We start from the raw sequence: 144179 nt of genomic DNA on the forward strand, positions 1-144179 counted from the left end.
GAGGGGGTGATAGATATAGGACAGATGTCAGAGGTTCTTTACTCAGAGAGTAATAAGGGCGTGGAATGCCCTGCCTGCAACAGTAGTAGACTCACCAACTTGAAGGAAATTTAAATGGTCATTGGATAAACATATGGATAATAATGGAATAGGGTAAGTTACATGGGCTTCAGATTGGTTTCACAGGTCAACACAACATTGAGGGCCGAAGGGTCTGCACTGCGCCGTAATGTTCTATGTTCTATGATGCCTGCCAAAGCTTCGTTTACCCTTATAAAGTTAAATTAACAGTACATGGAGTTAAATATCAATTACACTGAGATTCACCCTCCATCCTTCCCAAAATCTGGTTTTGTCACTTGATTATGTCTGGAGGTTATGAGTTGGCATGTCAACCATCCCATATACACTGCCTGGTAAATTATACAAAGAAACTGCAATTGGGATCTTCAAATAATTTTGTAATCTACTTCCTCCAGCTCAGAGCTAAAGGAAATAACATGCAACAAACAGCTTTATAATGGGGCAACAAGACATGTTTTAAATTGTCCCTAAAGAGGGACTCTGCATCGGAGCCACCTTTTTTTAATGACAGGCAAGCAGGAGGAGTTTATAGCCTGTAAGAGGTCTTCTTGGTAATAAAATGGAAAAATGAACCAAAACAGTTAATTTGCACTTGCTAAAAAATGAATTATGCAATCTAGTGGTATTAATCTGGTTATAGAGAGCATTTTGTTATAAAGAAGTTCATAAATCAGAGGAGCAGCAGGTTTATTTATTTCCCCCAAGGACTGTGCAGAAATGTAGCCAATCACTGAAGAGTGAAAGCGAAACGCATTCATAAAGCAGAGACAGGCATCAGCTGGTCAGCCTGGCTCCAATTTTCTAGAGGAAGGTGAAGTAAAATCTTGTCAGCCCACTATGCAACCTCTTAATCTCACTGTTTATTCCAGGCTTCATTAAAATCAATCTCTACTGTTTGGGCTGTCACTCAGGCCACGCTCAGTGTCCTGCTGTCTGCTTTCCCCTGAGAGCATCCTTCATTCTGATAAATGGTCTGTTACTTGCACTGAGGCTGAGAGGAGAATGGTCTTGCATCTGAGGAGATGGAAGGAGACAGCTTTCCTCAAAAGTCTCCGAGTGGAATACAATAACAGTTTGTGAAAAAGACCTGTCAGGCAGAAAATAAGTTTGCTAGCAACAGGAAAGTGAAATAATTGAGTCCTGTACTGCAGGACTAACAGTACAGTGAAGCGGAATGAGAAGCAGAATGGCAAGTTCACTGGCTGAGAGCCAACTATGGTCTCATTAGCACAGGCCAATCAAAACTAATATCCAAGAGATTTACTTCATCTACATTTAACTAATAAACTACCTAAAGCTCTAAAATAGAAGTTTTAGCTTGATTCTATTTTAAGAATTGTCCTTTTCAATACTTCTTTCTCAAACAAAAATGAATCCTTTCCTGCATAGTATGAATCTTGACTGTGCATAGCTGGTTTTCTCAGTTCACTCCAAATGTACGAAGAAGACTAGAATTTTAAAGAATGCCAGGGAATGACTGAAATGCTCATTTGAAATGGATATTAGGGAGAACTTGGTTACATGAAGAATAAAAGAGGTTGGCATAGGTCTTCAACCTGAAACATTAACTCTGTGTCTCTTGTCACAGTTGCTGCCAGACCTGCTAAGTATTCTCAACATTTTCTGTTTTTATTTCAGACCTCCAGCATTCACAGAATTTTGCTCTTGTATCTATCCTGTCTAAAATTGCATTAGCTGTCACATACAAGATTGTTTTCACAAAAGTACTCCATAAATTTATTCCCATAATTATGTTTGTCACTAATTTAAAAACTTAGCTTTGATTTATTATCTTTATTTAAAGAACTTGGATTTGTTTCAATATAGTCAGATTCCTGCATTCAATGATTCCTGCAAAGCAACTGCTGATACCCTATAGATTCAGTTCTTATTTTCAGGAATATACACTTGAGCATGAGATATGTCATCTTAAGTATCTGCAAGTTTCAATGCTGGTTGACTTTCAAACCATTAGCCACAGTTATGATGATTTCTGTCATTATTCTGACAGGCTGCTTGACGGTACATGGTATAGCAATAATGCATTACTTTTCAGGAGGAAAACATGTACGGGGTCATCTTTATCTGCTCTGAACACAGCTTCCCTTGAGTGAATATGGAGTGCTATTCACATTAAAAGCATTGAGTTTCAAGTTTGCTTGCTGGAGCAGAAGTATGATTTAGGGAATGGGGAGTTGGTAAAATACCATCAGTTTTCATTGTGGAAAATTTATGGAGAACGCTTTAACTTTAATTAAGTTAAATAAGAGCTCCAAATCCTGCAGGTCTTGAATACAGTAATTTTCTTCTGGCTGCTTCTAGTGATTGTAATTCCTTCCTGAATATTGTGCATTGTTCCATTGTTAGAGTAGCATAAAATTCCATATAGTACTTAAGGATCACTTCAATTTTAATAATGGGTTGTTTTTGGCACATTGAACAATACCCAGCATTTCACATATTTTCCCTGTTTGAAGGACAATGCAAAAGTCTTTTAGCATTCTCTAATTGTTTAATATCCTACGGCTACTTCATTCTTTTTTTTCCAACTTGAGTACTGTGATAATCAGTCGAAACCCATCATGAGTACAAAAGCCTTTTTTAAAATAAAACCTGGGATGTATTAGGATCCATGTGTTTATACATACAAATCAGATAGAAGATTGATTACAGTTTTGCAAAATGCGAATATATAAATAAGAAAAACATCATAAAATACATAAAGGTGAGACAGCTTCTATCAAACTTTCCTCCAATAGATATGGCTGCTGCCTGTAATTCTGACAGGGCTGAATGTAGTCTTCTAAACTGTACAAAATGGTAAACCATTTTTAAAAGGAAAAGATCTCTCATCTCAGAATCAAAATTTGTCATTTAGCACAGTTGTACTGTTGATTTTAACTTTCTGTGGGTGATATTTTACAAGTATAGACTTTGCTTTGTTTAAACACACTAGTTTAGTACATAAAATATGTACATGGAAGTAAATAAAGCTTGGGGATGCAAGGCATAGTGGTAATGCCACTAGAGTGGGAATCCAGAACTCAGGGCAAATGCCTTGGGGACATGGGTGCCAGTCCCATCATGGTAGATGGTGAAATTTGAATTCAATAAAAATTTTGATTATAAAGTTAGCCCAATGGTGATCATGTAAAACCCATCTGGCCACTAATGTCCTTTTGGGAAGGACACCTTCAGTTCTTACATGGTCTAGCCTAGATGTGACTCCAGATCCACAACAATGTTGTTGACTCTTAGCCCTCTGGTAAATTAGAGATTGGTATTAAATGCTGGACTATCCAGTGAAATCCACACACCATGAATGTATATATAAAAAAAGACCAAGGTGACTGGTATAATTACAACAGGCTCAAGGCCTTTCTCTATACTGGAATCATTTATCATTGTGAATAAGACTTTATACTCTGTTATGTGTTGGTCCAAGCTCTTATCCTAGAAAATTATATCAGCGTAGATTTTGTGGTAATACTTACACTAAGCCATCAATGCTCATCATTATAAAAACATGAGTTGATTATAACTTCTGGTATCAGCACATGTGCAGCAAAATGGAAGTCACTCTACACTTACCCTGATCCTTGGCAAATTTTCCATCACTGATATACTGGACATTAAAACACATGTAGGACATGAGGTTGATGTATATACCCACTAGTTATTCATTAAACATGCCAAAACAAAAATTGGGCACATCCCCTCCAGTGAGAATGAATACTTAATGGCGTGTTAACAGAACATAGAACAATAAAGCAGAGAAACAGGCTCTTCTGCCCACCATTTCTGTGCCAACAGAGATGCCATTCTAAACTAATCCCATCTACCAGCACATGGTCCATATTCCCTGCCTGTTCGTGCAAGTCTTAAGTACTGACAAACGACTTGTCAGCAAAAATGAACTTAATCTGAAAAAATTAGACTTCATATAATTTTAAAATTATTTTTGGAGATTTCAAACAAGTTAATTAATCTATTTGTCTCTTAACTCCCCTCATTATTTCCTTTTTTGTTTTACTTTTTGTACATTGTCTTATATTGAATTAAATTTTCTGATTTGCATTCACTAAGCCAGAGTTTAAACCAGAAAGAGTTCTTCAATCTGATTGATTGAGACACATTGTTACTTATTTCAGAAAGCACATGGTTCCATTGGAAACCCCATGACATTGTCATTCAAAAGTGCATGGAACATTTACTGCTGACTGTAATCAAAATAAAGGTCTCTGACAGGATTTCCATTTGAATCTTTCTTCTTGTTCACCATCATTCATTTCATTTTCCCTCCTAGTGTTTGATCTCTTTGTTTGCCTAACCTTTTTTGCTCTGTCTCTCTCGCTCGCTCTTTTTAGGCTCCATTTCCATGTACTCTACTCACTCTCCATCATTCGCTGGAATACCACCCTTTACCAGCTATTTTCAGTTCCGATGAAGGGTCGCTGGTTTCTAAGTGTTAACTCTATATTTCTCTCTACAGATGCTGCAGGTTCTTCTGTGTTTCTCTAGAATTCTCTATTTTCGTTTGAGCACTTTGTTTGCAATTGTCCATAAAATCCATGTCTTTGAATTTATTTGATCCATTCTTCAGAAAATGTTATAACTATATATTTAGACTTCCAGCCAACAATGAGAAGATGGTGAAGACAACGTTTCCTGGTGAACTAGTAACCATCTAAAGCCTTGTTGGTCAAGGAAGTGCTGACATGCACTTAGTATCTTCCAACACGGTTCAGTTAGGGGAACACTGGTGATCAAAGGGGTCTACACTGCATCCCAACATCTCATACTACTACATTTTGTAATGTACTTTGGTATTATGCTGCAGGGGAATAAGTTTTGTTATATTCATGATGCAACTGTGATCTTATACAGAATAGTTTCAAAGGACCATATGATGTCTTGAAGCCTGAAATTCTTTAGATTTATTTCAAGTTTTCATGCAGAGTTTACCTTGTATTATAAAAAACGTTATAGAAAAATTATTGCAAAATAATATTAGGTTAAAATCAATTCATTTAGCAATCTCACCTTCGACAGTGCCTGAATGATTATTTTTTTTAATGGTATAAGGATGAAGCACTGCACAAAACGTTTAATGAAACACTAATACAAGCTGCTGTCCATTTCACAAGTTCCAATACAGCACTATAGGCATATACTAATAAGATTAATTGACTTTACTTTAATTTGTTGAGTGTTGTTTTGTGATAATAATGCTCCTTTAAGCATCAATTAGTTTAAATCAAAGGAATGATGTAGTGTGATCATTCATTCACACGAAACATTAAGATGTATTAGCATAACTATGCCCCTTGGGACTTGATGTAACAGAAGTGAAAAATTGCCATTATTAATGGTAAAAAAAGCAAAGTTTATTGTAATAACCCAACTTATTCTACAAGCTTCATTGTACATTGCTTTCTATGTTGTGACACACAATGTAACCAACTTAAATGCTTTTGAGAATTACATGCTGTTTACATTATACACAGATATTTAAAAATGACAGAAGAGAGATCTATCCACAATACTTAGAATCTTGTATATACTTAAATCAATACTACATTACTGAGTAAGTTTCTTGGAGACTTAAAGTAAATCACTCTCAGATTATTACTTGAAGGTAATTAATCACTTCAATGGAATATATTTGCAAGTCCCAAAAGATGTAATAATATAAAACATTAAGTAAATATTAATGAATTATTATCTGTTATATATCATTAATGACAATTAATTTCTAGAATCCTCAGTGTCAACTGAATTTGAAAAGTAGCCATCTAGATTGGCTTTTTAAAGGAAATATCTTCCACTCTCACTTTTTAATTTTAATTTTTCCTCCTTCATTCTCCATGTACTATGCAGTACAGTAGCACCTCGACTTATGAACTTTATCCGTTCCGGGACCCAGTTCGCGAACTGAATTAATTTTTCCCATTGTTCGGATAGTGTAAGAATGCTTGGACGTAGCACCGAACGCTGTTCACAGCGCACGTGCCAAAGACGAACTGAATGAGATCACGTGGGGCCCCGAGAGCTTTTGCGTTCAACAAGCGAGTAGCAAAGCAGAACAATGAAACCACATGGTCGCACACAGGCTTTTTTGCGTTTGTACCTTCATTTGTATCTTGAATTTCGTATGTACGTTGAAGCAAAATTTTACGTACAATCCTGTTCGTAAACCGATTTGTTCTGAACGGGGTCGTTCGTTTGTCAAGGCGCCATCTGTGATGACAAGCAAGAAACCAGCTTCCAGATCTTGAATTGTGCCACGTGCTGGCTACTTTTTAGAAGCTGGTTAAAACGGACTGAAGGATTCACTTGCAAATCTGTCCTTCACCTCTCTCTTCCACCATTTCCTCAGTATTTACCTTGACTGCTTGGACATTTGGCAATTTGGCATGGGAAGAATAATAGATGCAAATCAATCTCCTGCACTCTGTGCATTGAATTTCATCTCCCAGCTAGACAAACAGGTGATGTACAACACTTTACAAATTGAGAAACTAAAATAAATGTCAGAACACACAATGCAGGACAGCACCCAAAATTAAAAGAGAAGTACAGTGATATTTAGGTGAAAGCCTGCTTGGATTTAGAAGCAGTTTGAAAGCAGGATAGTTTGAAAGGAATAAATAGCATCACAGTTCACTTTCTTCGGAGTGACTTGAAGTTGTGAATCAGCACAGCACAGAAGGAGTCAGTTCGTACCATTGTAGTTCTGCTAGCTGTCCATGAGAGCTATCCTTCCTGAATGCCTCAATTGAACCTGCATCCTTCATATTTCACAAGTACAAACATTCCAGATCCTAACCACTTGTCATTTAAAAGGTTTTGCCTGTTTAATCCAGCACTTTATGTTACCAATAATCTTGTGTGCCCTCTTGTTCTCGACCCTTCCACCAACGGGATGCTGCCACTATTTTTCATTTCAGCAGAAAGGAGGAGAATGAGTAGGATAATGTATTTGGAGAAAGAAATTTTCAGAGGTATTAATAAAGTAAAGACCAGAAAGAGCATGATGGATAGAAAGAGGCTAGCAGTTGGAATTCAGAGGCGAATTGCCTATCAGATGTCAAACCTTTTCTTATATCCAAGAGGGTTGCTAAGATGAAGATGTGAAACATTCTTAAAGTTTTGGGTAGACCTATGCTTCATAAAGAACTAAATTGACACTTGTAATCAAGGCTCATACATAATACAATGGTAACTTACACAAAGGGTTCATAGTGCCCACAATAAGAAATCAGTGTTTCAATAATAGAATGGTGTTGAGCAACAGGGAGACAGAAGATTGGAAAAACAAACAACAGAATTTTTTTGTTCTCTTGAGCATCTTGGCAACAGTCAAAAATGTGAAAAAAATTAAAATCTTAATGTTGAGAAAATACTTCCTGATTTTATCCCTAAGATTTAATCCAGTAGATAGTTAGCTCAGTTGGCTGGAAGGCTAGTTTGCAATGCAAAGTGTTGCTAACACCTCTGGGTTCAATTCCTGCGTGGCTGAGGTTAGCATGAAGGACTCTCCTTCTCAATCTCTCCCTTTGCATGATGTTAACCTTCAGGTTAAACTATCAGCAGTTTGTTTCTCTCTATCCAATGAGCAGATCTATGATCTAATAAGACTATGGTGATTACTATAAACTGCAAATTCAAATTCTTGGCAATGAATGATGACTATTCGATTTATAAGCATTTATGTCTAATTAACACCTCACCTTTCTTAATTTCTCTGCAACTTCCAATTATCCTCTCCTTTCCTGTAAAATTAGATAGCGTCAATTCCAAACATGGAATCCGAATGGTAACATGGGAGCAGCAGCTTGGCCTTCAACCCAACTCTGCCTTCACAATAACGTTTCTTTATGCTCATGAACACTGTCATAGAGGCATACAACACAGAAACCGATCTTTCGGTCCAACTAGTGCATGCCGAACATAATCCCAAACTAAACTAGTCCCACCTGCCTGCTCCTGGCCTCTCTCCCTCCAAACCTTTCCTATTCATGTGCCTTTTAAATGTCTTTTAAACATTGTAATTGTGCCGGCATCCACCACTTTCTCAGGAAGATCATTCCACACGCGAACCACCCTCTGTATAAAAAATTTGCCTCTCATGTCTTTTTTAAAATCTCTCTCCTCTCACCTTAAAAATGTGACCCCTTGTCTTGAAATCCCCCATCCTAGGGAAAAGGCAATTATATTAACTCTCATTATTTTATTAACTTCTAACAAGTCAACTCACAATCTCCTATGCTCCAAAGAAAAAACTCCCAGCCTACTCAGCCTTTCTTTATAACTCAAACCTTCCATACCCAGCAACATCCTGGTAAATCTCTTCTGAACCCTCTCAAGCTTAATAATATCCCTCCTATAACTGGGTGACCAGAGCTAGACACAGTAATCCAGTGTCCTGTACAACCTCAACATGACCTCCCCACTTCTATACTCAAAGGACTGAGCAAAGAAGGCTAAACACCTTTTTAACCACCATGTCTATACATGATGCAAACTTCAAAGAATTACAGGAGAAAGTGAGACTGCAGATGCTGGAGATCAGAACTGAAAATGTGTTGCTGGAAAAGCGCAGCAGGTCAGGCAGTATCCAAGGAACAGGAGAATCGACGTTTTGGGCATAAGCCCTTCTTCAGGAATGAGGAAAGTGTGTCCAGCAGGCTAAGATAAAAGGTAGGGAGGAGGGGCGTTGGAAATGTGTTGGGTGGAAGGAGGTCAAGGTGAGGGTGATAGGCCGGAGTGGGGTGGGGGCGGAGAGGTCAGGAAGAAGATTGCAGGTTAGGAAGGCGGTGCTGAGTTCGAGAGATTTGACTGAGACAAGGTGGTAGCAGGGGAAATGAGGAAACTGGAGAAATCTCAGTTCATCCCTTGTGGTTGGAGGGTTCCTAGGCGGAAGATGAGGCGCTCTTCCTCTAACCATCGTGTTGCTATGGTCATCGCCAGACCATAGGTCTACTTAAAGAAGACAAGGCAGTGCCATCCATAGTTTCAGACCAAATTCAGCAGTGGGTTCTAATACTAAGAGCATACAATTACAAGTTGGTACACCGTCCGGGATGCCAAGTAGCAAATGAGGATGCTTTGAGTCGCCTCCTGTTGGCAAATACACCACCAGCGATACCACCACCGGAAGAGTCCGTAATGGTTTAAAATTTTCTGGACAAACAGAATTGAAACCTTTTTGGACGCAAAGGGACCAGATCATAGTAAAGCTCAACATATCATTATGGGGAGCAAGAGTGATTGTCTTGAGATTATTTCTCAGATACTGGCTGAACTCCACCAGGGACATCCAGGGGTTTCCAAAATGAAGATGTGGATGAGAAATTATGTTTGGTGGCCAGGATTGGATTCAGACAAAGCTGCTTGGTGGTGCAGTGCCCAGCATGCAGAGGACAAAGATTATCACCAGCAGTTCTCCGACATTTGAGAGAGTAACTGGATAAACCCTGGACTCGGTTCCACATTGACTATGCAGGTCCTTTCATGGGCTCAAATTTGTTAGTCATTGTGGATGCCCACTCAAATTGGCTGCAAGTGCAAAGAGTTCACTTGTCAAACATGAGGATGATGATAGAAAAACTATGCGCATCTTTTGCAATATACAGACTCCCAGAAATGTTGGTCACGTTGTTTACCAGCAGGGAATTTGAGCATTTCCTGAAGTTGAATGGTATTTGACATCCAAGGACAGCTCCATTCCATCCTTCATCCAATGGTCTGGCAAAAAGGGCAATTCAAACTTTGAAGGTAAGCTTAAAGAAACAACGTACAACTTAATTAGATAACAAAGTGTCCTTGTTTCTCTTTGATTATAGGTCCACCCCTCATGCAAGTACAGGGATAGCTCCAGCAGAGTTGCTAATAGGGGTTACCATGCAAGTTGGCATTGGCGAATCACCAGTCTCACCACATCATCATGTCTCCTTGTCAGATCAACTCTCACACAATTTCAGCCCTTCACAACTTTTTTAACACCTTAGCTGGGGCACAAATGCATCTCATGGCTCTTATAAAAACAAAGCACTGCAGTTGTCGGAGATCTGAAATACTCTTAATGGTTCTTAGCTTCATTTCTCAGTAATCACTCGCCTTACTTGGAGGCTACCAAGTATCTTGCATTATTTTTTATCACATACAGAGAGGCAGACAACTTGCCATGTTTTAAAAAACTGAACAGTCAATTGGGTGATCATGCTGCTTTACGGCACCGTGCTACATTAATGTCATATTGGCAGCATGTGTCAGTAGCTTAAATGGCAAACAAATTGCATATGCTTCATATGATGGAGTCATGGGGAAAGTGAAGATCTCAAGTCTGAGGATGGAATTCTTTGAACTGGTCATTAGTGATTTGATTACAGCAAAAAGGGGGCAATTCAAGGCCGAGGTTTGGAATCTCAAAGTATAGGAGGGGACTGGAGATCCTCGAACAAGGGGATTGGAGTGGGGGGGGTTAGGTTTCATAAGTCCCACAGTTAAAATGGCTTCCACAAAAGGAGCTTACATGACCAAAAAGGGAACGGCAATTTGCAAAGCCATAGGCTTTGGGGGTAAACTCAAGACATGTACTGTTACATAAATGAGCTGAATGGAAATGGACAGCAACGCAGAACATGAAGGTTGGGGCAATCACACTGTGCAACACTTGAAAGTGGAATCATTTGAAGATCCCAGGCACACAATCATATGGATAATGGGGACTGCAAAAATAATCAGGTACTACCCACTATTAGGGAAAAAGCAGCAGACAATGAGACATAGTTCTTATGTCATTAATGTTAGGTTTTAAAGCTTTAGTCAGTATATGATATTTAAGTGTTGTGTGGTGATGTCTTTCACAATAGGCAACAAGTTGAGAGGAATCTTGAGGCATCTTTTTACACTTCCTTCATTGGTTAGCCTTCAAGGTTTCAGAGTTAATGCAGACTTCTCAATTGCCCAGAAAAGTATGGCAGTGTTTAACTTAAGGGAAGGCAGCATTTTGTGCAGCTTCTCTTAGCAGGCCGTGATATGCAGGACAGTGCATATGTGAACTTCCCACTGTGTACCTCTCAATCCTTGAAAAGCTGATATATCAGAATACAGTAAATGTTTCCCTTCAAAGATGTGCAGAATCATCACAAATTCTGTACTCTCACTCACAAGGTGGGCATAGTGTGGAAAATGTGTGCAGGACAAGCCCTAGCACAATCCCTGCACATAGCTTTTCGCCTCAGTGTTGCTCATATTCAAGAGCAAAAGTCATCAATGTCACGGTTCAAGCATCCATGACATCTGCTGCTATCTGCAGTCAAGGAGCCAGTTGCTTGTCAGAGATGAACAATGCTTGGTCATTACAGCTTCTTTCAGCCTTGGGATGTATGAAGAGGCTGTTCACCTCATAGATGGATGCAACTTAATCAGGACTGACAGTGACAAAAATACTCCAGTGAACATTTTAAGAACGCAGGTGCATATATATTTATAAAAGTGAATAAACTTGTTAATGTTCTGTTCCCTGGAACACCTATGTGCCCTCTAATTTTTTTTTCTTTCCTTTTGACCCAGTCTAAGTGCAGTCACATCATCCACAGCTGGTGTGGAGGTAGCCTACTATTTTGGAGAATGTAGATGGTCATCCCTGGGGTCACTTGAGGCTAGAAGGTCCAGGCCTCTGGAGAGTGTCTTACCCAGATGAAGGATAATTTGGACTCGGACTTTTATAGATTTTGGCATTACAGTCAGGAGAAGATGGACGAGTGTCCTGAAAGGAAGCTTCCAGGGATCTTTTGTGTGACTCCTCCTCCTTCTCTGCTGACACTACTCTGTCACCTCAAGAGTACGAGGCACCCAGAATGAGATTTATCAACTGACTGTGACAGACCTGTTTGCTGTTCCTGTTTCTGTACATTTTGACAAAGTCATTAATGGCCTTTATGGGCCTTTTCTTTGGGGGTAATAGTACAGGTTCATGGTGTGAATGGCAGTTCCTGGCTTGCAGCATATGGTGTGGTGTGCAGCTGGGGTTTAAATACGATGCCAGCAGTCACAAAGTCGTAGCAGTGGCAAGAATGTCTGCCTCTCAAACTGCATGATTCCACAAGACAAGCATATTCATGGAATCAAGATGCATACCTAATAAGATGGAACTGGGTGTGATAAATCCCACTAGAGAAAACAGTTTACCAAAAGAGTGGGAAAATTCAGCCCAGAAAATTAAGAGTTGTGAAGGAAAAATAAATTTTCGACACAACAGAGAAAATCTTCTTGAAAGCAGTTTTAGAAATGGAAGAAAATTATACTAAGGTCAGAAGACAAATTATTGTTAAGAACATCAATAAATAAAATAAAACTGGGTCCAAGTCAGTTGGTTGGCTATTTGTTCAACTGGTAGCAATAAAGAAACTATATCTTTAAAGAATTAAAAGAAAAATTTCTGTATTACTGATCAAGAGATTCTGGTATTTATTTGCTCTTGGGGTGTAAAATCTGAAGGAACTAGTTGAAATTAACTAATTTTATTAGATATATAGTATTGAATCAATAATGTAACAGCTCTAAACAATGTGAAACCTCTTCTGCCTGCAAGTTTTATTGAAGTATTATGATGGAAAAGAGTAAAACAACTGCTTTGTTGGTAAGTTTAAAAACATAAATAAGGTCAACATCCTGATGCTGATAGCAAAGTAATAATGTTGAGATCCTGGTCAGTACCTGGATTGCTTTTATTTTGGAACAAAATCTAATACTATGTATACTACTACTGCTCCTCCGATGCTGCCCTGAACTGCTATGCTCTTCCAGCACCACTAATCCAGAATGTGATATTATTGCCCAATACCTTGAAGATAAAATTAATCATGGTCTGCAGCAGGTAATATGCTGATAGAAAATTAGCAATCTAAATTATTACATCTCAATTTTGAATTTCCTCAATGAAACAGAAAGTCAGGCATCAGTCTACTTTGTGTTATTGATGGCAAGTCATTTCAACAGCCGATGTGTGATGTCTGAAGTATGATGAACATTAAAACAAATCGTGTGCTCAATAAATATACCAGCAGATCTCCTCAACTGTTGCAAAAGATAGACTACAGGGTTAGTGAGATAGGAGAGTAGTTAATGAGATAGGAGAGTGGTTAAGAGGTGCATAATTCTACTCAGAGAACTTCCAATTAAATTGGCAAGGAATTCAGAAAATGCAGCATGTCATTTTCAGGAGATGGATTTAAGAAAGGACACAAGTAGATAACGTAGAAAATCCCAATTTATATCTCACAATGTTAAACATCATTTTCTCTACTTTGTTTAATTTGATGGTGGGGGAGGCAATGGCTTAATGGTATTATCACTGGACTACTAGTTCAGGATCTCAGCTAATGTTCAGGGGTCCTCGGTTCGAATCACACAATATGATGGAATTCAAATTCATTAAAAATATCTGGAATTAAGAATCTACGGAAAACCATAAAACCATTGCCAATTATTGAAAAACCCATCTGGCTCATTAATGTCCTTCAGGGTAGGAAATCTGCCATCCTCAACTACATGTGACCCCAGACCCTCACTATCAATATCCTTTGGGTTACCATGGACCAGAAACTCAACTGGACTTGTCATATACTGTAAAACCAATAATGACAATGGCAAGTTAGAGGCTAGAAATACTGCGACGAGTAACTCACCTTCGAATTCGCCAAAACCTGTCCGCGAACTACAAGGGTCAAGTCAGGAATGTGATGGAATACTCTCGACTTGTCTGGATGTGCGCAGCTTCAACAACACTCAAGGAGCTTGACATCATCCAGGACAAAGCAGCCTGTTGATTCGCAGTACATCCACAAACATCCAGTCCATTCACTACTGACACTCAGTAGCAGCAGTGTGTACTATCTTCAAGAAACTCACTGAAGATCCTCAACTGCACCTTCAAAACCCAAGTTCACTTATATGTCAAAGTACAAGGGCAGCAGATGCATGGGAACAGCATCATCTCCAATTTCCCCTCCAAGCCACTTACCACTCTGACTTGGAAATATATTCTGGAAGAGCACAGCAGTTCAGGCAGCATTCGAGGAGCAGTAAAATCGACGTTTCGGGCAAAAGCCCTTTTTATCTTGGAAATATATTGCTGTACCTTCATTGTCGCTGTGTCAACATCCTGGAATTCCCTCCCGAAGGGCAATGTGGGTCAACCTGCAGGATGTGCACTGCAACGGTTCAAGAAAGCAGCTCATCACGGTCTTCTTCATGGCAATTAGGGTAGGGCAACAAATGCCCAAATTCGATGAGTGAATAAAACAGTTGTGAAACTTGAAAGGGTTCAGAAAGGATTTACAAGGATGTTGCCAGGGTTGGAGGATTTGAGCTATAGGGAAAGGCTGAACAGGCTGGGGCTGTTTTCCCTGGAGCGTCAGAGGCTGAGGAGTGACCCTATAGAGGTTTACAAAATTATGAGGGGCATGGATACGATAAATAGACAAAGTCTTTTCCCTGGGGTTGGGGAGTCCAGAGCTAGAGGGCATAGGTTTAGGGTGAGAGGGGAAAGATTTAAAAGAGACCTAAAGGGCAACTTTTTCATGCAGAGGGTGGTACGTATATGGAATAAGCTGCCAGAGGAAGTGGTGGAGACTTGTACAATTGCAACATTTAAAAGGCATTTGGATGGGTAGGTGAATAGGAAGGGTTTGGAGGGATATGGGCTGGGTGCTGGCAGGTGGGACTAGATTGGGTTGGGATATCTGGTCAGCATGGATGGGTTGGACGAAAGGATCTGTTTCCATGCTGTACATCTCTATGACTCTATGATTTATCTTCCTCTTAAGTCAGTAGGTAATGGATTTATTACACAACCCAGAACTTGAACACATATTCTAGAGCAGATTCTTTAACAAAAACAAAGATGCTGCTGCAGATATAATGTTTTCAAAATACGTAAGCCATGCTGAGTTGGCAGTCTTTCCTGTCAATCACAAGACACCTGGTTCAGGTCCCATTCAGGACTTGAGCACAGAAATCAAGATTGTTCCCTGAAGAGTGGAAGAGTTTCTCAGGGCACTGTACCCCATGCTTATTACTCTAGGTTTACAGTGGTTTTCATTGCAATATATTTCTGAATCCTTGTTGTTTCCAAACTAGCTATTGTTTAAAATTCAAAACAAAATTTGTGAATGTGACACATGTATCTGAATGGAAGAGGAAAGTTATTTCATTGAACTATAGAGGAGCGTGTGTTTTGACCGAAAATTATCTATTTAAATAATGCAATGTTATTTTCCTTTAAATTGTTTAACTTGTATCATTGAAGTAATTACAGAGACTCACCAAAAGCGTTGCGAAGGAACCCCATCAACTGTAAAGTGTGTCTCAACCAATCGGAGCGGCTTTTATTGTGTGGTGAGAGAAGGCGCCCAACAGCGTTTCCAGGGTAAACAGTCCGCATCTCGGGGGAGAGTTGCTGGGTTGTTTGTAGCTGCAGAAATTATAATTTATAAAACACGGTTACACACTATCACTGTAAAAGATGGTAAGTGTTGATTGGGGAGTGTGATGTTGTAAGTATGTATTGACATTTCACGGTTCTGCTAATTGTTGACTCGAGTCACTTGCGTGGGGCCCGGCCAAGATCTCAAAATTATCTTACTAACGTTAGTGCTAAGGCTTTTATGGTGAGCAAGTTTTAAATATCTACTCCAAAAGGCAGCTGGTGCCCTCTGGTGACAGTGTTCATAAAGTGAGAAGATTCGGGAGTTTTCTTCGCACAGATGGTGCTGAGTTTCTCCAGCATTTTTCTGTTTTTGTGAGAAGATTCGGGTTGATGCATCGGTAGGCCAAATTTGGTACCCATGAGGATGGCCTCAACCGGAACCTTGGATTCATGGTATACTACAGGTGACCCCACTCCACGATACACTCTTTCTCACACATTCACACTCTTACATCCTCACACACTCACGCAGACTCTCTCTCATACACCGCCCACATGCACCCTCTCACAGGCTCATACCCCATCACATACACTCACACACACAGTTTACCAAGCTTGCACACACATAAACACACCCTCACGTGCACTCACACTCACACGATTGTACTCAAATGCAAACGAACTCACTCTGTCTCTCTCTCTCTCTCCTGCACATGCACACACAAAAGTTTATGGGGTGAATTTGTATTTGCAGAATTATATTTGCAGATACATTCTACTTTGCTGAAAAAATGCAGAACCTGCAAACAGTCAATGCAGGCAGTCAATCCATGTAATATTTGTAAATTCCATTTTTGAAATTGGGACACAGACTCTAACTTCACACATTTAAGGTATTGTCTGAGCTGAGTTGTCACCTTTTGTTATAAAACCTTAAATTATCTTGAGAATGTGATTTAAAAGAAGTTCTGGGATTTACATATTAAAGAACTGAAATCAGCAAATCCATTGTAAAAGATTAAAAACTTAACAAGATTTGTTCAATGTATTATTGTATCACTGATCTTTTTCTATAAATTCTGTCTTATGGTCCTGCTTCATAACCACCTGATGAAGAAGCAGCACTTCGAAAGCTAGTGCTTACAAATAAACCTGTTGGACTATAACCAGGTGTTGTGTGATTTTTAAACTTTGTCTAACCCAGTCCAACACCAGTTCCTTCAAATCATGCATCATAGGACCCATGATCCTGCTGGCCCAATCTTTCCTGAATTCCTATGAAACCAGTTAGGGCACTTTCCTAATCCAAAACCAAATAAGAGGTTGTACCAGGAACCTGTAAAGCTCACCTGCTATTTGAGCAAGCCTATCTTGATCAAGAGATTATGTTGAGGTGCTTATATGATTTCTGCCACAACCACTCCCTTAAGTTGCTTGTTGTTGGGTAGACCAGGATGGGTGAAGCTTTGGATTTGGTTCTACTTCCCCAAAATGGGTCTGTCAGTTTCTGGATGAGATTCACTCTTAACTTGAGCTTTATTCTGGTGTACGAGAGGTGCTACAAGCATGTCAATGTACAGTCTACAGTGATGATAAACTATTTTTGGATTAGGTTGTTTGTGACTTTTCAGCCACAGGAGTGGATGCAAAGTTCCTCTCTATTTCCAAACGGAATGTTTTCTTGTCCTCCTCAAAAAATGCAACTGATTGACAGCTAATGACATACTCCCAAGCCAGAGCTTCAAAATAAACCATGCACTCAACTAAAATCCTATATTTCTTACCTGAACACATCACATCCAACAATCTGACAACAGATCCCCCTCTCGATGGTGCACCTTCTGTTGACAGTAGACATCACCACCAGTAGCCTAATGAAACCTGCAATCTCATCACTTCTGTTAGTTTAACCTTCCAGGAAGATTCTGGACATGCTTATCCAGATGAGTGTGTGCCCGGGCTGATGTGGTAACTTGTGGAATTAGAGGAACAGCTCAAATTTTGTCAATAGCCATCCAGGCCAGGTCATTGCCCACATATTTAACAGATGCCCTGGGAGATCCTTTCTTAGTGGCACCACACCATGCACACGATGTCATTAAAGCCTTCAAATGGATTGTCATCCTTGATATTAAATTATGTCTTTTTCTCCATACATACTTACTAAATATAGCCCTCACTTTTGTTGGCAGTTTCACTTTCATGATTCCTCATCTCTGATTTCCCCAACCTAAGCAGTGTTTTGGACCATAACCCTGAAGTTTGATTCAAACAGAGATCGCAAGCCTGCACTGTGTGGAAGAGTATACAGAGGGCATTCCTTGAAACCACTTGGTGCAGCACCATCTTTTATTTCACCCATTGAACCACTTGTCAATAGATTTGTGCTTGCATCTAGGATTTCCTTTAATTTTTGCATGTTGCTTAGCCTTCTGCTTTAACTTTGGCAAAGACTACAAATTGAAGCTTTTTTTGATGCTTTGTAACACATCTGGACATTTTGTCTACGAATGGTCAAACATTGGCTTATTTGGTCTTTTTATACAGTTGGTTCTGCAATAACGTGGTAGTTCTGTTCTCATGCAATCCTGTCTTGTAAGAAATACAGGTAATGGCAGCACCATTTAAACTAATGGAGTTGGAATCACGTTCTAACCAATACAGGCTTTGAAAGTTTGTACTTTAGAAACTGTGTCCCCAATTCGCGTTGAAGCAAATTTGCTTTAATGAAACACGTGTTGTCGCAAAACTACCTGTATTTATTTTCATAGTATTCCACTTCCACCTCTGACATATTTCACAGATTTCGCACAAGTCTGCTTTTGGACCTGTGACCAATGCAGATGACCTAATGCCAAAATAAAAAGGGGTTAGTAGACTTCAGGTGGGATTTGAACCTATTCCTGACTGTTAGGAACTAGTCTGTAGAAAAAATAATGGGTCCATATAACTATTTCACCTGATTTGTAATGTATGTATGGAGGATTGTTTATTTTCTTATTATTTCAGTGTGTAGCCATGCTAGTTTGAGTGCAAACATTTTACATATGTAAAAACTTTATATTCACTTGTAGATAATTAAATTCTCATTAATCCAGGGAATCAGTAGAATTACAGATACCATTGAAATGAATTTTGACATCTGAAGTTAACTTACTTTATTTTCTATATCTTGCAGACTGTGTTTGGAGGAGAGAATTCTTTATGTAATATACACTTATTTCTTTATAATTCACAGGCTTACTCTTGCCCAACTAAATTTGTGAAAAATCAAGAGAGTCTACCATTGGAAGATGACACCGAGATTGATGAGAATTCAGTGTTTGCACATTTTCTTCGAAAACTGGATAAAGAAAAGTCTATATTGTCCAGATTAAGGTCTGATGAACTGGCACCAATGAAGCGGTTCCAAAGGATAATAAAGGATATAGAACAGGAGAAAATGATGGAAGAAGCAATTATAAAGGTAAAGAAATTACTAAAGTTCTTCATTATTCTTTAACAGTTTTAATTTATAGGGACTGTATCAATAATCTCAAATAGGGATCTCCTAATGTTTTGTGAGGAATTCTGTTGTTTTAAAAAAAACTCATTCTCTTTAAGTATTTAGGCACTTATCATTGTTATTCTGGCTACAACAGTGTTCAGCTTCCTGTAAGTAAACAGGTGAGTGTGTTTACAATAATTAATTCTTGAGAAATTTGCATTCCCCAAATATATGTAAGCAGAAGGAATATCAAGGAGAAGGAGGAGACCAGGAAGATGAATTAGCGTGGCTTTTGCTGTTTTGAGAGGTGAAGAGTGAAGACACTTCAGGAAGGAGTTTCAGACAGTCGTACCACCTAAGAGGCAAAAGGGAAGGGGATGCATATGAATGAAAGGAACAACATTTTCTGGAGGACATTTGCCTTGCAGGAAATTGCAGAAATAGATGTTTCAGGACTCTTAAAGTACAGAGGAACCTCAATTATCCGAACGAGATGGGCAGACACGATTTCGTTTGGATAATTGATTATTCGGTTAATCGATTCAATGCCTTTCCTCTGGGGCTCAGAATTTTGTATTGTCTACTCACCGTCCAGGAGACTAGCAGCAGCACAGCACGTGCATGCCCTTGCCTGTCCCCAACACCACTCCCCGCCCGCTCCCCAAACCCCGTCCAACACCATCCGCCTGCCCCAAACCCCGTCAACACCAACCCTGTCCCCGTCCTTTCCCCACCACCCCAAAAACCTGTCCAACTCTGCCCCCAAACACCACCCCCATCTGCCCTCAACATCGCTCCCCTGCCCGACCCCAAACCCCGTCCAACACCGCCCCCTACCAACTCCCTTGTCCACCCCCACCACTGCCCACTATCTGCCCCGAACACCGCTGCCCAACCCCCGTCTGCTCCCCCAGCCACCCCCTCCCTCAACACCCCACTGCCCGCCCCACCCCCATCACTCTGTCTGTGTCTCTCTCTCTCTCTCTCACACACACACACACACACACACACACACACACACACACACACACACACACATTTTTACTGCAAGTTTCTGACAGGTTCCATCTCTGTCCTGTACAGGACAATGTTGGAGAGATTATCTGGGGAAGGGGGTGGGTGTTAGGGTACACGCCTGTGTAGAACTCTGGGGAGAGGGAGTGTGGGAGGTCAGTCATTTAGAGGTGGTACCTTTGCTCCCAACAGTCCAGGACTGTTCTCGGCAGCACTTTTAATCACTGTAACTAAAAGACATGATCATTGTTGGACACATGTCTTTGATGTAATATTTCTGTCGGGACCTTGAGATCTCCTTTGGATAATCCGATTTTCGGATAATTGGTATTCCGATAATCGAGGTTCTCCTGTAAATAAAAAGACAAAACTTTTAAATGTAATGTGTGAGGGAATGAGAGCCAGTGTAGTTCAGCAAGGAAAGCTCTGATGGTTATGCAATACTTGGTGCAAGGCAGGACATGTCTCGTGCAGTTTGGACATTATAAATGTTGGTGGATGGGAGAGAGAAATAAGTGGTCAGATTTTGGTCAAACATGGGATAAATATTGCATACCATTGGCTTGCTGTGCGTCCATCATTCTGATGCTGGAGCTTCTACTATTGCCAGCCTGATGAATCACAGTAGCAGTTTGATGGCTGGTAACTACAAACCAGTTGGCTTAGCGTCTGTCATTAAGGAAATGTTCAAGACTATTGTAAAGAATATAATAATAAAGCATTTATTATTATTATTGGCTAATTAATAGAAGGCAGAGAGTTGGGGGTAAAGGGGATACTTGCAGTTGGTAACTGTCAACTAGTGGAGTGCCATAGGGATCAGTGCTGGACCCACAATTATATTCAATATTTTTAAGGACTTGGATGAGGTAAGTAAATGTACTATTGTCAAGTTTGAGGATGACACAAAAATAGGTAGGGAGACAAGTACTGAGGATGACACAGAGTCTTGAGAGGGATAGATACAGGGTATATGAGTGGGCTGATAGGGGTCAGGAGGGAAATATATTTCTGGTGGTGAGGTCTGACTGTACGTGGCAGAACTGGCAGAGGATAATGTGTTGCATCTGCAGAAACCATTCCTTCCGCAACTCCCTTGTTAGGTCCACGCCACCGCAACCCATCTTCCACTCCCAACACTTTCCCTTGCCACCGCAAGAGGTGTACAACCTGTGCCCACACCTCACTTCCATCCAAGGTCCCAAAGAATCCTACCACATTCAGTAGAGATTTTCCTGCACATTCAAACACCTAATTTACTGTGTCAGTTGCTCTCGATATGGTCTCCTCTACATTCAGAAGACGGGGCGCCAAATTGTGGAACATTTCAGCGAACATCTCTGGGATACACACACTCAACAACCCCACCGTCCTGTGGCTGACCACTTCAACTCCCCCTCCCAGTCCACCAAGGACATGAAAGTCCTGGACCTCCTTCACTACCAAATCCAAGCCACCTGATGCCTGGAGGAAGAACACCTCATCTTCCGCCTTCGGGCCCTCCGCTCACACGGCATCAATGTTGATTTCACCAGTTTCCTCATCTCCCCTCCACCCCCCACCACCTTATCACAGATCCAACCCTCCAACTCAGCACCACCCTCTTGAATTGTCCTACCTGTCCACCTTCCTTCCCACTGATCTGTTCCAACTTATCATCGTCATCCCCACCTTCATCTACCTATCGCTTTCCAAGCTACCTTCCCCCCCCCCCATCCCCCCCTCCTATTTATCTCTCAGTCCCCTTGGGTCCCCCGCCCACATTCCTGATAAAGGGCTTGTGCTTGAAACGCCGACTCTCCTGCTCCTTGGATGCTGTCTGACCTGCTCTGCTTTTCCAGTGCCACACTTTTGACTGATCTCCAGCATCTGCAGTCCTCGCTTTCTCCTTCATTCTAGGCTTGCAAGTATCCTTGAAGCAGAGATTTGGCTATACTTATTGGTGTTCTGGCTCCGGTTGCCTTGCTATATTGAAAGATAATTATATATTCATCCTGTTCCCAGTGAACTTTCAGCTTCATTGTTTCGAGTGCATTCTAGACTTCTATGAAATGGACAAAAAAAGGAATGCAACAGTACTCTTTAAGGCAAACATCCCAAAATGTTAGAAGTCATCACCAGAAGTGAGTTTGCTGGCTTGGGTACATTTGCAGGGTAGAAGATATATTCATAGATTATTTTCGTATAAATGTATGTACATACATCAGGTCTTTCCATTTCTTCCAGCCAGTAGCCTTCCGTGCTTTGAGATATTGTAGAGATGTAGAAAAACAAAGCCTTCCTTTATGCTAATTCTGATCTTCTGTATGACAATAGTTATTGTAAGTTCATATAATCTAAAATTAGTATTTTGCTCTTTGAAAGACAGTGAGTGATGAAAGTCTGAAATAAAGTCAGAAAATGCTGGAAAAACTCAGTAGGTTAGGCAATATTAGTGGACAGAAAAACAAGTTAGCATTTTGGATCAATCCTCCTTTATCAGAATATGATTGCCATGCTGCAAAGAATGTTTTTTGACCTGTTTGAAGAATAGAGTTTTCTTATATTTTCATATTTGGCGAAGCACAGTCTGGAATCTTCATTTTGTAGTTGCTATTAGAATAGAGATTTAATGCTGAAAGGAGAATTAAATTATAATGCTTCCTTTATTTAAAAAAATACAGAATTTTAACCTTATAAATCTATACTGTTAGTATGGAGTGTTTTGAAAAGAATAATAATAAAAATTTTAAGCTCTGTAATTGGTGGCCTCGCATCTTGAGGTAGCGCATATGTTTATGTCCTTAGTTAAGAATAAATTTTCCAATAGGATTTACTGACTGATCTGCTACAGATGGTCATTCTATAACTGAATTCATTTTGAGAATAAAATGCAGAGAAAAATGATTCTACAGTATCCCCTGTTTAGTTAAACAATATTTATCAATACAGGCTTGACTTGTGGTTGTTTGAAGTTCAAACAGGGAGGGTGAGGGCCTAATGGCATTATCACTAGACTATTAATGCAGAAATCCAGTTAATGTTCTGGGGATTCGAGTTTGAATCCTGCCATCACGGATGGTGGAATTTGAATTCAATAAAAAATACCTGGAATTAAGAATCTACTAACCATTGTTGATCATTGGAAGAACCTTTATGGCTTGCTAATGTCCTTTAGGGAAGGAAATCTACCATCCTCACCTGGCTGGCCTACATATAACTCCACACTGACAGCAATGTGATTAATTTTTCACCAGCCCTTTGGAATAACCTAGCAAGCCACTCAGTTGTATCATTCACTATGTAGTCTCAAGAAGGAATTGAAACTGGACAGACCATCTGGCATTGACTTAAGCAGTAGAAACAACAATGTGTTGACTCTGTAAAGTCCTTCTTACCAACATCTGGGGGATAATGTCAAAATTGGGAGAGCTGTTTCACATACTAGTCAAGCAACAGCCTGGCATAGTCATACTCACAGAATCATAGACACCACCATCACCATCCCTGCATATGTCCTGTCTTATCAGCAGGACAAACCCAGCAGAGGTGATAGAAAAGTAGTATACAGTTGGTAGAGTGGGTTGCCCTGGTAGTCCTCAACATTGTCTTTAGATCCCATGAAGTCTCATTGTTTCAGGTCAAATTCTGGCAAGGAAACCTCCTCATGATAACAATGTGCTTTCCTCCCTCAGCAGATGTTGAGGTACTCATCAGTACTCTTCCATGTAGGACATTTGGATTATATACTGAGGATGACAAGGAGATTTCTGGGTGGTAGATTTCAGTGTCCACCACCAAGAATGGCTCAGCAACAGCAAATTAGATCGAGCAGTTCAGGTCCTAAAGGTCCTGCCTGTTAGGTGGTGAGGGAACCAACAAGATGGGAAAAACATACCTGATCTCATCCGTACCAATATGATGCTGCAGATGCAACTGTCCATGATAGTAGACGTAAGAGCAACCATTGCAGAGTTCTGTAGAGACAAAGTTCGGCCTTCACATAAGAATAATCTGTATCATGTTGTGTGACAAAGTAGTATACAGTTGGTAGAGCCAGTGGTAAACCTCCTGCTGATAACTGTGTGCTATCCTTCCTCAGCAGATGTTGAGGTACTCACAGTAGTGGTATACAATTGGTAGAGTGGGTTACCCTTATAGTCCTCAACATTGATTTTGGATCCCATGAAGTCTCATTGCTTCAGGTTAAACCCTGGAAAGGAAACCTCCTGCTGATAACCATGAGTTCCACAAATATCCCCATCCTCCATGATGGAAGAGCCAAACACATCAGTGCAAAAAAAAAAGTTGAAGCATTCTCAGCAATCTTCAGCCAGAAGTACCAAGTGGATGATGCATCTCAGTCTTCTCCTGTGGTCCCCAGCATCACAGATGCCAGTCTTCAGCCAATTAGATTTTCTCCACGTGATGTCAAGAAATAGTTGGAAGCACTGAATACTGCAAAGGTTACGGGCCTGATAACATTCCAGTCAAATCACTGAAGACTTGTGCTCCAAACTTGCTGTTCCCTAAGCCAAGCTGTTCCAATATAGTCACAATACTGGTATCCATGAGCAGATGTGGAAAGTTGAACAGGTATATCCTGTACACAAAAATCAGAACATACCCAACTCAGCCAATTATTGCCCCATCAGTCTACCCTCCATCAGCAAAGTGACGGAGGGTGTCATCACCAGTGCTATCGAGCAGCACCTACTCAGCAATATCCTGCTCAATAAAGCCCAGTTTGGTTTCCACCAGGGCCACTCAGCTCCTGATCTCATCACAGCCTTGGTGCAAAATGGACAAAAGTGCTGAATTCCAGAGGTGAGGTGAGAGTGACAATCCTTGACATCAAGGTCACATTCGACTGAGTATGGCATTAAGGAGCCCTAGTAAAACTGGAATCAGTGGGAGACAGGGGTCAAGCTCTCTCCTGTATGGACTCATACCTGGCAGATAAAAAGATGATTGTGGTTATTGGACGGCCTTCATCTCAGCTCCAGGACATTTCTGCAAGAGTGCCACAGGGTGCCATCTTTAGCTTCTTCATTAACGGCCTTCTTTCCATCATAAGGTCAGAAATGGGGATGTTTGCCAAAGATTGCAAAACGTTCAGCACCAGTTACAACGCTTCAGATATTGAAGCAGGCCATATTCAAATGCAACAAGATCCTGACAATATCCAGACTTGGCCGACAAGTGGCAAGTAATCGTTGTGCCAGACAAATACCAGGCAATGACCGTCTCCAATAAGAGACGACCTAACCACCCACCCCATGACATTCAATGGTGTTATCATCACTGAATCTCCTGCTATCAACATTCTGGGGGTTACTGCTGATCAAAAGCTCAACTGGACTGGCCATATACATACATTAACTACAAGAGTAGCTCAGAGGCAAGGAATACTGTGGTGAGATACTCACCTGACTCACTAAAGTCTATCTACCATGTACAAGGCATAAGGCAGGAATGTAATGCAATACTCCCCACTTGCCTGGATGGATGCAGATCTAAGAACACTCAGAAGCTGGACACCATCCAGGACAACACAGCCTATGTGGTTAGCACCACATCCATAAGCAACCAATCTCTCCACCAATGACGCAGTAGCAGGAGTGTGTGCTATTTACAAGATATGCTGCAAAATTTCACCAAAGATCCTTTCACAGCACCTTCCAAAACTCCAACCACATCCTTCCAGAAGGACAAGGGCAGCAGATGCATGGGAACACCACCACTTGCGAGTTCTCTGCCAAGCCACTTACTACCCTCACTTAGAAATATTTCACAACTCCTTTACTGTTGCTTGGTCAAAATGATGGAATTTCATCCATAAGAGCAATGTAAGGCAACCTATAGTATGTAACTGCAGCAGTTCAAAAAGGCAGCTCACCACCACCTTCTCCAGGGCAACTAAAGATGGGCAATAAATGCTGGCCAGCCAGCAACACCCATGTCCCACAAGTGGATGAATGACTTTTATAGTGCTCAGGTAGAGAAAGCTCTTGAGCAGCTTATCAACTTGAAAATCTTCATGTGTCATTTAACTCTTAATATCTAGTTGTTGGAAAGAGTTCCTTAGTTAGCAAAACTGATGAAGCTACAGTATCAGCTGCATCAGCAAAAGGAATAAAATAATTTGTTTAATTTGCCAATGTAATTTATCATTTGAGTCTTGAATTGTTGTACTTTCCATTGAGCAAGTTGATTGATAAAGAACCATCAAGGCTGGTGTGAAAAATCCTCAGCAGCCAATGAGGTGCTGGAGGGTAATTGAAGAAAAAAAATCAAATGATAGCAGCCCAGTTTTATTTGTGTCTCCATTGCATTAATGGGATGCTTTATAGAAAATATGCTGCTGCTTTCTAAATTTTGTTTTTAGCAATATAATAAATTCTACTATCCCTTTCTTTAGCATTAAGTGGGAAGGACCTGTTGGTTGAAACAGCCTATTTCTGTGTTGTAAATGCTTTGTAATACTACAAGGCAAAGGTTACATGACTTTCAATTTTTAAAAGTAAATGAAACTCAGGAGAAAAAATTATAATGAAACCCTCCATACCTTCATATTAGTGGATTTTAGAAATTGGTTGATAACTTAAATACCCAAATGTGGGTGCATGTATGGAACACCAATCCCTAGGCAAGGAGAAAAAGATAATTTATTGAATAAATTTTGAGTTTAGTTCTAAGGTTGAGTTATTTCAAATGCAGTGTTGTTTTGCTCAAAGCTGTGAAAATTCAAGCAAAGAACTATGGAGATTGGAATGCCGATAAGAAGTTCCGCTATATAAATATTTCAATTTAACTTGTTATTATTCAATAAAACAAAATGTGGTTTACGTGCAGACATGTATAAATTAAGTTGCATTGATCATTAGTAACATTCATGAAGAGCTTGTTTTCTATTGGTTAACATATGTGATTCTCATGCTTTACTTGCCTGACTATTTCTAATATTTGTAATAGGCAGAAAAAAGAAAAATATTGAAGGCAAAACAATTAGAACAAGAGGAGAGAATTGCCAAGGAACTAGAAAGAATAAAATATGAAAATCTGAAAGATGAAAAAATGAGACAGCAAGTCAGAGAAAACAGGTAACAGAGAAGCAAGTCAAATTTATATATTACCTCATCACACGCTAGAAATACCCCACAACTAATTAATTATCTTTTGGAAGGTAATTCACTGTTGTGAAAATTAAGGAAATCCTTAAGGATTTTTTTTTGAGTGACCAGAAACATATTATTAATGATACTGAAGAGAAAATAAATCTATATTTTTCCTTTCTCAGATTAGCCTTGACCACAAATCAGACAAACTAGATTCCGAAAGTGAAAGTTACCATAGTCCTAGAGGACCATATACTGCTCTCTCAATAGAGAGAGAGAGAGAGAGAGAGAGAGCAAGAGGACTGGTGGTGGGTTTAACCAGAAGGTGACCATGCCTCAGGTGAAGGGCAAGGTTGAGGAGGCAGAGAATTTGTAGTGACTTTAGACAGGATGAGAATTGAATCACACTGTTATTACCACTCCTGCATTGCAAACCAGCCATCCAGCCAACTGAACTTACTGGCTCCCCAGTACTAGATTATAGATTGATTCATGAATAAGTATTAAGTGTAAGATTTTGGCTCTTTCAAGCTATCTGACCTGGGTATTTCCATCATTTTCTGGTTTTAATTCAGTTTTCCAGCATCTGCAGTATTTTGCTTTTTATTAAATACAAAGCAGCAATAGTACTGCAATTGCTATTTTCATCTTTTTTAAACTTGTTGCATTGCTACCCACTTTGTGTAAACAATCATCCCCTTTGAAATTTAATCACTCCTACAGGCCACCCCATTTCAGACCTTCACGTTTCAATTACCTTGTCTCTCATGCTTCAACAGTTGAGCAGATACAAGCCTTGCTTGTCGAACCTTTCCTTGTAAGACAACCTACCCATTTCAGGTGTTAGTCTAGTAAACATTCTCTGCACTGCACATATATCCTTCATTAAATAAAGATACCAATACTGTGCACAGTTCTCTACCTGTAATCTCAGCAGTGCCCTGTGGAATATTCACTGTGGAGACTTGTTTGTTGGCTGTGACTGGCGCAATATGGAACTAAATCATTTCTGATAGACAAATAAACTTCAGCCCGATATACCATTTCAAAGTGAAGCTAGTGTGACTATGACACTTGGTCTACTTTTCATTGTTTTTATGTTGTTACTAATTCTTGTGTTTTTGCATATCTAATTCAGTATTGAGCTTCGTGAGTTGGAGGCTAAATTGAAGGCTGCTTATGTGAACAAAGAAAGAGCTGTCCAGATAGCTGAAAAAGAAGAAAATCGTTTAGAGAAGATTGTAAGTGCTCCGCTTATGTGTGTCAACAGTTTAATGAGATCAGCTCAAAAATAGGGTCCTGCATGACTATTAGCTTTTATGTTACAAGGCCAGAAATCACATATATTTGATCCCTTTACTGACTGCCTGTTTATGCATGCATATTATGTTGCATGCTTCTTTGTACACTGCTGGCAAGTCCAGGGAGTTATTCTTCAAATTTATTTTCACAAGGTTTTGGGTCACATATTCTCACAATGTATCATAGTCCATATTAGTTCCATGCATTGCTGAAGTAAATGCTACTTCTTAAATAATTCTACTCACCCTCACCCTTTTTGCCATTTTAATTTTTTTAACTTTAATCTTACTGGTCATTTATTTCTAATTAATTTAGCCCCTACGAAACCTTTTCGAGATTAAAATATTTTCCAATTTTTCCTAGTCAACACGATCCGTTCTAGAAATTGAACTTCCATATCCACATATGTGTGATTTGGGTTCCAAAAGATAGTCTTTCAGTAATCAATTTTCATACTTTGATAAAGGGGTACTCAAATAAAGCTGTGGCAGTTTTTGTTTACTTGCCAGATATGCTTCTGTAATGCTTAAAGTTATGGATTATGCACAATTTATAACTGTGTTCACTAAACCTGATTTTTTGTCAAGAGCTAAAGCATGGTTGATTTGGAGAGGGTGGGCAAGGCGGTGATAGCTGCAGGTTCTGGAGTCATAGATATAGTTATGCTCTTCACTAGAAACGAGAGGCTGAGATTGCTAAATTGATGAAGAAAGAGCATGAAAAAGCCACAGCAGAGGAAATGAAGGAGGAACAAAAACGTCATGAAAAAGCTGTAAAATATCAGAAGGAGCTCGAAGAGCAAGTTGATCAAAATGAACAAAGGAGACAGGAAGCATATGATGAATTCCTAAAAGATAAACTGAGAGTTGATGAAATTGTAAGAAAGATCTATGAAGAAGATCAGAGGTAGACTTTCTCTAATTAGTATATCTTGAATTTTATCCATAATATAGTTTTAATAAAATAAATATGTATTCTTGTGTATGAGTAATCTCTCTCTGTCTCTCTCTCTCTCTGTCTCTCTCTCTTCCCATTCTCCCCCCTCTCCTCCATGAATATAAATTCCTACAAGGCTTTAATCAGTTAAAGCCTGTGATACTGTTAAGTTGCCTCTGGATGTCATTTGTGTTTAAAGAGCTTAATCACTGCATTTAATAGAAGCAACTGGATATGATTGCCCTTGGGAAAGGGTCATAAATTAATGTCAACAGTTGAGCGTTTTTCTCCAACGTTGTGTCTCAAATATATATCTCTCACTGGGCAATGAATCAGCTATGCTAAGTAGCTGATATAAGTTTGGATAGCAGTTCAAGTACACTGGTTGAACTTAGAAATTTCTAGTTGAAAAGGTGGAAGATATCATTCAAAATTATTACTCCTGATTTCTATCCAATGACTTCTTGAAAGTGTGTGTGTGTGTGGATGATATTTGATACACAAAGGATATTTGAGTGGTCAGTGGCTCTATATTCAGGGAAGTGATAAGACATGGATGCTGTGAGTATGCAGATAGGTTGAAATGAGCAAGTGCTGAGAGAGCAAGTGAGCAGTTATGAGATGCAGCTTGGTCCAATCTGTGTGCCAGGTCCCTGTCTCCACGCACATAGTATTCCTGCTGCATCCTTTCAGTGCTGGTTGCCAGTGTTCCTGCAATGCAAACTTTTTCTCCCTAAGCAGCCTGTAAATGAATTGAACAGGTACTATGATGGTTGTGAGTAGTTGGCAAATGCTGGATGCCAGTATCTGTAGAGTCATATAGATGTACAGCACAGAAACAGACCCTTCGGTCCAACTCGTCCATGCCGACCAGATATCCCAACCCAATCTAGTTCCACCTGCCAGCACCTGGCCCATATCCCTCCAAACCCTTCCTATTCATATACCCATCCAGATGCCTTTTAAATACTACAATTGTACCAGCCTCCATCACTTCCTCTGGCAGCTCATTCCATACATGTATCACCCTCTGCATGAAAAAGTTGCCCCTTCGGTCTCTTTTATATCTTTCCCTTTTCACTCTAAACCTATGTCCTCTAGTTCTGGACTCCCCCACCCCAGGGAAAAGCCTTTGTCTATTTATCCTATTTGTGCACCTCGATAAGGGCTCCGTTTGGTTGGTGCCCTGAGATGCTATATGGTGCTGATCAATGTGGAGGCTGTTCACAACCAAAAGTGAGCTGAAGTTTCCAGATACCCATTCAGATTTCCTTGTTGAGATTTCTTAATGTGTAACTTGTTTAACATGTTTGGTAAGATAGGAAGCTAAACATTATTGAGGAGAGCTGTGCTATTTAAAGGTGTTTAACAAGCAATAATCTGTCCTAATTGACGACTTACTGCTGTCTCGCAAGAAAGTCTCCTCTATGCTCAGCAGAAGGCAAAACAAGTGCAGCAAAATGTTGCTCAGATTGCTGTAAGATTCTGCTCATGTGAATTTATCACATTGTCTCTTTACAAACAAATAATAAGTCCAGCCACTTTTCATATTTGTGCTGCAGTACTGATTGAGTTCTCAACTTTTAATAAATTAATATTTATGCTCCTAAATGATATTAACATGCAATATTAGAAATGGACCTCTTGATGAAACTAATCACAATCACCACAGCTATTTAACTCAGTTATACTGACACAGGGACAGACAGCTGAAGATGGAGAAGAGGAGGGAAACTCAGAGGTACATTGAGGAATTCCAGAAGCAACGAGCTGAGTGGAAACAAATGGAACGTGAAAGAATGGAAGCAGAGAACAGACAAGTTAAGGAGTTTGCTAATGCACAACAAAGCAGGGAGGATGACCGAATGGCCAAAGTTCGAGAACGAGATGAACAGAAAAATATGTTGTACAAAAAGGTAACAAATTTGTTTACATGTCCAGTCTCCATACACATTTTCAAAATACTCCCATCTCTTAAAATCCAGTTTCTAACAAGTAACTGGCCTGTTTTTCAGCTTGCTGCTGAAATTGAAAAGGAACGACAGGAGCGTGAAGAATTGGAGAATGTCCGACAAGAACTGTACCTTGAAAAAGCAGAAGAGGCTCGCAGACAGCAAGCTATAGTTAGTATCAAAAATACTTTATCATAATTTTGTTTCTTAAATTAAAAGTTGCTTTGTTTCTGGCAGTGTTACTATTAAGATGGTGCATTAAAAACGCAATAATTATCTTACACTGCAGTTAAAAAATAGATGTCAAATTGAGCCTGATAAACTTGTATCTTTTACTATCCTTGATATTTTCATCTCCAGGAAACATTTGGTTTGTTTAACTCATTTCAACTCCGATCAGAGTTTGAAAATGTGTTGAAGTAAGTTGTCCAATACTTGGATCTAAATATCATATGTAATTTATTGGAAAATGCAGATTCAGATAATTGTTGTAAATCGCCATTACATTAGCATGCAAGAACTTCGTGCACATCACATGACTGAAAAGATTTCCTCCCTTTTTTAAAGTAACTTTTTTCTATAACTGTATAAGAATATTAATTTAGTGCAAAGATTGCAAGAGTAATGACGTGGATTTTGCAATCAGCAGAGAAGGAAGAGCGTTTGCAATTTGTTATCGTCAGCAATCACTTGTTAATGAGAATACTTGTCCATGCAGGCAATTCTGTGTCTTTGGTCATGGATTGTTTGGCTACTTTGGCTTATGAGCTTGATTCTGGAGCTGCATCTCTGACCACATGTTTTGCAGGTGTTTCTGGGAGGTCGAAGTTGTCCTTGGCCTTGATTCTCAGATTCCTTTTCCATACGTCCTCTTGCCAATGGGTGTTCTTGAGAAATTGAATCACTTCATACAAGAGTTTCCTCCAAGTTTTAAGTGACGGTCTTCCATACAGTGACATCTATGTTGAGTGAAGCCTTCGGGGCATCTTTTGAAATGCTTCCTTGGTCCTCCTCTAGTTTGAGTGCCTTCCTTCATCTGAGCAAAGAAGGTTTGCTTTGGTATCCAGAACTCAGGCATCCTGAGCATGTGGCTGCCCAGCAGAGTTGGTTTTGGATGATTGTGGCCTCAATGTTGATGCTGTTGGCTACTTCAAGGGAGCTGATGTTAGTATACCTTTCCTCGCAGTTGATGCAAAGAAACCGTCTCAAACAGCATTGATGGTATTTCTCAAGGGTCCTGAGGTGGCACCTATACATAATGCAAGTTTCAGAACCATGTAGACTAGTAGGAAGGATGACTAGCTTGTATGCAAGGATCTTGGTATCAGCATGAATGTCATGGTCGTCAAAGACATTCATCCTTAGGTGGCCAGAAATGGTGCTTGCAGATTGAATGTGACATTGAATCTCTGCATTGATGTCAGCCTTAGACGAAAGGTAGCTTCCGGGCTAGGTGAAATGTTTCACATTTGGGAGAATTTTACCATGAATCTTAATGGAGAGATGGATCAGAACTTATCCTAGGACAAGTTCTAAATTATTTGAGTTGTCTTGAGGTTGAGGTAGAGGCCACTTTGGTATGCTTTCATGAAGACATTAAGTGCATCTTGAAGATTCTGTTCTGAGAGAGCAGAGATGACATTGTCATCCACGTACAGAAGTTTCACGAGTGATTGGTAATTATTTTCTTCTTTGATTTCAATCAGTTGAAGTTAAAAAGTTTTCCATCCATCCTGTAGGCAATGTCCACACTATCAGGAAATGAAGGAGATGAAGAATGGTGGCAATGAAGATGGAGGAAGGGTGATGACAATGACACGCCCCTGACTTAAAGGATTTTGTTATATTAGTGTTGGTGAGGACTGTTGCTGACATTTTGTCGTGGTGGAGACAAAGGATGTTGATGAAGTTCATTGGACAGTCAACCTTTGAAGGTCTTTTATAGTCTTCCCGACTGAGTCAAAGCTTTGGTCAGAACAATAAAGACTATGTTGAGTGGCTCATGGTGTTCCTGGCATTTCTCTTGGAATTGCCATGTGGTGAAAATTATGTCCATAGTTCCATGGTTTGGCTTTCAGGAAGGATTTCTTCAGAAACTGGGAGAAGAGGCCTAGTGAAGATTCAGATGATGGCCATTCCAGCCTTGGAGAATAAGGAGATTCTTTGGTAGTTCCTACAATCCACTTCATCTCCTTTCTTGAAGACGATGGCAATGGCAGCATCCTTGATGTTTGACAGGAATTTCTTGTTTAATCACCTTCATCAAATTTTCAGTAACAGTTGATGGAGATGATGGGTAAGCTCTGCCCTTCCAAGTTGGAAAATCTCTGCTGGATCTGTTCTACCACTGCAGCTTTTCCATTTTTTGTGTGTCGAATGGCAATTTTGACTTCTGACACACTAGATGGGAGTCTAAGATCATTTTTGATGAGGAATTGGGGGATTTCCTCAAATGTTACTGTTGATGATTGATTGTATCATGGTTTAGAATTTTTGGAGTGTTTTCTCAATTAGAGGTTGCTGTTTTCCTGCCTCTCAAAATAGTTCCATCCACTCTGCACCAGATTGGGGAAAATGGTGTTGGGTTCTGTATTGCTTTGGTGACATTGAAGAAACTCAGTGCTTGCGAGCAAGGAGATACAGCTTGTTCGTGTTCTCATTTCACCACTGATTCTTGATTTCCCTCATTCTTCCTTCTAACTCCACCTTTGCTGTTTGATGAGTTCTTCTCTTTGCCTCATTGTTGTTTAGCTAAGAATGGAGACCTTTCGTCTTCTTGATGAGGTCTCGGCTGATGTGGTTGTTCTTGTCAAATCAAACTTGTTTTTTTCCTGGTTTTGTAGCCAGTGGTTTTTCTTTCCACAGCATGAGATGATGGCTGTCTTCAGCTCTTTCCAGATTTCCTCCACTCCATTAAAAGTAACTGTTTGGAGATTTTGGTGAAGTCATTGTTGTAAGTTCACTAGTCTGCTTGGCTCTTGAAGCCATTCAATGTTGGGCTTGTTTCTGGACTGCTACTTCTTCAGCTGCTTCTGGTAGCATTTGATGGACGTAGAGGAGTGGATGATCTGTCCAGCTGTGTCTGCACTGGTCATCACTTTGATGGTGACGACATCCTTTTGGACTTGGGTTTGAACAATGACAAAGTTGATCGTGTACTAGTGCTTTGATCATGGATGCCTCCAAAAAGTCTTGAACTTGTCTTTTTGGCAGAACAGTGTGTGGTGATGACCAGCTTCTTCTGTTGTTGTGCACATTTGGTGAGAAGAATCCCATTGGAGCTGCAATTCCTAATTTCTTCCTTTTCAGTGGTCCCTTTCCAAAGTTGTAAGATTGATTGTTTGTGTGTGCATGATGCTTTTCTTAACAATAGAAGATTTCATTGTTATACTCCTGTTTTTTCATGTGAAATAAAGGTTTATGAAAACAATTTATGATTTTTCTTACAGGAGAAGTGACCTTCAGGCTTGAAATTCTATTCCCGACTACAATATTGCTTCACCTTGCTGTACAGTTAAGATTAAACTATAAGATAATCAAAGATGTGTCAAATTTTGACTTTTTTTTTAACAGGCAGACAGGGAGAAGCAAATTAATCAGCGTCTTGAATTGCAGCAGACCTATCAAGACCAAATGGTTTTCAAACAGAAGCGTATGCAGGCAGAGAAAGAAGAAGAAGAAGAATTACGAAAGAAGATGATGGCTAAACTTGCAGAAGATGACCGCATTGAACAGATGAATGAACAGAAAAGACGTATGAAACAGCTTGAACATAAGAAGGCTGTGGAAAAAATCATTGAAGATCGACGTCAACAATTTGAAGCAAACCAAGTATGCAATATATATTATTTATAAAATGCCGTTGTGCCCAGTTGTTAAACATTATGGAACTAAAGATTGTTCACAGTGTAGAACAAGCTAACAACTTGTTTATTTCCAAAGCCACTCAGTTAGCCTGACTTTTCCAGTAGCTTGCAAGTTTTCACATAACTGTATAGTTCCTTGATGAAAATCATGAATTGAATATGTCTCCACCATATTCTGGCAATTCCGTCCAGATCCTAAATGTAGTGTTTTTATTTTAAATCAAGCCTTTTCTACATGTTTCCTTCAGTTCTTTTGCCATTCACCCTAAATTGGGTATCCTTTGATTTTTGATCATTCTGGCAATGGGAATGGCTTTTCCTTATTTGTGTCCCGATCTCTTGTGATTTTGAAAACGTCTATCAAATCTCCTGTAAGCCTTCCCTCTGCTAAAGAAAATATTCTCGGTTCTCCAATCCATCTACATAACTGAAGTCTCTCATTCCCAGATACCTTCCTAACATCTTCACATTCTTCTTAAAATTTGGTGCACAGTACTCCATGTTCACATAACTAGCTGTATTTTCTGTTCTATGCTTGTATCTATAAACCCAGGATTCCGTATACCTTATTCACTGCTTTCTTAACCTGCCCTACTGCCTTCGAAGATTTGCATATATGTATACCTCTTTAGAATTGCATCGTTGATTTTAATATTGCCTCTTTTTACCAAGCAAAATTCTTTTGTTTATTATTTAACATCTTGTTACTTAATAGCCCTTTGTTTTAGCATTCTATTTTTTATAGCAAGGTTACTTCTTCATTATTCAAAATAGTCTACACCTGTAGAAACGAACATGTTGGGTGTATGTTTATCCAGAGGATCATTAGCCTCCATTTCTATCACCTCCAATGAGATGCCACCACTAGACGCGTATTCTCCTCCCCTCCCTTGTCAGTGGTCCACAGGGACCATTCCCTCTGGGACACTCTGGTCTATTCTTCATTCACTTCGAACACGCTCATGGCCACAGCCTCATGGCATCTTCCCCTGCAACTGCAGACGGTGTAACACCTGTCCATTTACTTCCTCCCTCCTCGGTAACCAAGGGCCCAAACACACCTTCCAGGTGAAGCAGTACTTTATGTGCATTTCACTCAATCTAGTCTACTGCATTCGCTGCTCACAACACTGTCTCCTCTACACTGGGGAAACGAAGCATAGACTGAGTGACCGCTTCACAGAACATCTACATTCTGTCCGTAAAAAGACCCTGAGCTTCCAGCTGCTTGCCACTTCAACAGACTCCCCTGTTCCCTGGCCAACATCTCTGTCTCAGGCTTGCTGCAGTGCTCCAGTTAAGCTCAGCACAGGCTGGAAAAACAGCAGCTCATTTTCTTTTTGAGGACTCTGCAGCTTTTTGGACTCAATATTTAGTTCAATAACATTAGGGCTTGAGCTTTCCCATGTCTTTGCACCAAACTCCACACACAAGGCATATTGTCACATAGTTTGCTATTGCGCACAACCTATTGTTAACTACTAACAGTCCACATTAGTAGCTATTCACCATCCTAGCCAGATCATTATCCACTCCTTTGTCTGTCCAACTATTCTCTCTTTGTATCTCCACCTATTGTTTGGTCCTTACCCTCTCCCCCCACCTTCTTCATATAAAGCAATATTTTCCTACCTACCATCAGTTCTGGAGAAGGGTCACTTGACCTGAAATGTTAATTCTGATTTCTCTCCACCAATGCTGCCAGACCTGATGGAGTCATATAGATGTACAGCAAAGGAACAGACCCTTCAGTCCATCTCTTCCATGCCGACTAAATTAATCTCGTTCCATTTGCCAGCACTTGGCCCATATCCCTGTAAACCCTTTCTATTCATATACTCATCCAGATGCTTTTTAAATGTTGTAATTGTGGAGAAAGCAAGAACTGTAGATGCTGGAGATCAGAATAGAGAGCACGATACTAGAAAAGCACAGCAGATCAGGCAGCATCTAAGGAGCAGGAGAATCAATGTTTCGGGCATAAAGCCCTTCATTAGGAAATTCTGATGATTTTCTGATGAAGGCCTTATGCCCGAACCATCGATTCTCCTGCTCCTTGGATGCTGCCTGACCTGCTGTGCTTTTCCAGCATCACACTCTCAAAATGTTGTATTTGTACCAGCCTCCATCACTTCCTCTGACAGCTCATTTTGTACATCCACCTTCTGAATGAAAAAGTTGCCCCGCAGGTCCCTTTTAAATATTTTCCCCTCTGACCTTAAACATATGCAATCTAGTTTTAGACTCCTCACCCTGGGGAAAAGAGCATGTCTATTTTTATCCTGTCCACGTCCATCAAAATTTAATAAATCTTTATAAGGTCACCCCTCAGCCTCTGACGCTCCAGGGAAAATAGTCCCAGCCTAATCAGCCTCTCCATTTAGCTCAAACCCTCCAATTCTAGCAACATCCTTGTACATCTTTTCTGAACCATTTCAAATATGACATTAGCTGAAAATGTGTTGCTGGAAAAGCGCAGCAGGTCAGGTAGCATCCAAGGAACAGGAGAATCGACGTTTCGGGCATAAGCCCTTCTTCAGGATTATGACATTATCCTTCCTCTTGCAGGAAGACTAGAATTGCATGCAGTATTCCAAAACCTGCTGAGCTTTTCCAGAAATGTTTGTTTTTGTTGGTGTATATTAATGTTTTTGTATGTCACTTTATACTCAGACCAACATTTCAGTACTGTTTCATTTAGAAATGTGACTTGTCACTATGTTCAGTCAAAGTCATGGTACTCCATATTGCATCCTGCGTCTTAAATATAAGTCCGGGAAATCGTGTGTTCTGCATACTTACAGTTTAGTACATTTTGATTAATGAGTTTTAATACTCTATAGCAACGGGAATTTGAAAGACAGTATGAAGAAGAAAGGAAGAAGGCAGCTCTCCAAGTCATCATTGAAGAAGAAAGGCAGAAACTTCTCAAAGAACATGCCAGCAAGCTATTGGGTTACCTTCCAAAGGTATGAGTAGTAAGAAATGTTACCAGTTTGAGAACTGAATTATACAATTTTCATTAATTTAGTACTGTATTTGGATTATATTGTGTAGAAAAGGTAACAACAGAGGAGCAGCTGTGAATGTTTATTTATCACTTGTCTGTGGAACATTCTCCCAGACCTTGAACAGCTGAAACCCCAACCATTATGGATGAATTGAATTACACCTTTTAATGCTAGCATTGCCAGATAGTGCAAGTTATAGGAAGTTCAGTTTTCTGGCTCAAACTACTAAGGATGAATCTCCAGAGTCATAGCGCCATAGAGATCTACAGCACAGTAAAAGACCATTTGGCCAATTGTGTCTGTGCTGGTCAAAAACATCCACCTAACTATTCTAATCCCATTTTCAAGCACTTGGCCTGTAGCCTTGAGTACCTTGGCATTGTAAGTATACATCTTTTATGCCTCTACCACCCTTGCAGGCAGTGAGTTTCAGATTCCTACCATTCTCGAGGTGAAAAGTTTTTCATCACATTGTTGTTCTTGTTTTAGGTATTTCCACCTGTGTATGGTGCTGTCTTGTTATCATCTTCCACGATATGCACTAGTTGTGCAGTCAACAGCAATAACCTGTTTTTATATAGTGCCTTTAAATACAAGTTCCAAAGTGTTCCATTTTAGTGTTATAAAACAAAACATGGCACTGAATCTCACAAGCAGATGTTAGGACAGACTTTCAAAAATTGTCAAAGTGGTAGGTGTTGAGGAATGTTTTAAAGGAGGAAAGCAATATAGATGGAAAATTTTAAGGAGGGTATTCCAGAGTTTGGGTCTCAAGTAGCTGAAAGCACAGCTATCAATTGATAGTATTTGCAATTTGTAGTAAATGCAACAAGATCTGAACAATATCCAACTTGGGCCAACAAGTGGCAAGTAACATTGGTGCCACAAAGCAATACAATGACCATCACCAATAAGAGACAGTCTAACCACTGCCTCTTGACATTCAACGGTATTACCATCACTGAATCCCCCACTGTCAATATCTTTGGGGTTACCATTGACCAGAAACTCAATCGGACTCACTACATAAACACAGTGACTACAAAAGCAGGTCAGAGACTAGGGATACTGTGGCGAGTAACTCACCTCCTGTCAACCCAAAGTCTATCCACCATCTACAAGGCACAATTGATAAGTGTGATGGAATATTCCCTACTTGCTGTGGTAGATGCAGCTCCAACATCACTCAAGAAGCCTGACACCATCCAGGACAAAGCAACCCGCTTGACTGGCACCACATCCACAAACATTCAATCCCTCTACCACCGGCACTCAGTAGCAGCAGTGTGTACTATCTGAAGATGCACTGCAGAAATTCACCAAAGATCCTTAGATAGCACCTTCCAAATCCACGATCACTTCTATCTAGAAGGAAAAGGGCAGCAGGTACTTGGGAATACCACCACCCGTAAGTTCCCCTCCAAGTTACTCACCACCCTGACTTGGAAATATACCACCATTCCTTCACAATTGTTGGGTCAAAATCCTGGAATTCCCTCCATACTGGCAACCCACAGTAAGTAGACTGCAACGATTCAAGAAGACAGCTCACCACCACCACCACCTCAGGGCAATTAGGGATGGGCTATCAATGCTGGCCAGCCAAATGAATTTTTAAAAATTGAAATTAGGTATGCTTAAGGAACCTGAATTAATTAAGAGAGTTGTGCAACTAGAAGAAGTTATTGAGTTGGGGATGGGATAAATTAAAAACAAGAATGAAAAGTTTAAAATTAAGACTTTTAAATGAGTACCAGTGTAGGTCAGTGATCACATGGGACTTGCTGAAAATTAATACCTAGCAGCAGAGATTGATGAAGTCAAGTTTGAAGGTAGCACATTAGAATTATGCCATGTGTGCACTGGAATAATCATGTCTGGAGGCAATAAAGGTATAGATTAGGATTTCAGCAGGAGATGAACTGAGAAGGTCAATTATGACACCAATATTGTGAACAGTCTGACTTAGCCTGAAAGGGGTGGGATGAAGTAGGCAGGCAGTCAAGAAGTAGAGTTTGTGGCAGGAACTGAAGTCCGTGTCCCCAATATTTAGTTTCAGGAGATTTCTGTTAAAACAGTTTGCAACTCAGCACAGTGAAGGAATCAAGAAATGTGGTCAGGTAGAGTTCGGTTTTATTAGTGAACATACAGTAGCTTGTGTTGTGTTTTCTAATTATGTCATTGAGGAGCCGCATGTAAATGAGAAATAGGAGAGAACCAGGCATACACCCTTGGGGATACCTGAGGTAATGATGCAGAAGTGGGATCAAAGCTATTTAGATTTTTTTAATATTCACTCATGAGTTGTGGGTGTTGCTAGCTAGACCAGCATCCATGCCCTTGATATGAATATAGCTCGATATGAATTCTCAACAGCTAGACAATTGTATAGAGGTATTTGAAGTGGATGGTGTAAAGGCATGTGAAACATTTGGCAGGCAAACTATGAGTCTTTTATTTAGATTTCTTTTATTTTGAATCTGGTCTGTTTGCAAAAGAGGTCAAATTTTCCTGCCTCTCTTCTGCAAGTTGATTTTAATAACTCTTTAATAATCCATTTTTCAAAAACTTAGTGGGACAAAGAAATTAAAACAAATTAATACATATATTGAAAACTTAAAATCCGTTCAAGATCAATATTAGCTTCAAATCACTCTTATTGTGCTGTGTGCATCATCAGTCAGACCTGTATCTATTGCTTACCCTTACTTCTGCTTGAGAAGGTAGTGCTGAGCTGCCTTCTGGAACCTCAGAGGGTCGTGTGATGCAAGTATAGCCACAGTGCTGTTGTCAGGAAGTTCTTGGATTTTTGTCACCAGGACAATACATGTCCAAGACAGAATGGGGTGTGACTTAGAATGCAAGATGGTGCTGTTCTCCTTTTTCTTAAAAATCATTGCAGTTTAGAGGCTGGGGAGGTGTTGTCAGTGGACTCTTAACCAGTACCTGCAGTCAGTCTTCTAGATGGTATGCATTGCTGCTATGGTATGCTGATAGTGAAGGAAGTGAATGTTTCAAGGTAGCAGTTAGTTTGCCAATCAAGCAGACCGTTTTGTTCTTGATTGTGTTGAGCTTTTGCAGTGTTTTTTTCTCATTAGATGTAGGTGTCACTGGCTGGGCCAGCATTTATAGCCTATCTTATTGTCCTGGAGGAAGGTGGTGGTGAGCTGCCTTCTTGAACTGGTGTAGTTCTTGGGGTGTAAGGACACAATTTTTTTTAGGAAGGCAGTTTCAGGATTTTGAAACAGCAACAGTGATAGAATGTTGATATAGTTCTCAATCAGCATGGTGCATTGCTTAGGTGAAACATCCAAGTGACAGTCTTCTCTGCTGTCCTTGTCCTAGGTGGTAAAGGTCATGATTTGGAAGATGTTATTGGAGCAGCTTTCATAAATTAAAGTGTATCCTTTAGATGTTGTCACAAATGTCCATGCTGCATAGAATGAATAAATGTATTAGATGAGCTGCCAATCAAGTATCCATTCCCTGAATGGTGTCAAATGTCTTGTGTTATTGGAGCTGCACTCTTCCAAGCAAGAGGCAAGTATGTCTTCACATTCCTGAATTTTCTTATAAATGCTATACTGGCTTTGGGGAGTTGGGAGGTAACTTACTTGCAAGTTTCCTAATCATTGACCCACTCTTATAGCCACAATATTTATATTTGAGCTTCTGTTCAATGGTAACTTCCAGCATGTTGATAATGCAACATTCAGTAGTGGTAACACCATTGAACATCCATGAATAATACTGTTTTATTGGAGATGGTCATTGCCTGGCAGTTGTGCAGCGGGAATGTTACTCGCCACTTGTCACTCCAAGCCTGAACATTGTCAGGGCTTTGCTCCACATGGACACTCCACTGAAGTGTTATGAATGGTGTTGAACATTGTGCAATCATTGAACATCTCCACTTCTGATCTTATGATGGAGGGAAGGTCATTGAAGATGATTAGGCTGAGGATATTACCCTGAGGGGCTGAGAATTATTGATCTCAACAACTACAACTATTTTTCTTAGTGCTAATTATGATTCCTAATCGTTGGTGAACTTTCCCAGTGATTCCCATTGAGTACAGTCTTGCTAGAGCTCATTGTTGCCACACTCATTCAAATGCAGTGTGATTTCAAGGATATTCCGTTCCCTTGAGAGTTCAGCTCTTTTGTCCCTGTTTGGACTAAAGCTATAATGTAAGCATGTGCTGAATGGCTGGTATGAAACCCAAACTGAGCTGATGATGGAAAGTGGATTTGAGAGGGCAGTAATTGGCTGGGTTGGATTTGTCCTACTTCCTGTGTACAGAACGTACCTGCACACTTAGTTGGGACATCATGTTGTGGTTGAACAGGACGTTGGTAAAGCCACTATTGAAGTACTGTGTACAGTTCTGGTCGCTATGGGAAGGATATTGTTAAATTGGAGGGGGTTCAGAAAAAATTTACCAGGATGTTGCTGTGACTGGAAGATTTGAGTTATAAGGAGAGGCTGGATAGGCTGGACATTTTATTACTAGAGCATAAGAGATTGAGGGGGTGACCTTATAGAGGTTTATAAAATTCACAAAGGACATGGGTAAGGTGAATAGCAAAGCTTTTTTTCCTTTGGGTGAGGGATATTTTTAAGGCAAGAGGAGAAAGATTTAAAAGGAACTTTTTTCTCACAGAGGGTGGGTCATATATGGAATGAACTGCCAGAGGACGTGATAGATGCAGGAGCTGTTACATTTAAAAGATATTTGCATTGGTACATGAATAGGAAATGTTTAGAGGGATACGGGCCAAATACAGGCAAGTGGGACTAGTTTAGTTTGGGAAACTTGATTAGCATGGATGAGTTGAATCAAAGGGTCTACCACTCTATAATTATCCACATTATTAGATAAATGTCAGTGTTGTCTCTGTACTGGAGCTTGGCTAATGCAAAGCTAGATCTGGAGCACAAGTCTTCTGTACTTGTGCCTGAATGTTGTCATATTCCACAGCCTTTGCAATATCTAGTACTTTCAGTCATTTCTTGATATCTCATGGACTGAATCGAATCAGGTGAAAACTGGCAAGTGCAATGCTGGGCACCTGAAAAGGAGACTGAAATGGATCAACCAGTTTTTGAAGCTGTGCTCATCCAAGCAAGTGGAAAGTATTCCGGTATCCCCCTGACACATCGTATGGCATCACGAAGTGAGTTAATTGCCACAGAATGCCCAATATCTGACATGATTGGAGGGGAAATTGAAACTGAAGGGGACAGAGCACAGCTAAAGAAAAGGGCCTTGATTTTCTTTTTAATGGAGGGTGATCAAAAGACATAAATGCTGAGGTTGGAAGTTACAAAGATCAAAACCATTGTGTACTGGAAACCTGAGGGAATGAAGGGGGTATGTTGGTGTTAATGTGGAGTATGTGGATAGCAGTTCTAAGGAGGGGAGTCAGCTGAGGAATTTGAAGGGCAAACAGCAGAACCAGGGATGGATGTAATGTTATTATAGATATGGAAGAAAATGTGGTTAAGCAATATTCCAATGTTCTACACCTTGTGTGGTATGAAATAGGTTGGTATGGAAATAGACTAGAAACAAAAGCATTTCAAGGAGTTTAAATATTTCAGATTTAACAACTTTGAACTGGAGAAAATTTGGTTGATGTCTGTTGGAATGTTGGATAAGCAATTTCAGATAACAATAGTTAAGGGAGTCAAAGAAAGAGGCAGAGAGGCTGAGTTAGGTGCCATAACTAATCACAAATATCCTGATTACAATTACCAAGCTAAAGCATATCAGTGCATTAGAAGCTGACTCTGGGAAGAGAAATATGAACTATATCAAGAAATGTAGAAGTAGAACTACCATGTTATGGAAGTGGACTGTGAAGGAGGTACGTTTGAAGAAGTTGGAATAGTTAGCTGTCAAACAGAGTGGAAAGTTGCAAGAGAATGGTGGTGTGCAGTAGTCAAAACCAAATGTATTTATGGTGACTTCCAGTGTGCTTTGGGTGGGAAGCTTGACCAAGGTGAAATCAGCAAGATTATAATTAGAGAAGTGCAATAGGCCAATAGTTTAGATTTGTCAGGAGTTAAACTTAATGTGCAATGGACCCAAAATTAGAGAAATCAACCGCCAGTTGTTCCAATTAATTAAGCATTTTTAAAAATAAAAACAAGATGCTCATACTTAATACATAGGTACAGGTTTAGTCAATGAAGTGCACTTTTTTTTTCTTCTCTTTTTTTTTCCCCAGCACCCATGGTGTGTGTGTATATGTGCATGTGTGAGACACAGTGAGAGACACAAGGTGCACGAATCTTTATTCAATTTCCACCACCAGGAAGATAGGAAAACAACTGAGTGGCCAGTGACAAGCAGTGCCCTTCACAAAAGGGCAATGCTGTGTGATCAAACAGTGAAGGGGAGGGCAGGGATTAAATCAAAAGAGTTGGAGGGGGAAATAATGCACTCCACTCCCTGCGTCGTCCACCTATCCCTGAACAACTCCAGGGTGTTGGTGGACACCGCGTGCTCCTTCTCCAAGGACACCCGGGCTCTAACGTAACTGCGGAAGAGGGGCAGGTAGTCGGCCCTAACGACCCCCTGCACGTCCCGCTGCCTGGACCTGTTTGTGGCCAGTTTGGCCAGGCCCAGGAGCAGACCCACGAGGAGGTCTTCAGACCTGCCCTCCCTCCTCCGTACCGGGTGCCCGAAGATCAGGAGCGTGGGACTGAAGTGCAACCAAAAGCAGAGGAGGAAGTTTTTAAGAAAATCAAAGTGAGTGCAAACACCCACACCCAATATACACGTGGTCCACGGACTCCACAGCACCACAGAACAGGAAGTTGGGCTGGGAGTCCGTGAACCACCGCAATCTGCGTGCAGCACCCTCCACCCCACATTTTTGTTTTATATTGAAGGTCCTGGATGTTTTGTGTTTAAGTGATGAAAGTGCCTCTGAGTACTGTGGTTAAACTTAAGGTTTCTGAATTTAGGAATCAGCTATATGTAAGACTGGCTGTACCAGAATATAAGTTAAGAAAAAACTCACTGACCAAAACCTGAATGATTTACACCAACCTTACTTTTTAAATATTCTCAGTTTATTGCATGAACATAGCAAAGGTTATGATTGAATTTTGTTTTGCTGGTTAAGCTAATTACTATTTCATATATATCTTTTAAAAGGGAGTATTTAGAGATGAACGAGAGCTCGAATTATTTGATGAAACCTTCAGAGAAAATTTCAAGAAAGGAAGCGCGAACTTATCATCAGACGAAGGCTGGGATTGTTAGACCTGTGATGATATTGCTTGACATTATGTCAACTTTGTCTAGAGCATGGCTGCATTAGGGTCATAAGTTTAAGTTGATCTCTATTTATAATCGTTGAAAATGTAATGAAACTGATTAATGAAATTATATAAATAAATAATTTGGAACTTCTGTGAAATTGTTCATCTTTATGGAGAAAATCTATTATGAAGACTAATGGAATATAGATTAGTGAATTTTGACAAATTTGGTCATCAGATCAGCAATTTCTCGCATCTGTGGATTTTTATAAAATTTGACTCAACAATCTTTTACAGTATTGCATTGACCTATATTCATTCTTTGTTTCTTTGGTGAATTGGTAACATTTGCAAAATTTCTATAATGAAATAAATTTAAGAAATAGATAATGAAGCAATAATTAATAGAGGCTCATAGAGTAGTTAGGGTGGATGATAGATTACCTCACGTGTGCCCTCTTCTTTCAATGATTCACATTTTTTGCATATCTTGGATGTAAAACCATGTTTAATTAGTTTCACATATCCAGCAAGCATAGAGATGTTGAGGTTAAAGAATGGCCTTATGTGGTGTCCAATATATGTTAAATTGCAGTCGTTAACTTTAAGCTGAAGGAATTAGGAATTTTAACTCACAAATTCCTATGGATCTACAAGGCCTGTGTGGATGGGAGATGGATCGTGACATTTTATGAAAGTGTAACAAATTTGAAAGAAGGGCAATAAAGCGAGTTGCCTTGAAAGATCCTCCAATTAAGTGATCAGTGAATTTATGAGAATTACAATCTGGTGCTGATAATACAGAACCAACATGTGCCCAGGGACTATTATCTAGTCAGAGTTGTATGTGCCTGTGCGTAAATGTGCTAAATATGTAAAAAACTCAGCTCTTTCAAGAGTGCTTCTGGCCCCCTGAGTACTATGACCATGATTTACTCATGCTTGACTGAGTTAGGAGCAGTGTTCCCCTTACATTGTAGTGCCCAGATATCAATTTGATTTTTTTATGTTAAAGTTGTCCAGTGTGTCTCTTTCTCTCTGTACAAACTGCTGATTGTACAGCAGAAAGTTCTGCCTGAAAATCTGACAGTTATTCATAGGAGCTAAATTCGTAGAATAAACACTATGTCGAAAAGATCATTGTGCTCTAGAGGAACAACTCTAAAACCAAACCTGTCGTGTAAATGAAGGGAATTCTAACATGAATTGAGTATTTCTCTTATTTCACATATTTATTTGCTTTTAAATCATTTTCAAGAATAGAAGGTAAAGGAACTTGAACTAGTTCTAGAAAAACAGATGTCCTAAAACCTCAACTGTTCTTCAAAGTCACATTCAGTGTGGACTATGGAACTTAACAATAGTTGCTTCTGAAAACAGTGACATAGATCATTCACCCAGTTCTCTTTCAAATATGTTGTAATAGTCTCAATTGTAGAAAAAGCCAGCCAAGGAGGGATTCAGGAAGAGATTTCTGACTGAACTGGCCTTCTCACCATTACTTTGCAGAAAACCCTGTTGAAAAGTATTGTCTCACCAAGCAGAATTCAAAGTTAAACTTGAGGTTCTGTTGTGAACTAATAATTGGCTGAGAGCATATCAAGTATCACTGAAAGACTCTGGTGGTGCAGTGGTTGTGTCCCTAACCCTGGAGCAGGAGGCCCAGGTTCAAGTCCCACTTGATCCAGAGTTGTGTAATGACCTTTCTGAACCGCTTGATTAAAAAAAAAAGTGAAGTTTTTAAAAAATCAGCTAATTTGATCATGGGACAACTCTATATTCAAATAGACTGGGACCAGTTTAGTCTCTCTCTTAAGAATGACAATGTAAAGGTACATACCAAGAACATATATTAGAGAATTGAGGCATTGTACACACAATCAAGTACTAGTTATACCAAATTCCTAGACATAATTGATGGTTAGATAAAATGGAATAAACATCACTTATTTGATCACTGAATCAATTTTCACAGATTTGTCTTTAAATGTTTGTGTTTTTGTAGTGAAGATGATGAAGATTATACTGATGTATCTTGGTGTTTGATATTCTATTTAAATTTTCTTTATTAATTTGCCATTGACCCTTTTTGGCAATTGCTGCTTACACATTGAAAACAGGAAAATAGTTTCAAGATCAGCTTTTAAATTACACATGGAGAATTGAAAACCACTTTGTCTCTAGAGAAAGAATATTAATAAAACTTAAAACAAATCAACAAAAGTAACCTATTTCAAAAATTCCGCTACACAATTTTTTTTCAAGCTTCAAGATGTAGAATATGCTAGAAACTATGAAAACAGATATTAGGGTCCGTGGGCAAAATAATAAGGGTAAAAGCAATAACCACCCTCCTGGTGGAATGAATTAACAAACAAAGGAGGTCATAAATAATTATATCTTTATTCCTTTACCACCAATTTTACAAAATGTTTTAATAGGATGGATATAAATACTAAACTCAATGAGAAAAATATCCAAACCTAATAGCAATAACAATTATGTTTTGCAACATTGAGATATGTTACAACTGTCAGTTTCCCCATTCCAATGCTTTAATAAATTCCTCTTCAGTGAAGGAGAGCATTTTAGCAGCTTCCATGTGCATCTAAAAAAAAGCAAGGGCAAGTTTGAGAGCTTTGACTGCATTTATATATTACCTTTCGATCACCGAGTTATTTTAGGTACCAATTAAATAACAATTCCTGGTCTTACAAATACCGTGAATGATCATTTCACATTTTGTCACATCCTACCTTTTGCCTTTTAAGGATATCTATTAACTTCATCTGCTTCTTAAAGCCAGTCATGAGCTCAGTTTTCTGCTTTTCTAACTTCTTGTTTTCGGTCTTCAGTTGTTCAATTGTTAGTTTCTCTTGGTTAGTTGTGTCCTGGTAAATATAAGACAAATAATCGGCATCTTCATAAAACTACTTGTTTGTATTGCATTGGCTTAATGGTTTGGCCATCTTCTGACAAACAGTTTCCAGTTCAGATAATGAATAGGCATGTGTCTTTAGGCAGTCTCAAAACCTACAATAGCTGGAGGAAGCCTGACAGCAGATCCAAAACAAAGTCTTTCTTCTGGACACTCAGAATGGATGCTCTGTTTTGATGTCAGACTTTCTTTAAAATATTCTTACATCTGACAAGTAGTCATAGCAGGAAAATCAATGTTTTGGGCAGGTGCCCTTCATCAGGAATGAGGCTGGAAGCCTTGGGGGTGGAGAGATAAATGGGAGGGGGTGGGGCTGGGGAGAAGGTAGCTGGGAGTGCAATAGGTGAATGCTGCCTGACCTGCTGTGCATTTCCAGCACCACTCTAATCTTGACTAATCTCCACTCCTCACTTTTGCCAAGTAGTCATAGCAGGTGATCAACACAGACATATGAGAAAAAGATTAACAAGTTGTTAGTGTGAGAGGATATGGGATGAAACTCTACCAAAGAGACAAAGAAAGAAAAAAAATAATTTATTATTACAAGCTGCAATGATTTAAAATGTGGTATTTATGAACCTTTTTATTATTAGTACCTCCCTTCTATTTGCTAATTTGAAAAAGCTACCCCACCTACTGGATTTGATTTTCCCCATTTAAATGGAGTTGTATCCAGTTATGTCCCCTGTAGAGGATTGATGTTGCTGAGGAAGTACAGTAGGATAAAAGCATGGTCTGAACAGAAGCGCCATGAAGCAGGAGCCCAAAGAGAACAGGAACAGATGGGGACCAGGAGCCCACACAGCATAGGAACCTGGACAGAGAAGGAACCCAATGGCCAGGAGCATTCACTGGAGGAGGAGGGAAAAACAGAGCATCCCCTAGCTTCCACTCACTCATTTAATCATGGCAATGGTACCTTGCAGTGCTACTATGCTGCACATGTGTTGATCAGGCCTGCCTGCATTGCGGGCTCCTGGAAGGTCTCTATGCACTCTAGTTTGATCATAGAATTCCCTACAGTGTGGAAACAGGCCATTTGGCCCAACATGTCCACACCGACTCTCTGAAGAGTAACCCACCCAGACCCATTTCCCTATGCCTATTACTCTACATTTACCACTCACTAATGCATCCAACCTATGCATTCCTGAACACTATGAGCAATTTAGCATAGCCAATTTAGATTAGATTAGATTACTTACAGTGTGGAAACAGGCCCTTCGGCCCAACAAATCCACACCGAACCGCCGAAGCACAACCCACCCAGACCCATTCCTCTACATTTACCCCTTCACCGAACACTATGGGTAATTTAGCATGGCAAATTCAAGCTAAATTTCATGCGAGGTAATAATTTGCCATTAATTTCTTCAAACACCCAAAAGATGAACTTCTATAAATTGTTTGAGAGGTTTTGTTTTGCCAAAATGACCACAGTTAACTGTAGAAGTTCATAATTAACACAATAATATGTGACAATGTAGCTTTTTTAACAAGGTTATGTTGTCCTTGGCTTCTTTTTTCTACAAGGAGGTCGTAGAAGACACAGACTCCAAAAAGTCTGGGGTTGAAGGGTTTTAGGGCCAATTTGTTTATAACTAACAGATACTGCCTCAGGTGGAAGGTGTTCAAGTTTAAAAAAAAACTTCCACAATGAAAGGGGAGTGGCCAGTTCTCTCAGCTCAGCTTTTCTCTGGTTTAGTTTGGTTTTTAGCAGTAGTGTGAAAAAAAAACTGCTGGACCCAAAGAAACAGGTCCAGGCTGGTACTGTCTCTCTGACTTCTCTCCTGTAAGAACCTGTTTTTGATTTTACCTTTTGTGCCAAGGGGTGTTTATGGGGATTGTTGCAAGTATTGGGAGCAGCATGATTAAGTTGGTATAATCTGTTTTCTTTTTGGATAGATTAAGTTATTCAGTATTCTGTTCTCTTTTATTTGTGTTTCATTTGGTAATCTTGTAAATAAATTATGTTTTGTTTAAAACTAAGTGGTTTGACCAGCGACATCTCTCCTGGAGTATCCACTTTACCCTAGCAAAGTTAGGATCTGGGCTACCTTTTTGAAGTGTTTCGAGGTGTCTGACTTGTTCCTTAACAAATATTAATTAATGCCTTGCTCCTTGTGTGAACCTGCAGACAAAAAGCTTTGATGGAAATAAATATACAACAATGTAGCAATAGCTCCTCAGCTTGCATTGATGTTTAATATCATATCTTTGCCAAAGCATTTGTAATATTACCTTGTTATTCTGCTTCAATTTATTGAGTTCTGTCTTGTATTTTTCAGCCTCTTCTAATGCTCTGTTTAGACGAACCTCTGTGGCACTATGGTTTGTAGCAGCTTGCTTCTGGGTTCTTTTCTGGTTGTCCAATTCCTAAGTTAACAATTGTGTGGGGAGAAATAATCATTATTCTAAGTAGGATTTTTAAATATATGAAAATCCATAATTTGTCTGAGACTCTGAAAATTATACTCGTGCATTGATGTACTCATTTGTATTTGTTCACCAGTACAATTAGGGCTCATTTACCTCAGTATGCTGAATAAGACTGAATCATTCAATGACTACTTACTTAGCTAGCTAAATTTAATATCTGCAGACCCTGAGGTGCCTTACACCTAACAGCCTGAACAGATGGAATTAAAACCAATACAGACTGGAATAATACATTATATGTATTAATGTTGTAATGACCCGAACTGATGTTAATATTGGACAAGTCAGATCCCAAATTGAACTTGACTTGATAGATCCTAATTTTGTTTTTTTTTAAACTGCTCTTCACGGTTAGTAGTGAACACATTCACAATAGTCCACAAGACCATAAAATGTAGGAACAGAAGTAGGCCATTCAACCCAACTGTGTCTGGTCTGATGTTCAATTAGATCATGGCTGATCTGATAATCCCCAACTCCACTTTCCTGCCATATCAGCATAACCCTCAATTCCCTTTCTGATTAAAAATATGGCTCTCAGCTTTGAATATACTTAACAGCCTCAACAGCCCTCTGCAGTAAAAAATGCTGAGAGAAAAAATTCCACTACATCTCTGTCCTAACTGGGCGATTCCTTACATTTATATTATGTCTCCTGATCCAAGATCCTGACAATGAGAAACAACCTCTCTGCAACTACCTTGTCAAGCCCCTTAAGAATCTTGCATGTTTCAATCAGGTCTTCTCTTGTTCTTCTAAACTCTAATAAGAACAAGCCCAACCCATGTAACCTCTACTCTAAAGAAAACCCTCTACAGAGGAACTTTTGGCATTCAATCAACCAAATTTCAGATTATCCGAACAAGATCGCAAGGTACCGATGCTTGGCATTTGATTATCCAGCATTCAATTAACCAAACAACATACTTCCCACCCATGCCCTGCGGATAATCGAGGTTCCTCTGTATATGAAGGAGCAACCTGGGTGGACCTTCTCTAAACTGTCAACAATGCCAACATATTTTTCCTTAAAAAAGGGGAGCAGTATTGCTGAAGTGGTCTGACGAATGCTTTGCATAGTTTTAGAATGATCTCTCCATTTTTGAAATTCCTTTTGAAATAAAGCCAACAGTCCATATGCCTCCCTATTACCAGCTGATTATGTTCACAAGCTTTTTGTGATCTTTGTGGATGCTAGCACCCCAAAATCCCTCTCCAGTGCAGTCTGCAAAGAACGAAAGGTTTATTAGATAAGAAAAACATGAACTTTATTACACTAGATGAAAAGGTTGGAATATTTTCATTACAAACACCAAAAAAAGGATTCAGACACTCACTATTCTCAACAATATCCGTAAAAATCAAATATTGCTCAAGCTGGCACGGTGGCTCAGTGGTTAGCACTGTTGCCTCAGAGCCAGGGACCTGGGTTCAATACCAGCCTCAGGTGACTGTCTGTGTACAGCTTAAAACCATAAGACATAGCAGCAGAAATTAGACCATTTGGCTGATCACGGATAAGTTTCTCAACCTTTCTCCCTGTAACCTTTGATCCCCTTGACAATCAAGAACCTATGTATCTTTGGCCTAAATGTACTCAATGACCTGACCTCGACAGCCTTCTGTGGCAATGAATGCACCACGCACGAGCTGAAGTTTCTCCTCATCTCTGTTCTAAAGGGTGTTCCCTTTATTCTAAAGCTGTGCCCTTGGTCCTAATAAAAACATCTTCCCAACATCAGCTTTGTCCAGGTTGTTTGGTATTCTCTAAAGTTTCAATTTGAACCCTCCTCATTCTTCTAAATTCCATCAAGTATAGACCCAGAGTCCTCAAGCGTTCCTCATATGTTAACCTCTCATTCCTGGGACCATTCTCATGAACCTCCTCTGGACCCACTCCAGGGCTGGTACATCCTTCCATAGATATGGAGCCCAAAACTATGCACAACACTTCAAATGTGGTCTGACCAGAGCCTTATCGAGCCTCAGAAGTACATCCCTGCTTTTATATTCAAGTCCTCTCAAAATAAATGTCATCACTGCATTTGCCTTCCTACCAACTCAACCTGCAAGTTTACCTTCAGAGAGCCCTGGGCTAGAACTCCCAAGTCTCTTTGTAATTCAGACTTCTGAATTTTCTCCCCATTTAGAAAATAGTCCATACCTCTATTCTTCCTACCAAACTGCATGACCTCACAATTTCACACGTTGTACTCCATCTGCCACTTCTTTGCTCACCCTTCTAACCTGTCCAAATCCTTCTGCAGCCTCCCCACCTCCTCAATATCCCTCTACCTATCTTTGTATCATCTGCAAACTTAGCTAGAGTACCCTCAATCCCTTCAACCAGATCATTAATGTATAAAATGAGAAGTTGTAATTCCCAACACTGACCCTTGCAGAACACCACTAGTTACTAGCAGCCATCCTGAGAAGGACCCTTTTATCCCCACTCTGTTTTCTGCCAATCTTCTATCCATGTTAGTACCTTGCCTCTCACAGCATGGGCCCTTATCTTACTCAGCAGCCTTCTGTGCAGCACCTTGTCAAAGGCCTTTTAGAAATCCAAGTAGATAACATCCATTGACTCTCCTTGGTCTAACCTGGTCATTAACTCCTCATGATGACTTTGTCCTATTTACCATGCACTTTGAAGTATTCAGATATCTCATCCTTCACAATGGACTCCAAAATCTTACCAATAACTGAAGTCAGGCCAATTGACCTGTAATTTCCCATCATTTGCTTTACTCCCTTTTTAAATAGGGTGGGGTTACCCTAGCAATTTTCAAGTCCTTTGGGACCTCTCTGACTCCAGTGATTCCTGGAAGATCACCAATAATGCCTCCACTATCTTTTTAGCCATTTACTTCAGAATTCTGGGATATAGTCCATCAGGTCCAGGTGATTTATCTACCTTCAGGCCATTCAGTTTTCCTAGCACCTTCTCCTTGGTGATGCCACCATACTCACCTCTGTGCCCCGACTCTCTTGAATTTCTGGGATGTTGCTCATGTCTTTCACTATGAAGACTGACACAAAGTACTTGTTCAGTTCTTCCACCATTTCTTTGTTTCCCTGCCATTTTTTTGTTCCCCATCACTACTTTTCCAGTGTCATTTTCCAGCAACCCAATGTCCACTTTTGCCCTTTATATATCTAAAGAAACTCTTGCAATCTTCTTTCATATGACTGGCAGGCTTACCCTCATATTTAATCTTTTCCCTCCTTATCTCTTTGTTCGTGGTCCTCTGTTGTTCTTTGTAGACTTCAGAATCCTCTGGCTTCCCACTGCCGTTCACTGCAATATGTTTTCTTTTTTGCTTTTATGCTGTCCCTGACTTCCCTAGTCAGCCATGGTTGCCTCATCCTCCCTTTAGTATGTTTCTTTTTCTAGGGATGATTTTTTGCTGTGTTTCCCAAATTACTCCCAGAATAGGGTGGCACAGTGGTTAGCACTGCTGCCTCACAGCGCCAGAGACCCTGGTTCAATTCCCGCCTCAGGCAACTATCTGTGTAGAGTTGGCAAATTCTCCCCATATCTGCATGGGTTTCCTCCGGGTACTCCGTTTTCCTCCCACAGTCCAAAAATGTGCATGTTAGGTGAATTGGCCATACTAAATTGCCCATAGTGTTAGATGTAGGGAAATGGGTATGGGTGGGTTGCTCTTCGGAGGGTCGGTGTGGACTTGTTGGGCTGAAGGGCCTGTTTCCACACTGTAAGTATTCTAAGCTCCTTCCATTACTGTCCCACTGTCTTTCCTGCTAAGCTTCTCTCCCAGTCAATTCTGATCAGCTCCTCCTTCATGCCTCTGTAGTTGCCTTTATTCAACTGTAATACTGTTACATCCAATTTCAACTCCTCCCTCTCAAATTGCAGAGTAAATTTTATCATGTTATGGTCAATGCCTCCTTAGCATTCCTTCACCTTAAGCTCCCCTATCAAGTCTGCCTCATTGCACAACATTAAATCGAGAACTGCCTGTTCCCTGGGTTACCATAAGACCATTCGGCCCATCGGGTCCACTCCGCCATTCAATCATGGCTGATGCGCATTTCAGCTCCACTTACCAGCGTTCTCCCCGTAGCCCTTAATTCCTCTAGATAACAAGAATCTATCAATCTCAGCCTTGAAGACATTTAGCGTCCCGGCTTCCACTGCACTCCGTGGCAATGAATTCCACAGGCCCACCACTCTCTGGCTGAAGAAATGTCTCCGCATTTCTGTTCTGAAATGACCCTCTCTAATTCTAAGGCTGTGTCCACGGGTCCTAGTCTCCTCGTCTAACGGAAACAATTTCCTAGCATCCACCTTTTCCAAGCCATGTATTATTTTGTACGTCTCTATTAAGTCTCCCCTTAATCTCCTAAACTCCAACGAATACAATCCCAGTATCCTCAGCCGTTCCTCATATGTTAGACCTGTCATTCCAGGGATCATCCGTGTGAATCTCCGCTGGACACGTTCCAGTGCCAGTATGTCCTTCCTGAGGTGTGGGGACCAAAACTGGACACAGTACTCCAAATAGGGCCTAACCAGAGCTTTATAAAGTCTTAGTAGTACATCTCTGCTTTTATATTCCAACCCTCTTGAGATAAGAGACAACATTGCATTCGCTTTCTTAATCACGGACTCAACCTGCATGTTTACCTTTAGAGAATCCTCGACTAGCACTCCCAGATCCCTTTGTGCTTTGGCTTTATTAATTTTCTCACCATTTAGAAAGTAGTCTATGCTTTTATTCTTTTTGCCAAAGTGCAAGACCTCGCACTTGCTCACGTTAAATTCCATCAGCCATTTCCTGGACCATTCTCCCAACCTGTCTAGATCCTTCTGTAGCCTCCCCACTTCCTCAGTAATACCTGCCTGTCCACCTAACTTCGTATCATCGGCAAACTTCGCTAGAATGCCCCCGGTTCCCTCATCCAAATCATTAATATATAATGCGAACAGCTGTGACCCCAGCACCGAACCCTGCGGGACACCGCTCGTCACCGGCTGCCATTCTGAAAAAGAACCTTTTATCCCAACTCTCTGCCTTCTGTTAGACAGCCAATCCTCAATCCATCCCAGCAGCTCACCTCGAACATCATGGGCCCTCACCTTGCTCAGCAGCCTCCCGTGTGGCACCTTATCAAAGGCCTTTTGAAAGTCTAGATAGACCACATCCACTGGGTTTCCCTGGTCTAACCTACTTGTTACCTCTTCAAAAAATTCCAACAGGTTTGTCAGGCATGACCTCCCTTTACTAAATCCATGTTGACTTGTTCTAATCAGACTCTGCTCTTCCAAGAATTTAGAAACCTCATTCTTAATGATGGATTCTAGAATTTTACCAACAACCGAGGTTAAGCTGATTGGCCTATAATTTTCCATCTTTTGCCTTGATCCTTTCTTGAACAAGGGGGTTACAACAGCCATCTTCCAATCATCCGGGACCTTTCCTGACTCCAGTGACTCTTGAAAGATCTCAACCAATGCCTCTGCTATTTCCTCAGCCACCTCTCTCAGAACTCTAGGGTGTATCCCATCGGGGCCAGGAGATTTATCAATTTTAAGACTTTTTAACTTTTCTAGCACTATCTCTTTCGTAATGGCAACCATACTCAACTCAGCCCCGTGACACCCTTTAATTTTTGGGATATTACTCATGTCTTCCACTGTGAAAACTGACGCAAAGTACTTGTTAAGTTCTCCTGCTATTTCCTTATCTCCCATCACTAGGCTTCCTGCATCAGTTTGAAGTGGCCCAATGTCTACTTTTGCCTGTCGTTTGTTTCTTATGTACTGAAAGAAACTTTTACTATTATTTCTAATATTACTGGCTAGCCTACCTTCATATTTGATCCTCTCATTTCTTATTACACTCTTTGTTATCCTCTGTTTGCTTTTGTATCCTTCCCAATCTTCTGATTTCCCACTGTTCTTAGCCACTTTATAGGATCTCTCCTTTTCTTTAATACATTTCCTGACTTCCTTTGTCAGCCAAGGTTGTCTAATCCCTCCCCGGTTAATCTTTCTTTTCTTGGGAATGAACCTCTGTACAGTGTCCTCAATTATACCTACAAACTCCTGCCATTTTTGCTCTACTGTCTTCCCGGTTAGCCTCTGCTTCCAGTCTATTTTAGTCAGTTCCTCTCTCATGCCCTCATAATTACCTTTATTCAACTGTAACACCATTACATCCGATTTTGCCTTCCCCCTTTCAAACTCCAGACTGAACTCTACCCTATTATGGTCGCTGCTTCCTAAGGGTTCCCTTACTTTAAGATTTTTTATAGCGTCTGGTTCATTGCAAAGCACTAGGTCCAGAATAGCCTGCTCTCTTGTGGGCTCCATGACAAGCTGTTCCAAAAAGCCATCCTGTAAGCATTCCATGAATTCCCTTTCTTTAGATCCACTAGCAACATTATTTACCCAGTCCACCTGCATATTGAAGTCTCCAATGATCAATGTAACCTTGCCTTTCTGACATGCCTTCTCTATTTCCCGGTACATGTTGCGTCCCTGGTCCTGACCACTGTTAGGAGGTCTATACACAACTCCAATTATGTTTTTTTTTGCCTTTGTGGTTCCTCAATTCCACCCACACAGACTCCACATCATCCGACGCTATGTCATTCAATACCATAGATTTAATTTTGTTCTTAACTAACAAGGCAACCTCCATGAGGTGCTTCAAAAAGCCATATTGTAGACATTTCACAAATTCCCTTTCTTGCGATCCACTACCAACCTGATTTTCTCAGTCCCATATTGAAATCCCATGATCAGTCTAATTTTATCTTTCTTACAGGCCTTTTCTGTCTCCTGCTGTATCTTGTGCCTCACATCCTGATTATTATTTACACATTCTCTCCATGTCTACATCAGTTTCCTCCGGGTGCTCCGGTTTCCTTCCACAGTCCAAAAGTGTGCGGGTTAGGTGAATCTGCTGTGTTAAATTGCCTGTAGTGTCCAGGAATGTGCAGGCTAGGTGGATTAGCTGTGGGAAAGTCAAGGTTACAGGAATAGGGTGGGGGTGGAGGTCTTTGGAGGGGTGATGTGGACTCAATGGCCTGCTTCCACACTGTAGGGATTCTATGAAAAAGGATACTGGCACATTCAGCAGATGCTTTTTTTTGCCAATAATTAGGCAAGTTCATGAGTTGTCTAAACTCAATCTCAATGAAGTTGAGGTGTCAGTGGACAAGCATTTTGTAAATAGTGACCATAACTGTAAGTTTCAAAGGAATTAAGGAAAGAGATAAGGATAGTGCAAAAGTTAAGTGTCTAAGTTGGGGGAAGATCAATTTCAATATCATTAGAGAGGATTAGACAAACTAGACTAGGAGAATGTACTTGCAGGCAAGTCTACAAGTGGGAGTCTTTTAAGTGATATAGTGAGAGTTCAGGGCCAGCATATTCCCGTAAAGGCAAGAGCAGCAAGTCTAAGGAACCCTGGATATTAAGGATATCGAAACTTTGATTAAAAAAAAGGGAAACATACATTATGTACAGAGAAGTAAAAACAAGGGAGGCCTGTCAGGTGTATAGACAGTGTAGAGAGGTGTTTAAAAAGGAAATTAGGAGGGCAAAGAGAGGCCACAAAATATCTTTGGCATACAGGATTAAGGAAAACAAAGTATTTTAGAAGGATATTAAGAGCAAGAGGAAAAAATATTTTACTCAGAGGGCAGTACAACTATGGAACTTGCTGTCTGAAAAGGTGCCGGAGGCAGGTACTCTCTCTACATTTAAGAAGCATCGAAATAATCTTTTAAAATGGCACGGTATAGTAGGCTATGGACCAAATGATCATAAATGGGATTAGTATAGTTTTGTGTTTGTTGGTCAGAGTAAACATAGGGGGCTGAGGGGTCTGTTTCCATGCTGTATAATTCTATGACTAGCAGATTTAACAGATTTCTTACCACAGATTCCAACACTTCTACCTTCACTTTCTTGAATATATACACTCACTCACTCCCATTTAGATTCTTCTCATTCTCTGAGAGACCATTGAACCCTTGTCACTAAGCACAGCGAATTTCTTTCTGGTTTTTTTGCTTTAAACTACTAACCCTAATCTCTTCATCTCAAGGGTGGTAAAAACCTCATTAAAATGCATGTAAAAAACCTGTCTCCAGGCTTTTTTGCATAAAGCCCACAAGAACAAATTTAAAATCAAACTCCCCTCCCGAGCCAAACACATAAAATATAAATTAAACAACGTTACCTTGTTCGGAACAACGTGTAACAAGACAATTTAGAAATCATAACTGCATTTTCTGAATTAATTTTCTAATTTTGTTGATTAAGCAGTTCATTACAGACTTCTAACTAATACAAATATTGTTGCAAATTTAATAGAGCCCCTCTTCTTGAGCATTAGTTTGTCATCTTTATTTAAAAGTTTATGACTCATCTCCCAATCTCTTCAGTAAAGTAATACATTGTGCTCTAAATTAAGAATTCTTGCATTTCAACTGTTAATACTTATCCGCAAATAATGCACAAATATAAATTTACATGTTCAGGTACAGGGCTTATGTTAAAGGATTATTAATCCAAGGAATCTCAGATCATATCCAAGCACAGATTGTTGGGCACTGTCAACACTGTTAACAGATTTTTAACACTGCTGCCTCACAGCACCAGGGTCCCAGGTTCAATTCTAGCCTCAGGTGACTGTATGGAGTTTGCACATTCTCCCCGTGTCTGCATGGGTTTCCTCCCACAATCCAAAGATGTGCAGGGCAAGTGAATTGGCCAAGCTAATTGTCCATAGTGCTAGGTGCATTAGTCAGAGGGTAATGGGTCTGGGTGGGTTACTCTTTGGAGGGTCAGTGTGGACATGTTGGGCCGAAGGGCTTGTTTCGACACTGTAGGGAATCTAATCTTATTAGTGACAATAAGAGTGACCATTAAGATTTTGTATTTCAATTTAAAAAAAAGAATTGGTATGCTCATTACCTTTAAGGAAATAAATCTGCCAACCTTACACAGTTCAGCCTAATATTTAAACATTAATTCCACACGGACATGCATAAATCTTAACTGCCATTAAGTAGCAAATCTGCTATTGAAGAAACCAGCCCACCATCCACCTTTCAGGCAGTTAGGGAGAGGCAATAATAACAGCCTTGCCAGTGACATCGACTTCCCAAGAATACATTTTCATAATTTAATACATGTGTGATTAGTGTTTCAAATTAGAAATGAATAAAATATTTCAAATTATTAGAGGTATAATCTCCAGTACTGACTACTGAAATCTGGTTCAAAATCACAGAAAAATATAAATAGACAGTGAACAATTACCTTACTGGCCATCAGATGGCAGCAAAAGTTAATCCCTGATTTGATGACTTTTGCACATGACTGTTGAAAGGTCTTTTAGTAATTTCGTATTCCATGATTTGTCATTAATACATTTTTATGGTTTGGGGCATTTATTTTACTAGATTAAAAAAAGGGCTCTAAAATATTTGAATCCCAATGGTTTTGTAAATAAGAGAACCATTGGTGCAGCACTCATAAACCTTGAGCAACTGATAATCTCAGCTTTGATTTGTGGTTCACACTTTATTAGCTGTCTCTGCTGAGCAACAGATGAAAAGCCATTGTTGTCCCATGCACCTGGACAAGAAATTGAGAAATATGTTGAAATTTCTGTTCCTGAATGCTAATGAGTGGACCAAGTGCGTGTAAATGTGATAGTGATGTTTGATGGGCTGAAGGGCTTGTTTCTATGATGTATGACTATGAGAGTTCAAATGTTCACATTGGCTAAGAGCAGGATCAGGGTCACCTGTGATGCCCTCCATGGTCAAACAACATGGGTTTATAAATGAAGAACTGGGCCTCATTCACCTGCTTACACATATGCTTCTAAAGATTTTAACCTAGCTGTGATAGTCTCCTTCAAGACAGAAGGGAGGAAAAGGTGATCCTTTATCATATATGCACATACCACATGTAAAGATAACATTAAACCTTGAATATTTTTACTTCCAACTTGAAACAATAATAACATATAATTGAAGTTTATAGTGAATACAAACGTTTGATTAAACAAATTAGTTAATGACCTCCCTGGGTCCATACCTTGAAACCATTCCCACAGAAAACTGCTCTCCAATGACACAAACTTGAATACATTTTTCAAACTTTAAATTAAATGTACAATTCTATTTTAATGAAACCTATCCAGGCTCCAAAGTCCAAATTTAAAATACTTGGTCTCTCCAGGTTCATACATTAGGGAGTATAGAAATCCACAATAGAGTCGTCATATTTGCATAACCATTTTATCTTCACACATCAGAACATATCAATACATAAATACCAAACTATATTGAAAGTATTAATATAATATTTAACATAAATGTGACTATACTTATGAAGCACATCTTATGGGAGTAACAAACAGCATCCAATTTTTTAATCAAATACCTTACTTATTTACGAAAAGTACTATTCTTTTCAATACGTTAGTAGGGGTTTTGTTTATTGTGAGTTGGAAATGGAATTTAGATTTACTGTTGAAAGGATTTTAGAAAGTGTGTTCAGGGATGATAGATCAAGTAATTTTTGACTGAATCCTAGAAAATAAAACTATACCTGTCCTATTTGTATCCAGAAAGACTACTTCTGTGTAAGTAATGGTACAATTCAGAAGCTACATTCTTAAAGAAAAAAACAGCAGTTTCACTACAGACTTAGAAGGATTTATTACCAAGATCTTTTGATTGTAGTAATCCATTAACAGGTTTGCCTTTAAATATTTTTCAAATCTGGAAGACCTAATGATGGTAATGTACTGAAAACGTTTGTACGTTTTAATTTGAGTAAAATGAATGTAACAGAGTATTAAAATATTTAGTATTTATAATCTGAGAGTCTTCTTCAGAGAAGTGACAAATGAGCTATTTCTCTGAAGAAGACTCTCAGATTTTTAGAAGCATATGTGTAAGCAGGTCAATGAAGCCCAGTTCTTCATTTATAAACCCATGTTGTTTGACCATGGAGGGCATCACAGGTGACCCTGATCCTGCTCTTAGCCAATTTGAACATTTGAACTCTTAGTCATACATCATAGAAACAAGCCCTTCAGCCCATCAAACACCACTATCACATTTACATGCACTTGGTCCACTCATTAGCATTCAGGAACAGAAATTCCAACATATTTCTCAATTTCTTCAAACATGTTCTCAAGTTACATTTTCAATTTGAAAGGCTGAGCTATACATCAGCTATGATATTTACAGATCTATTACCAGGCCACGCGCAATATATTTATGAATGTTTGACGAGTTCAGTTGAAGAGCAGGGCATTTTACAGTAGAACTTTGTGTTTCTTAAAAATGATTTCGCACATGGAACATTTTTTCCATGGCATTTTGTTCTCATTAAATGTCAATGTAATGAAATCTATTTTATCATTGCTTCAACTGTGATTTTGCGACTCTTCAGAATTTGTTTCTTATATTTGCATAGCTTAACAGCTGAAGCAGAATCTTTATAGCAGATTTTCTCACAATTCTTTGTTGTGAAGCTTACAACTGTAACCATAGATTTCTACCATTTACTGCACAGCTGAGGAATTCTTCCCATTTAGTTTAATGATGGAAAGTCATGGGTTAGGAAGTACTGAAATGGAAAACTATTGCAATCATGGTCCTGGTAACATAATTTTCAAAAGCACAGATTTTATGCTTGGTTCAGTATATATTTGACTGACAATTCCTTTTTGAAGACTAAATATCCAAATAGCCAAGTATCCAAAAGCCTGAAAAATTTTGGTAACTTTTTACTGTAGTATAAAAAGGTGCAAATCGATTCAAATAAATGACTGGCAGTTGGAAAATCCTACAAGAGACAGACTAAGAATCTCAGAAAAGCAACCTGGAAACTGTTCAGGAAATAAACAATTGGAAGACTGGAAAAACATTACAAACATAGTTAGTAAATCATTTCAATTTTTGTGTATCACCTACAACCACATTACAACAAGAAATCTATGCCTTTGATGACATTGCTGTGCACCTGGAACTGGAAGTTGGCGTCAACTCTGCAAAGGCACATGTGCAATGTCACTGATGGTCATCTGCTCAAGAAATGCTCACACTACTCTTGCATTTGGCATTCCACTTGTTGCCATACTTGAGCTTCAGTTCTGTTCAGCAATCTATTGCCACTCTGCTAAGTGTCTAGTCAGTGCTCCAGTCCTCATTCTAGTTGCCCCCTTACAGAGAACAGTGAAGAGCAATGAAACAGGGCAGCGAGGGGTCAAAAGTAGAGCTAACAAATATTCAAAGTGCGGCATTGTGAATATCATGATTCCACAAGCTTAGTTGAACTGATTTTATAAATTTGAAAATAAATCCTTTGAATTGCGATTTTAATCCTATTCTTTGATACAAGCAGTAAACTGCAGCACTACCAGGAGCGATATCACAGCACTGTGAATGCATGAGTGGTGAGTACAGCCCTGCAGTTATGCTTGCAACAAATGTAGCTTGCCAACAAATGTATAAAGCAAGTGTGACCAAGCACTTGTACACAACCTTGTAGACAGATGGTTACGAGTTTTGAGAAATTTGATAGAGGCCTGAAAGCAGCTCACCCTGCCTGTAATTTTCAGTTATAGTTAAAAATCACACAACACCAGGTTATAGTCCAACAGGTTTAATTGGAAGCACACTAGCTTTCGGAGTGACGCTCCTTCATCAGGTGATTGTGGAGGGCTCGATCGTAACACAGAATTTATAGCAAAAATTTGCAGTGTGATGTAACTGAAATTATACATTGAAGAATTGATTGTCTGTTAAGCCTTTCATCTGTTAGAATACAGTGATAGTTTCACTTCTTTCATGTGTAAATCACAAAACCCTTTTTTTTAAAGTTGCATTCTCGGGTTAGCTGTTAACAATGGTGATAGCTAGACAATATGTTGAAGGTGTTAGCCCCCCCGTGTTCTCTGTCTATGACCTGATGTTTAGATTGTTATTTCACTTTTTAGATTGGAATCTAAGTGTTACATAAATTCATGCAGTTTTTGAGCTCAGAGTTCGACATGAATCTATGTGGTTTTTGAGCAAAGTGCAATGTAACTCTGAAAGTACCAAAAAAATTCACCACACACAATATATATGTGTGCACGTGGGTCTTTGTCTGTCTGTCTGTGTGTGTGTCTGGGGTGGGGGTTGTGAGTGTGAGAAAGTGTGTGTGTGTGTGTGTGTGTGTGTGTGTGTGTGTGTGTAGTGAGTGCAGAGTGTCTTAAGTCTGTGAGGGGGTGCATGTGTGGGAGTCTGTGTATCTATAAGGGTGTGTGTGGGTGTCTGTGTGTATCTGTGTCCGTGTGCATGTGAGAGTGTGTGTGTGTGTGTGTGTGTGTGTAGTGCAATGGTGATCACCTGTAATGTGACATGAACCCAAGGTACCGGTTGAGGCCCTCCCTATGGGTACCGAATTTAGCTATCAGCCTCTGCTCAGCCACTTTCCTCTGCTGCCTGTCCCGAAGTCCACCTTGGAGGATGGTCACCCGAAGGTCCGAGGCTGAATGTCCCGGACCACTGAAGTGTTCCCCAACTGGGAGGGAACCCTCCTGTCTGTTGATTGTTGTGCGGTGCCCATTCATCCGTTGTTGTAGCCTTTGCTCAGTTTCCCCAATGTACCATGCCTCTGGGCATCCCTGCCTGCAACGTATAAGATAGACAAAGGCTACGACAACGGATGAATGGGCACCGCACAACAATCAACAGACAGGAGGGTTCCCTCCCAGTTGGGGAACACTTCAGTGGTCCAGGACATTCAGCCTCGGACCTTCGGGTGACCATCCTCCAAGGTGGACTTCGGGACAGGCAGCAGAGGAAAGTGGCTGAGCAGAGGCTGATAGCTAAGTTCGGTACCCATAGGGAGGGCCTCAACCGGGACCTTGGGTTCATGTCACATTACAGGTGATCACCATTGCACTACACACACACAGATATTCCTACACACACACACACTCTTACATGCACACGGACACAGATACACACAGACGCGCACATGGACACCCACACACACCCTTATAGACACACAGACTCCCACACATGCACCCCCTCACAGACTTAAGACACTCTGCACTCACTATACACACACACACACACTCACAACCCCCACCCCAGACACACACACAGACAGACAGATAAAGACCCACGTGCACACATATATATTGTGTGGGGTGAATTTTTTTGGTACTTTCAGAGTTACATTGCACTTTGCTCAAAAACCACATAGATTCATGTCGAACTCTGAGTTCAAAAACTGCATGAATTTATGTAAAACTCTGTTATTTCACTTTTTAGATTGGAATCAATCTAAACATCAGGTCATAGACAGAGAACACGGGGGGGCTAACATATTGTCTAGCTATCACCATTGTTAACAGCTAACCCGAGAATGCAACTTTAAAAAAAATGGTTTTGTGATTTACACATGAAAGAAGTGAAACTACCACTGTATTCTAACAGATGAAAGGCTTAACAGACAATCAATTCTTCAATGTATAATTTCAGTTACATCACACTGCAAATTTTTGCTATAAATTCTGTGTTACGATCGAGCCCTCCACAATCACCTGATGAAGGAGTGTCGCTCCGAAAGCTAGTGTGCTTCCAATTAAACCTGTTGGACTATAACCTGGTGTTGTGTGATTTTTAACTTTGTACACCCCAGTCCAACACCGGCATCTCCGAATCATGTCAGTTATAGTTGGCAGTGATCAAGTGATATTCATGAGTGGTGGTTAATTATGAATTATATAGATCATTATAATATAAAATATACCTTTTGCAAAGATGTCACTTGTTGTTGCAATCCATCGCTTTTCCTGTGTGCCTCATCTGCCAGGCTCTTATATTTATCAATTTGTGTCTGCTGGATGCTGGTTGTTTTCTGTAACTTGTTACGTTCCTCCTCTATCTCTTTTATTTGATTCCTCAAGGCATTATTTTCATCATCCTTTTAGTTAATGAACAATGAGAAGTTATGTAAAATTTTCTTGCAAATAGATTTTGATTGAAATTAAAATCTTTCAATTGAAATGGTTGCTCAATTTCAGACAGCCAATATTAAGATTAATTATAAATGAACAGAAAATTGTCAACAATTAAACTCATCAAATTAAGAGAAGTTAAAGGTAATGCAGTAGAATTTCAAAAGATATATAACATGTGGGTGGCTCAGCGGTTAGCACTGCTGCCGCACAGCGCCAAGAACCTAGGTTTGATTCCATCCTCGGGCGACTGTGTGGAGTGAGCACATTCTCGTCGTGTCTATATGGGTTTTCCTCCGGGTGATCCAGTTTCTTCTCACAGTCCAAAAATATGCAGGCTAGGTGGATTGGCCATTCTAAATTGCCCACAGTGCCCAGGGAAGTGGAGGTTAGGAGATCAGTTACGGGAAATGGAGGATTACAGGGACTAAAATTGGGGGGGGACTGGGTCTGGGTGTGATGCTCTTTGGAGGGTCAGTGCAGATTTAATGGGCCAAATGGCCTGTTTCTGCACTGATGGATTCTATATGTACCATACTAAAAATGTGCAAAAGCAATTAAGGCATGAAATTAAACTAAACCTAGTTACATGAGCAAAAAAATGGCTAAGGAACAGAAAGCAAAGAGCAGGATAAATGAATTTATAACATCTGATAAATGACCAGTCATTTTCCATTTATAAAGATGATTTGGCATAGATGCAAGAGGAAAGACGTTGAAGTTTGCTACCAGTATCAAATCAAGCTACAGCAAACAGTGAAAAAGAATGTGGGATGTTACAACAAAACATGGAGGGTTTTAAAGGTCATCAGATAGCTCAGATGCAGTTTAATGCAGAAAAACAATATGTGGTAACTTGAGAAAAACAGAGAAGGAGGATTTGTGAAATGTTACAATTATTAAAATGCAAAAGCAAATCTGATATTGCAGGTGCAATGGTAAAAGTAGTTTAGGTAGAATAGACCACTACAAAAAGTACTGGGACAAAAACAAGGACAGATGTTCAATTTATCCAACATATTTGAAAGACTGGAGAAATTCTGCAACTTGCATTATTATGTATAGTTCTCAGCACCTTACAAAAACAATGGAAAGCAACAAGAGAATGTTCATTTAATTATATAAGGAAAGATTATACTTATGAAGGAAAAGCTGAAAAAAAATCAGGTTAGTGGGACATTCATTTTAATTTTGACTAATGAAAATTTTTGAGAACAGAAAATAAACACACAATAAAATTGGTGAACAGTGAACTTCAACTAAGGAATATCACTGGAAGAACATTGAAAATAAATTCACAGCCATTAGGACATGGATGTTAAGCAATAAGTAGCTATTGAGGCCAACATTTAGCATTGAATAAATAGCTGATAACAGCCAAGTTCTACAAATTAAAAAAATTTATAAGTATTTCAAAAATAAAATTATAAAAGGCTTTATAAATAGGGCAAAGAAATAGCATTATTTGTTGTAAGTTTCAACTCTATACAAGTATATCAATGAAAGATTTCCTTCTATGTTGCACTTGCACCTTGACGTTGTAACATGATAGAAATAATCTATTATAATGGACCATGAAGGAGTTGCACTCTTTAATCATTGGTCTCAGTGGTGTAATGAAAATTCATGAAGACAAAGGTCCTTTGAAGCAAGTTGCACATGTTGATGAAATAATTGGAGGGGCTTCAAGTATTAGAGGGGATAGGTTAGAGACAAACAAGTGAATAATTTAGGTATGACCAATCTAATGAAAGAGAGATAGACACGAAATAAATGAACAAGTAAAATCAACAAAGCCAGGATTATAAGTTAGTGTAAAAGGCAACTTGGTGCCCTTCTGCAGATAGTGAGGTTAAGCTGCTGTTGAAATATCAGTGATATTATTGGAGAAAGTAGGAAAACATTGAATACTTTCCATTGAACCTTACCAGAAATTGGCTGTTTTAATTTGGTGAGTTTCTCTCTGCAAGACCTAGTGGGTTTTCTCATGCTATCCTGCCAAACTCACCTCACTACCTATATACCAGGTCCAATGGTAACCTGCTCATCACATTATCCCATTTGCCATAGGTGGAATTACTGCCAGGATCTTCCAGGAGTCTTAGCAAAGGCTGTATCTTTAAAGCCCAGCTGTACACATTGTCAACTGCTAGCAATCCACAGCTATCCTGTACAGTTCCTGTGAATTGCTCCAAACATGTTGGATAGAGGGAAATTGGCACCTGCAATTCCATGATTCTCACAACTTTCTCACCAATGCCCATGTTGTTCAGTGGCTGGGAAGATTCTGTCTTTTGTGTCTTAGCATAGCTATAGCATACCCCTATTTCCAACCATTGATACTGCCTGAATGTAGCTTTATTAACTTGTTTTATTATACTTCCCAAATGAGTTTACATGCTTCTAGGCACATTGTATTCATATCTCAGGAATATTTGTAGTCAGCATCTAGTTGCTGAGACCATATATCATTTAAAAAGTATAAACATAGACTATAATACCTTTGTCTAAAGGTTTAACGCTTATGCATCTTCTGGTGATAGAGTGCTTACACACTGCTTTTACTCATCATGGTATAGACTCTCACAGTCCACAGTAATCTTATTTCTTCCTTCCTGTACCATCAACTCAAAGTTGCTTCTGAGTATCTCTGTTGAGTTCCTGAACTGACGACAGAATCCATTTTGAATAACTTTTCTCAAGTCCAGTAAATGGCCAAAGTAAAATTGTTGGACACAAAAATGACTGGAGAAATATTGTTAAGTATGCAATATAAGTTGGGTGTACCTATCTCTTATATGAATCAGAAGACAGATCTTACATTGTACAATTTTCTTTAAAAATGCATGAATGACACGACTAGGTCCAACTGAGAATGTTGACTTCACTATGATAAGTAATGTGGGCCAGTCATGTCTGATGCAGGTAATGAAACAGAGAAATAGGATGTTCAGTTCCTTCCGAATTTACTCGTGTAAAAGTCAGATATTTTAGACTATTTTTAAAGCTTTAATTTATAGGGTCAACTAATACATGGGTACTAGTTTTGTGGGGCTAAAATTCATGCTGCAGTTTGAAATACTATATTATTAGCAGAAGTCGATTTGATCACACAACTAATCCCAGATAAAGAAGAAAAACACAATGAATTACGGTAAAGGTAATTATCGGATAAAAGCAAGAGAAACAAGAATGAATTACTGGTAGGAAGTTTTATTTTTACATACTGGTACAAAAATTTAACATGTCAAAGATTCATTGAAATCCTGCAAAATCACACTGCTCAGTATTGTCATGGCCTGGTGTGATGCCACACTTAAAATGAAACATTTATTAAATTCTGAATGTGTAAGCGTCTTGAACTCTCCCGCCAGATTCTTCCATTTCCCTCTCATTTACTCTCGTATGTTTTGAACCTCAGCAACATTAACAAATTTGTCAAAGTATTAAAGATATATGTAGCTAATATATCTCACTGTTATTCAGATATAATGGCACAATTAAAATGATTAACTTTTTAATGATATTAACTTTTGGATGTATAGTCAACAAAGTGCGATAAGTACCGATAGACTTAGTCCCGGTCTGAATGAATGAATGAAACAAAACATGCTATAGTAAACCAAGTTTACTCAGAAGAGTTATGAATGAATGAGTGGATGGAGACGCAATATAGTAAACAAATAGCGATGAGTAGAGTTACCAGTGTGAATGAATGAACACGATTTTGTTCAATTGGATTAATGGGAACTTGCAGTTTTCTTTGTAAGTGGTTTATAACGCGATACAGTAGGGTCAACCTTTACATAAGATATATGAAAAATACGAGATTTTTTTGGCCAAAAATAAGGGGTCAACTTCTATACGTGTATATACAGTATATCTTTGACTCAAATTTGCAGTTTTCTGAGGTAGCTCTAAGAAAGAGCATTAAGTATTGTGTGAGGTCAGGGAGAAGGAGGGAAAGGCATTTTGGGCAAGAGAAACTTGTCAACGAACCAAACATTAACTCCGTTAAAAATAAAGTCAGTTCAGGCAAATGTGTAAAGAACCAGATAATATCTACCATATGTGGAATATTTTCCATACTCTCAGATGTTTTAATATCAATATGTTTACAATGACTGGTGCTTCTGAGATCAAATGGCTCTCTCAATTAGACTCTAATTTCAGAATTCATTTAAAGGCAATTTTTAAAAGATATTCATAGGTTCGTGAAACCTATGAATAGTCAAAACTATTCATAGGTTCGTGAAACATTATAAAACAGTTACAATCGACAACTTTCTTTCGCATAAGTCTTATTCTGGCATTTACCCAAGACAATGCATTTGAATTGTACATTCAAGGATAACAAATGTTTCTATTTATTAACCAGTACCAGCACTTTAAATAACATGAGCTTATTTCTGATGAGGACAGATATTGTGCAAAGAGAATTTCAAAATAAATATATATCAGATACATGCTGTCACAGGTGCTTGCACAAACTGAAAGGGTTAAAACTATGAAGTATAACTTAAGTCCCATGAAAACGTGGGGAATAATAAAGCTGATCACACATGCGTGAAAACATTGTTTTCAGTACTGTTGATAATGAAATGTTTATTTCCGAATGAATGCAAAGTAATTTAGTTGTCAAGAGACTGAGGATAAGAATTCCACAAGTTCAGCAATCACTGGTCACAATTGTGTCTAAGTATTGAAATAACTCAGAGAAAATAACCTACATATATTTATAATATATTTATAAATGAAATTAAAATATACAGTTGTAAATGACAAGTGTGCCAAGTCAGTGACAAATGTCCATTGAGGCTCTCTACATTAGATTTCTCACCGAGGTAATCTTACTAGAATTGCGTATGGCAGCTGATTTCCAATCACATAAGTGTGGATCAGAATTTCATCCCCTTCTGCCCTGAGAACTCCAACCCAAATAAAAAAACTCACAACCATCAATTGGAATTAATTTCACTGTTTATGGAACCATCTGTGTATGAATTACCAACACTGACAAGTGTTTACACTTGAACAGCATGTTGGGAAAACTCAATGTCATGAAAGATATTGTATAAATGCAGCATTTGCATAGGTTTATTTTATTCTTTCACAGGAGGGACTGTCGCTGACTACACCAGCATGTATTGCCCAACTCTAGTTGTTCTTGAAAATGTGTTGGTGAGGTACCTTCTTGAACCAATGCAGTCGTAGAATCATACAGCACGGAAACAGATCCTTCGGTCCAAGCAGTCCATGCCAAACATAATCCCAAACTAAACTCGTCCCACCTGCCTGCTCCTGGCCCATATCCCTCCTATTCACGTATCTATCTAAATGCCTTTTAAACTTTGTGATTGTACCTGCATCCACTACTTTCTCAGTAAGTTCATTCCACACACAAACCGCCCTCTGTAAAAAGTTTGCCTCTTATGTCTTTTTTAAATCTCTCTCCTCTCAACTTTAAAATGTGCCCCCTAGTCTTAAAATCCACCATTCTAGGGAAATGACAATTATCATTAACTCTATCTATACCCCTCATTATTTTTTAAACTTTTATCAGATCACCTCTAAACCTCTTACACTCCAGTGAAAGAAATTTGGCCTATTCAGCCTTTCTTTGTAACTCAAACCTTCTATACCTGGCAATATCCTGGTAAATCTCTTCTGAACCCTCTCCAGCTTAATAATATTCTTCCTATAACAGGGCGACCAGAATTGGACACAGTATTCCAGAAGAAGCCTCACCAGTGTCCTGTATGACCTCAACATGACATCCAAACTCTGATACTCAAAGGACTGAGCACTGAAGGCAAGGGTGTCAAATGGCTTTTTATCCACCCTGTGACACAAACTTCAAATAATTATATACCTGCATGCTTAGAGGATACCACCGTAAGGAAAGGAGTGCTGTGTGTCTTGGAGTTGAACTGCCAGGTGGTAGCACTCTCATGTATCTTCTACTCTCGTCCTTCTAGGTGGTAGAGGTTGTTAATTTGGAAGTTGCTGCCAAAGGAGCCTTGGTGTCTTGCTGAAGTGTACCTTGTTGATTGCCTGCAGCGCTACAATTGTACTTTGATGATGGAGGTGGTGAATGTTAAAGTAGTAGATGAGGTGGTAATCAAAGACAACCACCTGATGAAGGAGCGACGCTTCGAAAGCTATAGTGCTTCCAGTTAAACCTGTTGGGACTATAACCTGGTGTTGTGTGATTTTAAACTTTGTACACCCCTGTCCAACACTGGCATCTCCAAATCATAGTAATCAAGGGGGCTGCTTTATGCTGGATGGTGTCAAGCTTCTACAGTTTTGAGTTGCACACATACAGCTATTTGGAGAGTATACACCATACTCATGATGTGACTTGTAGATGCTAGTCAGGCTTTAGGGAGCAAGTCAGTGAATTGCTCACTGCAGAACTCCCAGCCTCTGACCTGCGCTTGAAGCTGGTCCAGTTCAATTTTTGGTCAGTGGTAATCTCCAAGATGTCAATAGTAGAGTGATAGTAATGCCATTGAATGTCAAGTGATAATGGTTAGATTCTCTCTTATTGCAGATATTTATTGTACAGCACAAATGTTATTTGCCACTTAGAAGACCAAGCCACAATTTTGATCAGCCCTTGCTGTACCTTAATATGAACAGTTTCAGAATTTGTGGATCGGTGAATGGTGCTGAGTATTATACAATTTCTGACCTTATGATGGAGAGAAGGACTTTGATGAAGCAGCTGAAAATATTATTTGAGCCTTAGGCACTACCCCGAGAATATCCTGCAACAATGTCATGGGTCTGATCTTCATATTTCATCCCTTCCCCCTATATTTTAACTTACAATATGTTATTTGTTCTTATTAGCCCCTCACAGTTACTTCACAATTACCTAATCATTGAACACTAAACACATGACAATGATATTATTAGCATTTGATTTTGATATTATAACATCCTTACAGCTGACGATAAATGTTTATGATGTTATTACATGTTTAAAACCCCACCTTCTTGTTGTATTCATGAGCTAGTCTGTCCAGTTCCTCCTGCATTACTCGTAGTTTCGCTTTCAGAAATCGTATCTGGGCCTCTGTGAATTCAGATTAATACAGTTTCTTAAGTTTTTTTCTATTTTGAAGTTAATTCTACAGTATTCAAGAAAACAAATGCTTTAAAAATATCCTTTACAGTGCATATAAAGTTAACAGTTGAGTTGCCCTACAAAGACAAAATAGATTGCCTCTGTCATAGAATAGAATCATAGAATCCCTACAGCGCAGCAAAAGGCCATTTGGCTCATCAGGTCTGCATCGACACTCTGTAGACCATCGCAGCCAAACCCAGTACCGTAATCTATCTCTGTAACTCCACGTTTATTATGGTCAATCCACCTAACCTGCACATCTTTGGAATGTGGGAGGAACCAGAGCATCTGACAGAAACCCATGCAGACACGGGGAGAATATGCAAAGTCCACAGTCACCCAAGGCTAGAATCAAACCTGAGTCCCTGGTGCTGTGAGGTAGCAATGCTAACCACTGAGCCACCGCGCCGTGTCCTATCTACAAAATTAGAACATATTCAGTTAGTTTGGCTATTATAGTGATTGTAACGTGGTCAGTCAGGTGGACCTCATAGAATAGGAGATCCTTGACGAGGGCTGTTATCCAAGTCCAATCAAGGAATCCTGGCTGACAGATTAGAACATGAGTGTCCTCCCTCATCCACCGCCCGGACACGCCTTGGCGTGCCCATTTGCCACTGGGTGGTGGAGATCCCTAGTGGAGGGCTCTCTACGTGGGAGTCCTCCCCCTTTCTCTCGGGGATCTGGGGTGGAGAGTGCTGCACGCAGCGGTCCCCTGCAACCGCAGATTGCGGTGGTCCATAGACTCCCAGCCCAACTGTTTGTTCTGTGGTGCTGTGGAGTCCATGGACCATGTATATATTGGGTGTGGACGTTTGCACTCCCTTTTTGATTTTCTCAAAACCTCCTTCTCTGCTTTTGGTTGCACTTCAGTCCCACGCTCCTGATCTTCGGGCACCCGGTACGGAAGGGGGAGAGCAGGACTGAAGACCTCCTCGTGGGTCTGCTCCTGGGCCTGGCCAAACTGGCAATAAATAGGTCCAGGCAGCAGGCCGTGGAGGGGGTCGTTAGGGCCGACTACCTGCCCCTCTTCCGCGGTTATGTCAGAGCCCGGGTGCCTCTGGAGAAGGAGCATGCGGTATCCACCAACACCCTGGAGTTGTTCAGGGAGAGGTGGGCACTGCAGGGAGTGGAGTGCATTATTTCCCCCACCAACTCTATTTTGATTTAATCCCTGCCCTCCCCTTCACTGTTTGATCACGCAGCATTGCCCTTTGATGTGAAGGGCACTGCTTGTCACTGGCCACTCGGGTATTTCCTTTCTTCCTGATGATGGAAACTGAATAAAGATTCATGCACCTTGTGTCTTTCACTGTATCGCACACCTGCACACACACAACATGGGTTCAGGGGAAAATATAAGCACTACCGCAGGAAAGAAAAAAAAAGTAACGAGTATCCTCCCTCATCCCCTTGGCGTGCCCATTTGCCACCGGGCGGTGGAGATCCCCAGTGGAGGGTTCTCTACATGGGAGTCCTCCCCCTTTCTCTCGGGGATCTGGGGTGGAGGGTGCTGCATGCAGCAGCCCCCTGCAACCGCAGATTGCGGTGGTTCACGGACTCCCAGCCCAACTGCTTGTTCTGTGGTGCTGTGGACCATGTATATATTGGGTATGGACGCTTGCACTCCCTTTTTGATTTCCTCAAAAACCTCCTTCTCGGCTTTTGGTTGTACTTCAGTCCCCGAAGATCAAGAGTGTGGGAGGGCAGGTCTGAAGACCTTCTCATGGGTCTGCTACTGGGCCTGGCCAAACTGGCCATGAACAGATCCAGGCAGCAGGCCGTGGAGGGGATTGTTAGGGCCGACTGCCTCCCCCTCTTCCGCGGTTATGTTAAATTAGATTAGATTACTTACAGTGTGGAAACAGGCCCTTCGGCCCAACAAGTCCACACCGACCCTCCGAAGAGCAACTCACCCAGACCCTTTCCCCTACATTTACCCCTTCACCTAACACTACGGGCAGTTTAGCATGGCCAATTCACCTAACCTGCACATTTTTGGACTGTGGGACGAAACCCACGCAGACACATGGAGAATGTGCAAACACCACACAGTTGCCTGCAGTGGGAATTGAACCTGGGTCTCTGGCGCTGTGAGGCAGCAGTGCTAACGGGTGTCTCTGGAGAAGGAGCACGTGGTGTCCACCAACACCTGGAGTTGATCAGGGAGAGATGGGCACCGCAGGAAGTAGAGTGCATTATTTCCCCCTCCAACTCTGTTTTGATTCAATCCCTGCCCTCCCTTCATTGTTTGAGCACGCAGCATTGGCCTTTGATGTGAAGGCACTGCTTGTCACTGGCCACTTGGGTGTTTCCTTTCTTCCTGGTGGTGGAAATTGAATAAAGATTTGTGCACCTTGTGTCTTTCACTGTATCTCACACTTGCGTACACACACAACATGGGTGCAGGGGAAAAGTAAGTACTACCGCAGTTAGGTGGTAGTGTGGGGGTAATGAAAAAAAAATTTTAAAAAGAAAAAAAAAGAGTATCCCATGGATGTGGGGGCAAAATAAGCAGTTAGGCAGTAGTGTGGGGGTAAAGGGAAAACAAGGGAAAAGAAGAAAAAAAAACAGGACTGTCAGAGGTTCTAAAAGAGAAAAAAAAGGAGTGTCAAAGGTTCTGTTCACACCGAGAGCTGGCTCTGAGGGACCTAGATCAGATTCAAGGACTCTCCACATGTAAATAAAGGATGACTTTGTGATGGGATACCGGACTCTGGAGTTATTTCAGTGGTGTTCAGACATGGTATCGTGTTGGCTCAGTGGTTAACACTGCTGCCTAATAGTGCCAGGGACCCAGGTTCGATTCCAGCCTCTGGTAAAAGAAACGAGTGTCAGATGTCCTGTTCACTCTGACAGCTGGCTGGATTAGTGCCGAGGACTGTCCACATGTAAAGAAAGGGTGACTTGGTGACGAGATACCTCTGTGGAGTTATTTCAGTGGTGATGAGAGAAAAGCATGCTCCTGTAGAAATTCACTCGCAACAGTCATCTTTGAGTTGGGGTAAGTATTTCTGGCAGTTTGTACCTGCTGTCGAAGACTGGGCCCAGTATGTGGAAAGAATGTGTTATTTTTTTCGAATCAACTGACATTTGGACAGATGAAAAGCTACAAGTAATTCTCCTGACAGCTTGTGGACTCACAATGTTTTCAGTTATTGGGAGTGAAAAGGCATCAGGATTGTCAAGGGCGGGACACAAGATTCCACTAAGCAAGAGAGACAGTTTACTTCAGGAGACAAAGTTTGGTGTAGGAGCCACTGGAATGGCCCTGCATGGTCAACAAGAAGTTGGGTCCAAATCCGTATAAAATTGAGGTCGGTGAGACAGTCCTGAATAAGCACGTGGAGCACATGAAAGCTGCAAGCTCACAAACAGTACGGGAGCAAAATGAGCCTTGCTCCTCCACAGCCTCGCCGGCTGTTTCAGAACCCATGAGTGCTCCCTCTCTGTCAACCATTGAAGATACCTCTGAATCTGAGATGGACACGGTGGATGGCACCACCTCGACACCTTTGCCAGCTGAAGGAGAGAATTAATTCCTTTTGCGATGCTCCTGGCACAAGAAGCTAGCTACTGTGCATTACAAGCTGCCCATATCAAGGCAGACTTGGAGGAACCTGAGCCAGTGTGAAAATGCCCAGGAACAGCTGAAAGAAAAGAACCACCCTATGTCCTCTAATTGGAAGGGCAAGGATGTAGTGATTGTAATGAGGTCAGCCAGGTGGACCTCACTGAATGAGTTCCCTGATCAGGGCTGAAAATCTGACACATAAGAACAGGAATAGGCCAGGTAATTACAGACCAGTTAGTCTGTCATTAGTGGAGGGAAATTATTGGAAAATATTCTGAAGGACATGGTTAATTAATATTTGGAAAGACAGCTATTGATCAGAGGTAGTCAGCATGAATTTGTTAGAGAGAGATGCCTTCAGACTAAAATAATTGAGTTTTTTGAAAAGCTGACTAAATATATTGATGAGGGTAGTGCAATTAATATGGTTTGATGTAGACTTCAGTAAGACCTTTTGACAAGTTCCCATACAGAAAGCAAGTCCAAAAGGTAAGAGCCCATGGGATCCAAGACAAGCTGGCAAACTAAATCCAAAATTAGCTTACAAAGGGTGATATTGGATGGTTGTTTTTATAATTGGAAGTTTATGAACAGCAGTATTCCACAATGATTGGTGCTGGGAGCCTTGTTGTTTATTACATATGTTAATGACATGGATGTGAATATATAAGGGCATAATTAGTAAATGTGTAGATGACATGAAAATTGCTATGTTGTTTCATAGTGAAGACAATGGTCTCAGGTTACAGTCTGATCAGCTGGCAAATTGGGCACAGCAATTGCAGATGGAATTAAATCTAATAAATTCAAGGTGATGCATTTTGGGAGGTCTAACAAAGGAGGGATATACACAATGAACGGTAGGTCCCTAGGAAGTACTGAGAAGTGAAGGGACCTTGATGTAAAAGTCCATAGATCCCTGAAGGTGTTAACAGGGCGGTGAAGATAGCATACTGGATGTCTGCCTTCCATTAGTTAGGATGCAGAATATAGGACCAAGAAAGTCTTGTTATGACTTTATAAAACATTGGTTAGACCACAGTTAGAACACAGTGTGTTGTTCTGGTCGCCATACTATTGGAAGGATGTGACTGTATTGGAGAGGGCACAGAGGATGTTGCAGGGATGAAAAGTCTCAGTTCTGAGGAGAGATCGGATAGTCTGAGTTTGTTTTCCTTGGAGTATGAGGAGGCTGATGGGATTGAGACTGAGGTATACAAAATTATGAGAGGGATAGACAAAGTAGATTGTGAAATTCTCTTCCCGTGGCTGACATATCTAACACCAGAGGACATAAGTTTAAGGTGAACTGCAAGTGGTTTGGAAGATATCAGAAAAAAAATTATTTCACCCAGAGAGTAGATAATATGGAACATGTCACTGAGGGCAGTGGAGGCAAGTATTTTCACAACGTTCAGGAAGCATCTGGATGAGTACTTAAAATGTCAGTGCATAATAGGCCATTGATGAAGTGCAGATAAATGAGATTAGTGTAGTGTTTGTTAGTTGCCACAGACATGGTGGGCTTAAGGTCCTGTTTCTGTGCTGTATGACTCTATTACAGATGGAAGTTAACATAGAAAATGGTGAGATTATGCACCTTGATAAGAAGAATCAAAAAGCCAAATATTTTTTAAATGGGCTCAAAGTATGGTGCAGAAACCTGGGTGATCTTGTACATGAAACAAAAATTAGCTGGAATAGGCCAGACCACTCAAAACATTCTTAAGCAGCAGCCCAGACCGTAACTTTGCTATGTGTTTCGGTAAGTGTACAGTGATAATTAACCACAGTAGGTTAACAAGGTTGATTAGCAGGTTTTAAAACCGACAAAAATTTATTCACAAAATTATGGAATGAAACACAAAGAACAGAATATGGAATACCTACAGAACACAGTCTATCCAAACTAAACTTCATTATGCTGTTCCAAAAATACACAACAGTCACAATAAACAAACCCCTTAAACAGATAGTAAAACAAAACAGAGGCTTACTGGTCAAAGTTAGAAGGGCAGAAGGAAAGACAGTCTAACAGCCTGACTCCACATAGCCCTCTGCTGAACTGACTCAAACAAGACTTTAGCTTTTAGGACTGCGCACTCCCCTTTCGTTACTCAGGTCTCTTCTAAAACATAGAGGCTTTGTCCTAAAGTCTTATCTGTTTACGTATAAACAAAAAGGTCTCTCTGTAAACCCTTTCATCTCTAATCCAGACCAGTCCTTTCGAGCGCAGACTTTTACGATCCCTCTGAAAAGAATTCAAGGACACAGTATCCTTGAGAAAAGGAACAGCTTTTAGAAAAAGGACGAGCTTAGTGACAAGATGCAACAAGTAAATAAGGCAGCTAACGGAACCTTAGTTCTGTATTGGAGTTTAAAAATCAGGAAATATTTTTACAATTATACAGGGTGTTGGTATGGCTGCATCTGGAGTACTATGCAAAGTTTTGGTTCTTGGACTTAAAAAAAATTGGGATTTCAGGCAGTTCAAAAGAGATTCATTGGCTAATTCCTAGGATGAAGTGGTTGATTTATCACTAATGGACAAGCAGATTAAACCTTTATTCATTTGAGTTTAGAAGAATGAGGTATGATTATATAAGAATCTGAGGGGGCTTGACAAGGTGTATGTTGAAAAGATGTTGTCACTGGGGGGGAACTCTCAAAGTAGGGTCCATGGTTACAAAATTAGGGGACATTCATTTAAAACTAAGTTAGAAATAAATTTCTTTTCCCAGAGGGTAGTTAATGTCTGAAATTCTCTACCCTGAGAGTTGTGGAGGCTGGATCACTGAAAGTATGTAAACAGCAGACAGATTTTTAAAAGAAATATTGGGAAGTTGAGGACCATGATGGTCTGGCATGATAGAGGAGTTGATTTAGATTTAGATTTAGATTCCCTACAGTGTGGAAACAGGCCCTTCGGCCCAACCAGCCCACACTGACCCTCCGAAGAATATCCTACCCAGACCCATTCTCCTCTCACTAGTGCACCAAACACTATGGACAATTTAGCATGGCCAATTCACCTGACCTGACATCTTTGGACTGTGGGAGGAAACTAGAGCACCGGAGGAAACCCACACAGACACGGGGAGAATGTGCAAACTCCACACAGACAGTCACCCGAGGCTGGAATCGAACCTGAGACACTGGTGCTGTGAGGCAGCAGTGCTAACCACTGAGCCACCATGCCGCTGAGAGGCTGGGGCAAATTAGCCATAACCTTGCTGCATGGTGGGATAGCTTTGAGGGGTTGACACCTGCTCCTATTTCTTATATTCTCGCAATTCAAGAAAAGTTAGATAAACCAATGCGAGGACTTTTTCATTCACGGGATAAGGGCACCACTGGTTCAGCCAGCATTTATTACCCATCCCTAATGGGCCAGGACAGTTAAGAGTCACATGTAGACCAGACTAAATAAGGATGGCAGTTTTCTTCCCTAAAGGACATTCGTGAACCAGATGGGTTTTTCCAGAAATTGACCATGGATTCATGGTCATCATTAGATTCTTAAGTCCAGATTTCTTCTTAGTGAATTCTTAGTGGCGGGATTTGAACCCGGGTCCCCAGAATATTATTTGGGTCTCTGGATTAACAGTCACCTATCCAGGGAAACGCAAGGATAGAAAGATAACCAAATGCAGAAGGGTGCAGGAAGACATGTACACAAAACACCAACATGGACCATTTCAGCTGAATGGCTGCACTTCAATACTCTTGGTAGCTTATGGAAACAACCAGGGAAGAGCTATATTAGCTATCCTTACATTGACATTGAGCTGCTGAATATAAATTACTGAGTCGCTGAACATGTTATGTTCAGTAAAATATAGTTTTAGCAAGTTAACTTGGAAGTAACTTTATAAAAGCCCAACATTTAGAGAACAGAGCATTGCAAGCCTTACCATGACAAGATCAGAAATGAAAGAAAGAAAGGACATCAATCGGGAAAAGAACTAAAAAAGATCACATTAAAATGTGTGATTAAGACTTAACTTTATCAGCTTCGTTCTTGCCATTATGCTGGGACAATTTCTGAGTTGGGAACCTGGTTCCATTATTTGCATATTTTGCAGTTGCTCTTTTATAGTGCAAACCAATTACAGGCTGCCTCTGGATGCCCAAATGAATCAGGGTTTGGGAAGAAGGGTGATGTGTTGACTCCAGTAATGAAGGATCTCTCAATTTAAAGGGACACTGGCACAGGGTTACAATGGCAGCGTGTTTTGTTAACTTCCCCAACCTGTTTGGTCTCTACACCCAGCCCCAATGGATTGAGAAAATTCTGTCTCACATCTCTAATTTGACATTTAGCAGGCTCTTCACTTCAGTCAGGACAGAAGAGGAATTCCAGTCAGGATGAAAGATTAAGATCCAAATGTAAAGTCTAACAGGTGGCTTGACTACTAGTTGTTAAAACCTGCATATTAGCAGCTCTCTTTAATTACTGTTAGCTGCCCTAGAAGCAGGATGTGAAATCCTCTGTAAAATCTATATCTCATATTCATCAAAGGAGTATCTTCTCCTCAAGCAGAAAACTACCCACTTTATAAAATAAGACTTCATTGATATTTCAAAGTAACTGAGGCATTCCTACAGGTGATGGGGTTTTATATGTGGTATTGGATGGAACAAATATTGCAGTCAGAAATGCAGACTTAAAAGCACAATTAGGGAGCCTTTTCCTTCTCAACAATGATATCAACAGAGCTTCTCTGAACAAAGATAAACCCAGAAGTCCACAGTCAAACATAAAATACAAGCAAAGTCAAATACATACTCATGGAAGAGCATTTTCCTGTGATGTGAATCTCCCAGTATAGTTATCTAGGTAATTGTAACGTGCTGTATTACTGAATCAAGCAAATATTCTCTTTTTTCTTTCTTACTTGTTTGGTGATTCTATGCATTCTGAGTAGTAATTTTATCCCTCCTGATTTTTCACTCAAACTGCAGTTAAATTGTGATTCAGCAATGAAAAAAAATTATAAAAACTTTTCTAATGATGTCTTTGCACATAAAAGTATAATTTTTGCAATATCCTTGATAGCTTGGGAATAAGTAGTTAGCAGAAACTGTTGGCAATTCACTAGTTTTATAGCCTGTTCCTTCCACAGTGCTTTAAAAAACAAGTACAAAAGATTGGAGAACATCAAATTGTGCTGAATGTAATTTGTGCATAAATTTCAACTATCTTTCATCCTGGTTGGATCAAAAGGAAATTTTGCTGCAAAAACAAACACAATTGTGCAGAAACTCCAGACATATCTCTTATCTTGAAGGCATTAGTACACACCAGTATTATTTCTTCCTTATTATTTGTCTATGGAATCACAAGTAAGGCAAGCATCCACTGCTCAACCCTATTTACGTTTGATAGAGACACGGTGGACCATCTTTTAAACTGTCATAGTCATGTGGTATCAGGTGGGCAGTTCCAGGACTTTGACCCAGCTGCATTGAGGAAATTCCAAGTCAGGACAATGCGAGACTTGAAGGGGAACTTTCAGGTGGTCGTGTTCAAGTATTGTTGATATTGTCAACTAAATTCATAATGACTTAATCAACAGTACAGCTTATTTATGCATTCACTTTGAACATATACATCGTTGAAGTTTTCAAATTTACATAGAAAGTGTACATAGCAGCCACAGTGCGTTGGTGATGGAGGGAGTGAATATTTGACGTGATGGATGGACTGCTAAAGAAGTGGCCTGATTTTATCCTGGACAGGGTCAAACTTCTTCAATATTGTGAGAGGTGTAAATATCAAGACAAATAGGGAATACTTCAGCACATTCCTGACTTTCGCCTTGCATATGGTGGGCAAACGTTGAGAAGTCAGGAAGTGAGTTATGCTCTGCAGAGTTTCCAGCCTGTGACCTGTTCTGTAATAATATTATCCTTATGAGATATGCCTTATTCACAGCTGTTCAGTACGTGGTGGAAGATAAATCTTCAACTGTGAGCCACGACAGTCTTCAACTCCTCTAACATCTACATATAAACATTTCCCAGCAGAGATTACAAAATACCAATCAAGAAATTGGAACCTTCAGTGGTTGTTCTTTCCCTAATCCAGGATGATGAACCCAATTACTGGCATGACTAGATCACCCCCAAACAAATATAAAGATATGTTGTCTACATAAAATTAAAATCGTAACATATAAACATTTAAAACAAATGCAATGATGTTTTGTGTTGTATTTGTGTTCCTGATTAAACCATTATGAATGTAATTGACAACAAAAACACAACTTAATACTTTTAATTACTTAGACATCTGTACTGGGTAGAATTCAAAATATACACATGATACAAAACTTGGGAAAAGGAAGATTCGGGAACCTTTTATCAAGTTGGTCAAAATCACAAGGAGTCTGGATGGCGCAGATGGAGAGTAATTGTTCCTATTGACATACAGTCAGACAGATATAACGACACAGAAACAGACCCTTTAGTCCAATACCTCCATCCTAATCAGATATCCGAAATTAATCTAGTCCCATTTGCCAGCAACATCCCTCTAAATCCTTCCTATGCATATACCCTTCCAGATGCCTTTTAAATGTTGTAATTGTCCTAGCCTCCACCACTTCCTCTGGCAGCTCATTCCATATATGCACCACACTCTGCATGAAAAAGTTGCCCATTAGGGCCCTTTTAAGTCTTGCCCCACTCACCCTAAACCTATATCCTCAAGTTCTGGACTCCCCCACCCCAGGGAAATTTACCCTATCCATGCACCTCCTGATTTTATAACCCTCTATAAGGTCACCTCTCAGCTTCTGGAGCTCCAGGGAAAACAGCCCCAGCCTATTCAGCCTTTCCCAAAGCTCAAACACTCCAATCCTGGCAACATCCTTGTAAATCTTTGGCAGAAGGGTCAAGAACCAGAAAAGCATATATTTACATAAGAGCATAAGATCGAGAAGTAGGAGGAGGCCATCTGGCCCTTCGAGCCTGCTCCGCCATTAAATAAGATCATGGCTGATCTTTTTGTGGACTCAGATCCACATACTCGCGCTCTCACCATATCCCTTAATTCCTTTATTGTTAAAAAAAACTATCTTAGCTTTAAAAATGCTCACTGAAGTAGCATCAACTACTTCACTGGGCAAGGAATTCCATAGATTTACAACTCTCTGGGTGAAGAAGTACCTTCTCAATTCAGTCCTAAATCTGTTCTCCCTATTTCTGAGGCTATGCTCTCTTGTCCTTGTTCCATCTGCCAGTGGAAACATCCTTTCGAAGTCTATCTTATCAATTCCCTTCATAATTTTATATGTTTCTATAAGATCCCCCTTCATTCTTCTAAATTCCAATGAATATATTTCCAGTCTACTCAGTCTCTCCTCATAAGCCAACCTCCTCAACTCCAGAATCAACCTGGTGAACATCCTCGGCACCCTTTCCTAGTGCCAGTACATCCTTTCTCGAATAAAGAGACCAAAACTGCATGCAGTACTCCAAATGTGGTTTCACGAGAACCCTGTGCAGCTGCAACATAACCTCCCTGCTTTTAAACTCAATCCCTTTAGCAATGAAAAACAAAATTTCATTTGCTTTCCTAATTACTTGCTGTAATTCTTGCATAAGGACACCCAGGTCTCTCTGCACAACAGCATGCTGCAACTTTATCATTTATGTAATAATCCTTTTTATTATTACTCCTATCAAAATGGATGACTTCACATTTATTACTATTGTATTCCATCTGCCAGACCTTTGCCCACTCACTAAAAGTATCTATGTTCCTCTGCAAAGTTTCACAGTCCTCTGCACACTCTGCTATCAATCATCTTAGTGTCATCTGCAAACTTTGACACACTACACGTGGTCACCAACTCCAAATCATATATATATATAAATTGTGAATAATTGCAATCCCAACACTGATCCCTGAGGCACACAATTAGTTACTGATTGCCAACCAGAATAGCATTCATTTATCCCTACCTCTTTGTTTCCTGTTAGTCAAACAATCTTCTATCCACTCTAATACTTTATCTGTAACGCCATGCATTTTTATCTTATGCAGCAGCCTCATGTGGGGTACCTTATCGAAGACCTTTTGGGAAATTTAGTACACCACATCTACTGGGTGAAAGTGGGTACTGCATATGCTGGAGATTAGAGTCAAGATTAGAGTAGTGCAGGAAAAGCACAACAGGACAGGCAGTATTGAGGAGCAGGAAAATAGATGTTTTGGGCCAAAGCCCTTCATCAGGAATGAGGTTAGAAGCCTCAGGGGTGGAGAGACAAATGGGAGGGGGGGGGGGGAGCTGGGGAGAAGATAGCTGAGAGTGCAATAGGTAGATGGAGGTGCGGGTAAAGGTGATAAATTGGAGAGGAGGGTGGAGTGGATAGGTGGAAAGGAAGATTGACAGGTAGGATAGGTTATGGGATGGTACCCCATGACATCAGTGTGGACTTCACCAGTTTCCTCATTTCCCCTCACCCCACCTTACCCCAGTTCCAACCTTCCAGCTCAGCACCATCCTCATGACCTGTCCCACTTGTCAATCTTCCTCCCACCTATCTGCTCCACCCTCCTCTCCAAACTATCACCTTTACCCCCACCTCCATCCACTTACTGCACTCTCAGCTACCTTCGCCCCAGTCCAAACCTCCTCCCATTTATCTCTCTGCCCCTGAGGCTCCCAGTCTGATGAAGTGCTTTGGCCCGAAACATCGGTTTTCCTGCTCCTCAATGCTACCTGGCCTGCTGTGCTTTTCCAGCACGACTCTATCTTGACTCACATCTACTGGGTCCCTTTTGTCCACCTTGCATGTAATGCATTCATAGAATTCCAAAAGATTAGTTAAGCATGATTTGCCTTTCATGAAACCATGCTGCATCTAACCAATGAGACAAATTCTATCTGGATGCCTTGCTATTTCTTCCCTGATAACAGACTCAAGTATCTTCCCACAACAGAGGTTAAGCTAACCGGTCTATAATTCCCCAGTGGCGTCACGTTTGCTGTTTTCCAATCTGCTGGAACTATTCCAGCACTTGCTATTTCTCCCACCATCTCTTTTAGCACCCTGGGATGCATTCTGTCAGGGCGATGAGACTTGTCTATCCTTTGCTCCATTAGCTTGCCCAACACTACCTCTTTCGTAATAAAGATTGTTTCCAGGTCCTCACCTACCTTCATCTCTTTGTCAATGACTGGCATGTTATTAGTGTCCTGCACTGTGAAGACCGACACAAAATACCTATACAATGCCTCAGCCATATCTTCATATCCCACAACTAAATGCCCCTTCTCATCCTCTAAAGGACCAATGTTTACTTTAGCCACTCTTTTTCATTTTATATATTTATAGAAACTTTTGCTGTCTGTCTTTATATTCTGAGATAGTTTTTTTCATGTTCTATCTTACTTTTCTTTATAGCTCTTTTTGTGGCTTTCTGTTGACATTTAAAGTTTTCCCATTCTTCTAGTTTCCTGCAGATCTTGGCCACATTGTATGCCTTCTCTTTCAATCTGATAGCTTCCTTATTTCCTTAGACAGCCATGGCAGATTATCCATTTTCTTACAGTCCTTCCATTTTACTGGAATATACTTTTGCTGAGCACTTTGAAAAATTGCTTTGAAAGTCTTCCACTGCTCAACTGTCTCACCATAAAATCTGTTTCCAGTTGACTTTAGCCAAGTCCTCCCTCATTCTATTGTAGACTCCCTTGTTTAAACACAGGATCCAGTTATTGGATTTTATCTTCACACTCTCCAGCTGTATTCTAAGTTCAACCATACTGTGGTTGCTCCTTCCAAGAGGATCCCTAACTATAAGGTCATTAACTATTCTTGTCTCATTACATAGGACCAGATCTAGGAGAGTTTGCTCTCTCGTCGGTTCCATTGCATACTGTTCAAGAAAATTGTCATTGGTACACGCAATGAACTCCTCCTCAAGGCTACCATGACCAAGCTTATTTGACCAATCAACATGTAGATTTAAATCCTCCATGATAATCGCCATACCATTTTTACAGGCATTAGTTATTTCTTTGTTTATTGCCCACTCCAATGTTATGTTATTATTTGCTGAAAGAAGAACGATTTTGACAAAGTGTTTTTACTCATCAGGATATTTCACAAGAGTACTCATTGAAGGGGAAAACCAACATTTATATTACATGATTAGTTGGCAAGTGGACTCAAGTTGGTAGAGTATTGCCATTGAGAATGTACCTATTCATGTTGTTTAACAGTTAACAACCAGGCTTTATTTAAGGTTAAACCACGTAAGTTAACTCTGATTGGCCAGGGAGTTAGCAAAGTTTGGCCCTCTGAAATGAACAAGTGACTGGCTATAACCTATTTTATTGAGTTGAAATAGGCAGTGTGTGTTCACGTTCTGTCCGTTTGTGAAGAGCAGGGCCCGGTCTATTAATTTTTTCATGCGATCTGCCAGATAAAGCTACCCATATCAAATAATTTCTCTCTGTATACCGCACAAACTCACTGAATGCCCCAAAGCAATCAACCTTGGTCATGAAAAGTACCTAGTGTACCCTAGATTACTCTAGAAGGATAAGGCACGTCAAACATTTGAGCAAAAGGTGAAGTTGGCTGGTTCATACTGTTACAATATAGTAGCAACACAAGTGGCTTTCCCACTAACAGACACTGCCATAAAGCCAAAAAGACACTCTGCCTATCATACAAATGAGTGATGAGGTATATATGAGTTCAAGAAGAAACGTCTCAAAAACATATCTTTTTCAGCAATACTCAAGTTCTGTACTTTAAATTACTACTTTTAAATGTTTTCTTTACTCATCTAAAGTTTATTAATTGCCTTTTTATAAAAAAAAACTTTTTGTCATTTCATTCGGATTTCAAAATGTTCTCACTTCAATGTACAAAGTATTGTAGCTACTGTAATATGTTTAGGTTAGATATGTATTCCCTTGCCTTGTATATTTGAAAATTAATACTATAGAAATTTGTTGTCCATTATTTTGATTCAAAGGCTGTCAGGTGGGTTGTGGAGTGGCAAATATACTTTAATTTAGATAAATGAGAACTGCTGAATTTTGGAAAGGCAAATCAGAGCAGGATTTCTGCACTTAATGGTAAGGTACTGGAGAGTGTTGCTGAACCAAGGGGTCTTGGAGTGCAGGTTCATAGCTCCTTGAGGTGGAATCGCAGGTCGATAGGATTGTGAAGGCGGCATTTGGTATGCTTGCCTTTATCGGTCAATGCATTGAGTATAGGAGTTGGGAGATCATGTTGCAGCTGCACAGGACATTAGTTAGGCCATTTTTAAAATACTGCATGCAATTCTGGTCTTCCTGCTAGAGGAAAGATGCTGTGAATCTTGAAAGGGTTAGAAAAGATTTACAAGCATGTTGCCAGGGTTGGAATGTTTGAGCTATGTTTGAGACAGGCTGAATAGGCGAGAGCTATTTGCGCATGAGTGTCAGAGGCTGAGGGATGACCTTATAGAAGTTTATAAAATCATGAGGGACATAGATAGGATGAATAACCAAGGTATTTCCCCCAAGTTAATGGAGTCCAAAACGAGAGGGCATAAGTTTAAGGTGAGGGGAAAAGACTTAAAAGGGACAAAAGGGGCAACATTTTCATGCAGAATGTGATGCGTGCATGGAATGAGCTGCCGAGCAAATGGTGGAGGCTGGTGCAATTACAACAATTAAAAGACACCTGGGTAGGTATATGAATAGGAAGGATTTAGAGGGATGTGGGCCAAATGCTGGCAAATGGGACTAAATTAATTTAGGATATCTGGTCGACATGGACATGTTGGACTGAAGGGTCTGTTTCCATGCTGTACAGTTCTATGACTCAATGACTCTTCTATGAGTTAATAGATTTTAGTCAATTCACATATGCAAGTCGGTTGTCCAAATACATTAGTTCTGTATAACTTATTGAGACTACACCAGAATCATTCCCATTGGAACTGTGTAATCAGAATTTTGAATCTGAAACAGTAAAGCTACTGCCAGTCTCGCCACCCTCAGATGGTAAAGCTGCATCCCTCCCACCCTCAGGGCACCAACTAATGTCTGGAGTGGTAGCAAACGTTTGGTTTTCACCTGTCCACATTTGGAACCAGAACTGATCTTTCCATACAAACATATGTCTTGATGTAACATGAAGCTCAGATTTTGCACAGATTGCAGTTTTTGTTCAAGTACTGTGTGCAGCCTGCAGGAAAATACCATCTGGTAGTACATCAAACATAAAACTATAAATCTAGGCCTGATGTTGCAGAAAATGACACTAATAATCTACCAGCCCTAACCAAAGCTATTTGATTCCACAACTGCACATATTGCACCACTCTCAAGACAGCCAAGGTTTTGATCTCCTCATATTTTGGACTAGCTATCACCCACATAAATCAAAAGGAAATTAACAAAACAGCATGTGGTGGAATGCAAAACCTTTTTGCCTCAGCATTTTTGGTAACTTTAGGTTACTTTTTTCCATCACACTAGAACAAAGTGTTTTGATTTATTCTGGTCTTTTTTTTTCCACAGTTGACAGCTATAACCTTAATCATTATCAAAACAGATTCCTTAATAATCAATTTGAATAGTCACATAAAATGTGATTTTTTTTTCACAAGAGTATGAAAAATATTTTTTTAAATATCGGTCAGTTTGGTTAAGCAGCTTGAATTAATCTATCATTAGGTTCTTTAGGTATTCCAATTATTAACTTGTATTTGGTTTAGGAAGCAAAGAAAACTCTTCACTGAATTTGCAGAAAGTAAGTGACCTCATTCCTATTATCTGATCTGGAGCTTTTAAAAACATGGTAATTTGAATGCTTTCTGTCGTTGCTCTTGTTCCTCATCTTGTTACATACATGAACACCTCCAAGGTTGCTGAGCCCTAGAATCCTTTTCTGAAACAATTCAACAGATGGAAGGAAGGAATTCTGCCATCCTTACTTCATAGGGCAGAATCATAGAAGCCCTACAGTGGGGAGGCAGGCAGTTTGGCCCATCAAGTCTGCACTGACCCTCCGAAAAGCATCCACCCAGACCCATCACACTACCCTATCCCTGTAACCCTGCATTTCCCATGGCTAACCCATCTAGCCTGCAAATCCCTAACCACTATGGGCAATTTAGCATGAACAGTCCACCTAACCTGCACACCTTTGGATTGTGGGAGGAAACCGGAGCATCTGGAAGAAACCCATGCAGACACGAGGAGAATATGTAAACTTCACATAATTGCCCGAAGGTGGAATCGAACCTGGGCGCTGTGATGCAGCAGTGCTAACCACTCAGCCACCATGCCACACTTGATCTAGTATACAGTGAGTCCAAACCCACAGCACTGTAGTTGACTCTAAATGCCCTCTAAACTGTCACAATTCAGTCAACCTGCTACAAAGGCTAAATAAAGGAATGAAACCAGACGATCGCATATCTTCAACCTAGGCATCATAAATAAGCTCAGCCCTGTGCATGCTGCAAAGTCCTCCTTACAAACATCTAGAAGTTGGTACCATAGCTAGGAGCTGTCTCAAAGATTGTGCAAGCAACAGCCTGAAATACTTACACCCATGGAATCATATCTGACAGACAGTCACCATCAATAACATCCCTGGTATGTCCTGTCCCAGACAAAACAAATCCTCCCAGAATCATTGAATTATAGAATCCCTACAGTGCAGAAAGAGACCATTTGGCCCATCAATCAGACCCACTAAAGAGCATCTGCCCTATCCGTGTAACTCTGTATTTAGCATAGCCAATCCACCTAGCCTGCACATCCCTGGACACTACAGGGCAATCTACCATAGCTAATCCACCTAACCTCCACATCTGTTAACTCTGGGGGGAAATTGGAGCACCAGGCAGAAACCAATACAGACATGGGGACAATATGCAGACTCCACACAGACATCTTTTCAAGGTTGGGATCGAACCAGGTTCCCTGACTGTGCTAACCACTGAGACATTATGCCTCCTCTAAATGACATACAGTTGGACAGGAGTTGCTCTTGAAGTCCTCAACACCGAAATCTCATGGCATCAGGTCAAACGTGAACAAGAATATATCCCCTGATGATTACGACTTGCCATGCCTCCTAGCTGATGAATCAGTGCTCACTCCTCCACTTTGAACATTAGTTAAATGAAGCACAAATGTATTCTGGGTAGGGGAGTTCAATGTGGCTTGAAGGCTCCACTATTAAAACATAAAATACACAACAGTACAGAACAAAAATGGGCCCTTCAGCCAACAATGTTGTGCTGAACATTACACCAAATTAAACTAATCCTTTCTGTCTGCCCCTGGTCCACATCACTCCATCCCTTGCATATTCATGTGTTTATCTAAAAGATCCCTTAAATCCCCCCCCATCATATCTGCTTCCACCACCACCCCTGGCAATGTGTTCCAGACTCCTACCACTCTCTGTGAAAAAAGACTTGCCCCTCACATTTCCTTTGAACATTCCCCTCCTCGCCTTAAATGCATGCTCCATTGAATTTGACATTTCAACTTACTTTACCCTGTAATGACATTCCATCTGAACCAAACTGAAACACAATACAACAAGCTGGCAAAGCCTGTAAAGAGCATACACTTTTCTCTAGTTACATGGCTTTTCTAAGTGGACATCTTACAGCAGATTGCGAACAAACATGCGCGTGGTGAAGGAATGCATGGACATGGTGAGACCAACTGTCAGAGATGGGCATGGCAAGGAAATGTGGGCAGGTAGTGAGATCGAATGTCAGGGACTCCACAATCCACCAGTTGATTGTTGGAGACCATAGACCTAGAAGGACAAGGGCAGCAGATTTTTTCACTGTTACTAGGTCAAAATCATGGATTTTCAATCTTTGCACTGCAAACTGTTTAAGAAAGCACCTTACCAGCACTTCCCCTAGAGTAGCTAGGAGTGTGCAATTAATTCTGGCTTGGCCCACATTGCTCATATGCCATGAAAGAGTAGAAAATAAATTAATGATGGTTTGAGTTTTCTTCCACAAGCGAAATTTCTGCACTGGCTCATATTTTGAAACTTTTTAATAACCATTTTGGTGCTTTGCCCATTTTCACGAAAAGGTAATAAAATGAGAATTAGAGTACAGGTAGTTCTTCTATAACGTTATGGTTGCATTCTTGGTTCAACCCTGTGTTACAGAAAGATTGCGCTTTAGAAACAGCATTTAAAGTGTTGCAATGTGGAACAAGTTTTAAAGTTTGCACTTTAAAAAGCGACCCCAATTTGTCAACCGGGTTAGAGCAAATACTTGTTAACAAAACGCTTATTTTCGCAGAATGACCTGTAGTATGAAGCTCCAGAATTTACATTATTGCCCCCCATAACATAGCTGCAATTAGATTCACATTAAACCTAGGTTAGAAGGGTTCTGCATGAACTATTTCACTGACATTTTTGTTTGCAATGCTGCCCAATGAGGAACTGGAAAACACAAACAGTTTCTTGTTTGCCCTCACTTCAGATTAAATGTCAGTGATATCCAATTGTAAAATGAATTGGTCTAAGTCATCAATCATTGAACTGAACTCAAGTGAATGCAGAAAAAAAATCCTTCTGTGGTTTGTTCAATATCTGAAATTTGACCCAATTTTTACAACATTCTATGAAACCTGAAATTTAGAATGCAAATCTTGTGGTGCAATTTCATTAAAATTCTTTCACTCAGTCTTAGTAACAAGTTAAAATGGTTTTTAATACCTTTACTGTAAGTTATTTTTGAAAGAAAACCGCAGCTTTAAACAATTGATTTGCTTAATGTAGAGAAATAATAATGCAATGCATTCAGACTCACCTGTGCCCATTTCATTGCCTATAGTGGGCATGACCTCAATATCCACACCAGCTGGACAGCCATTCTCCAATTCCCTTTCAATTTTACTAACTGTCTTTGCAAGTGAGAAACTGGAAAGATCCTCTGGAACTGCAACATCATCAGCAACGTGTAATTCAATGGTTTTGTGTTTAGAGCTAAAGTTTAAAAAAAAAGAAGTTTTAGCTGTTAATTTCCAATCACCAGCTCACAATAAGTGTTGCTGTTCTGGGACTGATATATTTAAAACATGGCAACTGGGTGGGGGGGATGGGGGAGATTTTACATGCCAGGAGTGGTGAAGATGGGAGATACATAAGAATTCTTGAAATTGGTGCAGGAGAAGACCATGGTTTTCACCTTAAACCTGCTCCACCTTTCACTTTCCTGTCTCTTTCTCGTAACACTCAACTTCCCTGTAAATCAAAAAGCTATCAGTCTTGGCCTTGAGGGATCAACTGGTAGAAAATGGGAAATCTGAAATTCTCAAACTCTCCACAGCGTGTGAAGATCTTTTCTGGTGCCCTACTGAAATTCAGCCGGATAAACATGGCTTCCAGTCTGGTGGAGAATACCCCAGTGAGGGCCATTGAATCAAATAAATCTAATCCCCAATCATGCAAGAAATCCCTGATCCTGCGAGGATCACTTGAAAGTGGGAGAACAGTACAAGGCAGAATGATCACTGGCCCCACACAGAATGCCGTGAATACAGTCATAGATCTGTACAGCATGGAAACAGACCCTCTGGTCTGACTCATCCATACCAACCAGATATCCGAAATTAATCTAGTTCCATTTGTTAGCATTTGGCCCATATCCCTCCAAAACTTTCCTCTTCATATACCCATCCACGTGCCTTTTAAATGTTGTAATTGCACCAGCCTCCACCACTTCCTCTGGCAGCTTATTCCATACATGCACCACTCTCTGCGTGAAAAAGTCACCCCTTAGGTCACTTTTAAATCTTTCCCTCTCACCCTAAACTTAGGCCCTCTAGCTTTGGACCCCCCCACCCTGGAGAAAAGACCTTGGCTTTTCACCCTATCCATACCCCTATCCATTTTATAAAGCACAATAAGGTCACCCTTCAAATTCCGATGCTCCAGGGAAAATAGCTCCAGCCTATTCAGCCTCTCCCTATAGCTTAAACCTGGCAACATACTTGTAAATCTTTTCTGAACCGTTTCAAGTTTCTCAACATCCTTCCGATAGCAGGGAGACCAGAACTGCATTCAGTATTCCAAAAGCGGCCCAAGGTCCTGTACGGCCACAACATCACCTCCCAACTCCTATATTCAATGCACTGACCAATAAAGGCAAGCATGCAAAATGCCTTCTTCGCTATCCTTGCTTTCAATCCAAAAGCTGTCCTCTCCTCACTGCAGCTGCAAAATCCAGCCAACCGCACAGTTAAATTGCAATGCAAATTAATTCCAAGGTTATCAGTCTCATTAGCATATTTAAAATGCCAACCTGCATCCTGGAAATGGATTAGCTGCCCACACCATGCCTCTCTCAGTAAAATACAGACATCAGTCGGTTGCACCACTTTCTGGGTGACTCTTTTCCATTTATCCTGAACCTTCACATCCTTCCATGTTAAAAGTTTGTCTCGAACTTTCCAGAATATAACTGATTAAGGAAAAATCAAATCCAAAAGAAATGCTCACCTTGACATAATGTTACATGTTTAGCAAATACTGCACCACAGAATTTGGACTTAATTACTAAAATAAGTATAAGCTTGTACAGAACAGAATGTATAGTGCTCAGCATCAAATTGTAACATATTGTGCTCAAATTTATGGAGTGAAAACAAATGTACACCAGAAGTATTTATACTTATTTCAAAATGTCATAATCTCAGTAAAACATTTAGCTTCTCATAAGAATTTAAAACATTGGAATAGAGGAGGCCATTCAGCTCAAACCTTCCCTGTTATTCAAAAAGATTATGGCTGATCTGCCCTAAGCCTCAATTTCCCTGTCATGCCAGTTCATCCTGGCCTCAACTCCCCAATATTTCAAAATCAATGTTTCCTCTCTGTATACTTAGTGATCTAGACTCCACAACTCTCAAGGGTAGAGAATTCCAGAAATTTATTACCCTCTAAGAGAGAGGTTGCCTTAGCATCTCTGTTTTAAAGTGTCTATTTATTCTGTAACTATGAACATTAGTTTGAGACTTCCCCACTGGCAGAGACATGTTGTCAACATCTACCCTGTTAAACTTCCTCAGAATCTTGTATACTTCAATCAGATCACCATTCATTCTTCTAAATTCTAATGAATAAAGGCCAAACCTATTTAGCTATTCTTAGTATCAGCCTACTGAATCACTTTTGAAATCCCTGTCATGCCAGTCCCTCTTTCTTAAATACAGGTTCCAAAATTATACACACTAGTTCAGGTACAGCCTCATCAAAACCCAGTACAGTTGTAACAAGACATCCCTATTTTAAACTCCAATCTCTTAGCCAAAATTCCACTTGCCTTCCTAATTACTTGCTAGACCTGCAGCCTAACTTTGTGTGCTTTATGAACAAGCACACCCAGATCCCTTGTCCTACACTTTTTTGAAGACTATCTATATTCACAACAATCTACCTTTTGATTCTTTCTACCAAAGTGCATGACCTCACTCTTTCTTACGTCAAACTCAATCTGCCAAGTTTTCGCCCATTTACTCAATCCTTCTATATCCCATTATTTCCTTATCAAAACCTCCGTGTCTATTATTGTACAGTCAGCAAATTTGTATGGATGACACTCTGCCTCCCCCTCAAGTCATTAATATAGATAGCAAATGACACTTCACTAAATATGTGTCTAAACTAAAAAAATAAGCCATTAATCCCAACTTTGTCTTCTGTGTGTTAGAGAATCTTCAATCCAGGCTAATACATTACCCTGGATTGAAGATTGGTTCAAGCGATCAGACCTTGATGTTTATCTGCCTTTAGTCATATCAGTTTGCCAAATGCCTTAACCCCTCGTTACAAAATCTTTCCTCCCAACTGCACCTTATTTATCTCATATCTTTGGGATGTTTAGTGTCCTCCATCACAAAGACCAATGAAAAATATCAGTTTAAATTATCTGCTATTTCCATGTTCCCAATTATCAATTTCTGAGTTTCACCCTCCAAGTGTTCCACTTTACCGTACCTAATCTCTTTTCGTACACCTTCAGAAACACTTGTATTTGTTTTTGCTGATTTACTTTCATATTAAATTTTCTTTCTCTTTATATGCTCCTGGTTCCTAAAAATAATCCCAATCCTCTTGCCTATCACTAGTTCTCAACACATTGTATACCACAGGTTTCAATTCGATACTCTCCTTGACCATCTTTGTTCTCAAGCATGTGGATGTGTTTTTGACAAATTAACCTAAATGTCATTTGATATTTCCATTTAGGTCTCCAAAACTCTTTTCCATGAAAGACTGACTTTACAAGAGGTGCATATATTGGTTAACAGCAGTGAGATAATGATCAACAAAATATCTTTTGAGATGCAGGCAGCAATTTGGAATTCAGTCGAAAGAGTATTATTACAATATACATCAATCTATTAATCCTGTCTTTGAATAGGTCAGGCATTGTAAACTATGGTCCCTGGATCATATGTAGTTCTTAAATATTTTCATTCACTCATAACCCCATTTTTTTCCAGTCCTCCCTGTCCATTGCTTTTCCTGCTTCATCGCAGGTTTTCCTCCTATTAAATACTCAATAGCCAGGAGACATTATTTGTATTGGTATTAAGTAAATAGAAGGTAAAATCTGTTAAATATGCATTGGATTATTTTCACACCACTAGCATTAATTTCACAGGACCAAGCTGGCACTTATTGCTGCTTTCCCATTGATGGATTTAAAATTATCCATCAACAAAGGAGCAGCAGTGGGAGCAGAGCTTTCCAAATCTCTAGTTGCCCTGAAGCAAAACAAGGAATGCCAGATAAAAACAGTACTCTGTACTGACAGTATTCCTTAAGGCTTTCCAAATTACTAATTTAAAGGTAAGATGCCCTAAGTTAATCTTTACCTGTTTTTCTGCAAAATTTTGATTCTCAACAATTCTCAAACTACCATACTGATCACACAGGCCATGCTCTTTCACCTGACTGGAACTGCAAGAGTGTCGCAATGAAGGCCATATATTTAATTTTCGCAGCCCTGCATGGCCATTGTTTCGTATCTTCCCCAGTAAATAAGGCCTAGTCTGCGGGAAGTGGTGGGAAGGTGGAGCAACAGCAGCAGCATGGAGAGAGTTTCAAGCTCACTGAGCTCGGGGAGTGTAGCCTAGTCGTACATTGTCACTGCAAAAAATACTGGAGTAATGTCACAGGGAAGGCGTGACTGATAGGCTGGTAGGAAATCTGCAGTAAGTTTGAACAAGAGCACAGTCGAGAAATATTAGAAATTATTAACTCATAAATTTATAATGATAAGGTTCTCCACATAAGGCTGTTGCAGAAAATATAGAGGCTTGGGATTGAGGGTGATTTAGCGTTTTGGATCAGAAATTGTCTAGCTGAAAGAAGACAGAGGGTGGTGGTTAATGGGAAATGTTCATCCTGGAGTTCAGTTACTAGTGGTGTACCGCAAGGCTCTGTTTTGGGGCCACTCCTGTTTGTCATTTTTATAAATGACTTGGATGAGTGTGTAGAAGGATGAAGTTAAAAATCACACAACACCAGGTTATAGGTTTATTTGGAAGCAATAGCTTTTGGAGCACTGCTCCTTCATCAGGTGGTTGTGGAGATCGTAGGACACAGAATTTATAGCAGAAGTTTACAGTGAGATGCAACTGAAATTATATATTGAAAAAGACCTGGATTGTTTGTTAAGTCTCTCATCTTTTAGAATGGGCATGTTAGTTTCAGTTCTTTTGTACATAAATTCCAGAACTTTCTTAAAAGTTACATTCTCAAGTGAACTATAAGAAAAGGTGCCATGTCGGCCCAGATAATGCATTGAAGGTGTGAGGTGCCCTGTGTGAGACTGTCTGTGCCACAATAGTCAGTCTGATTCTAATCTAAAAAAGAGATTTACAGAATCTTACAAAATCTGCGGCCTTTGAGCAAAATAAAATGCAATTCTGCAAGTACAAATTCACCACAAACTTGTGTGTGTGTGCATGGCGGGGCAGGGGTGAGGGGGTGGTGGGGGCAGTGTCTGTGAGAGAGTGTGTGTGTATGAGTAAGAGTGTAAACGAGTATAGGTCTGTGAGAGACTGCATGTGAGAGTGTATGAGAAAGAGTTCATATATGAGAGAGGGTCTGCATTCAGTGTATTGATCTGCAAGAGTGTGTGTGTCTGCAAGAGAGTGTGTGTGTGTCTGCAAGAGAGTGTGTGTGTCTGCAAGAGAGAGTGTGTGTGTGTCTGCAAGAGAGTGTGTGTGTGTCTGCAAGAGTGTGTGTGTGTGTCTGCAAATAGTGCAGTGGGGTCACCTGTAGAGTTACACGAACTCAAGATCCCAGTTGAGACCATCCCCTCGGTACCGAAGGATGGGTTAGTAAATTTGCAGATGACACTAATGTTGATGGAGTTGTGGATATTGGAGTGGGAGGAGGAGGAGGAGGATCCAGATGTTGTGGTCCACGTTGAGGCAAACAACACAGGCAAGGCTAGGAAGGAGGACCTGTTTGGGGATTGTCAAGCACAAGGAATGAAATTGAGGAACACGTCCTCAAGGGTTATAATCTCCAGATTACTAACCGAGCCACATGCAAGTTGACTTAGGTACAAGAAAGTTTGGGAAGGAAACACGTGGCTAAGGGAGTGATTTGGGAAAACGGGGTTCCATTTCATGGAGCATTGGCATCAGTTTTGGAACAGGAGGGTTCTGTACCGCTGGGATGGTCTCCACCTGAACCAATGTTGAACCAGTGTTCTAGTGAAAAGGATAATTAGGGTGGTCACCCAGTCTTTAAACTAGTGAGTTGAGGGAAGGAAAGGGGAACATGGCAGGAAGTGTGATGGTAAATAAACAGGTAAGCAGCAGGTTGGCATGTGTGCAGGAGGGCTTAACTGCAAGGCAGATTTTGAAACAAGTAAAAAGGAAGAATAACTCAGGAGATATTATTAGAGATGTTGGATATCACGAGAGTATGAAAACTAGCATAATGGCACTTTGCCTGAATGCTTATAGCATTCGTGACAAAGTCGATGAGCTAACAGCAGAAATCATCATGAATGAATATTATTCAAGAGCCATTACAGCCATGGTTAAAGGATGGTCACAATTGGGAGTTAAATATCCGGGATATCAGACTATTCGGATGGACAGACAGGAAGGTAACGGAGGTGGCGTAGCCCCACTATTCAAGGACGACATCAGGGCGGTGCTGAGAGATGATATAGGTTGCATGGAGAATAAGGCTGAATCCACTTGGGTGGAAATCAGAAATTCTAACAAGAAAACGTCATTGATAGGTGTAGATTATAGGCCACCAAATAACAACATCACATTGGGGTGGGCAATAAACAAAGAAATAACTAATGCCTGTAAAAATGGTATGGCAATTATCATGGGGGATTTTAATTTACATGTCGATAGGTGGAACAAGTTTGGTCACCGTAGCCTTGAGGAATTGTTCATAGAGTGTATCCATGATAGTTTTCTTAAACAGTATGTAATGGAACCGATGAGGGAGCAAGCTATTCTAGATCTGGTCCTGTGCAGTGAGACAGGAATAATTAATGACCTTATAGTTCGGGATCCTTTTGGAAGGAGCGATCACAGTATAGTTGAATTTCGAATACAGATGGAGTGTGAAGATAAAATACAATATCAGGGTCCTGTGCTTAAATAAAGGAGACTACAATAGAATGAGGGAGGACTTGGCTAAAGTAGACTGGAAACAAAGATTTTATGGTGGAACAGTTGAGCAGTAGAAGACTTTCAAAGCAATTTTTCCAAGTGCTCAGCAAAAGGTTATTCCAGTGAAAAGGAAGGACTGTAAGAAAAGGGATAAGCTGCCATGGCTGTCTAAGGAAATAAGGAAGCTATCAAATTGAAACAGAAGGCATACAAAGTGGTCAGGATCAGCAGGAACTGGAAGATTGGGAAAGCTTTAAAAGTCAACAGAAAGCCACAAAAAGAGCTATAAAGAAAAGTAAGATAGAACATGAGAAAAAAACTAGCACAGAATATAAAGACAGACAGCAAAAGTTTCTATAAATATATAAAATGAAAAAGAGTAAACATTGGTCTTTTAGAAGGGACACTTAGTTGTGGGATATGATGAAATGGCCAAGGCATTGTATAGATATTTTGTGTCGGGTCTTCACAGGAGAGGACACTAATAACATGCCAGTAATTGACGAAGAGATGAAGGTAGGTGAGGATCTGGAAACAACCATTATTAGAGCAGAGGTAGTGTTGGGCAAGATAATGGAGCTAAGAATAGAAAAGTCTCCTGGCTCTGATGGAATGCATCCCAGGGTACTAAAAGAGATGGTGGGAGAAATAGCAAGTGCACTTGTGGTAATTTTCCAAAATTCGCTGGAATCTGGGACAGTTCCAGCAAATTGGAAAACAGCAAATGTGAGGCCACTGTTTAAAATGGGTGGTAGACAAAAGATGGGGAATTATAGACTGGTTGGCTTAACTTCTGTGATGGGTAAGATGATTGAGTCTATTATCAAGGAAGAAATAGCAAGGCATCTGGATAGCAATTGTCATCTGGGTAAGATGTAGTATGGGTTCATGAAAGGCTGGTCATGCTTAACTAATCTTTTGGAATTCTATGAAGGCATTACAAGCATGGTTGACAATGGGGACTCAATGGATGTGGTGTACCTAAATTTCCCAAAAGGTCTTCGGCAAGGCGCCCCACATGAGGCTTCTGCATAGGATAAAAATGCATGGCGTTATGGATAAAGTATTACCATGGGTAGAGGCTTGGTTGACCAACAGGAAGCAAAGAGTGGGAGTAAATGAGTGCTATTCTGGTTGGCAATCAGTAACTAACAGCATGCCTCAGGGATTAGTGTTGAGACTGCAATTATTCACAACTTATACAGATAATTTGGAGTTGCGGACCACATGTCGTGTGTCAAAGTTTGCAGATGACACTAAGATGATTGGCAGAGTAAAGTGTGCAGAGGACTGTGAAACTTTGCAGAGGAACATAGATACTTTTAGTGAGTCGGCAAAGGTCTGGCAGATAGGATACCAAGTTAATAAATGTGAAGTCATACATTTTGGTAGGAGTAACATTAAAAAGGACTATTACTTGAATGGTGAAAAGGTGCAGCATGCTGCTGTGCAGAGGGACCTAGGTGTTCTTGTGCATGAATCATAGAAGGTTGGTCTGCAGGTACAACAGATAAATAGGAAGGCAAATGGAATTTTGTCCATCATTGCTAAATGAATTGAGTTTAAAAGCAGGGAGGTTATGTTGCAGCTGTATAGGGTGCTTGTGAGGCCACACCTCAAGTACTGCATGCCATTTTGGTCTCCTTACTTAAGAAAGGTTGTACTGGCACTGGAGGGGGTGCAGAGGAGGTTCACTAGGTTTATTCCGGATTGGAGGGGGTCAGCTTATGAGGAGAGACTGAGTAGACTGCGATTATATTCATTGGAATTTAGAAGAATGAGGTGGGATCTTATTGAAACACATTATGAAGGGAATAGATAAGATAAACTTCGAGAGGTTGTTTCCATTGATAGAACTAGGACAAGAGGACATAGCCACAAAATTAGGGGGAGCAGATTTAGGACTGAATTGAGAAGGAACTTCTTCACCCAGAGGGTTGTGAATCTATGGAACTCCCTGCCCAGTGAAGTCGTTGACACTACCTCAGTACATGTTTTTAAAGCTTAGCTTTTTTTTGGACAATAAAGGAATTAAGGGTTATAGTGAGACGGCAGAGTGGAGCTCAGGCCACAAAAAGATCATGCATGGTCTTATTGAATGGCAAAGCAGGCTTAAAGGGCCAGATGGTCTACTTCTGATCCTAGTTGTTATGTTCTTAATAAATGGGACTGGGAGTTCACAGGAATTGACAATCAAATCTGTGCCCCTTTGCTGTAGTTGATTATGTATGTCACAGTACCTTTAAAATGATCTATTTTTAAGAAGAGGGCTGTTGTGCAATTATTTCCAGGGTTAAAGTGATCAAATGATTTTTTTACTTCTATATCTAGAATAGAATTGTCACAAAATTTCAAATTTAAAGCTCTCCCCACAAAAGGTTTTATATTTCATTGCACAGAATTAACTTAACTTAATTTTAATTAAACTTTACATGAAGTAGTATATAGGATGAAGGCAGAATATAATATCCAATCACGATATCAGTATCACGCACACAATAAAATAAAGGTGCGCTATTAAGCGCAAAAAGTAGCTATTTCCATAATTTTGCATCAAAGTAGGCATGATTTAAGAACAAACCTCAAATTACTTTAAAACTGGAATGTTGTACAACTGGAAGGCATGGAAACAAATGTAATAGGAGAAAGTGAGGACTGCAGATGCTGGAGTTAAGAGTCCAGAGTGTGGTGCTGGAAAAGCACAGCAGGTCAGTCAGCATCTGAGGAGCAGGAGAATCGAAGTTTCGGGCATAAACCCTTCATTCCTGATGTAGGCTTATGCCCGAAATGTCGATTCTCCCGCTTGTACAGTCATACAGCACGGAAACAGATCCTTCAGTCCAACTAGTCTATGCCAAGCATAATCTCCAACTAAACTAGTCTCATGTGCCTGCTCCTGGTCCATATCCCTCCAAACCTTTCCTATTCATGTACTTAGCCAAATGTCTTTTAAATGTTGTAATTATACCCACATCCACCATTTCCTCACCATTTCATTCCACACGCGAACCACCCTCTGTATAAAAAAATTTGTCCCTCATGTCTTTTTTTAAATCTTTTTCCTCTCACCTTAAAAATGTGTCCCTTAGCACACTACCATAAAATGTTAGACTGTAGATTTAAATTAACAATTTCATCCCTAATGAAGTCTGGTTTCAATCAGTTATCAGCAGAGAAAAAGGGAGTCACACAGAAATGGTCCCTCCTACTGTTGCTTATTCCTTACAGAATGATTATATATTACTGATTATAATTTTTGGAAAAAAAGTCTGATCCAGACATGGTCAAAGAGATGGGCATAACGAAGAAAGAATAGCTACTTTAAAAAAAGAACTGAGAAGTGTAATTGTTGAGAAAACACAATTAGAAAATCACATCAGTGCACATTAATCAAGATTAGTCACTGCCAGGCATTTTACATCAATATGACAACCTGTATTGTGCACCAAAAAAAAACAAAAAATAGGAAACAGTGAATTACCCTGATAGGTTATGCAAGTTATCACTATCACTTCTTATTTAACTTGTTGCAATCGCCTCTCTCTCTCAAACCAGTAACAAAGTACACTATAATACCAATCCTTTAGAAAAAACTACACAGGATAAATTAAGTTGTGTTAATATTTCAGATTAATATTTCTTAAAAAAAAGGAAGATTTCCTTTTGAATAGTGGTCATTAACCCCAACAATTTGAGGCTGCTTCTTCCCTTTCCATCGTGAACTCCAGCTCAAACACAGACAGCGCTAAACAATACGGAAGTGAAATAAAAATAACGTTTGTAGCACCACTGCATTAGAAAATGTGCTTAATGTTTTGATATTAAATGCAATGCACAAATTGCATTTTGTTTGAGGGTTTTTAAAGTACTCAACATTAAACTGGACAGATGGTACAGAAATAGTGAAAACTTTACCTTGTCAATTTCTTTCCCTTATTAGCTGAATTTGGTCTGCTTCGTTGTGTGCTTTTCAGTTCAACTTTATTTTTGTTCTGAATCATGTAAAGAAAATATAACTACAATTATTTTCACTAAATGACTCATAATTCAAGGTGCAAGATTGAAATGTATAAAATTGGGCGGCGGAGCATAGTTCGGATAAACAGGAAGATATTTTTCCTCTTGATGGAAGGATCAATGACCAGGGGCTTAGATTTAAGATAATGGGCAAATGGTTTAGAGGGGATGTGAGGAAAAATATTTTAACCCAGTGGGTGGTGGGAATTCAGAACTCATTGCCTGTAAGGATGGTAGAAGAAGAAATCTTCATACCATTTCAGGAGTACTGAGATGTGCACTTGCGATGCCAAGGCATACAGGCTATGGCCTTATGGAAAATGGGATTGGAATAGTTGGGTCCTTGTTCCTTTTATTTGCTATTTTCATTTTACCCAATAAGAATAAATTATTCTAATGCTTTCATAAAAAAGCACATTTTGATAGTTACAAACATGGCAAGATTTAGCTAATTTTGTTTGTGAAATTTAAAGTTACTCTGTCCCCTTTTTCTGTCAGTCCTCCTTTCCCAATATTATGCAACACCTTGACCTTGTTACCATTTTGACCTCATTAGCATCCAACAACATGACTGGTGTCTGCCTGATTCGGACATATATTAAATTTGTTTCACTTGTCTGCTGCAGGATTTCCAATCTTAGTAAAGGTAATGGAAGTTTGCCTCAAATTTAGGGGCTTTAAAATCTCAGGTTTACATAACTTTGACTGAATTAAAACCAATTATATAAATTAATCAATCAACAATGCACACCATTCTGAAAAGCGCAAGATGTCCGTCAGCAAGGCAAGCCATGCTAACTTACAAAATAAATTCTTGACAAAAAGGTGCAAAGCTGAAGGTTTCTTGGTACCTTAAAAATGGATCTTCCAGGGTAAAACAGTTTAGAAACTGAACAATTCAGTAGTCTCAGAAATCAAAGAGCTGAATTTTCTTATTTTCAGTTAAAGTATTTTTCAAGTGAGATTCATGAAACCCAATCCACCATGGTTCACAGTGACTTTTCCCATGCAAACTCCTGCTCTTTGCCCTATTAATTGTGGAACCAGGCTCTCTGGAACTTTTCTTGAGCAATGATGTGGTTGTGGAGGCAAATGTGCCCACCACTGCTGGGACGTTTCACTATTCATGCTGCTGGTGCCATGTTTAAAGCCCAGCAGCAGACCATTTCAAATGCTGTAAGCCAGGAACTGCCCCTCTCAATTTGGTGCTCAGCTCTCATCAGTCAGGGCCCAGAAAGCAAAGCTTGCTCCCCGCATGGTGGACAAAGACCTGGAGGTTGTAGTGGTTAGGCAGGCAGTCCTTTATCCTGTTGACTGCCAGATCCAGTTATCCGGAATAGATAGCAACCTGGGTCAATGCTGTATCCAAGGTTAAAAGGAATGCCCAGCAGTACAGGAAGAAATTGAATGATCTTCTGTGCTTCGCAGGTCCAACCATTTTCTCTGCCATTTAGATTAGATTACCTAAGGTTGGAAACAGGCCATTTGGCCCAACAAGTCCATGCCGGCCCTCCGAAGAGTAACCCATGAAGATCAATTTCCCTCCGACTAATGCACCAAATACTATGGGCAATTTAGCATGGCCAATTCACCTGACCTGCACATCTTTGGACTGTGGGAGGAAACTTGAGCATCCAGAGAAAACCCACTCAGACATGGGGAGAATGTGCAAATTCCACACATTCGTCCGAGACTGGAATCGAATCCGGGTCCCTGGTGCTGTGCGGCAGCAGTGCTAACCACTGAGCCATCATGCGGTCCCATTTCATACACATGGAGCCACCACTCACTCAAACTCTGCCACAGCGCACAGCTCATGGACTACAATTCAGTCAATGATACACTGCATGTATTACTTCCACTCAATAGTTCTTCCCTCTGGGCAATTAGGGATGGTGAATAAATGCTGGCTTAGCCAATGACATCTATATCTCATGAATGAGTAAAAGAAAATCCTCATCTTCCCAAATTATTGTCCCCTTCTGCTCTCTTTTGGATCTGGTGATGTGTAATGAGGTAGGTTTAATAAATTATGCCAGAGTTAAAGATTCCTGAGGAAATGTGAATATGTATGATAAATTTAACATTCAGTTTGAAAGGGAGGAACATGGGTCAAAAACAATGCTAAGTTTAAATAAGGGAAATCACAAAGGAACAGGATCAGAATTAGTTAGAGTGGATTTGGAAAGTAGTTTAGCAACAAAGAGGTTTAATGAAGCATGGCAGATACTTAAGAAAATAGTTCATGGCCCACAGTAAAATGTATCCCTGTCATGTCAGAAAGAACAACTCTAGGAAGGGAAAAAAACCAATCACAGATCAAGTTAAAGATAGCACCAAATTAAAAAACAACATACAATGTGGCAAAGGTTAGTGGTGAGCCAGAGGATTGGGAAAGTTTAAAAACCAACAAATGACAAGCAAAATCGTTATATAGAGACTGAAGATGTACTTTAAACATGCAAGTAACATGAAGACACACAGCAAAAGTATCTATAAATATATAAAAAGGAAGAGACAGACCAAAGTTAATGTAGGTCCCTTAGAGAACAAGGCTGAAGAAATAATAATGGGGAACCAGGAAATGGCAAAAGAGTTGAATTAATATTTTGTATTGGTCTTCTTAGTGGAAGATATTAACAGCAGTCAAAATTACTGAATAATGAAGAGCCAAAAGAAGGAGACAAATAAATATAACAACTATCACTAGAGAAAAAGTGCTAGAGATATTAATGGGGCTAAAAGCCAATAAGTCCTCTGGACTCAAAGGGATGCATCCTGACATATTAAAAGTAGGTACAGACATAATGGTTGCATTGGTAATCTTCCAAGAATCCTTAGAGTACAGCAGGGAAGAGGTGACGCAAATGGAATGGTGGCTTTTATTTCAAAGAGAATGGGTTATAAAAATAGAGAAGCTTTGTTAAAACCATACAAGGCAGTAATCAGACCACAGCAGGAATACTGTGAACAATTTTGATCCCTTTATCTAAGGAAAAATATATGGCATTAGAGGCAGAGCTCCTGATTCAGAGGTAGGGACCCTACCACTGACCACCTTAGTCTTTTATAAATAGAATAAGCAACAGAAAAAGCTCAACAAATATTTATGTTAATACCTTTGTTATTTTATTTTCAGAAGATGCTCCATCAGAAGGAACAAATTCTCTGGGGAAAAAAAAATATATAAATACATATTTTTATTTTGGCTCATGCACTACATAATAGATAAATGATTATTCAAATATCAAGTAACCATAAGTCATGACTCATTCTCTTAGATTTCATCTTGCATAAAAGGAATATTAAATGCAACAGGAACATTAGTTATAGTCAATATATACATTACTACATTCAGTATTGTAACAATAAAATATCTCAAGCACTTCACTGTCAACTTTAAGATAAGTATCTATTTGTAAGTTCATGCTTCTGCATCACTTAAATTCATTTTTCTTGAGTTTGATGAATTTAGTTAGGTCAAAATCTTACTCATAAGTTGCACATAATTTGGAAGTTAGGTCCTGTGTCTCAGCAGAATGGTTTTCTGCATTCAGATGACACCTTCTATTAACTGAACATGAAACAGCACTTCAAAAGTGGTCATGTTGAACTTTTAAGCCACATGATCTAATCTAAAGCCAAATCTGTGTGATGAGCAGTCTTCAAATATGGAAGAGGAATTGATAGAAATTCTGCTGAATTTAATTTTTAGGGGAGTTGGGACGCCGATTTTTTGAAGTATTTTCTTCCTTCTCATTTTCCTTTTCTGTGTCTTGCTACATTTCCATATCAGTGTGCTGGAGGCATGTTTTTGGGATATTCCAATGCCTTCAACAGCTCTGTAATCAGTCACTCTCTGATGTGGAACAGCAGATGTGATAAGACTTCTGGCAATTTCCCTGTCTTATGATGATTAAACACTGAGCCTTCGCCAGACAGGTACAAGAAGGGCAATCAGTAACTCAATGTTACTGAAGAATAGGCACAAATTCTTTACTTCAACACTGCAAATCGTAATTTATGAGCACCACATGTGTTACCTTGGGCTTTTTCAATGGCACAACAATTATATATGTTAATTGATTGTAGGTTCGTAGAAATTACACGAAATGTTATGATTTGAAATGCAATAAATGGGTCACACTGTTGTTCTATTAGTTCTTCCTACACAAAAGGTAACATGCCACTGCTGTCAGGCAATATTAGAACACATACTGCTCAAATAAATTAATAATAAAATTGAAAAATCTGGAAACACTCGACAATTCTGACAATATGGACTGGATTTGATGCAGCCCACTGTAGTGGAAAACATAGTGACCAGGCCGACTTAATCACGAGAGAGGGCCTACAACAGTCTCTCTGATAAAGTAAGGGGCCGAATGGAGCTGACAAACTTCTTCTGGCTGCTGATAATGGGATGACAATGAGGTTCATATATGATGGCACAGCTTTGATTGGCCCTTAGTGGACAGGACTTCTGCCACAATGGTCCTTAAGTGTAGGGGAGGCCTGATGATTGCTACTTAAGTGACTGAACAGCACTTGATTCTTTTGGGCCTCCCACCCTGAACTGATGGTAGTTCCTCAATGGTACTCCGTCCAGTGGGGAATATCTCTACTAGCTGACAAAAACTCAGCTCGTGTGGAAAGAGAAACAGTTAATGTTTCAGGTGGATGGCGTTTCACTAGAACCTGTCGCTACTTAACATACACCAATTCCCTTGGAGATAATAAAAGTAAGACTTTTAATAACTCAAAAACAGCCTCCTATCATATATCAACACTTGACAAAATCCCTACGTTATTCAGAATTAAAAATTAAGTTAACTTGTGTCTATGTAATTTGTGACACGTTGATTGAGAAATTTGGTGCAAAAAATTTGCATGTAACAAAGTAGCTGATGTAAGATAAGAAAATGTGACCCAGACAGTGCAACAAACCACAAGTGAGACATATTGTTTTTCTAAAATTGGGTGAGTCAGAGAGATGGAAGAAAAGTAGTTGGGGAGAGTAAGGAAATGGCAGAAATACTACACACGAATTCTGCTTCAGTTATCAGAAGGTGGAAATTAAGACTTGATATATATGAAGTGGGTGTGGAACATGGAGTTTATTAATCAGAGGTGGCATAATTTAAGAAATGACTCAAATCTAAGGTAGACATTTACTAAGAGGAAAATGTTGCATTTGTAAAAGAATCCAATTTAAGTGACAACAATTTAAGGGTGTTAGGTGTAACTTTTAGTATTAAAGCACGATTCAAAAACAATAGAAGAGATGTGAGAATTGTATTCCTGCTGTGGTATGGAGGATGAAGAGCTACACTCATGAAGGTTTAAGATATGAGAATAAGATCAGTTAACTTGCCATAAGACAGATTTGATCCTTAGTTTCTGGCAAATAATTGATTTAGCTGAACTGAGTGAGGAATTAGTTTCTTTGGCTTCAATGTCCCCATTCATAGAAGAAAAATACTTTGCTACAGTCACCATATTGCCCAGGTACTTCCGGCTCGAAGTGGATGTTGGAAAAGGTTTGGTTCAGTTGTCATGACTCATAGTCATAAACTTTGATGGCATTTCAATGTTCAGGCTGACAGAGCAATAAGGCTTATTATGCAAACAATCAGATTATCGAACATCACTAACAATTTGGAACAGTACCCTCATACCTGTCACATCCATAAGAGGAAGGGAAGAAAACTAAAAGGGGCTGGGGTGAGCTTAATAAATTTGTCTGTAAATGTTACTGTCCATTTCGATCATAAAAATCATAGGTTAATGATATCAGTCAGGTACTATGGGGGTCACAAAAATGGTTTCAATATTGCCATATTAACGACGAAATACATAGATAATTCAGTTCTATGCCATTAATGAAAATGTATATTAAAAACCACTGAATTTCAGTGGAGTCAGTTTCAGGAAAAATAGTGTCTTAAGTATATTTATTTCAACACCTAAACACATAATTAGATCTGAAAAGTCTTACTGGTCAACAGTGACAAGTAGAAGTCAATCTAAATAACAAAATTAGTGTCACTAAGTAAATTTTAGTTGATAGACCAAAGCTCTGGCTTTCGCTCTATCATAAAAAGTTAAAAAATGCAATTTGACATTCAGTATAACACGCAGTGCAGAAACATAGAAAATATAATCGTGGCTGATCATCCTACTCAGTACCCTGTTCCCACTTTCACCTCATAACCCTTAGCCTTGGACCCTTTAGCCTAAGAACTACATCTAACACGGTTTAAAGACTCTATCAAAGAACTGTCCCGTAGAATGTATATTTTAAAAAATGCAATTAAACTTAAAAGGTTAAATATAACTATCAAACATTCTTGAATGGCTGGTTAATGCAATGAATAGTGATGAGATCAAAGGGGCTCCTTGGAATGGGCAAAGGGGAGCAAGTTCTGAAAATACAGTAAGAATTGAAAAACTGAAATTCTAACATGAGGAAATAACTTACCAATTTTGCCCTTAAGCTTTAAACGGCACCGTCAGAAACTGACTACCTTAATTCAACGCATTCAACTCCCCTTCTCAGACATTCATCAAGCTATCTTCATCACACATGCTCCATAAACATTGTCCTCCCTCACTTTTCATCCACTCAAATCAAACCACAGCATCATACATTCTCTTGGTCCAACACTCTGAAACCTTCAGAACTTCATTTCAGAACTCATGAACTATTATGATTTGCAGGCATCTGCCAAGTTACTTTAAGTACAGGGATACACATGCATCTACACAGGATGGTTTCATTTCTTACCAGTCATTCTGCATTCACTTGGAGGCTGCCAGCCTCTGTGGTTTGCAGCGCATTTTAGCACACAGACTCTTCAGTTCTAAATTATAGACTGCTAGTTTCCATGTCTTGCATTGCTTTTAGAGAAGAGGGATGGGCAGGCAACTTGTCACATTTCAGAGCATTGAACAGTCAAGGGGTGTGCATGTTACTGTAAAACACAATGCTACATCAATACCACACCAGTACATGAAATTGCTGGAAAAGCTCGGCAGATCTGGTAGTACCTGTGGAGAGAAATCAGAGTGGGTGTTGCAGGTCGAGTGACCCTTCCTCAGAACATGTTCCAGCAATTTCTGTTTTGGTTTCTGATTTATAGCATCCGTAGTTCTTTCAGTTCTTGGCAATGTTAGGTGTGTGATTGATTTACTTAGTAAAATAATTTAGTTTGCACTTTTGAACTTTGGCATATATGTTTTCTATGTATTTGAGGGAGTTTAAACATGAACTCAGATACATTTCTGTAAAACTGGTCATTCATTTTAAAACACAGTATTAGAGAGAGACTCCCTAAAGAGTATGTGTTTTAGTTATATTGGGAGAGTTTATGAGTGAACAAAGTAAAGAGTGTAGCATTATGCTTTCCAATACAAGATATTTTGAGGTCTTAGGAGAAACATCCATAGCTTAGAAAAAGGTGTTCTGATTTCAATTTGGAATAGTTTACAGAAGACAGTTGATTGAAGTTACAGTTAAGTCCTTTGGATTTGAACAAGATGGAAATTCTTCCTGGTGTGGGTAATGGTGTAAAGTTGTGTTATAGAGTCATACAGCATGGGAACAGACCCTTTGGTCCAAGTCGACCATAATCCTAAACTAGTTCCATCTGCTGGCACTTGGCCCATATCCCTCCAAACATTTCTTATTCATGTACTTATCCTAATGTCTTTTAAATATTGTAACGGTACCTGCATCCACCACCTCCTCAGGACATTCTTTCCACACACAAACCACTTTCTATGTAAAAAAATTGCCCCTCATGTCTTTTTAAAATCTTTCTCCTCTCACCTTAAAAATATGCCCCCAACCTTGAAATCCCCCACCCTAGGGAAAAGACACCTGCTATTCACCTCATGATTTTATAAACCTCTGTAAGGTCACCCCTCAACCTCCAATGCTCCAGTGAAAAACATCCCAGCCAATCCAGCCTCTCCTTGAAACTCAAACTCTCCATTCCCAGCAATATCCTGGTAAATCTTTTCTGAACTCTCTCTGCCTGAACATTATCCTTCCTATAACAGGGAGACCAGAACTGGACAAAGTACTGCAGAAGAAGCCTCAACAACACATTTTTTTCCCTTAATGAGTCATGTGAGGAATTGTGTAAAATGAAAACAGATGAATGAGTATTGATGCAGGATCAGCAAAACTGATGAAGGTCCCTCAGTAATTGAATAGGAAGTGCAATGGAAAGGAGGTTTTGGTAGTTGGGAGAATAAGGTGGCTCAGAGCAATTAGGTGGATATGGTGTATGGAATAGTGAAAATTGTAGTCGATGAGCCTTAGTGAGAGGCATGTGCAATGACAGAGTTAGGGTGAGTGGACACCCTGTGAGTGAGATAGGGAGAAAATACTGGGATTGTAGAGCACATAAGATCATTGACTTTCTTCCAGCACTATTGTGTGTTCTTTTTAACCTCAGTCACCTAAGCCACCATCTCGGTCCAGACTGACTGTGCCTAGTGGTCAAGCTTTGTTTGGAAACCTGCAGAAAAAAACACTGCCTTCCTCTCCACTACCCCACCCACCAGTACCTTCAGATCCCTGTTAGTGAAGCAGAGAGCTAACTTACTTTGTTGGGCCTTGTCCTCTGTGTTAATGCCACTGCACCCAGTCTGACAGACACTTACTGGTTTGAAGCATTTGAAGTGGTGTGTAACTGGAGTTTAGATATAGTGCCACAGAGTGAACACAAGATACCTTATGTTCACTCTGCCACGTGCTTTCACAGCCCAGATTCATTAAGTGAAGCACAGAAGATTGCATGGGAAAAGTTGCAGTGAACAATGGCAGCAGGGGCACTTGACCTTTATTCAACAAACACTAGCACAAAACGGGAAAACTGTTGTCTTCTCCAGAAATGTGTCGAGACTATGTAATGTGTGTAATGTACAATGGCCCGAAAGTGAATGGTTTTTCCACCTTACTCAGATAGAACAGAATTGTTGGTGTAAGAGATGGGAGTAGAATCTCATAATAAATTGGTTGCGAATTAAGCACAGGTTGAGACTGAGGCTCTTGCATACTTATGCATGTTTGCATTTTAGCTTGCTGAGCTATTCCTTGATCAGGATGTCAAACTTGAAACCTTCACTTGGTGCGACAAAACTTTACATGAAGGAAACATTTAAAGTACATTATTCCTGCACAAATAATTCTTTAACGTTGTTCAATGAGTAATTATCTTACCTCATTTTCTCATCATTCATAGCAACTGTTCCAAGATATGATAATGATTGAGACAGCATTTCTTCTTGCCCCTTCTAGACACATAACCAAACAATCTTCTTAATCATTTAATAGACAACAAAATATGAAGACAGTAATAGATAATCACAAAGTCTGATGTTAAATTTGGATGTTATGTAAGTTAGAAAAAGATGGAAAGCAAACTCAATAAACTTGAGTCAATATAAATACATGTTTTTAAAAGTGGAAGGAAAACACAAATGAAATTTTTGTTCAAAATACAATGTTAATTACAAAAAGTATTTTTTCTTCTATATATCTATCAACATGGGGCTGTTGAGTAGGGAGGTTTTGAACATTATGTATCCTCCTACAGTTTCTTTCCCTTTTAAGATGCAGCTAACCAAAAAAAATCCAATAAAGACAAAAGAATTAAAGAATTTGTTTTCTAGGATCATTTCTATCAGTATCTATTATTAAGATATTCAGGCACTTGCAACTGACATGAAGTTCAGGAATAGCGTCATTTAAGACCTCCAGTTTTCAGCTGCGGTTTTCTAATTCCCAGAAACAGGGAAGGGCAGTGGACAGTAATAAATACAGAATCACAGCTGAAATAACACTGCTGTTAAAATTTTGATTCGCTTATTCAGGGAAAACTCTCAATATTTTGCCAATCCTATTGCTAAGACAATCAACAGGGGGTATTTAGCCCTTCATGTGATTACTTGCTCTCATTTCCTAAGACCATGGCCCAATATTTAAGGGGGAGGAAGGGAATTGGACAGGCAAAACAGAGTCAGTCTATCATGGCAGAAGTTCTGTTTAAGGGAACCAGATGAACACTGCTGCTATTCGTAGCCCATCTCGTTATACTGCAGAAAACACCTATCTGTATCAACAGCCTTGGGAAATACAGCAAGCAAGTACAAAATCAAAATCAGGATCCCAGCCTAATACGGCACGTAATTTAATTATGGTGAACAGTCCTGCCTCTTAAAATGGCAACAGGTTCACATGTGGCAGATTGGAAACGTGATATCCCTCCAACTATTCAGAGAGGGTAGAAATTCAATCACCTCCCTACCAACTCCTTAGGTCTTACCAGGACATTCACCCAACAAAACTGTGAAAATCAGTAACTCACTGTATAGGGAGTAATCAGATCAAATTCACTTTCTGTTAATCCATAAAACAGTAGTTTGCAGAAACATGTCTTTTGAAACCTGTTTTGATTATACATTGTGACCTAATTGTGAAAATAATAATTCATTATTTTGTAATTCCTCCACAATGAGCAGCACTTTGCAATGTTGACACTTAAAAGACTCCGAAAGACCAAAAAGATTATGCCCAATATCCAAACCAATCTACATCCCTCAAGGAAAGGTCAGATCATTTGGTCCTTAACACAATACATTTTGTGGGATTTGCTGCACTTAAATTACCTGCTACATCTTTTACATTTTAAGTGACTACACTTGAAAATAATTTCTTTAGCTGTAAAGCACATAAAGGTGCTTAAAAATGCAAGTCATTTTCTTTCTTTAATCAGAGATGTGAGATTTAATCTCAATTTAAATTTGTGCTCGAATTTCTTAAGAGAAAGAATTTCAAATCAGATAACTTTTCCATTTGATTGGTCAAAAACTGGTAATGTTTGCATATCGTTCATCATGCTTGCTATTGATTTGAGGTCATGTCCATATAACTGTTGTATCTTCAGAATAGGTGAAATTTAGGGAAGAATATTTCCAATAGTGATAGCACCACAATTCAAAATAGTCTCCTATTCTGCAATTAAACTTACCATGACTTCTTCAGCTTGACGGACGAGATCAGCTGTCTTTGCTTCCAGTTCTGCATTTAATCTCCTAATTAAATACAATTTTTTTAATAGAAATTAAGTTTAGCTCTACAGCTCTATAACATTTAGATGTATACTCATTTATTTATTGCATATTTACAGTAACATTTCAGATTGTAGACCATAATGTTGGTCTTTATTGCAGGGAATAAGCTTTTTTCTTATTCATTCACAGGATGTGGGCATCATTTATTGCCCAAAGGGCAGTTAAGAGTCAACCACGATTCTGTGCGTCTGGAGTCACATGTAGTCAAGACCAGGTAAGGATGTCAGTTTCCTTCCCTATTAGAGGATTAGAGAACCAGATATAGTTTTCTGACAATCAACATGGTCATCAGTAGACTCCTAATTCTAGATTATTATTGGATTTGAATTCCACCATCTGCCGTGGAAGGATTCATACCTATATCCCCAGAACATTACTTGGACCTCTGGATTATCAGTCCAGTAATAATGCTATTAGGCCATCATCACCTCCTATTTTACAAATACTACACAGAGTTTTTGTCTCGGAAGACTTTACTATAGCAAACATTCACGCATTAATTCCTAGAATGAGGAATCCTAGCTGAATAAAATGGACTTATGCTCTCTGCACTTTAGAAGAGTAAGAGGTGATCTCGTTGAAACATACAAGATTCTAGAGGGGAGTTGTGGACACTCTATTTCTGAATGTATTCAAAACTGAGACAGACAGATTTTTGGCCTGAGGGAATCAAGGAAAATTGGGCTGAAAATGAAGTTGTAGTCAAAGGTCAGCCATTATCATACTGAAAGATAGGCAAGGCTCAATTGATTACATGGTCTTCTCTTATTTCTTATGTGTGATATGTAGATTAATGTACTAGTTATTCTTACTTGTATTCTTCTTCTTTAGCCAGTAAATCTCCTGCAGACAAATTTCGTATTGAAGCTGAGGAGGGGTGCGAGGCTGATTTACTAGACATAGCTTTCTTTGTCTAGATTCAAAAGCAATTCAAATTAATTGTAAGGGAATACATCTTAAAGATATAGCAAACTATTCTTCATGTGAACATCAAAAGACTAGTTTTAATGAACACAAAAATATATGTAGCAGGTTCTTCTGCACTTTGATGTCGAGTTATAGAGCTAGACAGCAAGGTCCAATTCATCCATAGCGACCAGATATTCTAAATTAATCTAGTCCCATTTCCAGAACTTAGCCCATATCCCTCTAAACCTTTCCTATTCATATACCCATCCAGATGCCTCTTAAATGTTGTAATTTTACCAGCCTCCACCACTTCCTCTGGCAGCTCATTCCAGACACGCATCACCCTTTGCATGGAAAAGTTACCCTCAGGCCCCTTTTAAATCTTTCCCTCTAGTATGGGACTCCACTACCCTGGGGAAAAGACCTTGACTATTCAGCATATTTAAGCCCCTAATGTTTTTATAAACTTCTATGTCACCCCTCAGCCTTCGACTCTCCAGGGAAAAGAGCCCCAGCCTATTCAGCCTCTCCACATAGCTCAAACCCTCCAAACCTGGCAACATCCTTGTAAATCTTTTGTGAACCCTTTCAAGTTTCACAACCTCCTCCCAATAGCACGGTGATCAGATTGAATGTCCTTTAAATGTTGCAATTGTACCAGCCTCCACCACTTCCTCTGGTAGCTCATTCCATACCAGCACCACCCTCTGGCTTTACATACTCTATTCCTTGCTGTCAATACCTGACATATACATCCTTCTTCTTCTTGACCACAATTTCAATTTCTCTAGTCATCCAACATTCCCTAAACTTCCCAGCCTTGTCTTCACCCTAACACGGAATACTATGTCTGCACTCTCATTACTTCATTTTTGAAGGCTTCCTATTTTCCAGCCGTCCCTCTACCTGCAAATATCTGCCCAAAATCAACTTTTGTAAGTTCCTGCTTAACACCATCAAAATTGGCCTTCCTTCAATTTAGAACTTATCCTTTTCCATTTCTATTTTGAAACTAATAGCCTCAAAGTGCTTCTCCAGTGACACCTCAGTCACCTGCGCTGCCTTATTTCCCAAGAGTAAGTCAAGTTTTGCTCCTTCTCAAGTACATCTACATACTGAATCAGGAAATGTTTTCGGACACACTTATTAAATTTCTCTCCCGTAACAGATTGGCCATCCCAGTCTACATTTGGGAAGTTAACATTACCACCTTATTATTCTAACAGATAGTTGAGACCTCCTTACAAATTTGCTTCTCAATTTCCTGCTGACTACTGGGGTATCTATAACACAATCCCAATAACATGATCATCCCTTTTGTATTTCTCAGTTCCACCCAAATAACTTCCCTGGATGCACCCCCAAGAATATCCTCCCTAAATACAGCCGTAATGTTATCCCTAAACAAAAACGCCACTCCCTCTCTTCTCCACCTCCACACACACCCCCGTCCAACCTCTTTCAATCCTTCCTACAGCATCTACACCATGGAATATTAAGCTGCCAGTCCTATCCATCCCGAGCTATGTTTCTGTAATTGCTATGATATCTCGATCCCATGTTCCCAATCATGCCCTGAGTTCATATGTCTTCCCTGTTGGGCCTCTTGCATTGGGATAAATGCAATCTAATTTATCAGTCCTATCTCATTCTCTGTTTTGTTCCTGCGTCCTCTGACTGTATGACTTGTTTCTTTTCCCAACTGCACCAGTCTCAGAATGATCTCTTTCCTCACTACCTGCCTGGGTATTCCCCACACCCCCTTATTAACTTAAATCCTCTGAGCAGCTCGAGCAAATCTCTCTGCCAGTATATTAATCCGCTTCCAATTTGGGTGCAATTGTCCTTCTTAGACAAGTCACTTCTACTCCAGAAGAGATTCCAATGATCCAAAATGTTAATTCCTCTCCCTTCCACCAGCTCCTCAGCCAGGCATTCATCTACTCTATCCTCCTATTCCTCCTCTCACACCAGGTAACGACACTGGGAGTAATCCAGACATTACCACCCTCAAGAACCTACTTTTTAAATTTTTGCCTGATTTCCTATATTCTCTCCTCAGAACCTCATCCTTTTTCATCCTATGTCATTAGTTCCAATGTATACACTCAGCTCCTCCTGTCTCTCACCCCTTTGAGAATATTCTGCACCCTCTCTGAGATATCCTTGATCCTGGCACCATGGAGGCAACATTCCATTCTGATGTTTTGTCATCGGCTGCAGAAACATCTGTCTGTGCCTCTAACTAGTGTGTCTGAGCCAGTCTCAGTCCCAGAAACTTGGCTGTCCGTGCTACAGTCTCTCGAGTACATCACCCCCTACATTTTCCAAAACAACATACTTGTTTGAGATGGGGATAGCCGCAGGAGATTCCTGCACTACTACCTACCCCTCCTCCCCTGGAGGTATCCCATTTACCTGACTGTATGGGCAGTTTTTCTCCCTTCCTGAAACTGCCATCCATCACACACCCTGGATCCTGTAAATTCCTCCTTGCTTGTAGGTGCTGCTCAGCCAATCCATGTGATCCGATAGACATAATCATCAGTAACATGGAAACACTCCCTAATCTCCCACATCTGACTGGAAGAGCACATCATTATAGTAAATACCATCTTTACACTTTAATAATCAACAGACATCAGGAACTAAAACAGAACTAGAGGCTGAACAGGCTGGGGCTGTTTTCCCTGGAGCATCAGAGGCTAGGCGGTGACCTTATAGAGGTTTACAAAATTATAAAGGGCACAGATAGGATGAATAGACAAAGTCTTTTCCCAGGGGGGGGGGGAAGAGTCCAGAACTAGAGGCCATAGGTTTAGAGTGAGAGGGGAAAGATTTAAAAGAGACCTAAGGGGCAACTTTTTCACACAGAGGGTGGTACATGTATGGAATGAGCTGCCAGAGGATGTGGTGGAGGCTGGTACAATTGCAACATTTAAGAGGCATTTGGATGGGTATCTGAAGAGGAAGGTTTGGAGGGATGTGGGTGGGGTGCTGGCAGGTGGGACTAGATTGGGTTGGGATATCTGGTCGGCATGGACGGGTTGGACCAAAGGGTCTGTTTCCATGCTGTACATCTCTATGACTATGATTTCTGATAGAAGTAGAGTCAGAGTATGAGACTTAACCTGGTTCACAATAACAAATTATGAAATAGATTTGTGAAATCTGGCCCTTAAATCAACATGCTTCTTCTAATTTCCACATTTAAGAAATATATTCACCGATATTTTGGGCCACACGACACTTTCTATGTGTGTCAGTATGTAATTATTTTAATGAAGTACACAGCATGGTTTGGAGTGAGCCATCATTTTAAAGCAATATTTCTACCAAAATGGGCCAACGCCTTGCCATGAGGAGGAACAGGCCGCGGGTGACGCCCCTTTACAAAATACAAGGTTTCATACAACCAGGGCAGCTCTGGCGGGAATGAAGCACCAGGCTCGCCGGCCTCCTCATACTCCCTCAGTCCCGCTCGCCCACCCCGGGGTACTCTATACCCCGGACCCCAATGCTCCTATTCCCCCGCCGCTGGCCCTCACCGTGAACTGGGATTGCCGCCCCTCCATGGCAACCTCCTGCCCTGGTTTCCAAGGCGACGGTAAACCTCGCGAGAGCTGCAGCTGGAGGCGGGGCCGACGCTGGAGGCTGAGCTCAGTCTCTCCGCCCACACACACTGACAGACTGTCCCCACCCTCAACTCACACACACTGACAGACTGTCCCCACCCTCAGCTCACCCACTGACAGACTGTCCCCACCCTCAGCTCACCCACTGACAGACTGTCCCCACCCTCAGCTCACACACACTGACAGACTGTCCCCACCCTCAGCTCACACACACTGACAGACTGTCCCCACCCTCAGCTCACACATTGACAGTGTCCCCACCCTCAACTCACACACACTAACAGACTGTCCCCACCCTCAGCTCACACATTGACAGTGTCCCCACCCTCAGCTCACACACACTGACAGACTGTACCCATTCTCACCTCACACACACTGACAGACTGTCCCCACCCTCAGCCTACACACACTGACAGAACACCCCACCCACAGCTCACACCCACTGACAGACTGTCCCCACCCTCACCTCACACACTGACAGACTGTCCCCACCCTCAGCCCATACACACTGACAGACTGTCCCCACCCTCACCTCACACACTGACAGACGTCCCCACCCACAGCCCACACACACTGACAGACTATTTCCACCCTCACCTCACACATTGATAGACTGTCCCCACCCTCAGCTCACACACACTGACAGACTGTTCCCATCCTCACCTCACACATTGATAGACTGTCCCCACCCTCAGCTCACACACACTGACAGACTGTCCCCATCCTCACCTCACACACATTGAGACTATTCCCCACCCTCAGTCCCCACACATATTGACACACTGTCCCCACACTCACCTCACACACATAGACAGACGGTCCCCACCCTCAGCCCACACACACTGACAGACTATCTCCACCCTCACCTCACACACGTTGACAGACTGTCCCCACCCTCACCTCACTCACACTAACAGACTGTCCCCACCCTCAGCCCACACACAATGACAGACTGTCCCCATCCTCAGCTCACACACACTGACAGACTGTCCCCACTCTCAGCCCATACACACTGACATCCGCCCCCACCCTCACCTCACACACACTGACAGACTGTCCTCACCCTCAGCTCACACACACTGATGGACTGCCCCCACCGTTAGCTCACACCCAATGATAGACTACCTCTACCTTCAGCTCACACCCACTGACAGACTGTCCGCACCCTCAGCACACACGCACTGACAGACTGTCCTCACCCTCAGCTCACTCACACTGACAGACTGCCCCCACCCTCACCTCATACACACTGACAGACTGTCCACACCCACAGCCCCCACACACTGACACACCGTCCTCACCCTCACCTCAAACACACTGACAGACGGTCCCCACCCTCAGCCCACACACACTGACAGACTATCTCCACCCTCACCTCACACACGTTGACAGACTGTCCCCACCCTCAGCTCACACACACTGACAGACTGTCCCCACCCTCAGCTCACCCACTGACAGACTGTCCCCACCCTCAGCTCACACACACTGACAGACTGTCCCCACCCTCAGCTCACACATTGACAGTGTTCCCACCCTCAACTCACACATACTAACAGACTGTCCCCACCCTCAGCTCACACATTGACAGTGTCCCCACCCTCAGCTCACACACACTGACAGACTGTACCCATTCTCACCTCACACACACTGACAGACTGTCCCCACCCTCAGCCTACACACACTGACAGAACACCCCACCCACAGCTCACACCCACTGACAGACTGTCCCCACCCTCACCTCACACACTGACAGACTGTCCCCACCCTCAGCCCATACACACTGACAGACTGTCCCCACCCTCACCTCACACACTGACAGACGTCCCCACCCACAGCCCACACACACTGACAGACTATCTCCACCCTCACCTCACACATTGATAGACTGTCCCCACCCTCAGCTCACACACACTGACAGACTGTTCCCATCCTCACCTCACACATTGATAGACTGTCCCCACCCTCAGCTCACACACACTGACAGACTATTCCCCACCCTCAGTCCCCACACATATTGACACACTGTCCCCACACTCACCTCACACACATAGACAGACGGTCCCCACCCTCAGCCCACACACACTGACAGACTATCTCCACCCTCACCTCACACACGTTGACAGACTGTCCCCACCCTCACCTCACTCACACTAACAGACTGTCCCCACCCTCAGCTCACATACACTGACAGACTGTCCCCACCTTCAGCTCACATCCACTGACAGACTATCCCTACCCTCAGCCCACACACACTGATAGACTGCCGTCACGTACACCTCACACACACAGACACACCGTCCCCACCCTCAGCTCACACACACTGACAGACTGTCCCCACCCACAGCCCCACACACTGACACACCATCCTCACCCACACCTCAAACACACTGACAGACTGTCCCCACCCTCAGCCTACACACACTGACAGAACACCCCACCCACAGCTCACACCCACTGACAGACTGTCCCCACTGTCAGCTCACACGCACAGACATTGTCCCCACCCTCAGCCTACACAAACTGACTGGCTGTCCCCATCCTCAGCTCACACCCACTGACAGACTGTCCCCACCCTCTGCACCCACACACATTGACAGACTGTCCCCATCCTCACCTCACACACATTGACAGCCTGTCCCCATCCTCACCTCACACACACTGACAGACTGTCCCCATCCTCACCTCACACACATTGACAGCCTGTCCCCATCCTCACCTCACACACACTGACAGACTGTCCCCACACTCACCTCACACACATTGACAGACTGTCCCCACCCTTAGTCCCCACACATATTGACAGACTGTCCCTACACTCACCCCACACACATTGACTATTTCCGCCCTCACCTCACACAATTGACTTACTGTCCCCACCCTCACCTCACACACTGACAGACTGTCCCCACTCTCAGCCCACACACACTGACAGATTGTCACAACCCTCATCTCACACCCATACTGACGGACTGTCCCCACCTTCAGCTCACACCCACTGACAGATTGTCCCCACCCTCAGCTCACACACACTGACAGACTATCCCCACTCTCAACCCATACACACTGACAGACTGCCCCACCGTCAGCTCACACCCACTGACAGACTATCCCTACCCTCAGCTCACCCCACTGACAGACTGTCTGCACCCTCAACACATACGCACTGACAGACTGTCCTCACCCTCAGCTCACTCACACTGACAGACTGTGCCCGCCCTCACACATACGAACAAACTGTCCCCACCCTCAGCCCACACACACAGACAGACTGTCCTCACGCTCACCTCACACACACACCGTCCCCATGCTCAGCCCCACACACTGACAGACTGTCCCCACCCATACTGACAGAACATCCCACCCTCAGCCCCCACACACTAACAGACTGCCCACACCCTCACGTCAAACACACTGACAGACTGTCCCCACCCTCAGCCGACACATACTGGCAGACCACCCCAACTCCAGGTCACACCCACTGACAGACTATCTCCACCCTCAGCTCACACACACTGACAGATTGTCTCCACCCTCAGCCTACACACACTGACAGACTGTCCCCATCCTCAGTTCACACCCACTGACAGTCTGTCTCCACCCTCAGCTCTCACACACTGACAGTCTGTTCCCACTCTCAACCCATACACACTGACAGTCCGCCCCCACCATCAGCTCACACCCACTGACAGACTATCCCTACCCTCAGCTCACACCCACTGACAGACTGTCCGCATCCTCAGCATACACGGACTGACAGACTGTCCTCAATTATACTGACAGACTGTACCCACCCTCACACACACAGACACACCGTCCCCATTCTCAGCCCCCACACACTGACAGACTGCCCCCACCCTCACCTCACACACACTGACAGACTGTCCCCACCCACAGCCCCCACACACTGACACACCGTCCTCACCCTCACCTCAAACACACTGACAGACTGTCCCCACCCTCAGCCTACACACACTGACAGACCACCCCACCCTCAGCTCACACCCACTGACAGACTGTCCCCACCCTTAGCTCACACACCCTGACAGATTGTCCCCACCCTCAGCCTACACATACTGACAGACTGTCCCCACCCTCAGCTCACTCTCACTGACAGACTGTCCCCATCCTCAGTTCACACACTGACAGACTGTCCCCACCCTTAGCTCACAACACTGACAGACTGTCTCCACCATCCCTCAGTCCACACATTGACAGACAGACTCCCTTGCCACGCTCACACACTATCCGATTGTCCTTCCCACCCTCAGTCCCCGCACATATTGACAGACTGTCCCCACAATTACCAGACACACATGGACAGACTGTCCCTCTCTCCCTCTAACAGTACATTGACTGGCAGTCTGTCCTTTGCTCCAACACATGGTCTGAAAGTCCATAGACTAAACATCTACCTCTCCTTCCAACAACTCATAGACTGATTATTGATAGTCTATTCCTCTCTTCAAAAGCCCATGGACTGAAAGCCGATATGCGACCATCTGTTCCTCTCTTTAACTGCCCTGCACTCAGACTGTCAACACCGTGTCACCAGATTGGAAACAAACAAACTTATCCATCCCCATCCACTCTCCTCACAATCTCTTCACAGGAATTTAGACCATTATTACAGGAAACAAGTAACACTGATTATTAACAAGTTCAGTTCGCACTGGGAGCTACAGGTCCCAGAGTGCCTCATATATGGCCTCACAAGCTTAGGGAGAAAGAGATTACTGATTTGAATCTTAGACATTTAATAACATTACCTCTCAACACTTTTTCATTAGTCGTGTTGAATTTTCTGGAAGTCAAACTCGCTCAAAGAGAACAGTGATGGCAAATTAGATTTCATGAGAGGCTGAAGGCAGAATTTTAGATGTCCCAAAGTTTATGGAGGTTGGAGACAGCTAGGAAGGTTTGAGCAGTGATTCCTTTCTCATATCATTGACAAGCCAATTATTTATTGCCCATTAGACAACTGAGTAGTTTGTTAGGCCAATTTATGTGGGGACTTGGTAGGTAAGAGTCAACCACAATCTGGAGTCACATATAAGCAGTCAAATTAGGACATTTGCTTCCTTCCCTAAAGTTCATTGGTGAAGCAGTTTTCTTTGCAATACTCCAAAAGTTTCAAGCTCACCATATCAGCATTTTATTTCATATTTATTGAATACACTGAATTTAAAAGCTTTACCTCAGATTTGAATTCATGATTCTGGACTAGTACTCAAAATCTCTGGTTTACTGGTACAGCAATCTAACCAATATAACCAACATGCTACCATGGTGCTATTGGGATGAGAGATTTCATTCAGGGATGTAGGCATTGCTGACTCAGCCATTTATTGCCCATCCTAATTGACCAAAGGGCAGCTTCAAGGTAGTCACATCACTGTGAGTCTGGAGTCACATGTAGACCAGACCAGTTAAGGACAGAGTGGTGGAAACAATGATGGATTGAATATAGGGATTGAAGTCAACTCTGCATTGAACAAAACACTCAGTTTCCATGCAATCTGCATGAGTGTGAGGAAGCAACAAGAAAGATTGATTTTGTGAACGACCAGGATGTAGTGTTCTTGTCAGGTAGTAAATTAGAACTTCAAGAGAGTCAAAGGCAGAGGTGAATCACTAAGGAGAAGTTACTGGAAAAGTGGAAAGGTCTGAAGGCAGATAAATAACCGGGTTAGATGGACTACACCCAGGGTTCTGAAGGAGATAGTTCAGGAGATTTTGGAGGCATTTGGAGGCATTGGAGGTAAGATTTCAGAGTTCATTATTAAGGATGAGATTGTGAAGTATTTGGAAGCACATGGTAAATAAGGTTTCGTTAATATTAGATTAGATTACTTTACAGTGTGGAAACAGGCCCTTCGGCCCAACACGTCCACACCGACCCGCCGAAGCGTAACCCACCCATACCCCTACATTTACCCCTTACCTAACACTACGGGCAATTTAGCATGGCCAATTCACCTGACCCTGCACATCTTTGGACTGTGGGAGGAAACCGGAGCACCCGGAGGAAACCCACGCAGACACGGGGAGAACGTGCAAACTCCACACAGTCAGTCGCCTGAGGCGGGAATTGAACCCGGGTCTCTGGCGCTGCGAGGCAGCAGTGCTAACCACTGTGCCACCGTGCCTCCAAGGGAGGTCGTGCCTGACAAATTTATTAGAATTCTTTGAGGAGGTAACAAGGAAGTTAGTCAAAGTCAAGTCAGTGGACGTAATATATTTGGATTTCCAGAAGGCCTTTGAAAAGGAGTTGCATAGGGTGGTGTTAAATCATAAAAGTGACAGGGTACTGGCATTGGTAGATGACTGGCTTACTGGTAGAAGTGGGGATAAAAGGGCGTTTTTCAGAATGGCAGCCAGTGACTAGTTGAGTTCTTCTGGGGTCAGTGCTGGGACCACAAGTATTCACATTATACATTAAAGATCTGGATGAAGGAACTGAGAATAAGTTTGCAGATGGGACAAAGATAGATAAGGGGCAGGTAATGTTGAGAAAGCAGAGGGGATGCAGAAGGATTTGGAGAGGGAGCAAAAAATGTGGCAGATGGAATACAATGTGGGAAAATGAGGCTATGCACTTTGGTCAGAAGAATAGAGGCATAGGTTATTTTCTGAACAGGGATAAGCTTCAGGAATCTGAAGCACAAAGAGACTTAGGAGACCTAGAACAGGATTCTGATGCAGATTCAGTTGACAGTTAAGAAGGCAAATGCAATGTTGACATTCATTTTGAAAGAGCTAGACTACAAGAGCAGGGATGTTATACAGAGCTGTATAAGGCTATGGTCAGACCACGTTAGGAATATTGTGAGCAGTCTTGGTCCCCCTATCAAAGGAAGAATGTGCTGGCCTTGGAGGAGGTCCAAAGGAGGTTCACAAGAATGATCCTGGGAGTGGTTGAGTACTTTGGTCTGTACTTGATGAGTTCAAAAGGATTAGGAGGATCTAATTGAAACTTACAGAATACTGAGAGACCTGCATAGAGTGAATGTGGAGAAGATGGAGTAGAAAACACTAAGACCTAGGGGCACAACCCTTCAGAACTAAGACGAAGAGGAATTTCTTCAGCCATAGGGTGATGAATCTGTGGAACTCATTGCTGCAGAAGGCTGTGGGGGTCAAGACATTGAGTGTCTCTAAGACAGCAACAGATAGGTTCTTGATTAATATGGAGATTAAGGATTATAGAGATAAAGCAGGAGAATAAAGTTGAGAAACATATCAACTACAATTAAATGGTGGTACAGACTTATTGGACCAAATGGCCTAATTCTGCTCCTATACCTTACGGTCTTATGACCCAAAAATAATGGCTTAGATCTTCTAGATGGAGATATTTTGGTTGCTTCATCAAAAAAGGCGCTATTCATATAATTCAAGGGAACTGGTGAAGAGGTTGAGTTGGGAGCCATAAGCATTTGGAATTTCATCTGGTACTGGTGATTGCCAGTCATGGTTCAGCCTAGTATTCTTATGTTTGAGTTGAAGATTAATGATCCACTTGAGACTGAACTATTCAACCTTATGGATACTGCAATGCTCTGTGGAGAGTGAAGCAGGTTTTCAGAGCTCTATCAAGGAAACGCAAAGGTGTTCTTCCCAGTATCCTCTGGCCTATATTTATCCCCCAATTAACACTTCAAATCAACAAATTAATTGGTTATTTGGTTCATTTATGTGTCTTTGCACTGCATTAATTGGCTACTGTATTTGCCAACATTAGATAATGTAATTAATTGGCTGTGAAATATTTTGGTACATCTTGAAGTTGTGAAAGTTGTGATATAAGTACTAATTCATTTTTTTCTTTCGATGACCTTTGTTACTAAAGAAATTGTAGTGATTGTAACAAGGTCAGCCAAGTGCAGCTCCTCATTCCTGATGAAGGGCTTTTAACCGAAATGCAATTCTCCCGCTCCTTGGATGCTGCCTGACCTGTTGTGCTTTTCCAGCACCACACTCTTGACTCTAATCTCTAGCATCTGTAATCCTCACTTGCATCTCATAGAATATGAGTTCCCTGATTGGGGCTGTTAATCTAGCCAATCAGGGAGCTCTGGCTGATACATAAGAATGGAAGTGTCAGACACCCTGAGAGCTGTCTCTAAGGGAGCTGGAGCAGTGTCAAGGACTCTCCACATGTAAATAAAGGGTGATTTGGTAACATAATACCATCCTCTGTGGAGTTATTTGAGTGGTGAAGAGAGAAAAGCATACCCCTGAAGAGATTTGCTCGCAACAGTCACCTTTGAGTAGGGGTAAGCATTTCTGGAATCATGCCGTTATTTGGGAAGCTTGGTACTGACCTCTGTGGAGTTGTTTGAGAAATCACAATTAGTCCTGTTTGTGTTCTAATTTGACATCCACATCCAGTGGATAGTAATGTGGAGAAGGTACTCAAATTATTTTTTTCTCTCTATGTGGTCTTGAGACCAATGGTATGTCCTCATCATTTGATGACATGAGCCAGCTCAGCAGCTTTATTATGAGAGTGTATGATTCAGAACTTTCCCAACATTTTGTCCTATGTTCATAATAAGAGGGCATTACTGTCAGCAAGCAGAATCTGCTAAGATCTAAAACCTTTGCTTTATTTTTGCCATCAATGGGTTATTGTTTCCAGGTTTAATAATTAACCCCTGACCACAGTATGTTTTTCATGGAGATCATGGAGGATGATCATAACATTATTCTTCTCTTCTGAACGGCTGAATAAAACATCCCTTCGACCATTACATAAGAGCGAAACTATTAGTTTTATTGATAGATTAAATGACACATTGACCAAATGACACATCAGAATACTGAACTATAAAAGCCATGAAATTAGAATCAGAACATTGTCATCGGCTGTCCTCAAGGATGACATCTACTGATTATCGCAGGTTTCTGCTAAGTGTCTTTCTGTGATGCAGCTATTACATTTCAATTAAAACATAGTTCATTAGAAAATGTCAGAGCCAAATACAGATGATTTATTGAGTTAAGGAGGAATTTTATTACTTGCTAAATCTGAGAAACAATACTAAAAATACTGGGCATCAAGCATACACACACAATTTAAAAGGGAGAGTGTCTGGTATAGACAGAGTGAAATAAAGCTGCATAGTTTAGAAATCCTCAGATACTTTAAGGTATTAAATTTTAAATTTGAGTCCACAGTTGATTACACATTGACTCATATCCACAGCAGTAACAGCATTTGTCGATACCTTGTATTCTGAAGGTGCTTTTTCTCAAGATGCTATTTTTCAAGATGATCAAAGAAACAGACAGGGAGAGGTAGAGAGAGAAAGTGAGCTATCTTTTAAGTCCTGCTGCTGTGAATTCTACTCGGCTGCTCAAAAGTAGCTGTTGAAATATAAGTTAGTTTGTATTCTGGAGTCTAGTTCTATTGTCTTTATAAGTTGTCTAACTGGCAAGCCAAGCCTTTCGGTTCCCAGTATGTGAAATTATCATAGACACGTAAATTAAAATTGAAAGGAATTGCAAATTTCTTGAATCTAACTCAGTCCCAAGTTTCAATGTCTTTAGTCCAAAATGGTAATGCCAGTGCAAAAAGCTTTGTTTATTCCATGCGAATTTCATAAAACCTGCCTCAAACTGTGATGTGATGACTATTGCAACCATTTTAGGTTCATGTTTCTTCCTTTTTAAAAACCATTTTAAAGCATGGAAGGTCTCAGATCTATCAATCAATTGATGGAAGTTAAAATTAGTATATATTTATCACTAGAGAAACAAAATGCTTGAATATATTTTGAAAAGCATTGTCATATTTTATACCTGTGTATCAAACATGCATAACTCAGTTCATCCTGAACTTTTGGATCTCCCATCCAACCTAACGACTGGAAGAATTTCTCCAGGCACTTGAAAGGCCAGAATACGTAATTTGAATTCCTTATTACTTTTCAGTTAGATCATACATAATTCCATTTCTTTATCATTGAAGAAACATAAACCTCTGTAACCTCTTTCCAAAAGTAAAATACTGCCAGAAAGTTTCCAAATCCATAGACGTAATTCACAGCACAGGCAGGGGTTTTACAGTTTGATTAGGGAATGGGGGTTTGGGATTGGGGGTTGGGACTTAAAGATAATCACACTTTTATGGTCTAAATTAGCCAGCTCGCAAATTATTGCTTAATCCGTGCTTTTGTAAGTGATGCTTCTCGCAATATAATAAATGGTATACATGATACAGAGGGGTTCTTGTGGCATAATGGTAATATCCCTACCTCTGATATAGGAGGTATGGGTTCAAGTCCTACCTGCTTCACTTGAACAGTTTGATTATAAAATATGTGTGTGATATAGGTGACTGAGATATATGGGGATTGTTTTTTGATAGGGACAGTATTTTTGCACTTCAAAGGCCTCTTGAAACCAGAGCAAGTAAATCTTAATCAAATTTAAGAATATCATTGAAAAGAACACTGACACCTACCAGGGTTCTCAGTATTTGTTGATGTCTTAATTGGGCACATTTTAATTTGCAGCTCGAAGACAATCCTGTAAATTAAATTCCAGATCAATTACGGTTGCATGGACGACTCCTGGGCTGTCCTTCACTTTGAAATTTGTATGTTTGCAAGCATAAGTTCAGTGACTTAATGCATGTTAACTAAGTCAAAGAAATTATTTGAAAATTTTACAAAGAAAAATGTTCAATTTCTTCACACCTTTAATTCAAGTATAATGCTATTGCTGTAACACCATAGAGTGCAGCTGGTATTATTGTAGCCTGAAAAGATTTTAATATCTTACATATGTTGGCTGAGTGACAGGAAACAAAAAGTAGTGGCTTGTGGATTTTGAGACCCAAGAAAGGTACATTGTGAGGTTCTCCAGATTCAGAATCAGGACTATTGCTTTTCTTGATCTATATCAATGACTTAGATTTTGCGGGGCAGGGCACAATATCAAAATTTGTGGATAATACTAACCTTAGAACTATTATGAACTGTGAGTATAGTGATAGATTTCAAGTGGGCAGAGATGGATTGGAACAATGGTTTGCGTACATGTGGTAGGTGAAATTAAAAGAGAGAAATGCAAACAAATACATTTTCCTCGGAAGAACTAGGAGCAGCAATGTAAAGGGCACAATTCCAATGGACTACAGGAGTAGAGGCATATTTGTACAAACCATTGAAGGTGGCAGGGCAGGTTGAAAAAGTGGTTAAAAAGTCATACAAGATCTTTGTCCTCATTAATAGAGGCAGAAACTATTAAGACATAGAAACATAGACTACCAGAGCAGGAATGGGCCATTTGGCCCTTTATGCCTACTTCACCATTCAATTTGAGCATGGCTGATCATCCAACTCAGACCTCTGTTCCTGCTTTCTCCTCATATCCTTTGATCCATTTAGCCCCAAGAACGATACCTGTATCGTCCTTGAAAGTCTTCAATGTTTTAGCCTTGACAGCTTCCTGTGACAGAACATTTCACAGGTTCATCAATCTGAGAGAAGACACTTCTCCTGGACCTAAAAAAGCCTACCTTTTATCCTTAGACTGCGATTCCAGTTTCAGACAGCTGAGTCATTGCTGTCCTGCTGTGGTGCATTGGTGCTTCACTTATTAGTGAGATCACATCTTGAATACTGCCTGCAGTTTGGATCTCCTTATTTAAACGTGGATGTAGGTGCATTGGAAGTGGTTCATAGGAGGTTTACTAGATTGCTACCTGGAATGATTGGGTTGTCTTATGAAGAAAGGTTGGACAAATTTGGCTTGCTTCCACTGGAGTGTAAAAGAATGAAAGGCGACTTCATTAAAGTATGTAAGTTCCTGAATGGTTTTGACAAGGCAGACTGAGAAAAGGTGTTTACTTTTGTGGTTGAATCCAAAAGTAGGGACATGGTTTTAAAGTTAGGGATTGCCCTTTTAGGATGGAGATGAAAGTATTTTTTTCACTCAGTATTGTGTGATTTTGGGATTCTCTATCTCAAAAGGTGGTGAAGGCAAGTCATTGACTATTTTTACAGGATAGGTAAGTAGTTACTTATTCAGCAATGGAGCCAAGCATTTAAATGTGTACAAGAAAACTTTCTGATTCAGTCTATGGATGTACCTACTGGAGAAGGTATAAACCTTGACCTCCTCTTGGGAACTAAAGCAGGGCAGGTGACTGAGGTGTCAGTGGGGAAGCACTTTGGAGTCAGTGACCATAATTCTATTAGTTTTAAAATAGTGATGGGAAAAGAGGGCATAGGTTTAGGGTGAGAGGGGAAAGATATAAAATCTAAAAGTTGAAGTTTGAAATTAGAGGAAGGCTAATTTTGACGATATTAGGCAAGAACTTTCAAAAGCTGACTAGGGGCAGATGTTCACAGGTAAAGGGACGGATGGAAAATGGGAAGCATTCAGAAATAAGATAATGAGAGTCCAAAGACAGTATATTCCTGTTCAGGTGAAAGGAAAGGCTGGTAGGTGTAGAGAATGCTGGATGACTAGAGAAATTGAGGGTTTGATTAAGAAAAAGAAGGAAGCATATGTAAGGTATAGACAGGATAGATCAAGTGAATCCTTAGAGTAAAAAGGCAGTTGGAGTATACTTCAGATAGAAATCAGGAGGGCAAAAAGGGGACTTGAAATAGCCTTGGCAAATAGGGTTAACGAGAATCCAAAGGGATTTTACAAATACATTACGGACAAAAGGGTGACTGGGGAGAGAATAGTGCCCCGCTAAGATCAGCAAGGCAACCTTTCGAGTGGAGCCACAGGAGATGGGGAGATACTAAACGAGTATTTTGCATCAGTGTTTACTGTGAAGGACAACATGGCAGGTATAGAATGTCGGGAAATAGATGGTGAGATCTTGAAAAATGTCCATATTACATATGAGGAAGTGCTGGAGGTCTTGAAACACATAAAGGTGGATAAGTCCCCAGGACCTGATCAGAAGCATCCTAGAACTCTGTGGGAAGCTAGGGAAGTGATTGCTGGACCCCTTGCTGAGATATTTGTATCATCGACAGGTGAGATGTCGGAAGACTGGAGGTTGGCTAACGTGGTACCACTATTAAAATAAAGTGGTAAGGACAGGCTAGGGATCTATAGGCCGGTGAACCTGACATTGGTGGTGGGCGAGTTGTTGGAGGGAATCCTGACAGACAGGATTTACACATATTTGGAAAGGCAAGGACTGATTAGGGATAGTCAACATGGCTTTATGCATGAGACTTTTGAAGAAGTAACAAAGAGGATTGATGAGGACAGAACGGTGGACGTGATCTATATAGACTTCAGTAAAGCGTTTGACAAGTTCCCCATGGGAGACTGATGAGCAAAGTTAGATCACATGGAATACAGGGACAACTAGCCATTTGGAGACAGAACTGGCTCGAAGGTAGAAGACAGAGGGTGATGGTTGTTTTTCAGACTGGAGGCCTGTGCCACAACGATTGGTACTTGGTCCACTACTTTTTGTCATTTATATTAATGATTTGGATGTGAACATAGGAGGTATAGGAACGGTTGGAAAAATGGGAAGCCTTCAGAAATGAGATAACAAGTAAGTTTGCAGATGACACCAAAATTGGAGGTGTAGTGGACAGTGAAGAAGGTCACCCCAGATTACAATGGGATCTTGATCAGATGGGCCAATGGACTGAAGAGTGGCAGATGGAGTTTACTTTAGATAATGCGACGTGTTGCGTTTCGGGAAAGCAAATCTTAGCAGGACTTATACACTTAATGGTAAGATCTTAGGGAGTGTTGCTGAACAAAAAGACCTTGGAGTGCAGATTCATAGCTCCTTGAAAGTAGAGTCAAAGGTTCAAAGGTAGGTAGGATAGAGAAGAAGACATTTTATATGCTGTCCTTTATTGGTGAGAGTATCGAGTATAGGAGTTGGGAGGTTATGTTGTGGCTGTCTAGGACACTCGTTAGGCCTTTGTTGGAATATTGTGTGCAATTCTGGTCTCCTTCCTATTGGAAAGATGTTCTAACACTTGAAAGGGTTCATAAAAGATTTACAAGGATGTTGCCAGAGTTGGAGGATTTGAGCTATAGGGAGAGGTTGAATAGGCTGGGGTTATTTTCCTGAGGGGTGACCTTATAGATGTTTATAAAATCATGAAGGGCATGGATAGGGTAAATAGACAAGGTCTTTTCCCTGGAGTTGGGGAGTCCAGAACTAGAGGGCATAGGTTTAGGGTGAGAGGGGAAAGGTATAAAAGAGACCTAAGGGACAACTTTTTCACGCAGAGGGTGGTGCTGGTATGGAATGAGCTGCCAGAGGAAGTGGTGGAGGCTGGTACAATTGTAACATTTAAAAGGCATCTGGGTATACGAGTAGGAAGGGTTTGGAGGGATATGGGCTGGGTGCTGGCAAGTGGGACAAATTAGGTTGGGATATCTGGTCAGCATGGATGAGTTGGACTGAAGGGTCTGTTTCCGTGCTACACATCTCTACAATCTATGATCTATTTTCAGGGATAAGTGGAATGTGGAATCTAAAATACAAGTGGATCAACCATGATTTTATTGAATCATGGAGCAGGGTTGATAGGCTGAGAGGCCTACTTCTGCTCCTAATTTGTCTGTTCATATATTTGTAAATGAATGGCAATGTGGGAAAGTCAAAGGAAACAAATGCTTAGTATGGAGAGAGAGAACTACAGTCAGTCAGGGTATACCACCACAGTCAATCAAGGGGATCGTCTGGTTTCAGTCCAGGATTACCATTTAACACTCGGATAGAACAACACTCAAGGAACGCGATGGACACCTGAAGATGCTGAAGGATGCCCTCATAAGAACAGGACACGATACTCAACTCATTGATCCCCAGTTCCGACATAGCACAAACCATAATGACCTCCTCAGAAGACAGACACAGGCTACCACTGATAGGTTACCCTTTATCATCCAGTACGTCCTGGGAGCGGAGAAATTACAATAGACAATAGAAAATAGGTGCAGGAGTAGGCCATTCTGCCCTTCGAGCCTGCACCACCATTCAATATGATCATGGCTGATCATCCTTAATCAGTATTCTGTTCCTGCCTTATCTCCATAACCCTTGACTCCACTATCCTTGAGAGCTCTATCCAACTCTTTCTTAAATGAATCCAGAGACTGGGCCTCCACTGCCCTCTGGGACAGCATTCCACACAGCCACCACTCTCTGGGTGAAGAAGTTTCTCCTCATCTCTGTCCTAAATGGTCTACCCCGTATTTTTAAGCTGTGTCCTCTGGTTTCGGCACTCACCCATCAGTGGAAACATGTTTCCTGCCTCCAGAGTGTCCAATCCATTAATAATCTTATATGTCTCAATCAGATCCCCTCTCAGTCTTCTAAACTCAAAATCTTTGCAGCCTGTAACATATTGAGGATGAGCACCTCACCAAGATCTTTCCTATACCTCCACTATTCACCTTTAAACAACTGCCAAACCTTAAACAGACCATTGTTCGCAGCAAACTACCCAGTCTTCAGGACAACATTGACCACAATACCATATAATCCTGTCATTGTAACTACTGCAAGACGTGTCAGGGTTCGACATGGATACTACCATTATACATGGGGACACCACCCACCACACGACAGGTACTCATGTGACTCGGCCAACATTGTCTATCTCATACACTGCAGGCAAGGTATATTGGTGAGACCAAGCAGATTCTACAACGATGATGAATGGACACCGCGCAACAATCACCAGACAGGAGTGTTCCCTCCCAGTCAGGGAACATTTCAGTAGTAAAGGACATTTGGCTTCAGATCTTTGGGAGACCGTCCTTCAAGGTGGACTTTGGAATATGCAACAATGCAGAGTTGCTGAGCAGAGGCTGATAGCCAAGGTCAGTACTCATGAGGACAGCCTCAACCAGGATCTTGAGTTTATGTCACAATACAAGTCACCCCACTGCACTCTGCACTCTCACATACACACACATACTTTTACACACTCACACAGACCTTCTCTCAGACAGACAGACTGGCACACACACACACACTCTGACACTCACGTGCTCACTCTCTCACAGGCATATACTCCGTCACACTCACGTGCACACACACTCATACTCACACTCTTTCTGTCTCTCTGTCTATGGGGTCAACTTGCATTTGCAGATACATTCCATTTTGTTCAAAAGCACACGATCTGGAAGGCGGTCAGACCATGTGACATTTTATAAATTCCTACTTTGGAAGTAAGACCAGGCTGACTCAAGGTTGGGATACCGACAGACACTAATCTTGCACCTTTAATCCATCGTCTGAGCTGAGATGTCGCTTTTTATTTATAAAACCTTAAGTTATCTTGGGTCTGTGACTTGAAAGAAGTTCTGGGATTTACACATTAATCAATCAAAACCTGCATCCCCATTCTGGGTGATTAAAGACTTAATAGCAATCTTGGTTTGTTCAATACATTGCATCAGTTGTATGATCTATGTTTGATCTTTTACTATAACTTCTGTGTCCTATGATCCTGCCCCAGTAGCTACCTGATGAAGGAGCAGCACTTTGAAAGCTTGTACTTCCAAATAAACATGTTGGACTATAACCTGGTGTTGTGTGAATTTTAACTTTGAACACTCATAAAGATCGGGAAATGAAACATTTTCTTTGCTGATAAATCTCAAATTAATGATTATAAGTTTAAGGGAGAATTACATTAAAATCCATATAAGAGTAAAAAGCATTTCAAAGAATGACCTCATAAAAGACTCCTCACTGGATAACTAAGGAATAATCTTAAATCATACAACATACCCATTTGCTAAGCTGGATAAATTAGAATAATATGAAAATAAGATCCCTTCACTAAAATTTCAAAACTATTAGGAGATTTTAGACAGTACTTCTGAAAATAAATTTTCTTCCACTGGCAGAAGATATTGTGCTTGCTTGGGATTTTAATGTAAAACTTTACTGTAAATATTGATCGATATTCTATCCTTCGATATTGTTAGACATTCCATTATTAGTGATTCTTAGACATTTTTAGATGTTTATATATATTCCTGAATAGTTATAAAAAACACCAAACTGAATTCCATTAGTTTTAGTAGTATATCTTTTGATAGATTTTGGCTGAGCTATATATTTGTACAATTAAAGTGTTTTAAGTGTTAATACAACGGTAAAATAATTAAGTAATCTCACAGAAGCATTTCTATTACAACTGAAGTGAACCCTACACTCTATATAATCCTTGTGTGGTGATAAATATTCTGGAGAGACAAATCCCAGATTCTCAAAATATGGGATGTTTATAACATAGCTAAGTCTTTTTTCTCATTATTGGATGTGGGCCTTTCTGGCTAGGCAGCATTCATTACCCATCCTGAGTTGCCCATGAGAATGTAGTGGTGAAATGCCTTCTTGAACAGCTGCAGTTCATGTGGTGTGGTTATAAATCCACAGTTTGTTAGGTGAGGAGTTCCAAGATTTTGATCTGGTGACACTGAAGGAATTGTGATATATTTCCAAGTCAGGACAGTAAGTGGCTTTGGGGGGAATTTAAAGGTGGTGGTGTTCCTATGTATCTGTTGACCTTGTTCCTCATGATGGTGGTGATTATGGATTTGGATAATGCTGTATAAGGTGCCTTGAGAATGTTTGCATATATATGCATATAAAAATAAAGACAGAATGTGAGATTTTAAAATGAGGACTAAATCATATCCATATTCAAATCCACTTCACACAAAGATTTTAAAGTTCTCATGACACCTTTGAGGATACAGTAGTGTATATTAATTCTGAATTATTAATTCCTGGCTATTTCTTTTTACTTTTTTAGCCAACTATTCATAGTTTTTGGTTTTGGATAAATGCAATTAATTGCAGTCATTATGTCTTTAAGATCCATGAATTTTTGCAGAAGTGTCCTGCAATTTTGTTCTGCCTAATAAGGTAATCTTTAAAATAAAGAATTGCCCAGCAAAGTTTCCATCAGTGTTTTTTTAGGTTAGTTAGTCAACTGATTTGGCTTTCTTCAGTGTGGTCTTGTACACTCTTAACAGGCATATAAATACAGATTGAAAAAATCTAAGAGACAAGCAAATTTCATGACTCAATTGATTATTTTGTTAATCAACATGAGTTAAGTAGCTGGTCGTAGTTGTTGGCAGCTTATTTGTAAAGAGGTACTGACCTATGTTAATGCAAAATCTTTTATTTTCTTTCCATAATTTTAAAGATATTCATTAACAGGCTATCATTGTGATGCAGCTTTACAGATTATGCACTGCATGTACAGTGATAATCATGAATTCACCATTCAGTTTTCTATTTTGTTCTTTTTCTTTTTGTTTTCTTTTATATTCAGAAGTGCTCTTACATACAACTGAACGTTTTTATTCCCCATCGCCAGATCACTCATCCCTCCAGTTTTCTACACTTTGAGAACAGGTGTTTCTCAAATCATTTGTGAAAGCCTTTTTCGGGTTATTTTACCGAACAGAACAAAATGATATAGCGATACCTTGAGGAAGCAACACTAACGTTGAAACACATCCTGCTGAATTGGAAGAAATGTTAATAAAAGTTTAGCAGATGGTGATGAGGGGAAGTTGCTGGGTTCCCTGGGAAAGGGTGGCTTTATACTTCTTTCTGGACTTTTTATTCACCTTTGGAAATTCAAGGAGAAACTTCAACCAGGTGTCAGGAAGATACACATGAGAGACAGTGTCAGCTAAGGTTTACTATCTTCTGGGATAAGGCACTGAATCTCCTGACCTACAAATTCCTTACTCCCAGCACTGATTGGGCACTGAAGGAGGTAAAATGCTAGATGCAGGACAAAGAGAGGAAAGGGAAAGAAGATGTGATAGGTGGAGAGTAGGAAGAAGATGCAGAACTTGACAGTGCCCCAACTGCACAGGGAGGTGGCAGTATCTGGTGCTAGCCTTGAGGGTCTTGTTGGGATGTCATCAATGTCAGGCATCACCTGACACGGGCATGCAGCTGGATCCCTTCAGCTGGCTGAAGTTCTATGAGCCTTTGTCAGCAAGTTTGCAGTCGGTGGAAGGAGGTGGGGCCTAATAGTTCCCACATAAAAACGCAATGCCTGTCCGCAACCTGTCTGTAATTTTACAGTAGGTGATTGAGGCCTAGGGCAAACCATTCACCTTAAACAGTTGACTAACTGCTCAATTGTTCAGTATTTAGTGTCCACTTCTCATCCGGCCTCAATTTTGAGTCTGCTAGGAGGACTACGGGCAGGATTATGTTTGGCAGGCCCTTTGTTCAGGCCTCAGGCAGGAACGTTGAGAAACGTCCACAAGGGCCACTTTTCCACATCAGATCTCCTCGAACTCTATCCAACTTGGACCCTCCTTTTCCTGGGCCTTTCCATCCAGTCCTTGAACCCCTTCTCATCAGTTCCTTGGACCTTAAATTCTGTCCCCGCCACAAGAGGCCCCATACTTGCACCACAGTTGCCTTGTTTTAATTTCTGGAACTTAGAGTCTGGGGAGTATTTGGTCCCTGTTGTGGCCACTACTGTCGCTTTGTTGTGAGGAACAGTACCTCTATCTCCAACAAGTTTATGCCCTTCACTGTGTTAAATGGCTGTGAGGCTGTCATAGGTTGGTTCTCCAAAGACTCTCCAGGTAGTTGGACTGAAACCTAACATCTGAAAATCCTGCTCTATTAATCAATATTCATATAATTCACAAAAAAGGCAATAAGTGCACAGTTACTTATGACAGATACGACAATGACTCAGTCAGTGCTCTGCTTGATGCACAATGCTCTATTTCAGGTGGGGGCAACCTGTAAATTTCTTTCATCTCAGCATTTGGCTCTCATCCTTGTGACAGAGGTGTCAGTGCCATCTCTGGAGGCTGCTGCACCAATCTTATTGTATGGTTGATCTCTGTCACCAAGCCCTGCAATGGCACTGATACTCCCTGAATTAGATGGGCCAAGAAGGCCTTTGATGATTTGGGCACCCTGTCACCGTCAATCACCCCGATGACAGCGTCAGCCTTAGATAGGCCTTCTGGTTGAGAGGCAGTGCCAACTGGGCCATAATAGCATCTCTTCAAACATCAGTGCCATTAACTCATACAAACTACACAGTGTATCATGCACTATCAGTGAGCAGGTCCTGTGTACACCCCATGCGCTACTGCATGAGGCTGACTACTCTCTCAATGCAACAAAGCTGTGAGCCATATGCCACATGTGACCTGGATTGAGTTCCCTCATTATTCACCCACAATGACACACTGCTCCCAGAACTCCAAGTGCATTCTTTCCTGTCACTCCTGAAGTCCTGCATCTTCACTCACATGAACAAAGATGTGGCTGTTCTCTATCATTCAAAAGGGACCCTGGACAGATATCCCAGTTAATTTGTTCTGCCTGCACACAGGGGTTGTGCTCCTCATTCAATGTCACCCTGTCTAACCACAAACAAGGACCTACTGAAGTGACTGTGTATATTGAAACGGTGCAATTTTAAGATACAATGGTACATGGTTTAAGCTCTGCTCTGCTCTGCTCTGGCAGATTAGAAGTACAGAAGTTGGACTTAGCATCTCGTCATCAGTATATTTGGAAGATACAAGATGCGATCATGAAAATTAACTTTGAAAAGTAGAAGCCTCTCTGGTGTAATGTAACTGAGTCGTTAACTTTCTATCAGAGAGGCTGCAGTGCTTGCATCCTCTTACTGTCCTGTTACAATTCACTTGGGACTATTAATGTTTAAATAGAAATGTAAACATTTTGTTTTAATCAATAGAACCCTTCTACAAGATTTAACATTTTTAAACAAAACAAATTTTACTGTACAAAGAAGAAGTTAACAAAGCAAATATGACGAAGCTAACACCAACTTATAGCTGCCAATATTATATGCTTCGACTTGCTTCTTATCTCCCCAAGAATTCTCTTGTGAGACACATCAATTGTAAAGCTATTTATTTCTGTAGAGACCACCCATAAGTATGACACAGTCTCTAGAAGATTATCCTCGCTCAGCTATTCTCAGAAATAAAATTTTTATTCACCCTCTTTTGACTGTGGAAACCTTGTTACTTTTCTAAAACTTACCAACTGATTACTTTTTTTTGCAATAAGATAGTGTAAAACCTATTACAGATTCTCCCACTAGCTACATACTAGGCATTATTCCAGCTTCCGAGCTGAAAATGTGTTGCTGGAAAAGCGCAGCAGGTCAGGCAGCATCCAAGGAGCAGGAAAATCGATGTTTTGGGCATGTGCCCTTCTTCAGGAATCTGAATTCCAGCTTTTGTTTCTTACAAGTTTCAATCTGAGATATAGTCTCATTCTGGATGTAGGTTTGCTTGCTGTGCTGCAAGGTTTGTTTTCAGACATTTCATCACCCATACTAGGTAACATCATTGGTGAACCTTCAGATGAAGCACTGGGAGTATGGCCCACTTTTTATTTATGTTTTTAGGTCTCCTTGGGTTGGTGATGTCATTTCCTGTGGTGATTTAATTTTCTGTGGAGATGTCATTTCCTGTTTTTTTCTCAGGGGTGGTAAATGGGATCCAAGTCAATATGTTTGTTGTTAAAGTTCTGGTTGGAATGCTATGCTTCTAGGAATTCTCGTGTGTGTCTCTGTTTGGCTTGTCCTAGGATGGATGTGTTGTCCCATTCGAAGTGGTGTCCTTCCTCATTGAATGTAAGGATACAAGTGAGAGTGGGTCATGTCTTTTTGTGGCAAATGATGTTCATATATCCTGGTGGCGAGCTTTCTGCCTGTTTGTCCAATGTAATGTTTGTTACAGTTCTTGCAAAGTATTTTTGTTTACAAAATATTTACAAAATACCTTGCAAGAACTGTCACAAACACTACATTAGACAAACAGACAGAAAACTAGCCACCGGGATACATGAACATCAACTAGCCACAAAAAGACATGACCCACTCTCACTAGTATCCTCACATATGGATGAGGAAGGACACCACTTCAACTGGGACAACACATTCATCCTAGGACAAGCCAAACAGAGACACGCATGAGAATTCCTCGAAGCATGGCATTCCAACCGGAACTCTATCAACAAACACATTGACTTGGATCCCATTTACCATCCCCTGAGAAAAAGAACAGGAAATGACATCACCACAGGAAATTATGTCACCACAGGAAATGACATCGCCAACCCAAGGAAACCTAAACACATAAATAAGAAGCAGACAATACCACCTGTGTTTCATCAGGAGGCTCACTGATGATGTTACCTCGTATGGTGATGAAACGTCTGAAAACGAACCTTCCAGTTCAGCGAGCAAACCTACATCCAGAACCTCAACTTGAGCTACAAATCTTCTCAAAACTCAATATAGTCTAATTTGCCTTCCACACTGATGATATTAATGATGACACTGTTCTTTACTCTGCTTAGAGTGCAGTTCTATGTCTGTCATTGACATTAGCTTATTTCTCTCAGCAATGCCAAGAGTGCATCAGATCCAAATTGCAACTAAAATCTCTCTCAGCGCATCCATAATGAAATTTAAACAAGTGCATTTTCCCAGCTCCGCCCACCTGCATGATCTCGGCTGTCCTCAAACTGACTCCCAAACTAATATCTGTCATTTGCAATTTCTCCAGTTAAGTGAGTCACCTGGTATTTTATGGCTCCATCACTTCTATTCTGACTCGATTAGGAAGAGTAACATTTTGAATAAACAGCAAACGCTTTGCCGTTTAATTTTAGAACTCACTATTGCCAACGTTTTAATGACCTTACTTTCAGTAATAACCTTACCAAAAGTAACATTGTCTCTAAAGTATTGACATGAAACATGATTTAGATATTTGCAACAATATATATTTCAGTTTCTATTCATCAACTCCACTATGGATGCCCATCTCTCTTTCCTCAACTTGTTCTTCACAACAGTCCTGCCAGCTCTCGTGACTTATTCTTCCATGGTGAGTAATAAATATGAGTCAGGAATCCTTCCCCCAGTCTGGATCATTTCCTGGCATTGAGAGTCCCTTTCTCCTTCAAGATCAGAAAGGAAAGAGATGAAGAATTGTTGGTCTCTACAGCCAATGTCAATGACTCATATGCAGAAGAAGCCACATACATCATAGATCTGCAAAAGCATTATGGCTCAGCCTTGCTGAAGGATCAAATAGAACTCTGGACACATATTCCTCCCATGTTCAGGGATAGCATATAGATTAAGCTCCTTAGTTAGTATGTCTGCTGGAGAGAGAGAATACCCAAATGTTCATCTTGAGGTTCAGTATTGCACTCAAGAGAATTAATAAGATCATTGAACCTTTTCCCAAATTGGCCTTCATATGGTCCTGTTTGTTTAAGGAACATGTGTCTCTCCTGCTGTCTTCTGGGAAGAGGCTTTTCCCCCTCCCTCATTGTCTAAATGACAACTGCCAATTTGCCATCTGCAAATCAAGGAGCAGTCCTGCCTTTGCTTCCTCGCCTTCTCTCTTCTACTCCATGCTTATTCCTGCAAATGATTCAGTCAAATGGCAGCCACAATTATGGATGTCATGTTGGTTGAAATTGGACTCAGTCTTTTTCTATTCCATCTTCATTCCCATCTGAAATAATTCCACAGAGGCCATTATCCCTTCACTCATTAGTTACATGTGGAGAATCCTTGATACTGATTCAGCTCCCTCAGAGCCAGCTCTAAGGATAAACAGGATGTCTGATACTCCTGTTCTTATCCTGTTTTGACAGGCCCTGGTCCTCTGAAGTTTTGACAGGGCCTGGTTCTCAGCTGTTTTGACAGGCCCCTGGCCCTTAGCAGTTGGACAGGCTTCCAGGCTTCAGCATTTGGATCGGACTCAGTCCTCAGAAATTGGAGAAGGCCTTGGTCCTCGGCAATTGTGGCAGTACCCCCATCTTTGGCAGTTGGGCAGGCCCCATTTTTCAGCAGTGGCTAGTTTGTGAAACAAAGAGTCTGTGTATTGAACAAAAAATGAGATCTGTCTTAACTCTGTCTCTTTTTTTTAACATATCATTTATCTAATTAAATGGTGCTGTCTTTGTGGTGACTTACACATTTTACTATATTTTCATGAAGACAAGTAACAATAAATTTCTATCTATCTAATTTCTAACTATCTATCTGTCAGCTAGGTGTCATTGATTGGGGCTGTTAGCTTGATCTAATCAGGGATTTTATGAGGTCCACCTAGCCGACCTCCTTACAATCACTACACTATCCTATCACTCTTTAGCCAATTAACTGTCTATCTGTCCTTGTGGAAACTGGGAGTTGTGATTTCTTCTCCCTCCCCAACAACCTTTGGGAAGTGGGTTCAGAACTGATAGTCCCCACACCCATTTCTTGTGCACAGAAGGAAAATCGCCCACCGATAGTTTGACTAGATTAAACATTTAAGAAAAAGAAACACCTTATTTCCAGCATTATACAATGCACAGATAAAAAATAATTTTCATTTCTATGGTATCATTAAATAATTTGACAGTGAACATATTGCACTGATGTGAAAACATTTCAAATCCTAAAAGCATTTACTTCTATAACTTTAAATGCTACAAATAATGTTTAAAATGTTGCTATTCAACAGTGCATTAATGCATTTATTCATTAATTTGATAGAGCAATGAACAAATATCTGCAATAGTGCCACATGGTATCTTGAGGGATTTGACTGTTATATTTAGGGATAATCATAATGTGGTTCTTAACCATAGCCTAAAGATATGCTGCTTATGAAGAGTCCATGATGTGATGGTTGTATTATAAAATATACAGGATCAGCACTCTCTCACAGCTTGGTTCTTCAGTGGGATGATACCTTGCCACCATGATCAAACATCTCAAAAATGATCTCCGGTGTAGTCAAGATTTTACCCTGCTTGGCCAAGTTTTAACCAAGTTTCCCATCTGTACAACTAGTTAAAAATCCAGAGAGGTAAATTCCATTACTCTAGTCCTTTCCATTTTGCTTCAGAAACGTAGAGTCAAATCTTGGAGCCGTATGTGATCTGAATCTAAATAGAAGTGACACAGGGATTTAGTTTATTGGCTAGTCACAGGTTTTACATACTGCAATCTGTTTTTGTAAGGCTTCATTACCAACCAGTCATTTTCATAGTTGTTTCAGTTCCTAAAATGCAATGCTTACTGCTTTCTTTCTGTACAAGCAGCTGGCTAAAGCAACAGAAATAAAGAGAGATAATTATCGAGTCATAAGACAAAATAATTATGCTTTTGTTTAGTATATTTT

The 144179-nt window shown here is 40.5% G+C and overlaps 2 protein-coding genes across 2 annotated transcripts; one reads left to right on the forward strand and one right to left on the reverse strand.

Annotated features, from left to right (window-relative positions):
• The first annotated feature begins 15502 nt into the window (after positions 1-15502).
• Positions 15503-45622, forward strand: mns1 (meiosis-specific nuclear structural 1). The gene is made up of 10 exons (XM_043677477.2): positions 15503-15622; positions 18762-18989; positions 26979-27106; positions 28260-28362; positions 29100-29329; positions 31059-31275; positions 31375-31482; positions 34885-35142; positions 38021-38146; positions 45358-45622. The coding sequence occupies exons 1-10, from the start codon at positions 15620-15622 to the stop codon at positions 45463-45465; spliced, it is 1509 nt and encodes a 502-aa protein (XP_043533412.1). The 5' UTR covers positions 15503-15619; the 3' UTR covers positions 45466-45622.
• A 2226-nt stretch (positions 45623-47848) lies between these two features.
• tex9 (testis expressed 9) lies at positions 47849-118922 on the reverse strand. The gene is made up of 12 exons (XM_043677479.2): positions 118878-118922; positions 115233-115333; positions 114318-114381; positions 112508-112581; positions 106395-106443; positions 103174-103250; positions 92406-92581; positions 72869-72951; positions 65660-65833; positions 50644-50778; positions 48221-48355; positions 47849-48072 (listed from the first exon to the last, which is right to left on the reverse strand). Exons 1-12 carry the CDS (start codon positions 118902-118904, stop codon positions 47998-48000), a joined length of 1170 nt encoding a protein of 389 aa, XP_043533414.2. The 5' UTR covers positions 118905-118922; the 3' UTR covers positions 47849-47997.
• Positions 118923-144179: the final 25257 nt, after the last annotated feature.

Source organism: Chiloscyllium plagiosum, unplaced genomic scaffold (assembly GCF_037043375.1).
Source record: "Chiloscyllium plagiosum isolate Xiang-an unplaced genomic scaffold, Cpla_swu_hap1 HiC_scaffold_39, whole genome shotgun sequence".
Lineage (NCBI taxonomy): Eukaryota > Metazoa > Chordata > Chondrichthyes > Orectolobiformes > Hemiscylliidae > Chiloscyllium > Chiloscyllium plagiosum.

Excerpts from the sequence above, each read along its gene's own strand:
- mns1 (XM_043677477.2), top strand. Across the intron at positions 31,276-31,374 it reads AAAATATGTTGTACAAAAAG|CTTGCTGCTGAAATTGAAAA; the intron begins GTAACAAATTTG and ends CCTGTTTTTCAG. Across the intron at positions 38,147-45,357 it reads TATTGGGTTACCTTCCAAAG|GGAGTATTTAGAGATGAACG; the intron begins GTATGAGTAGTA and ends ATCTTTTAAAAG.
- tex9 (XM_043677479.2), bottom strand. The coding sequence starts at position 118,904 with ATGGAGGGGCGGCAATCCCAGTTCACG. Across the intron at positions 103,251-106,394 it reads CTGAAAATAAAATAACAAAG|AACAAAAATAAAGTTGAACT; the intron begins GTATTAACATAA and ends TACATGATTCAG. Across the intron at positions 65,834-72,868 it reads CTCATGAATACAACAAGAAG|GATGATGAAAATAATGCCTT; the intron begins GTGGGGTTTTAA and ends ATTAACTAAAAG.